Source organism: Euprymna scolopes, chromosome 36 (genome assembly GCF_053919585.1).
Source record: "Euprymna scolopes isolate OS-2025 chromosome 36, ASM5391958v1, whole genome shotgun sequence".
Lineage (NCBI taxonomy): Eukaryota > Metazoa > Mollusca > Cephalopoda > Sepiida > Sepiolidae > Euprymna > Euprymna scolopes.
Window position 1 is genome coordinate 24994843 of NC_136517.1, and position 144179 is coordinate 25139021.

Genomic DNA, 144179 nt, shown 5'->3' on the forward strand with positions numbered 1-144179 from the left:
TTCGTAAAGACGAAATACTAGTGTCTGTAGGTATTTGATAATTATTATAGTATATATATATATATATATATATATATATATATATATATATATATATATATATATACTGCTGAATAAACATTTAAGACCACTTAAAAATCTTTAAAAAGAAACCTTTTTTTTTTAAGGATAGATTTTTAACTCTTCCGACTTAAGGTTACTAATACTACAATCTAAAATGTTATGGAAACTAAAAGGTACATTCCAAAAATTTTATTGAAAAATTTGCATTTTTATTGAATCAGGATTTTACACATTATCAAAATTATAAGACCAAGGGTATAAATTATTAGATTTATGATAATTCTAATGTTTTTAGTTCAGTTAGAGATTAGCAATCACTGTGTAAAGGTGTTACCATACCTAAAGCAAGAAAACTAACCGAAGTTGAGCACTCTCGAATTCTAGGACTCGATAAACAAGGTTTGTCGCAGCGAGCGATAGCAGCTAAGATAAATCACAGTAAAACTTTTATTTGCAACCTTCTAAAGAACACTGAGTATTATGAAAATGCCAAATCCTTTAGTAGGCCCCCTCCCAAAATTCTCCTGCATTGAGTAAGAGAATCAGACGGGCTGTTATAAATGACAAAGGACTTTCTTCTAGTCAAATTTCAGTTCAATAACCAGCAGACAACACTTACAATAAAAAGGGCATGGTAAATAAAAAGCGTAAACAAATTCATTGATTGCTTCCACCTCACAAAGTGGACTGCTTAAGATTTGGGCGTGAATACCAAACCTGAGGCGTTGAGAAGTGGAAGAAAGTCCTGTTTTCTGATGAGAAAAAATTCAATTTAGATGGTCCTGATGGCTTCCAGCGATATTGACATGACAAAAACATGTCCCTTTAAAATTTTTTCCACACATCATACTGGTAAAAGGGCGTAATGGTATGGGGGTTCCTTTTCTTACAGAGGGACGATGGAGCTCTAGGTGGTGCAGGGTCGTCGGACAGCAACTGGTTATGTTAGCATGCTACAGAAAAGCATATTTGATGATGGAGAGTCATCGTTTGTGTGGGGAGGAATGGTTATTCCAACAGAATAATGCTGTAATCCACACTGCAAGGCGGACCTTGAGGTTTCTACAAGAAAATGGAGTCCATCTCTTAGGACATCCTACATGCTGACCGGACTTGAACCCAATTGAAAAATGTTTGGAGATGGGTGGGAGAGAGGTTTATCGAAATGGCAAACAATATTCAACAAAAAATGAACTTCGTGAAGCCATTTTCAGAAGCTGGAGCAGGATCCCCTGTGCCTTAATGGAAACCCTTATTTCTAGCATGCCTCAAAGAATTTTGAAGTAATCAAAAGCGGTGGACGTAGAATCATTATAAAGTTTGATTGCTGAATGTTTCCATACACTTTTCATACACTTTTTGTACAACTTAATAGATGTTTTTTTTCTCTTGTCTTATAAGTTTGATCATGTGTAAAAGCCTAATTTAATAAAAAATGTAAATTTTTAAAATAAATCTATGGAATCTGGCTTTTTGTTCCCATAACTTTTTAGATTGTAGTATTGGTAACCTCAAGTCGGAAGGTTTTTTTTAAAAAAGATTTTTAAGTGGTCTTAAATCTTTGATCAGCAGTGTATATGCAGGGTGCGTCCGGTGTTTGAGAACATTTATCACATTTTTAAGGACAATAAAATACAAATAATAATACATCTGTAATTTAAAAAAAAATGACATTGGTACATAAGCGACACTATTATTTAATGATTTAATTTAATTAATTCTTCTTCCGTTTCAATGACAGTTCCAATGGCGCTTCGAGACCCAAACCTTTGGCAAGTGCGTATGAAATGGTCCTCGTCGACATTATCTATTACTCTAATTAAGGTTGCTTTCATCGAATATTTGGTGTTGTGAAGATATCTATTTACATCTCTATCAACAACTCCCCACACGTATTAATTTAACGAATTATAGTCTGGAGATATTGGAAGCCACAATTGTTCAAAGATATTTTCCTCCGAAAAAAAAAAAAAAAAAGAAAGAACAAGTATGTCTTGTTCAGCAAGACGTTTCAGTTTGTCTCTCTTGGATCTCAATAAACGATTTTCTTTGCAAGTCTCGGTCATAAACTGGCACCTCTTCATCACATAGGACTTGTATCGAAAGGTTCTCATAAACAGCCCGTTGAATCTTGGCTTCGGAGACACCGAGATCTTTTGCAATTGAACCCATTGACTTCTGAGGGATCTCGTCAATGATATTCTGAACTTGTACGATAAAATCGTGTGTTGCTAGTGCTTTTCACGTTTAGTAACAGGAGACATTTGGCAATCCTTATCTTCTATCTATTTGCGAACTTTAAAATTAAACGATCGGGCGACTTCAAGAAATATTGGAATTTTACCATTATTGCAATTATAACAGCATGTCTTTTCATTTTTTGTGTTGGTCTATTATCTCCCATGATTGATTGTCAGTAAAAAAACAACAGTAAGCGTTAATATACAGAAATGGCTTGGAAAAAAAGTAATGTTCTCAAACAGCAGACGCATCCTGAATATATATATCTATAATATAAAGCTGAATGTGTGTGTGCGTGTCTGGTCACGAATAGTCTTCTATATAGTTGAATATTTTAAAAGAAAACTGATCACATATAATGATAGAAGATGTATCGAGACACAGGAATGGGTATGTTTGATCTGGCAGAACGGTGATTCATTAAAATTGTGGGGTCTGCGTTCGCACCTGGTCCACAAAGTATGGAAATAAAAAATTTAAAAATAAAAAAAAACGTTTACAAGTGTTTTTGATATAGATGTACATAAGAATACTTTGATAAGTATGTTTCAATTTAAATATGGATGGTATAATAAAATTGCGGGGTCTGCGTTCGCGCCTGGCCTCCATAGCATGGAAATAGGCACAGACTTTAATAAATACTTTTCATATCTATTTGCGTAAGTATACTTTGATAATTATGTTTCAGTTTGAAGAAATATGGTATAATAAAATTATGGGGTGTTCGTTCGCGCCTGACCTCCATAGAATGGAAATATGTCACAAAGTTTAACAAGTTTTTTTTTTTATATAGATCCACAGAATATTGTGATAAGTGTTTCAGTGTAAACAGGTATGGTATAATAAATTATGGGGTTTATCTATTTTATTTTTACTTTCATCATATTTTGCTTTGGTTTTGAAACCCCGAAATTCGAAGCTATCTCTTTACAACCCTTCCTTTTCATAACCTATCATATTTACTAAATCAGAGTCCATTTTCTGTAGGCTGTTTTGAACCCAGTCAACGACGTGTGCATTTGCTAATATATATATATATATATATATATATATATATATTTCAAAATGTCATCGGTTTGATTTGATGTTGTTAAGTAGGCACTTCACCATCTTTCCTGCGTTTATTTCGACCTCTTTGAAAGTACTGTCACATCGACGTCAGAGAATAACGATTAGGCAAATCTTAAGATTAAAAGACTTTGCTGACGTTCGCCGCAGAAAAATTTGCAACAAGTGCCAGAAATTCTCACACAAATCCAGGGATGGAACAAAAGCAGCGTTCTTCTACCGACATGTTATATGAATTTAACAAGGCGAGTTTAATTCCTATAATTTCTAATGTGTTTATCTATCTATCTATCTATCTATCTATCTCTTTCTCTCTCTCTCTCTGTTTGTCTCTCTCTCTCTCTCTATATATATATATATATTCTATCTATTTATCTATCTCATTCTCTCTCTATATATATATATATTCTATCTATCTATCTCTCTCTCTCTATATATATATATATTCTATCTATCTATATATCTATATCTATATATGTATAGATATATTCTATCTATCTATCTATCTTTCTCTCTGTCTTGCTCCCTCTCTCTCTCTCTCGATATATATATATATATATATATATATATATATATATATATATTAAGTAATGTGATTTATAATTTAAAAATTTAAAAAAAAATTTTAAATTTAAAAATCAAATTTTAATTAAATTAAAAATCAGTTTCATAAGAAGGAACAACAACAACGTCAATTATCTGTACGATCGTTTCGGAAATCCGTGCTTTTTTATTTGTGGTATACATGAAATTATGTAGAACAATTATATATAGTTTTTTTGGTAAGCACGGTCTCCTCATCAGCAAATTTAGGAGGAAGCTTCTGACATGTAATCATAAACGTTGGTTTAAATTTAATAAATATAAACCACCTTAAATCATTAAAAATTACTCATTAGTAAAAATAGATTACAATTTTTTTTTTTTAATAAATTAAGTTAGACCAATTACCTCCCTTAGACCCGTAAACCAAATAATAAATAAAGCCAGTAACACATGACAATTATCTCCCCTTAAAAACTTGCAAAATAAATATTCTCTCTATATATATTAACTGTAGCGTCTTTAAATCAAAATACGCTAACGGAAACAATTTACTGCACGAGCGTCGCCCTTTTAAAATTCATCATTCAATAAAATAAAAAGCTATAGCAAACATCTAAATGACTACTTTAAACACAGTTCCTGATTTCAAAAAAAGAAAAACGAAAAGGTAATTATATATCTATATATTTTTAAATCAAATTTATTATGTAAATTCAAAAAATATATATTTTTTCTACTCATTTCTATCTCTAACCTATATTAATTTTCTTATAAATTTTAAATCCAAACCTTTTATTTCAATTTTTTCAGATTCATCTGCCTTACTTTTAATGCTAGGTTTATTTATGGTGTCTTTTAAATTCAATAAAAATGCTCCTAAATTTGCTGATGAGGAGACCGTGCTTACCAAAAAAACTATATATAATTGTTCACATAACTTCATGTATACCACAAATAAAAAGCACGGATTTCCGAAACGATCGTACAGATAATTGACTTTGTTGTTGTTCCTTCTTATGAAACTGATTTTTAATTTAATTAAAATTTGATTTTTAAATTTAAAATTTTTTTTAAATTTTTAAATTATAAATCACATTACTTAATATTGAATTAGCTCTAGGACATTTAACTATCGAGCTTATTATATATCTAAATTACAACGAGCATTTCCTGTATTTTAATTAAACTAGTAATTTCACTATTACATTAAAATACACTTAGCTCTTTAGACTATTATTCTAATCTCCTTTAAATATATATATATATATATATATATATATATATATATATATATATATATATATATATATATATATACTAGCGTGGGTACCCAGCGTTGCCTGGGTTGACATGAAGTTCCGGTTGGAACATAACCTACTATACTAATACTTTCCATTATGTGTAACATCGATACCACACAACAATTTCAAAAATAAAAGTACGCATAAAAACATGTAAATGTGATCGCCAAAGAAGAAAAAAAAGGAGTACGTGGTACCCTCTCCACCAGATATTTCGACAGAAGGGATACGAAGAGAAGAAACTATTCTCCGGATATCATTACAACTTTTGTTTTAAAAAACAGCAGCGAATGCCCATACGATCAAAAAAAAAATAGCCGAGTAGGCAGGCTCGAACCTGGAACGTGAATGAAGGGGAAAATCGTACTTAGGAACTGTTTTATCCACTGTCTTAAGAAAACTAAATAAAAAAAAAAAAAAAAAAACGGTTATAACAATTAACGCGTGCGTTAGTTATATATTTTTTGTAAGGGCACCTTTTTCACTGACGTTTTTTTTGTAAATAAAGGACATTTTTTATTTGCTTCTTTTTTTTTGAGAGAGAGAGGGTGCTTTTTCAATTTGATTTTATTTTTTTAAGAGAGGAGCGTTTTTGTTTTTAAAAGTGTGTACTTCCGAAGCAGTCAAAGGTTCTGTAGTATTGTTTACGCCCTTTAACCCCTAAAAATTGAAGATCTACAAAAAAGTAAGTCCAAAAAACAATTAAATGAAATGTTCGCAATATTATGTTTCTAATGTATCCCCCCCACCACCACCACCAAAAAATGACTTTGTCAGTTTTGGGGTTTTGTTTTGTTTATAAATTGTTAGGTGAAAGTACAGAATGGTCTCATAAAATTAATTAAATTTATTGTTATTTTATGTTTCAAATGTAATTCCTGCCCCCCCACAATAAAACAAATTGCATGTGTTATGTTTTTCCCCCACCTCAATCGCCAAACTTGAGAAAATGATAGAGGTGACATGTCTCGTTAATCGATTGGTGGTCAAAAAAGTGGGTGCCATTATCAATTGTTATTTAAAATTTATTAAATAACCATTTTAAATAGAACACTTAAAAGTATTATCTCGCTAAAAACATTAACTAAGATACCACTATTTAGAAAAATCAGTTTTTCTTAATGTAATATGCAAATGAGGTGATCTCTTAATTGTGTATTTTGCAAGAATTATACTATATATATAAAGAAATACATGAAGGATTAAAGTAAGAAACGTGTTGTATATATTAATCAAATCGTGAACAAACAAACAAACAAACAAACAAACAGACAATAATACGAATTTATATATATATATATATATATATATATATATATATATATTTAATAAATAGACATTCCGACGAGTTATTTGGGTAGAGCACTGTCGTAAATAATCTCACCCGCTACTTAATTGGCTGAAAATGCGAAGCTCGTTGTTTACGAACCGGCGATTTGAGCACTACAAAAGTGGTGGCGGATGTCTATTTAAATAGACATTCCGACGAGTTATTTACAAGCGTCGATTCCATGGTCGAGTGGGAGAACTGCCGACTGTCAACACGACGGTTCTAGGTTCAATCCTCGGTTTGGGAGAGATGCTAGTCTAGCGGCACTGATGAGTTGTGATACAACGAAACAGGGCTGTATGTCGATGACTACTAATATATATATATATATATATATTACGATTTTATTTCACTTAGGAAGATCAAGAGCTTTCCAAACAAAAGATTTAATCAGACAGAATACTTATCAGTCGAAATATTAACGTGCTGAAACAATAACATTATTTTTAAAAGCCATTCTTAATATGGGGATGTGAATTTAATTTACTATACCGCACTTTCACCTAACAAATTAATAAACAAGAGATATTCTAAATTGAATAAAGCTTTAAAATTCTTTCTAAAAATGAACGGTCCGTAAACTACACAAATACCAAGATGTGTATCAATGAAAACATTAACATTGATCGATGCTAACGACTGCGTTTGATTAAATATGTGGCGATTTTATGACTAAATATGTTGGATTTGAAAACAACAAAGTTGTAGCTAGCCGAATATCAATCCTGTAGAAATATGTTTCACGGTTGCGAAGTCTCTTGCAAATAACACTGTCTGTACGAATTTCTCGTGAAACGAACCATATGAAGAGCGAAAGAAACGTTGTTTTTTCTTGTAATAATGCATGTGACTTCGGATCACGTATTCTCAAATATTACCATTGTTTTATTGCGCGTTTTTCGACATATTGCCGTCATGGACAAGGGATGTTTGCGCTTTTTTTCAGACTAATTAGAGTAGAACCAGGGTATACAACAAAACAGAGTAAAGTATGTAAGACACACACATATAATCAAATAACATTATAAATAACACAGTAATAGGGGGCAAATGCCGTAACAAGGGGCCGGAAAAACATCGTATTCCATATTGTAACCTGAAAAAGATTATGCTAAGACCACCGTAACCCGCGGCTCTACTGTAGGTGTCCATGTTTTACCTCAGATCTTTCTGCAGATCACCCAGGTTCAAAATCGAGATACTGTCCAATAAATAACAATCACCGCTTGTTATCGTGTTTCGTGTTTTCATTAATTTACTTGCCGTTTCAAAATCATTCTAACTGTCGAGTCTGCTACACACGGCTTCGTATTTCTAAAACCCAGATATCAGTGATTCAAGTTTTCGTTGTAGGACAGATTAAAACATTTCTTTGCTCACTACATATCGTCCATCGTTTTTTTTTTTTTTCATTAACATAAAATGCGTATCGTCTCTCTAAATTAATAGATGACGCATTGCTGATGCCGTAACGAGGTTCTTCTCTCTTTCCGATGATTGGAATAATAGCAGCAATTAAAAGCAATTAAAATATACCGCAAAGAACTCCCATCCTTCTCTAGCAGTATCAGAATTTTTGTAGGAATTTTTGACACCCCTAACACGAAACTGCGAATAAAATACAAAATCTCGTAATTTCTCTGTTAAAAGTGGGTTATTTATTTTCTTTATGGATTATACTTCCAAAATAAACTATTACAGTTGTTTTAAAAGTAATAGAAATATATATATTTTTTTAAAAACAGTAATGAATTTTCCGAACTCAATATTTTTCAATTTTGAAGCTTTAAAAATCTATCAAAAATTTTCTATTGATTCTATTTTTACGATATTTTCAGGGTCAATGTGAAATTTTATGTTCATTCCAATAAACCGAATTTAATATTTTAGACAAACGTTTTTTTTAAATTCACGCCCCCCCCATTTGTGGAAGTGTCACACATTTTCAAGTTTCTCTTAAAAAGTAAATAATTAATTTATGTTTAATAGTTTTATATATCACAAATTGAAGAGAAAAGGTCAATAAATAATATATTCAAATTTAAAACAAATCCCTTTTTTAGAAATTTACCTGTAAAGTCCGAAGTTTAAAACCTTTTTTTTTTAAAAAAAAACACATTGTTTTTTGTTATTTTTTTTTAATAAAAGCTTGGTACTTGCTCCTTAAATTGAAAAAAAAATTAGGGCTTGAATTACATTTTCCGAGGAGTTATAAGCTTGGAAAGATGGGGTGGAATTATTCACTATTTTCACGAAATTTCTGACACTGCTATCCTTGCTCTGATATGTAATTTACATCTTGCACTAATTTGACACAAGCACATCAACACTAACTTCCTCTTTTTAAAAAAGCCTATAGGATGAAGTCAAACTCGAAAACATATTCGATCACTTTGACGCTTAATGCCCACAGACAGGGATTCTTTTTTGTATAATGTGTTTCCTTCTATAAGATAATATACTGCCACGTACTTATTGTTCTTAATCTTAAATTCTTTAGCTTTTCTATAACGTACTTTTTTATAACGTCGTCTTCTGTAACATCTTCCTTGTTCTACATCCTAAATTTATTAGCATTTCGATAACGTACTTTTTATAACGTCGTTTTCTGTAACATCTTCCTTGTTCTACATCTTAAATTTATTAGTATTTCGATAACGTACTTTTTATAACGTCGTCTTCCGTAACATCTGGCTTGTTCTACATCTTAAATTTATTAGTATTTCGATAACGTACTTTTTTATGACGTCGTCTTCTGTAACATCTGGCTTGTTCTACATCTTAAATTTATTAGTATTTCTATAACGTAATTTTTATAACGTCGTCTTCTGTAACATTTGGCTTGTTCTACATCTTAAATTTATTAGTATTTCGATAACGTACTTTTTATAACGTCGTCTTCTGTAACATCTGGCTTGTTCTACATCTTAAATTTATTAGCATTTCGATAACGTACTTTTTATGACGTCGTCTTCTGTAACATCTGGCTTGTTCTACATCCTAAATTTATTAGCATTTCGATAACGTACTTTTTATGACGTCGTCTTCTGTAACATCTGGCTTGTTCTACATCTTAAATTTATTAGTATTTCTATAACGTAATTTTTTATAACGTCGTCTTCTGTAACATTTGGCTTGTTCTACATCTTAAATTTATTAGCATTTCGATAACGTACTTTTTATAACGTCGTCTTCTGTAACATCTGGCTTGTTCTACATCTTAAATTTATTAGCATTTCGATAACGTACTTTTTATGACGTCGTCTTCTGTAACATCTGGCTTGTTCTACATCTTAAATTTATTAGTATTTCTATAACGTAATTTTTTATAACGTCGTCTTCTGTAACATTTGGCTTGTTCTACATCTTAAATTTATTAGCATTTCGATAACGTACTTTTTATAACGTCGTCTTCTGTAACATCTGGCTTGTTCTACATCTTAAATTTATTAGTATTTCTATAACGTACTTTTTATAACGTCGTTTTCTGTATCATCTGGCTTGTTCTACATCTTAAATCTATTAGCATTTCTATAACGTATTTTTATAACGTCGTCTTCTGTGACGTATTTATTGTTTTATATGTTAAATTTATAAGATTTTCTATAACGTACTTTTTTATAACGTCGTCTTCAGTAACGTGGTCCCGTTCAACATCTTAAATTTATTAGCTTTTCTATAACAGATTTACATAAAGTCGTCTTCCTTGAAGTCTCCCTGATTTACATGCTGAATTTATTAGCTTTTTGATAACACACTTTTAATAACGTCATCTTCTGTGACGTCTATCTTGTTCTATATCTTTAATTTATTTGCTTTTCTATAACGTACTTTTTATAACGTCGTCTTCTGTTACATCTTTCTTGTTCCACATCTAAAATTTATTTGCTTTTCTGTAACGTACTTTTTATAACGCCATCATTCTGTGAGGTCTTCCTTGTTCTACATCTTAAATCTATTAGCTTTCCATGACGTAGTTTTCATAACGTCGTCTTCTTTGATGTCTTCCTTGTTTTATATGTAAAATTTATTAACTTTTCTATAACGTACTTTTTATAACGTCATGTTCTGTAACATCTTTCTTGTTCTACATCATAGATTTATTAACTTTTCTCTAACGTACTTTTTATACCGTCGTCTTCTGTGAGGTCTTCCTTGTTCGACATCTAAAACTTATTTGCTTTTCTATAACGTACTTTTTTTATAACGTTGTCTCCTGTAAGACCCCGCCTGTTCTACATCTTAAATTTAATCGCTTTTCTATAACGCATTTCACCCTATAACTTCATATTCTGTCACATCGACCTTGTTTTAAATATTAATTTTATTTCGTTATTTTTATAACCTACTTCTCATAACTTCGTCTCCTGCCACGTTTTCTTTGTTCTAAATGTTTGACTTCTTAATGGAATTTTCCACTATTTCTACTTAATCTGTTATAACATAACACACAAACCTAACATTACTTTTACACACATACATCAAATCCAATATCGCTAACGCATTGACATTCTAGTTTGAATAAATTGCTTGCTTTCCGTCTGATTACAATCTTTTGTTAGTGAACTCGTAAAGGCTGCGTTTTATGAGAAACATTCATCACGCCCTATTCTCGTAAATCCGATTACAGATGTGCATTACAGATCCTTTCCAAATTATGAATGATTCAAACGCGCAAACATAATTATGTTACGCTACCTGCATTAAATAGCTTCGATAACATTTACATAAAGGATTAGCGCATAAAGTTAATAAACATGAAGTAAAAAACAGGAAGTATATCAACAATAATAATCTCTTACTAATGCAGATTAGCTCACTCTGTCTGAAATTGAAACAATACTATTATTTTTTAATTTTTAGTTAAGTTTGCAAGGACCGTGGCGCAGCAGTCAGAGTACTTAGGAGAATCAATTGTAAAAAGTGATATTCTCCTGAAGGTTGAAGGTTCAATCCTCAGTGTGGGCGATCGAAAAATACAATTGTGAATTACTTAGGACCTCTGTCTAGTTGTGGCTGACGGAACAAGAGCACGCTACCCCCTGGAAGTAAATAAAGGATTCCGCTCGATATTCCCTCCAAATTCCGGAGTTCGGCAGAAACATTCCTGAGTTCGACAAGATACACCTTAAGAAGGTCGGAGGTTACATCTAGTGAAACGTTGTAAAAATCACACTCAAGATGAGAACAATAGTCCGATGAATTAAAATAATACGAATATTTATGATATCTAGTTTATTGGTTCGTCCGTACGTTATGCTTTGACAAAAGGCAAATAAAATATTTGGAAGCCCTAACTGCTTAAAAAAGAGACATATTCGCGAAAATTTAATTTTAAAAAGTTCAAACTGGCACCCGTGAATAAGCCTATGACTGACGTCCTTTTGATGTACCCAAGATTTTAAATATAATCTATAAAATATTCTGCTTGTTCCGTCTTTAGTAGACTGAACGCTATGCTTTAGAAAAAAAAAGTTAAGTAAAACTTTGGTAAGCTTTACTGCTTCGAAAAAGTCCAAATTCGACAGAACTGGCTTTAAAGGATCAATTTAGTAACGCTGGATAAGCATGTAAGAGTGACCCCCCTTTGATGTAGTCGCGTTTTCGAATATCATTATAATGATAATATATGATCATTGCTGTAATAATGTGATAAAGAAGATCGTGTTAATGTCCACGTTCAGCGATTCCTCAATGAAGATCGAAATCAGCAAACCATTATATAAAAAAGAATATTCAAAAGAAACAGAGCTAAAACCAGAAGACTTTATCTGTCAGGAAGTGCTGAACTAAAAGAGTAAATTAAAGATTGTCTCCGACAATATAATTTTATTATTTGTATTCAACTATGTAGCACAATATTAGTTTATGAGTATTTATTGATACTTATTAATTTATCTCATTTGTGTCAGGTCTGTATTGAAAATACAATGAACACTATTTTCATAGAAATGTTATGAAAAAAAAAACTTATTTGCTGCATTTTATTCCGTCCAGAAACTCATATTAATAATGATCCATGTTTCTATTTCTTTCTTGACAGCACCTGACTGATATAGGAATACAGAGACACATCCTTCAAGGAGACACAACATCATCACTACTGTTTATCATAATCATGATGCAATTCAACTACATACTTAAGAAATGTAATGTCGAATACAAGTTTACAGACATAGAACAAAAAAGAAAAAAAAAGGAAAAAAAAAGCACCTTATGAAGATGGATAACCTGAAGCTGTTTTTTAAATTTGTTTTAAAGAACCTGAGAAGCTGATAAATACCAGTAGAATATTAAGCCATTTACATAGGAATAGAATGTGAAAAGGAAAACTGTGCTATATTAAGAATGAAAAAGGGGAAAACTAGAGGCATTAGAGGGTATGGAATTATCCAGTTAAAAGAAGATGAAGGCGCTCAGTGAACATTGCACTTACAAATATCCAAGGGTTCTGGAGGCAGATATCATAAAATCTTCAGAAATGAAGGAGAAGATCGGAAAAGAGTACGCGAGGAGGAGAACAACAACAACAACAACAACAACAACAACAACAACAACAACGACGACGACGACGACGACGACGACAACAACAACAACAACAACAACAACAAGAAAAAAAAGAAAAAGAAACTATGAAGTAGAAATCTAATAAAAGAAATAAACACCTAGGCAGTATCGCTAATAAAGTATTCTGGGTTGTTTATACGCTGGAGTCAAAAAGAACTTGGGCACCTTGATCCAAATACAAGGAAACTTATGATAATGCCCAAAGCATTATACCCCAAAGACGATGCTGACCAACTCTATGTGACATCGAATAAACGTAGACGACTGTGTAGAAGGCAGAGAAGAGATTTTTAAGATCTTCATAAGTTTGAACACAGACGGATTGATCACCACATTTAGAGACATCTTAAATAACAATACATGAAACGATGAAACCAGAAACAAAAAGACAAAGAAAAGTGGGAGGATAAAGAACTACACAAACAAGTCATTAGAATTACGAAAGAAGAGATGCGGCTAAGAAAAAACTACACATGAACAGAATAACAGAATCTCTACTGAGAACTGCACAAAACAAAGCGATTAGAACCAACCATATTGAGGCTTTATTTTAGATACCCGCAAATAAATTTAGACTCTGTTGACAAAGAGAGGAAACAATAAAGCACATAATAAGTGAATGCGGCAAAATAGTTCAAAATTATTATAAGAACAGGCTGACTGCATAAGAAAAGCAGTGTAGGCGACTACACCTTGAACATGCAGATAAATGGTTCAAACACTATCTGGAGACAATACAGGAACCCACAATATTTTGGGGGACATAGAGATACATGCAGACAAACTCATTCAAGCAAGAGGACCACGAATTGTAGAAGCACTAGGAAAAGCCTAAAATAATGTGAAATAAAGACTATGGGAAATCGGAATCGACGGGAAGTCTGCGGCTATTTAACGGACGGTAATACTGAAAAAAGATGAAACCTTAAGGAAAAAGACCTGAAATGCAAAAACTAATACAAAAAAGCGACATTTAAAAATGTATAGCCAGCATCGACTTGCACCACAGCAAATAGCCGAAGCTCCAAAAAGGAGAAAAAGCAGTGACCTACTTCAACTGGATAAGTATGAAGAGGACTGGGATCTTGGGGAGGCTTACTGCTAGGCAAATTCTAGTGATGACGAATGGTAACTGCCAGCGATAAGTCATTGCTAGTGGACTCATATTTAATCTATTGATGCTGGCATTCTGTAGATGTTCAGTGTAAATAGAGGCGCTCTGATATTATTGCAGCTTTTTTTGTTAAAACTACAAAAGTATTTATGTAAGTTAGCACGAACGCACGGTAAAGCCCGGTCGTAAAGTACGCTTAAATATGATATTTTAATTCTTGCAGATTTCGTATATATTATTATGCTCTATCGATTTTTATATGTTATAAAGTTGCGATTTCAAAAATAAAAAAATATATATCCATATGATTTGCGTGCATTAGTTTTAATCGAAACCGAAATGAAAATTATGAATATATACATATATATATATATATATATATATATATATATATATATATAGCCCGAGGAGTCCTAGAGTGAATGAAACGCGGAATATTCAGTGTAGCTTAATCGCCATATATATTTTATAAATTACAAACTAGCTCTACTTACGTATTGAGCACTTTTGAAGTAAATACTTAAAGTTTACGCATAAATCTATACTTTCGTATATTAATTTTATGTGAGTAAATGAAGTAGTTATATATATATATATATATATATATATATATATATATATATATATATATGCATACACACACAAAATGTAAAAACATTGTTAATTCACTGCCCGCATAGCAGCCGAGTAGCGCAACGGTTAGAAGCTCCGACTGTTGTTTGACGGTCAGGTTTCGATCCTGGCAAGAGGTAATTGTTTGTCTAGCCGCGCTGATGAGCTGTGAAAGAGTACTGTATGTGGATGACTATATATATATATATATATATATATATATATATATATATATATATATATATATATAACATTAGTTCCCTCAGCCATAATTCTTAATAAAATTATTTATAAAAAAAAAATAGTTGATTTAACTGCCGTTGAAACCGAAACCAAAACTTATGAAGAATTCTTAGCAAAAGTCTTTATGACAAGAAATAGAAGATCATAACAATTAAACGACCCGGATGTAAGCGTGACACACAAAAGAGCACACCCGCTATCGTATTAATATATAGATAATGTTGACAATGATGATGATGATGATGATGATGATGATGATGATGTTTCTGATGACGATGCAAACAACCCCGATGATCACGATGGCGATGATGATGGCGATGATGACGACGATGACGATTACGACGACGACGACGACGACGACGACGACGACGACGACGATGATGATGATGATGATGATGATGATGATGATTGCATATTCTGCATTTTATCAAATAAATGTGACATTTATTGTTCAAATAAAATCACCATATTATTCGGAAACGGATTGTTAGTGTCGCAATTGAAACGGTGGTTGCGATCTTAAATGTCTCCCATTAAATTACCCGATTATGACATTTTTTTTTTCATCCCATTTGTCAGAAATATTGGAAAAATGAGTTTTGCTCTGATTGATTGGACACGAGGGATTAGACAATAGACAATATTTGAATACTGACATATAGATTGATAGATAAAGAGGGAGAAGGAAAGAGAGTCAGACAGAGAGGAAAAACTGATCGATAAATAGACAGAGAGATCGACAGGGGAATAGAACGTTAAAGAGATAAAAAGCTTGATAGAGAGGTAGGTAAGAAATAGATAGAAAACTAGATACATTTAAATATATACATATATGTATGTGTGTATATATACATATATATATCATGTATATACACACACACGCACACATATATATATACATATATATAGTAATTTATAAAATATATATGGCGATTAAGCTACACTGAATAATCTGCGTTTTATCCAACTATAGGATTCGTCAGGCTTATGCGCGAATTCTGTGGTTGCTTCTTGTTTTTATATATGTTGAGGATTTCTAGTTAGCCAATCAGCTTTCTAATATCCACCGCGCCCCTTCCTATCAGCCAATGGGCATGCATTTTATCGAACAAAGGATCTGTTTTAGAACAAGGTTAGTGGTTTAAGGTAGACGTTTTCCTTCCTTTTATATATATATATATATATATAAATATACCTATGTGTACACACACAAATGCATATATATATACATATATGTGTGATCGTTTATGTATATTCATGTTTATTTTATTTATTTATTTGTTTGTTTTCTATTGTTATTGTTAGTTTTTAAGCTATTTTGTATCGCTATCCTAGAGTAAGTTTTATTTTGTGAACACAGTTGTTTGCTATTTCACGTCTACAGTTTAATAGATTTTGAGGTTCTTTAAAGTACAGGATAGCAATTTTTTCATAGAGGCATAATTTACATGGGTCATCTAAATGTCTGCACGTGGTAGCTTGTCTCATTATTTTCCATTCGACTACCGGCGAATGTCCGCTTTCTTTGAATTCCCAGTATTTATTCGCTAGTGTTGTTTTTATACGGTGTTTTTTTTTAATTTTTGAATGTACTTTTGTGGTCAAGATAAATGCAATTGTAGGCACCGCACACTTTGCCCAGTCCAAAATAAATGCCTTATAAAAAGCGTAGTTTATCAAGCAACAATATTTGCGAAAGAAAACCCGAATAACAAGAAATATTACGTAGGCATGACTTCCTTAGATTTCAAAACCCGATGCTATGACTATGACTTGGTTGAACAATTCCAATATGGGGTTTTCATTCTTATATTTATCATCGGTATGTTCATGTGCGTTTTTGCTGCCAAATGACTTTCGTCGGCGTTCGATTCGTAGGAAAATCATGGTTAATTTTCGATTTTTTGAGCGATCATTCGGAAAAATAGGTAACTTTACACGAATAGGGAGGACGTTTTTTCATGTTTGAGTGACACTCCGTGATTTTGTATTTTAATATACTTTCATAGAAATGTTTCTGTTATGTAAAAAAAAACTATTTTCTTTACGTCACAAGTGTCACTCTCATACATGAATTCCATAGCTAATATAACATACTGACCCAACGGGTCACGGGTAGTCTAGTATATATATATATATATATATATATATATATATATATATATATATATATACATAACTACTTCATTTACCCACAGAAATTAATATACGAAAGTATAAATTTATTCGTAAACTTTAAGTATTTACTTCAACAGTGGTCAATACGTAGGTAAAGCTAGTTAGTAAGTTATAAAATATATATGGCGATTAAGCTTATATTATTATCTATATATATATAAATGTAACTCTTAGTTCGTTCGTAATTAATAGTCTAAATAACTAAATAAATGATTGCTTCGACATTTTGGTATAATATGTTTACTGTACCCATGCGTGTTTTTATATATCTCTTCTTAATTATAACATTATACTTAATTTTCCTATAAGTGGTTTCTTTGTACCGATAGGCCATTTTTTTTATTTGTGGACAATTATTTATCACCGCTTGCCGTAACGTGACCAGTGTTCCCAATTTAGCGGTTTTCCCGCTAGATCTGGAGATTTTGTTTGCAATCCAGCGGGGAATTCTAGAAAATCTGGAGATATTTCGAACCCGTACACGCGCAATTTTTGATTAAAAAATAAAGAAAAGCACTTGACAATTATTTAAAACATAAAATAAACTCATCCATGTAAGTAAAAAAGTAGCATTAATTGCCTTTGGTAACAATTATTTATTGAGTATTTGTTTTGTTTTTCACCTTTTTTTCGGTTAACCATTCTTAAATCTCGCTATAAAATCGATTTTCTAAGTACATTTTAAGGGGGGGGCATTCCACCTCCGTAGTTTAGTTTAAAATACGATCTAAGCAACCAGCCCTTAATTTAGAAGTATTTAGTCAAAAATTCTAAAAAGCAAGAAACAGCAGAAAAAAAAACTGTTACCAAACACAGTAGAATTTAATTATCTACCAACCTAAATACTTTTAACATGCTAAAACAAAGTTTTTTGTTTTTTTTTATTTTTCTAATTTCCAAATATGTTATTCAAAGTGGATTTAACACACTGGATAATAATAATAAAAAAATGTTCGTTTATCGCTTAGGGAGGAAGGAGGCTTAATTTCTCAAAAGTTGTAAACAAATGACTAGGTGTATCAGAATTTTTGTAGGAATTTTTGACACTCCTAACACGAAACTGCGAATAAAATATTAAAAAACTCGTAATTTCTCTTTTAAAAGTGGGTTGTTATTTTCTTTATGATTATACTTCCAAAATAAACTATTAAAGTTGTATAAAAAGTTATAGAAATATTATTTTTTTTATCTTTTAAAAAATAGTAATGAAATAAATTGAATTTTACGAATTCAGTATTTTCAATTTTTAAACTTAATAATCTATCAAAATTTTTCTATTGATTCTATTTTTACGATATTTTCAGGGTCAATGTTAAATTTTATTCTCTTTTCAATAAACCGAATATAATATTTTAGGCAAACGTTTTTGTTATTCAAGACCCCCCCCATTTTCAAATGTCTATTATAAAGTAAATAATTAATTTATGTGCCAAAGTTTTATATATCACAAATTGAAGATAAAAGATCAATAAATAATATATTCAAATTTAAAACAAAAAAGTAGTGTTTTTTTTAGAAATTTACCTGTAAAGTCCGAAGCTTAAAACCTTCTTTTTTTTAAACACCTTGTCTTTCTTTTTTTAATGAAACCTTGGACCTTTCTCCTTTATATGAAAAAAATAGGGTTTGAATTATATTTTTCGAGTAGTTATAAGCTTGGAAAGGCAGGGGGTCGAATTAATTTACGCCTCCTATTTTAAAATGTATATTAAAAAGTAAATAATTAATTTTCTCACCAAAGTGTTATATATCACAAATTGAAGATAAACGACCAATGAATAATATATTCAAATTTCAAACAAAGAAAGTAGTGTTTTTTTTTAAATTTACCTGTAAAGTCCGAAGTTTAAGACCTTTTTTGTAAACCACGTTGTTTTTGTTTTGTTTTTAATGAAACTTTGGTCCTTGCTCCTTTAATTGAAACAAATTAGGACGTTAATTACATTTTTCGAGGAGTTATAAGCTTGGAAAGATGGGGCGGAATTATTCAATATTTTTCACGAAACTTCTGACACACCTAACAAATCACTTATCTACCACTAACCCTAAGTTCGAGTTGCACTCCTAAATTTAGAGTTAGTGATAGTCATAGATTTTTTATACAATTTTCCAAGAGTGAAGTCCCCAATAGTTAAAACGACATGCAACCAGTTAATTGTTGGAAAGACAACTTTTAATAAATGAAATAAAAATAACTTAAACACAGTTTCAGCACGTATAAAAGATACTTGAATTTTACTGGAGGTATTTTTGTTATTGTTTACAATTTCTCGAATATTAATTATTTTACACAAATGATTGTGTTGTTCCTATTTACTTGCCCCCCCCCCAAGAGCGGTCATTCATGATTTTACTTATTTTTACTAATTTTTAGATGTTTATTTTATTTAATTGTCAGCATGAACCAACTTTTTAAGATGCAACATATGCTAACACTTCAGCGAAGTTTACTGTATTTATTTTTTTAGCAAACATTAATAACAGAAAGTTTTTTTTACTATATTTCTTTTTAATTAATGATGGAAGAATGTTTTCTATTTTTCTTAACATCTGTTGAAAAAAAATAATTTGTACAGTCTCTTGAAAAAAAATCAAACTTTACTCATCTTTCACCTAACTATTTACAATGTTCATATAAAGCATTCATCTGTTCTTTTTATAATAAAAAATCCGTTTTCAAAAAGAAACGTTTACTGCTAAATTTCTTTTAAAAAAGTGCAAGTGTTCCTGAAAAAATCACAAAAAACTTTCACCTAACAATTTATGGTAAAAAATTAATTTTTTGGCGTAAAAAAAAAACAACTTTTATTGATAAAAAATATTGCAAAAAATAATAAAAGTAAATAAACAAACAAAATGCAATTTTTCTTGAGGAATGTGTTCCATATTAACGAACTGAGCCAAAGCAACGCGTGTCCGGGTACAGCTAGTCTTATACATATATATATATATATATATATATATATATATATATATATATATATATGAGCAAACAGTTAATAAAGTATGTTAAAAAACACTTTGAATGAGTTAAAAACATATTTAGTCTGAAAAGGAAACATTAGATAAATGGATAGTCCTTAATCCGCGGAGTTTCGAAGAAATACTCTCCTTCTCGTCATTAAATAATTTTTATTTTTTATTTTTATTCTTATTTTATTTTATTTCATATTTTATTTTTTATTATATTTTATTTATTTTCTATTTATTTATTATATATTTATTTATTTATTTTTATTTTCCTTTTAGTGTCGTTTAACAACTCTTGCTGACATTTTTTAAGTGATGACCTGTACATTTCAGTTGACCTATATTATTTTGCCCTATATATTTTTCGCGCCTTTAACATATCCTGTCTGGGTCATTTTGACTTTTGTTTCCCTTTATTTTATATTTTATATTAAATTTTATCATTTTTTCTTCTCTCCTTTCTTTTCCCAGATCTTTTTTATTTATAGTTACGTCTCGGAAGTAGAGTGAAAAGCACATCTTATTTTTCTTTTATTAACATTATTGGAATCTTTTCTTTTTTCCTTGTACAAATTTTTGTGAATTATTCCATGGATTTCTGCCTTTGGATTATTATGGACCATCTTCTTCCAATTACGGGATTTCCTTGGATTTTACTTGTAAAAATGGAAATTCTTTTAACTTTCTTGAAGTTTTACATTTGGATTTTACCGTCACTGGATTTTTTATCTTCCACTAGACTATCCATTCATGTGTAATCACCTTTTTCTTTACCATATTCACTCTGCTTAACTTATTTTGTTTTCAAGTAAGATCTTTGACTTACTTGTTGTTTCATCAAATACTTCTTCATGCAAAATCTGATCCCGCATTTTGCTAATTCCTACCCTCTGATGAGATGGAGAGTATTTCTTCGAAACTCCGCGGATTAAGGACTATCCATTTATCTAGTGTTTTCATTTCAGATTAAATATGTTGTTAACTCATTTCAAAGTGTTTTTTAACATATTTTATTAACTGTTTGCTCATATTATAAGCTCTATTTCCTATTTGGTTTTATCGAGCTTTTATATCTGGCTGAGATAATTTTATAAATATTAATTCTTTAATATTTATAATATACTTTAATTTTACCAACTTGTATCATTTTGGTAAATTCAATTGTAATTTTCATTATATATATATATATATATATATATATATATATATATGTGTGTGTGTGTGTGCGCGTATGTGTGCGTATATATATATATATATATGTGTGTGTGTATATATACTGTAAATTTGTTTATTTTTGTATTGATATTCATAGTAAAAACTCTTTTCTTCTATTCCTGTAGAATGGAAAATACAACTTTTTTTTGGGGGGGGGGAGCAAAATAGACTAGACTAGAATTAACCCCCCAGGCAAAGATATTCACGCCCCATTCTTCTACGATCGACACCTGAGAAGTAAAAAAAAATACTATATAAAATAAACCATCGTCTTGGAGTGTAAATTCGTTTGTCCACAGGGTTCAGCTTCAATACAAGAACAGAAAAAAATCCAAGGTGGACCAAAACACGAACAGTTGATGAGGTACATCGAAATACATGTATGTGTTTATGTCATGTTTGACACACACACACGCACGCAATACACTTAGATTATCACAGAACATAGAGTGCAACACGATAACTTACGGTTCAGATAGTGAAGAAGCCACTATATAGATTTAAATAAATCGGCACACACTAACACGACATACTTAGGCGGCAAAAAGAAAGATTGCACTCATACTTTTTCCAAAAACTGCAAATTTGAGCTAAATCTCATGTAACTGTTTATGTATATACCTCATTTGATTGGCCTTTTATTCTTCTATAATTTTACTCGCTCATATTTGATTTTTTTAAAATAAAATCACGTCAATTTAAAAAAAATAACTTCAAATTGAGGAGGCAAATAGAAAGTCCGCACAATGGAAAAATTGTTATTTAAATGTAACTTTTGGACATTAATGCAAGACAAATACAACAGGAACACAATGAACTAATTATTATTTAGTAGCATAATCCTTCTACGATTTTACAGCCTGCAATCTTTTGGGAATTCCTTCAATTAGACTGCAACAATACTCCGGGGAATGGGCACCCAACTTTTCTTTCATTTTTGTCCAAAGTTCTCCCAATTTGAAATTTTATCATTGCGTTGCTGTTGCTTGATGTAATGCCATACGTTTTCGATAGGATTGGGATCTGGAAATTGTGCAGGCCAATCCAAACACGGAATATCATGCTCCTCCAGGAATCTCTTGACATTGCTAGCTGTGGGATAGGCGCATTATCCTGCATGAAGATCCAAACTCCGACCAAAGTAGGGTAGAAAATGCTCAGTAAACATATTAATGTACTTGGTCGAATTAATTTTTTGCAAACGAACTATAGGCCCTGGACTATTGGTATTAATAATGCCCCACACTAAAACTGAACCTCCACCACCTTGCAGCGTTGAAACTGAGCACCTAGGATTAAATTCTTCGTCTTTCCTCCGACGGACATACTGCCTTCCATCACTGCCTAGCCTATTGAATTTGCTTTCGTCGCTAAAACGCACTTTTGACCAATATGAAGAGTCATGATCTTCATTGCATCCGACGAAGTCCAGACGGCGCTTTCTGTTCTTTACAGAAATTATTGGCTTGTGTCTTACAAAATATCCTCGCAAATTAAAGTCCTTTAATCTGTTCTTGACAGTAAAAAGAGAGCACTTTTTAACAAGATTGCACTGTTGTTGGATTTGGGGAGGCGTTTCAAATCTGTTTCTTAGGCTGCGGATCTTGATAGCATTGTTTTACCTGTTAGAAGTAACTCTAGTACGAGCAGATTTAGGAGCATCACGAACACTGCCGGGGTTTTGGTGCTTTTGTAGACTTCCGTACCGTTTTCTCATCAAATTTCAATCTGTTGCCGATTTCTCGATTGGATAAATCAGAAAGGTGGAGACTAAGAGAAAGTCGTGGCATACGGACTAAATGTTAGGTTGTATAACCTGGGACAACAGCAATTACGATTAGAGATGCTTTGTAGCCCGTTGGTGGATATTTTAAGCTGATTTAGGGGCTAAAAATTTAAACTGGTCTTAAGCGAATTTGTTGCTACGGACTTTCTTTCTCAATTTGGAGTTATTTTTTTTAATTGACGTGAACACTAGAATGTTTCAATTAAAATTCAAATATGAACAGGTAAAATTCTAGAAGAATAAAAGACCAATCATATGAGGTATAGGTTGTTTAAACAGTTACATGAAATTTAGCTTAAATTTGCAGTTTTTGAAAAAATTACAACTCGTGACTTTCTTTTTTTTTTATATAGGAACTCCACCCCACAAACTAACAATAACATTCATCTGCAAAACATCTAGCTGATTTGCATATGCTTTTAAACATTTATATATTCTATATGATTTATACTTGCGTAAAATGGCTATAGTAAACACAAACCTATTTCTATACATATTTATGTATTCGTATATATATATATATATGTATATATATATATATATATATATATATGTTTTTAAAAATGGCCTACCAAACTCCTCTCTCAGATGTTGGTCTACGGATATGAAATTTAATATATAGTGTATTCAACCTATGCGGAACTTTATGTTTGGGATTTAGCTACTGAAAAACAAACTTATAGGAGTATATATATATATATATATATATATATATATATGTGTATATATATATATATATATATATGTATATATATATATATATACAGGGTGGTCGAAAAGTCCCAGGACACTATACATGTATTTTTAATAAAACACAGTATTTTTTAATGAAACACACAGAAAACATATATATTCAACAAAAAAGAGAACTTTATTAGAAACAAAGCAGAAAACAACTAGAGTAATTTAGTGGTCTAGGGGATCAGTATGTTGGCCCTCGTTGTTCTTGCACAATTCCATTCGCCTCCAGGTTCTTTGTGCCATTTTTTTTAGAGAATTCCTTGATACGCTAGCAAAAGCTGCAATAATCGCATGCTTTAGCTGATCAATGGTTTCGTATATAATACCAGAAACTTTACCTTTAATTAAACCCCATAATGAGCTGTCTGGAGTGGTCAAGTCGGGGCTTCGTGGTGTCCAAGCAAAAGAATTTGATCCGCGCCCAATCCATCGATCAGGAAACTCTGCATTTAGCAGCGCTCTCACAGGAAGTGCATAATGTGCGGGTGCACCATCTTGCTGTAGCCATACACGATCCTTAATACCAAGTTCTATTAACTTGGGAATGAACCAGTTTCTAATTCGGCCAGTGTCCTGGGACTTTTCGGCGATCCTGTATATATATATATATATATATATATATATATATATGCAAAATTTAAAAAAAAATACTATGTAAAAACCAAAGAAGCGCATAATCTCTTTCAATTAATAAACATTTTTATTTATTAAAATTAAATTCGATATTTAGATTTATAATATAATCTTTATCATTTTCTGTTTTTTACGTATTTGGTAATACTTGGCACGTTTTCGTTCAGATGTTGGTTGTAAAGTGTAATGGTTAAAATGTCCGATATAGTAGAAAACGCCGATCGGACGAATTTGCGTTAAGTAATAGAAAATCTACTGTTTAAAGCATTGTTGATATGGAATGCAAAATTAAAAAAACGTTTTAAAGACAAGACAAATGCAAAATCTCTTTCAATAAATAAGCATTTCAGTGTACCGAAAGGAAGATTCAGATCTTTCCCTGCGGTTGCTTAGTCGACGACACATATTTGTGTACATTGAACTGCGGAGAACCTGTAGTTGATTTCATAAAACTATCTTCATACAGTGGTTTGAATTCAATTTAAAATGCAAAGTTAACTATCGTGGTTCGCTGAATAGAAATCTATTTTCGAACACTGCCCTATCTTATTAAAGAACATTCTGTTGATTTTATAGGCCAGACCTTTCTGCTCGTGCAATGACAAAACTTCTAAAATTTATTTGTAATATGAAGTTGTATAAGATGGGTTGGTTGTTTTTGTTTTACGGCATATCAACCCTTTTGAGGTCATGTAATGCCGAATCCAGTGACTTTGAAGAAAAAGATTTTAATAGAATATATTTGTTTGTTTTTTTTTTCAAGTCAATTTCTATTCAAGCCATGGATGGGACCCTAACAGGTACTACCACTTTGGGTCAGAGTGGACCTGAGAGCAATGGCAATTAAGGTGTGGCTCCACACTTTCCAAATCCCATAAGCTGGGGCCTCACCATCGGATATAGTTTATGGTCATATCCAGGACCGGTTGTATAAGAGTGAAAACTATTGTCAAAATCGGTTCCTATTTTGATCAGAATTTTTCGATAATCGATAGTTATTGATATTAAAATCTTCGTAAGAACATTGCCTTACACATAAGGTATATTTGAGTAAAAGTTTTTTAAAAATCGGCGCTTCTCTTTCCGAGTCGGTAAGTACCGAACTCTTACACACATATACAGACAGTTAAAGTGCCTTTTATATATACGTAGAATATATATATATATATATATATATATATATATATATATATATATATTCGGGTGTTACATCAATCGAAACGTTGTGTCAATAAACTCAAAATGTTAATAGTTGTCTGAATAATCTCAATAATACGAAATAAAAAGCAGGAACATTATTAATCCGACATTTTTTAACTCGTCGAATAGCAAGATCATAGCTGTCTGTGTGTCGTCGACATTTGAATTTGCGAACAGAAACTATGAAATTACATATTATTAAAACCGTAAACATCAGTTTTTATGCGATCTGTCTGAAAAAAAAGAACAAATAAACAGAAACGGAAGAATAGGTTCCAATACTCCGAATAAGTCTATTCAATTGTTCCATTGATTTGTAGCGGAGGACATGCTGGGTCAAGGAGCAATATGGTTATTAAAACACATAGACCGTTGGTTATAAAATGGACACATTTCATGGAGACGTGGTTTTATGTTTTGTCTTCTGATTATGCCCCGAACACAATAGAAATTACAGTAACAGAAGAAACCAGTAGAGATACAAAAAAGATGGGGAAAATACTGTATGTATTTAAAAAAAAGATGGGGAAAATACTGTATGTATTTAAAAAAAAGATGGGGAAAATACTGTATGTATTTAAAAAAAAAGATGGGGAAAATACTGTATGTATTTAAAAAAAGATGGGGAAAATACTGTATGTATTTAAAAAAAAGATGGGGAAAATACTATATGTATTTAAAAAAAAGATGGGGAAAATACTGTATGTATTTAAAAATAGATGGGGAAAATACTGTATGTATTTAAAAAAAAGATGGGGAAAATACTGTATGTATTTAAAAAAAGATGGGGAAAATACTGTATGTATTTAAAAAAAAAAGATGGGGAAAATACTGTATGTATTTAAAAAAAGATGGGGAAAATACTGTATGTATTTAAAAAAAGATGGGGAAAATACTGTATGTATTTAAAAAAAGATGGGGAAAATACTGTATGTATTTAAAAAAAAGATTGGGAAAATACTGTATGTATTTAAAAAAAAGATGGGGAAAATACTGTATGTATTTAAAAAAAAGATGGGGAAAATACTGTATGTATTTAAAGAAAAAAGATGGGGAAAATACTGTATGCATTTAAAAAAAAGAATGGGGAAAATACTGTATGTATTTAAAAAAAAGATGGGGAAAATACTGTATGTATTTAAAAAAAGATGGGGAAAATACTGTATGTATTTAAAAAAAGATGGAGAAAATACTGTATGTATTTAAAAAAAAGATGGGGAAAATACTGTATGTATTTAAAAAAAGATGGGGAAAATACTGTATGTATTTAAAAAAAAGATGGGGAAAATACTGTATGTATTTTAAAAAAAAGATGGGGAAAATACTGTATGTATTTAAAAAAAAAGATGGGGAAAATACTGTATGTATTTAAAAAAAAGATGGGGAAAATACTGTATGTATTTAAAAAAAAGATGGGGAAAATACTGTATGTATTTAAAAAAAAGATGGGGAAAATACTGTATGTATTTAAAAAAAAAAGATGGGGAAAATACTGTATGTATTTAAAAAAAAAGATGGAGAAAATACTGTATGTATTTAAAAAAAAAGATGGGGAAAATACTGTATGTATTTAAAAAAAAGATGGGGAAAATACTGTATGTATTTAAAAAAAGATGGGGAAAATACTGTATGTATTTAAAAAAAAGATGGGGAAAATACTGTATGTATTTAAAAAAAAGATGGGGAAAATACTGTATGTATTTAAAAAAAGATGGAGAAAATACTGTATGTATTTTAAAAAAAAGATGGGGAAAATACTGTATATATTTAAAAAAAAGATGGGGAAAATACTGTATGTATTTAAAAAAGATGGGGAAAATACTGTATGTATTTAAAAAAAAGATGGGGAAAATACTGTATGTATTTAAAAAAAAGATGGGGAAAATACTGTATGTATTTAAAAAAAAGATGGGGAAAATACTGTATGTATTTTAAAAAAAGATGGGGAAAATACTGTATGTATTTAAAAAAAGATGGGGAAAATACTGTATGTATTTAAAAAAAGATGGGGAAAATACTGTATGTATTTAAAAAAAAGATGGGGAAAATACTGTATGTATTTAAAAAAAGATGGGGAAAATACTGTATGTATTTAAAAAAAAAGATGGGGAAAATACTGTATATTTAAAAAAATGCGTAATAGATATTACGATTTTCGTTCGTTTGAAATCTCTCGGCTGTTTACTGTTATGCCTACATTTGCCATTTATAGGTGTTAAATTTCTCTTAATTCTCGTAACAATTCTTAGCAAACGGAGTCAGAGGTTACTTTTTTAGCTGAGCTCGATTCTCCAGCACAATAGAAATTGTCACCATCTGCACGAATGATTGTGAAAGCATGGAACCCTATTGTCCGATGGTATAAAAATAATGGTACTTACGGATCGTGCTGAAATAATGACGTTATTTTTGAGAAACGCATTCTTAACATAGTGATGGCGTTTTGTAATTATTTATTACTTTCACTTACCAATTTCATAAAAAAAGTTTCCGTAGAAATGGAAGTAAACCTGAAAATCCGATCTAAATTATAGCACGTTGCGTATTGTGTATAAATTCTTTCCCCATATCTATATATCTATATAACTCTAATGATGAGTTTTTTTTCTCGTTCTGACATTGATTATAGAAGCTTACTTTTTCTATTTAAAAATTATTAAAACGAAAATTTTAATATACTCAATCATCGATATGTGAGCGACTACATGATGTTTCACTAATTTGCATATTCCATTAATAATACTGATTCATCCTTATATGGTTTCATTTAACTATCTTGCTGAATCTTATTCCCGCATAGTTTCAATATTCTTAATAATTGTGCAGAATTTAAGATAAAAACATTCAAGCTTACAGAAAATACTTTTATATCTATCTATTTATATATATATATATATATTTATATATATATGTGTCTGTGTATAGATACATATTTATATATACATACATATGTACACATATATATATGTGTATGTATATATATATATATATATATAAATATATATATATATATATATATATATATATATATATATATATGTATATATATTGCAATTGGGAAGGGAAGACTTTCATGATTCATGATTAAAAATAAATTTGTATATATATAGAAATATATGTATATTCCTTTAATATTCTCTCCAAAAAAGGGGGGATAAGAGAGGAATGAAAGAGAAATGGGGAGCCAACTGACCGTTTCCACCCTCGCTTCTCAAAGCTGTATCGAGTGAATTTTTCAAACAAAGAATGAAAAAGCGATTAAAATTGCGTTTTATTCAATTTACGGGGAGAAAAAAAGTGGGAAAACGATTAAAACAGCGTTATGGTCAAATACCCTAGAAATTAATCACGTTCAAACCCAGGAGGCATTCCCTTTTCTTGCAAAGGGAAGGTTTTCTAAGTTGAACGTGAATAGTCTCCAAGATCCTAAGGTGATAGAGTGAATGAGCATGACTAAGAATAGAAAAAGAGCCCGTGCTAAAGTTCGTTGCACAAGACGAGTTTTTAAGTAAATGGTCAGTAATTGAGGACCCGTATGTGTTAGTTAATTTCATTGCTGTTGGATTCTTCCATCTAATCTTAATGTCGTTCGACCCAAGTAGTTGGCACCGTAACCATATTCAAAATTGTAAATAACGTTACTATTATGGCGGGGGGTGTAGAACGTCTTTTCGAGAAGATGGCAATAAAGTTCTCGTAGAGAACACAATGCGCACATTGGCAGCAAAAGCAAAATAACATCCATGAACTGCTGAACTTATTTGTTTGGCAAATTTCTCACTTACTGTACCCAACTAAGGAAAACGGAGATAAATTGGACATTTGGCTACTAGATTTTCTTTAATTCGAGAGAATTCAGCCAATTTCTTTAAAATAACTGACCTAATCACATCTAGTGGGCACCCGTTTTTGGATAAAGTATCCGTAATTGTTTCCAATTCCTCATCTAATTTTAACTTGGAACAAATCATGAGGGCACGATGTGTTAGGGTCCAAATTAGATTTATCTTACCTTTTTTAGGGAAAAATGAATCCCAACGAGTGTACAAACCTGTAAATGTTGGTTTGCGGTATACAGATGTATGGTAACTAGATGGCGTTTTTGTTACCAATACATAAAGGAAAGCTATGGATGAACTGCACTCTCCCTCACAGGTGTACTTTAACGCGGGGTGCATTCCATTGAGTAAGGAGAAAAAGGTGTTTACTTCCGTTTGCTTATTAAATCAACAGAATGTGTCGTCAACATACCGGAAGTACACTAATGTTTTTTTGGGTCCAGATAGTAAGCGCTCTTCATAGAACCCCACAAGATGTTTAAGAGAAGTTTACTATGCAAATGCAAAAGCTTCAGTCCAATAAACTTATTAAGGTTTATATTTATCCAAAGCAAATAATAAAGGCTCGATACCCATATTTATATCATATTATTTGGACGTACAACCATCATGGACAACCTGTATTCTTCTCCTATTTAAGAATAATTTAATTATGTTAAGTATTCGTCCAGTAGTAATTTGATTTTCATGAAAAGACTATACTCTGTCAAAAGCCTTAGACATATATAGGGTCACTGCCCTCCCCTTCCCTACCTTATCCAGTGTATGGGATACACGTTCAAAGATTACATAGTTAGAATATCTGCAATAGAACGGGCTTGCCTAAATCCATATTAATAATCGGTCAGAAGTGTAGTAAATGTAGGGTGATGGACTAGGGCTTGATTAATTATGAACTCAAATATTTTTGCGAAAAGAGGAAGGGGCTAATGGGGACTTAATTTAACGGGTAAGTTCTCTTGCCAGAGTTCTTGTAAACTGGTACCAGAGTAGCGGTTTTCCAGGAGACAGGAAAGCAAGATTCGTTAATGCCCATGAGAAATATTAATAAGTAAAGACGTGTAAGAAATAAAAGTAATGGAAATAGTCAACGAAACGGAAAGTGGAATTATGTACTGAGCGCTAACCACTAAGCTAAACCCTGGAGACAAACAAACAGTCATAAAATTTCTAACTGAAATCTTCGATTTCATTAGATATTTCACGCCTGTGCGATAACATTCTGAATAGATGTCTGTCTCGCTCTGCTTGGCGTTTGGGTTGGGGACGGATTTATTAATCAGAGTTACTTTTGTTTTTCTTTTTAATAAAAAAACAACAACAGTGATTTCATACCTCGCATCCACACTTACCCTCTTCTCGCAAATGGTTTTTCATATTTGTTTTTACTGCTTATGGAGGTAAATTAGAAGAAGCATCAAATGTGTATCTGATCATTAAACGCCAAGTGATTGTCCGTGAACAAAATGGACATTTGTCTTGTCGTAATGAGATGACCATAATACTCTGACGTTATAATCGTGTTACTATACACTATCGACAGCAGCACACTCGCTTCTAAGTTCAACAAAGCTTTTACCTCGAGTGACGTTTGGGTCTTGATAAGTTTGCCACCATAATAGATAAAAATATCTCACCGTGCAACGTGGTGTTATCAAAGCTATGCCGTCTGCAAATTATGGTTTCTGTCAGCGTTACTTATGGATTAATTGGTCTTGTACCAAGCGATATAAGGGCCGCAACTCGTCTAATCAGATTCTGGTGAAAAGCGAATATAAGACGGAGTTAGGATCCGCCGTTCATTGTTCGCCTCTAACTTTGTGTATCGCAAGCAAAGATGTAACTCAATTATAAAACTCCTCACATTTTGAAGATTTCTTTGTACTCGAATAGAGACAAGTATAGCTTAACATGTGATATTAAGACTATGGCAGAGACAGCAACATGGACTGACAGATTTTTATGGGATGCCAGCCGTGTCAAATGAATCGAGGTAGATAGGTACAAAAGGTGAAACAATGACAGTATTTCAGTTTCATTGGTTTTATCTTACTCTCTTCCTCTCTATATGCCTTTCTCTCTCTCTCTCTCTCTCTCTCTCTCTCAGTGTCTTGTTTCCGTTACTATGAAGAAAGAAAAATCAATTGCGCACAGATAGTCGAGTCAAAAATGCTTCTATACCTCAAAATATATTTATATTTTTTATAAAGAACATATGTTGTTGGTTTATTTTATACAACGTTCAATTGCAGCACCAAGAGTTCCTGCTCAGATACTTAATTCTCAGGAGAGAATTAATGACTCCAATAATGACACTGTGAATATGACACAAGACTCATGAAGCAAACGTAGCTTGCGTCATATCACATTGATCTAAATGGCATGTGTCTATTAGTTTTTCTATGTTAACCACTCAGGGAGTTGGTTGCCGTGCTTAAGATATAACAGCCCTTAAAGGAACGTCCTTAAGACATAAACAATCTAAGGCATAGTAGCCTCATCTCTCCTACTGCTCCTACTCCCTTCCTTACCGCTTATTCTTCTTATGCGCCTCCTTTTTCGCTTCCTTCTATGCTATCTCCATCCTAATTCCTCTTCGTTTTTTTCTCGCCTATTCTTCTTCTGAATTTAGGAAAACTCGTCCCGGGAAAACTCGTCTCCGGAAAACTCGTCTCCGGAAAACTCGACCCCGGAAAACTCGTCCGCTTTCGCTAGGTAGGAAAACTGGTCCCTTATTGAATAAATAGCGATTGAAAACACATTCTATGATCGTTCTTGGAGGAGATATTGTTTTTTTTTTAAATAGACTATAGCCCTCCCCCCCATAATATTTAAAAAAATATTTTTACTTGTTTAATATTTCTATTTTTTTAATAAAATCGATTTTTTAAGTGTCCGTTTCCTACCTAACTGGCTAAGTTCTTAGTGGTTTCACTTATTTTAAAGCGTTTATTATGTTCATAAACGAGACCGCATATGTTTTTATATTAATATAAAAAGAATTTACTTATTTACTGTTGTTTATAAAAGGGTAAAATCGATTTTTCTACCTCGCCGACTATGTTATTTGTTGTTTAATTTATTTAAATCGTTTATTCGGTAAAGTAAAAAAACACAGAAAACAAACAAAAAACATGTCGAGTGTTACGTGAGAACGAGAAATAATGTCCGGTATATCACATCTTACGGGTCTTGATAATCGCTAAAAAATAGAAAATTAAAGAAATTACTGAGGGAGATTTGGTTTTAAAAAGAAAATAATAAATTTTAATATTTTTTAAAATATAATTTAGAGAGAGGGGTGGGGGTAAAAACTATATCTCCCTCCGAAAAACAACCAACAAAAAATGAAATTAAAAAGATTCTTGATAAACGATAGCGGAGTTTTCAATAAAATTGATTAATAAATTTATTTAGTGATTACTTTTTCTCTTAATGATTGATTTTAGAATTCTGAAGTAAAAATTTAAAAAATTAAAAATGAGTTAACGAGAGATTGTTAGCACATGGCATCTCTCGCGCCAAAAAATATTTCGCTTTTAATTTATTAGTGAATTTTTGCAAAATTTGACAGGACGACAATAAATGTTGATAATTGATAAAATTATAATTTTAAATAACGCATGAGTGCATTTGGTATGAGAGAAAACAAAAACATAACAACAAAAAACTATCATAATTAAAAAACCAAAACAAAAAAGTAACGAAGAATCGAATAGCTCCCTGTTTTTTAATTTTTTTGTTTTGTTTTTTATTATTGTTTTTATGACTCCAAAAAACATCGTTAAAATAAGAACAAAATTTTTTTAATTAACTTTGTATGAATATAATAAACGCTTTAAAATAAGTGAAACCACTAAGAACTTAGCCAATTCGGTAGAAAACGGGCACTTAGAAAATCGATTTTATTTAAAAAAAAAAACATTAAACAAGTAAAACTATTTTTAAAAAATATTATGGGGGGCTATAGTCTATTTTAAAGCAAAACAATATATCCTTCAAGAACGATCATAAAATGTGTTTTCAATCGATATTTATTAAATAAGGGGCCGGTTTTCCTACCTAGCGAAAGGGAACGAGTTTTCCGGGGTCGAGTTTTCCGGAGACGTGTTTTCCGGAGACGAGTTTTCCGGGGACGAGTTTTCCGGAGACGAGTTTTCCCGGGACGAGTTTTCCGGTCACCCTTCTTCTTCTTAGTCGCCTCCTCTGCCTCCTGATCTTCCTGCTGATTTTCTTCTTCGGTTTCGATTATAGATGATGGCACTCAAGTAATCTATTTTTTTAAAATAATTTTATAAAGAATTATTTGTAAATTTTGGTTTCGGTTTCGATTATAGCTGATGGCACTCCAATAATCTATTTTTTTTGTAAATAATCTTATAAATAATTATTTATAAGTGTGCTTTCAGTTTCAATTATAGCGAAAGGTCGCTCGGTAGAATTGCGGACAGTCAACTCGATGGTTCTAGGTTCAATCGTCGGCTTGGGAGAGGTGCTAGTCTAGCGGCACTGATGAGTCGTGATACAACGAAACAGGACTGTATGTCGATGACTACAATATATGTATCATAAGTTTTGGTTTCGGTTTTGATTCAAGCTGATGCACCCGACTCCTGTTGATATATTTTTTTTATTTTTGAAATCGCAATTTTATAATATATATATAAATAAGAAGAACATTTACTCTATAACAATATATACGAAATCTGCAAGAATTTAAATAATATATTTAAGTGTACTATGCCGGGCGTTCCTGCTAGCTTAAATAAATACTTTTGCAATTTTAACAAAAGAGCTACAATAATATCAGAGCGTCTCCATTTACGCTGAACATCTACAGAATGCCAACATATATCTATATTACATATGAATGAGTCATCTTTGAAATTTCCACAAGTCCCATTATTATTATTATTATTATTATTATTTTTTTTTTTTTTTTTTTTTTATTGACAATCACAATTATTTTTACTGAAAATTGCAATTATTTCGAATGATGTTAAAATTATTTATATTAAATTTATATTTTATTTTAACTGACACTTGCAATTATTTTTACTCATATTAAATAATTCTCACTGACAATAGCATTTTTTAAAATCTATTTTAAAGTAGTTTAACTGAAAATCTATATTACTTTTACAGAATATAAAGCATTTTCATTTGTTTTAGTTTAGTTTTTTAATTTTATTCCTCAGATTCTTCCATTTTCTGTTCTGCACACTTTGGCCATTTCTTTCCTTTCTTTCTATTTTCATCTTTCCTTCAATATATTCTCATTAAATATGGCGACATTTATGCTCCGTTGGCCCCATTTTTATTATTATTCATTTTCGTATCTGTTAAAATAATTTCATTCTGAAATCGCCGATTAATGTCCAATAAAAAAAAAAAAACTCGATTTTATCCCGACATTCCTTCCTAATTTCGAACAGGGAATAAATAAAAATTACTTTCAAAACAGAGCTACAAAAAAAAAAAAAAAAAAAAATCGTCACCCAAAATAGAATAAAATATGAAACTTCTTTTTGGGACATATTTACATAAAATCGAGAGATTTATTTTATTTAGGAGAATCCATTTTGTACTTTTGACATTTGTAGCTTAATGAAAAATTTCTTTATCGTAATAAAATTCGATTTAGTTGAGATTTTATTTGCTTAACTGCGTATGTTTTGCGAACCAATTGACAAGATAAAATGTTGGTAATGAAGCAGACGACGACGACGACGACAAGTATTTGCGACCTGAATATACTAAGTTCGGTAACATAGCACGAATTATATATGTTGCCAAACTTTTTATAACTAGTAGGGCTACCCAGCGTTGCCCGGGTGTGTAGTAACTAATGTATTAGGTTGGTGCAAAAAATAATGTCGTTTTTTTACGTATATATTAGTGATGGGACGATTCCAATGTTTTCCCCGATTCCGATACAATTACCGATTCCGTGCTAAATTCCTGATTCCGATACAATTACCGATTTCGATTCCGATTCTTTATAGATCTCTAATTAGTTAACTATAAGATTGTTATTTCACTCGATTTTTGTAAGAACACATGTTACATATGCAGATATTTTCCTGAACCCGAAAATACACTTGTGGAGGATGATCTATCGATTTTAGTTTTACTGGTAATTTAAAATCAATAAATATTTATTATTTTATCATTATTATCAGCAATGGAAGATTTTAATTTAAACAAAATCAAAAAAAAAAGACAATAAAAAGAATCGCCTTGCCATCGAAAAACAGGCATAAAATTTTTCGATTTCGATACCGATTCCGATACCAACAAATCTTCCGATATTTCCGGCTTCCGATATATATATATATATATATATATATATATATATATATATATATATATATATATATATATATATATATATATATACTAGTATTGGGACGATTAATCGCAATCGGTAGCCGGAAATATCGAAAGATTTGTGGGTATCGGAATCGGTATATATATATATATATATATATATATATATATATATATATATATATATATATATATATATATATATATATATATTGTTTTAACAAAAACCAAGCTATCAACGAATTGATTGATTGCAACAAATAGTGTATTTCATCGTTAGTTACAATTGTTTCAAGCCTATTCGGACAAATTTAAACATTATGTCGTTTAAAATTTTTCACAAAGACAGCCTTTCGTCAGAGTTATTAAATAAAAACACTTTAACAATAAAACATTAGGGAAACCATTTCTCTTATGAGGAAAAAAAACAAGTGAAAATATTTTACCTATATCTCATCCTTGCAAACTTTGCAAGGATGAGATATAGGTAAAATATTTTCGCTTGTTTATATATATATATATATATATATATATATATATATATATATATACATATGTATGTATATATATATATTGTGTAAAAAAAGTTTTTAGATGAGACAAATCATTGGTACCGTCGGTTTCAAGCCCGATAATAAGGACCGTTTAAGGTATCCTTATCAAACTCTCTTCAGCCAATATTCGTCACTTTTCATAGAGAAGAGAGCTTGATAAGGATACCTTAAACGGTTCTTATTATTGGGCTTGAAACCGACGGTACCAATGATCTGTCTCAACTAACAACTTTCTGTACACAAAATATAAATACGCTCTTACATTTTGGATTTTGCTTTTAATTGAGCACTCTGCTGGAATTCTTTTTTCCAAAAAAAACTAATCATATATATATATATATATATATATATATATATATATATATATATATATATATATATATATATATATATATATATATATATATATTAAATTGTGATTCAATAAATTTCAAAAAACCCTTATATAAATGAAGTGGTTGAGTTTTATATCAAAGATTTTTAATTATTCTAAGCAAGACAAAGAATACTTTAGTATATTATTCTTCTTAACCTATAGGGTTTCGATGCCTAGCATCTCATCAGAGGAGAGAAAATATTGACAAATATTTATAAAGGTATGTACCCAATTTGCTAAAGTCACTGAGACAGGGACAGTCAACGTCAACATAATTAAATTGCCTTTAAATTATCAGAAGTCCTGTAGCAAGAGGATTTGCAGAAAAGTATATGAAAATTGTAGATCCAGATTGCTTGGTAAAATCCATGTTAGGCGTTCTTTACAGTAGTTGGGTAATAAGGTCCAAGTTATATATTGGGTAATCATCATAGCTGTGTAGATGTCCGAATCGGGCAAGTGCTTGTATAAATTTGTTTGTGGGTCCAGCGAAAATAATCCAAAGTCTGGTGGAATCCTTATCATTACAAGTCTATATTTTTATTAGTGGGGCGAGGTGTTAATTGTAGGGAGAGTAGGTACTGGTGAATGGTAGTGAATGGAGGTTTCCATACCAACTGATTTTTATATTATATATATTATAGTCTCCCCATATTTTTGCGACATATTATTTGTAATTAACTTATTTTTTAAGTATTTATTTAACTACTTTCTACGTGCATAAAATTAAGTGATATATATATATATATATATATATATATATATATATATATATATATATATACAATAATTTTTAAAATACACTTTTTATTATACCAAAAACGTGATTTCATAATAGCTCAATGGAACTAGAACTCCAATGAAAATGTTTAATAATATCTTATCCTAACACTAAACTCATATTTAATGCGTTGAAAATAACAACTGTTTTTAATGATTTTAGAAAATTTGCCTCCTCACACTTTCTGGAGTTTTCGTAGAGTACACATTCATACATACATACATACATACATACATACATACATACATACATACATATATATATATATATATATATATATATATATATATATATATATAGAGAGAGAGAGAGAGAGAGAGAGAGAGCAGAAAACAGAATTTGCTAGACATTGTGTGCGGATGTATATAGTAATCGATTTTGTTTAATGCATTCTATTTTAAAGTACAAGTTTTGAATATGCTTGCAAAACTGAAAGTTCGAAGTTTAATGTTTTTACGGTGTTAGTTACATTATAATATATATATATATATATATATATATATATATATATATATATATTTCTAAAACTTTTTTTCAGAAAATATTTTAAACTACTTTTCGAAAATACCTCTTCTTATTTTGTCTTAAAACATATTTAAACATAACTGAAAATTTTGGGCCGAAAAAAAAATCGCCGTTGGCACTTTATTGAAAAGTTTCGTAAAAGCATTAACCTGTTTTAAAATGGAGAGAGTTACACATTAACCCACTTCGGAGAAGGAAATATAGCATATATTCCTTCAAAATCGGCATTGCAAACCGTTCCCTAGGGGTGTTGGTACGAGAGTAAGAGAGAGAGAGTGAGAGAGAGAGAGAGAGAGAGAGAGAGAGAAGGGAGATTGCCAAAATCAGTTGAAACCTTTAAACAATTTAAGCTGTTAACCGATTTTTACTTTTAGGATTTGATTTGCTTCGTTATTTTTCCTCAAGAAAATGAAAAAGAAAAATGGGAATGAATATGGAAAAACAAAACGAAAAACGAAAAACAAAACGAAAAAATGAAAAACAAAACGAAAAACGAAAAACAAAACGAAAAAACGAAAAACAAAACGAAGAACCAAAAAAAAAAAAAAACCTAAAAAATAGACGAAATCATCAGGACTTACAATGTACGGCAAAAATATTGACAACGATTTTAATCTACTTTATCCCAAATTTCTCCTAAAAGATTGTTATTTAAAAAAAAAAAAGAAAAACCTGCTTCAATGGACATACATGAGCCACCCATATACTCACACATATGACCGAATAACATAGCGTGAAGATAAAATGCCTGAACACAGTATAAAGTGATCTGACGACAGTGTTTCGAATCGCAGTGTTAAAATCTCACGACGTTGAAATACACTAACAGACTTTAATAAGGTTGAACAGTCTTTTGATGATTATCTGTAATATTCGCATTTGACCTTCAGGTGTATCTTGTCGAACTCGCAAACCTTTCTGTCCAACTCAGAAAACATTTCTGTCCAACTCGGAAATCTTTTTGTCGGACTTTGGAAGCTTTCTGTCGCTCTCACAATTTTTTCTCTCGAACTTGGGAACCTTTTCTCTTGAATTCGGAATCTCTCTGTCGAACTTGGGAACTTTTTCTGTCAAATTCGGAATCTTTTTGTTAAACTCGGGAACCTTTCTGTTGATCTCGCAAATTTTCCTGACGATCTCGCAAATTTTTCTGACGATCTCGAAAATTTTCTTGACGATCTCGCAAATCTTTCTGTCGATCTCGAAAATATTTTTTCGATCTCGAAAATATTTTTGTCGATTTCGAAAATCTTTCTGTCGAACTCGTAAATTATGGCCGTGTTTTTTGTCTTCATGTCATCAGTAGGGATGTGACAACAGCATATTCTTTTCATTGTTTTGACTCTCGAGTATATATTGGACACAGTTAGACACAGTTAATCTACCGAGCACCACAAAACTCTATATAAGAAGAATTACTACTACTACTACTACTACTACTACTACTACTACTACTAATACTACTACTACTACTAATAATAAGAAGAAGAAGAAGAAGAAGAAGAAGAATGCGTTGGCTCTTCTTGTCCTCCATCGTCAGGGTTTTGCTGTGCTCCTCCTCCCGTTCTTAAAATTTCTTCTAATTTGGTTTCATTTATTTTTGTTTTCGTTTAAATAAATTAGCAAAAAATAATAATAAATAGTAATAATTAGAACTATGACAACAGCATATTCTTTTCATTGTTTTGACTCTCGAGTATATAGCCGACACAGTTAATCAACCGAGCACCAATTCACTCTGTATAAAAGCATATAAGATATCATCGGATACACACTCGAGCATAAAAACAATGAAAAGAATATGATGTTGTCCTAGCCCTAGTCATCAGAAATTATAATAATTTATATATAAACAATGAAATCGTAATAATTCTACGATTTTGTACATTTTATTCATGCAACTAGAGAAAAATAGATAAGTACGAAAAAAAAAAACACTGGCGAAGCATTATTTTTATCAGTCAATTTTTTAAAAAGGTATCGACTAATATATATATATATGTGTGGGGGGGGGTGTATGTGGGTGTGTATACATATACGAAGGACATTCAAACAGTAAAGCTTTTTAATGTTTTACTCAAAACCTAAAAGGTTGAAGAACTACAAAAACGGAAGTGGAACAATTACTACGAGCGACCTTTTGGTCTCAAGATTTTTTTTTTTTTTTTACATCTACTCAATGCACTTTTGCCAGCATGTTTCGAAGCCTGGATCATAAAAGTTCTGAGCGCACCTTGTGACTCTGTCACCACTCTGAATCCGGCGAAATCATTTCTTAACTATGCTGACATAAACTGCATCCGCTCGTTCAAAATGTTGATAAGGTCAATTCTTCCCTGCCGGCTCATTCCAGGGTTGCCCTCAATATCTGAAACAGAGATATGACATTTTCGGATAGTGAATACATATGTTCACAGTGCGATTCGCAATACCCTCTGATCCATTTCGAGGGAATAAAAACAAGGGCCATTCTTTAAAAACGTTAATCGTATATATATATTATATATAAATATATATATATATATATATATATATATATATATATATATATATATATATAATTTCCCTTCCATAATAAAAAAACTCTTTGAACTGACCATCTGTGGAATACAATACCACAAGGTTGCTTCCCCATTGACTATAACATTGTCGTTTTCAAGTCCAATGTTAACTAATTCTGGACGCTGTCATCTTAAATAATTAATTTCTAACCAGTTAAAACCATTGTTACAAATTATCAATATTTCACCGTCCACCTGACAACCCCCAACAATTAATTTCCTCTAGTAGCTTTTGGGCCGTGATAAGGATTTAGGAAAACAAAAATATTGTGATCTCTTAAATGATAGTCTAATCCCAACAGAAACAATATTACACTAACGCATCAAATCATTAAAACATAATTTAACTAATATTCATTAATAATAACCATAGTAAATTTAATAGAATTAACAGTAGTGTTGGGAGGATTAATCGGAATCAGTATCAGAATCGGTATCAGAATCGGTATCAGAATCAGTATCAGAATCGGTATCAGAATCGGGAAAATTTGAGTCTTTTTTCCGATACCAAAATCGATTCCTTTAATTAACTATTTTATTTGATTTTGTTTTTATAAAACATCTTCCACTGCTTGTAGTAATAATTAAATGATAATCATTTATTGATTTAAACTTCCAGCAAGACTAAAATCTCTAGATCACCCCGTGTTTTTTTTTCTTTTTCTTTTTTTTACGTTTGAGAAAATGCATGCACATTTAAGATGTGTTTTTCCAGTAATCGGGAAAAAAATAACAATTTTATAGTAAAATACGTAGAGTTTACTAAAGAATCGGTAATTGTATCAGAATTGAGAATTTAGTACAGAATCGGTAAGTGTATCGGAATCGGGTAAAATATTGGAATCATCCCATAACTAATCAATAATATAGTTTCCATTTCAGACAGAAAGATACCAAATATTTATTTTATATAAAACATGCAATTAATAATAGTATACCTGCTCTTCGGACGAAGAGGTACCAAATCACGATTAGCATTAGAAAGTCAAATATAAAAACTAATGGTATAATTAAGACTTAAGACAGACACATACCAAATCGTCATTAGTAACTCGATCCACATTATAATTAAAAGATGCTAGAAAGTGAATCTGGGTGTATTTTTGGCAGCTGCGTAACTCCCGCTTGCCATAATTTTTACTTTAGTCCTCACATTCCATGAGCAAGGTTTGTGACAAAAAGGGAAGAATTGCTGTTTTCTGGATCATAATTTGACTCTTTTCGATGGCAAGTTTTTTACCTTGATCTACTATTTTTAGCTCCTTATATCAAGTGGTGACATACGTTGTCTGGAGTGATTTCCACAAAAATAGAAATACTATAGTGCAATGTAAAAGCGTTAATAGTATATTTAAGCTTCGGGCATATGCTTACGAAATTTTAGTAATATAACCTACGATCATACAATTTAAAAGAAGTATTATTATAAGTTCGTGTTCAGACGCATACCAAATCTTCACTGTTAATAGAACTGCCGTAGTACAATTTTTTAAAAAAGTTATATAGTTTACGTTTCAGGCAGACGGATATCAAATCTCAATTAATTATAGATACACTCATAAGTTATTATATTAAATGATAAGCAAAATCAACTATCCCTCTTTCCCCCATATTTCACACAGCACACACATTACTATTACTTTTTAACACATCTTATACAATAAAATTTGACTTAAGCTAATACCCCATGTATAGCATTAGAATTGTAGTTACTGTGAGGAGAAATGGACAACTGTTCAAACAGACATTTACTTTATACTTTGGCTACCAAGAAAGTATATTAACGGGGCATTCTTCTTAGAATGTCGTTCAGATTAAATATTGTGTTATGCTAACTTCAATGATTCTATTTAAGCCAAGTACGTCCAAGGATGGAGTACTGCTGCCACATCTGGGCAGGAGCTGCTAAAATAGCCTATCCTGCCTTGACAGATTACAAAATAGACTTAGTAGCTTAGTGGGGGGCCCTTTTCTCTTCCCTGCAACCTCTCTCCTACAGAAGGGACGTTACCAGTCTGTCGTTGTTTTATCGTTATTTCCATGGGAAGTGCTCGTTTGAGCTCTAATCTCTGGTCCCCCCTCGCCAATCTTTTACGAAAAACACTCGTCTAGCTAAAACCACTGTCAGTAATTTTCTCCACTCTTTATCCGTGCCTAAATCAAAACGCAGATTCCATGAACAAAGTTTCCTTCTCAGAAGTGCACGCCTGTGGAACTCTCTTCCGTTTGCCTGTTTCCCACCTGACAACAACTTGGATGTCTTCAAGTCCAACATAAACAAATTTCTGATGAACCGCCCCCTTAAGTAAGACACTTTATCAGATCTCCATTACTAATGATTACTACAATAGTGCCCAACTTATTACTGTACAAGCAATAACCCGTATCCTCGAGTTGTCTCCAGGCCTTGATAAGTGGTGACTTCCATGTAAAAAAAACAAACAAACAAAAAAAAACTAGGAAGGACAAAAAGTGATCACCGATCCATTTGCCCATGATTTATTAAACTGTAATTTTAATTTATACCGAATAAATATATCAAAATGTAGTATCTGTTCGGTACTAGATTTTTTTCTATCCTCGATTAGTTGACAAAAATTGTTTAAGACTGAGACAAAGATTTCATCTTTTGTCCTAACCAAGCAATGTCCCTGTTTGGGAAAGGCGGATTTTTCTACATTATGAACCGATCGTGTACTTGCCTGCCTTCGTGGAGAGTCAAGTAAATAGCAAAATAATTTCTTCTTATTGTCTGCCTTTTAACAGATCAAAACTTCGTCGAACATTATTTTTCCTCTGTACTTATGAAATAGATAATTTATGTTCGTTTGTTCACTTTACGGGAGTTTGTTCGAAGACGAGTCAAGATAAATCGACCAAAAATATATAAGCGATTTGATTGGCTGGAAATCCGTCGAACAATGAGTCATTGCTCGCTTGCTGTTGGCCAGTTAAAAAAAGCGAATAACTATGGCGGGAACGACTGACTGAAGGCGGAGATAAGCATGATTCGATTACTGTTGCTATTGGTACGAGTTTTAGCCATTAACTATGATTTCACTAAAAGCGACGCGCATGACCTTACGTAACATCGCACCATGCCGCAATTTCTGCTTTAAATAAAACCAGTATGCATTTTACATTTTTTTTACTAGGGGGATTACGGCTTATCAAAGCCCAAAGTCCACTCGAGGATAAGAGTTTCTATTTACAATGCCTCCTCAAGGGAGTCAAAAAAATGAAAAGAATATGCTGTTGGCATGGTCACAGCAATAATAAACATAATTTATACGTAAATAGTACTGGCGTAATTCTACGAGTCTATGTGAATATTTTATTTATATAGCAGAAACATATGTGCATGAAAAGTAACATGGTTAAGATTAAACATGGAAAAGTAAAAGGGACAGTTTTTAAAACTGGAAAAGAAAAGGACAAAATATTCTAGTAAAAATATAATAAAATTATAACTTAAAATATTTCAGTATTAAGAATTTAAAAAAAAATCAATTTAATATTATATAATCAATTCTTAATTAATGCTGCAAGATGTTCAGTTCATAATCAATTAATTCTTAATTAATACTACAATATTTTAAGTTTATAATCGATTTTTAATTAATACCGCAATATCTTAAGTTTATTATCGATTTTAATTAATATTACGATATTTTTAGTTTATAATTAATTCTTAATTAATACTGCAATATTTTAAGTTTATAATTAATTCTTAATTAATACTACAATATTTTAAGTTTATAATCGATTCTTAATTAATACTGCAATATTATAAGTTTATAATTAATTCTTAATTAATACTACAATATTTTAAGTTTATAGTCGATTTTAATTAATATTTTAAGCTTATAGTCGATTCTTAATTAATACTACAATATTTTAAGTTTATAATTAACTATTAATTAATACTGCAATATTTTAAGTTTATAATTAATTCTTAATTGATATTACAATATTTAAAGTTTATAATCGATTCTCAATTAATATTACAAGATTTTAAGTTTATAATCGATTCTTAATTAATAATACAATAATTTAAGTTTATAATCGATTCTTAATTAATAATACAATATTTTAAGTTTATAATCGATTCTCAATTAATAATACAATAATTTAAGTTTATAATCGATTCTTAATTAATATTACAATAATTTAAGTTTATAATCGATTCTTAATTAATAATACAATATTTTAAGTTTATAATCGATTCTTAATTAATACTACAATATTTTTAGTTTATAATCGATTCTTATTTAATACTACAATATTTTAAGTTTATAATTAATTCTTATTTAATACTACAATATTTTAAGTTTATAATCAATTCTTAATTAGTATTACACTATTTTAAGTTTATAATCGACGTTTAATACAAACTGCAATATTTTAAGTTGAGAATATCTTGTCCTTTTCTTTTCCAGTTTTAACAATTTATCATTTTCCATGTTTAATCTTAACCATACTACTTTTCATACTCGTATTTTTCTATGTAATCCATAATTTTTCCAGGCTTTGCTTTGAAATAATATTTTCTTTTTGTGAATCACTTGTTTAGACTGCATTATTAGCAACAGTTCAACTCAGCGACAGATTGGACAGCGGTGAATTATTATTAGTAGTTTATTTTGTATCTTATTACGTCATCACTTCCGCCGTTCCCAGCTGATTTAAGGTAGCGTAACAGATTTAGTTGCTTTGGTAATCAACAGCTAATCGAAACAAACAAACAAAAAAACCGTTATTACGTTCCTTACAAATTCTGAGAATGTTTTAGCACAGTAATTTTATTATCACTTTTGTTTTACTGAACGAAAATTTATTTATTTTTTCAAAATATAGCTTAGAAGGTGACCCATGAACTGTAAAAATTGTTTGAAATTTTGTCGCAATATAAGTGAGCTGTAAAGCTTTACAGCAGTTCAGAATGAGTAAAACTTACACTTAACCATACATTCTTACTGTTGATTTAATATGCCGGGCCTTTAGGCTTGTGTGGTAGTAACGCTTCTAAAACTCACCCGAGGTGTTACGCTCTATAAGGTGGTAACTATGGTGAAAATCGTCAGTTTCTTTTATCGGATTAATTCAATTATCGATCATCGATTCTTTTCAAATATAGTCCGATAAAAAAACCTATCCAAGAACAATGCCAGGCACATCGTGTGAAAATTTAAAAAATCAACCCACCCGTTGTCAGGTCAATAAGGAACTCACTAACAGACAGAGACACACATACACACATAGATATTGTCAATATTTAACAGGTGTTAAATTTCTCTCAATTTTCGTGACGATTAGCGTTGGACTAGATATAACGTCCTAGCAAAAAGAATCAAAGTTTCCTTTGTGGCTGAGCTTTAATCTCTCGACTGGAAGCAATCGTCATTTCCTGTACTAATGATTGAAGAAGCATTAAGCATTAGGGTATTTAGTTATAAAAACATATATATATATATCTATATTTTTATAAAGTAATAGGGTTCGTGTGTTTCTGTCTGTGTGTACAGCTCTCCATCATCAACGAAATATAAAGGAGGTAAGAGGGTAGATCTCTCCTGGTAGAGAAACATTAGAACCCATTTTAGGATGTTTCTGTTATAGGAGACATAAGAATCTATGCCTACTTTCTTTTTATACTAGTCTACAAACCACCGCCATATCGAATGACTTATGCTCATTTGCATATCACATTATATTAAATCTCTTTAACTAATTACCTCGACCTTATTACATATTGGAAATATTCTAATCATTTCAACTGTACTATTTACAAAATCTATATTAACATTTAATTATTTAATATATTTTCATTTAATTTTATATTCGATTTATTTCACTTCACGTATTGGCGAGGAAAGCTTTATGTTTTGGGATTGTATTGAAAATGTAATGGAAATTTCAATTTCGTTCCGTTTTAATCTTTTATATTTTACTTGCCAATATAATTGAAAGAATACAATTCAACTATCGTAATTTTATATAAATAAACAAAACCAAATATTTTAAAATAAAACTTTATTAAAAAAGAAATAATTTTATTTTTAAATGAAAAAAATCAATTTAGTAAAATAATTGTATTAAACACCCCCAGCCTTGTCAGCAAACCTGTAAACCTATAAAAGTTAACATTTCGAATGTAAACAGTGATTTTTCGATTTTGTTAGCGCTTGCCGCAATTAAAGACAATTAAAACGGAACTAACTTTATTTCCATTCTATTTTTTAAACAACCCCCAAAACATAACGCTCTCTTCCAGTTATAGCCAATTTTTTTTTAATTAAATAAAACAGGTCAAAATAAACAGATAAGCGCATTTTGTTTTACATTTTTCTTACAACCATTGTCATTTAACCAACTGCAGGATACCGTTACTTTTGTGGGGTTGTTTTGAAAATGGCACGGAGATTATAATTTCGTTCCAATTTAATCTTTCTGGTCGAGCCTATTTCGAAAGCCTGTCTTATCATAGATTTGAACTACAAATAATTTATTACATTTTGATTATTACTATCTTAAGACTTAAAGCTTATATTTATTTCATTTTTCTATTTATATATTGAATTAGTTATTTCCAGTCTTATTTAAACTTAGTGCTTTCTTTAAACCGGATGAACCTTTTATAAAAATATGAGTTTAACGTAAAGAACACGAACAAGGTTTTATTCAACTGAATTTCTTCCAGTTTACTAACAAAATATATAAATTTAAAAGAGATATAAATAATAAAATAAAAAGGTTATGTAATTTAAAAGAAATACACGTACTCACAAAAGCAGAACTTTTTTTACACATTTTTTTCTTTAAAACCATAACAATGAGACTAACAATTACCTAGATCTTAGTAATTATTTGTTTTAATAGAACTGTTTTAATTGTACTGTTTACTTAGTTAACCTAAGTTGGTATTACATTTATTTTACATTTACTTTTTTTTTTAATTATTACTTTTAGACTGTGACGTTTACACCCGGAAGTAATGAGTCACACGTAGGTCGCTTTTATTCATTCCTTTTGGTCAAGATCAAAGTGTAGTATCTGTTCTTCAGATGCTGCATTTCATTTTCTTGTTCTCTTTCGGTGGAGGAGAAATCCTTCACGACTGAGACAATTTTTATTTTTGTACCTTTTCTCCACGTTAAAAAACGACCCTGGTGTCTAACTCTGTCCCGTGGGGAGGCATAGTAAATAGGTACAATATAATTGTTTATAATTGTACTATTCAGAAATATTATTTATAGTTCGTCCATTTCAGTTAGTATACATTACCTTTACGCTTAATTAATTTACAATCATTAATATCGTTAAACAATGCCGTTTAAAACCGAAGTTATGCCACCCAAACGAAGTAGAAACGAAAGTGAGGAAGAAAGAATGGAAAGATTGGAAGCTAATAGACTAAGAGTTGCTGCAATTCGCTCCAATGAAAACAATTCAGATAGAGAAAGACGTCTAGAACTTAACAGGATACGTCAAAGAGAAAGGAGAGCAAGACTGTCAGATTTGGAAAGAGAAACCCAACGTGAAGCTGACAGAACTAGACATGCTGTAAGGCGGTTAAATTCATCACAAGATGAAATTCAAGAAAGGCAAAGATATGCACTGGAAAGAGAAGCAATATTACGATCGAATGAATTATATGAGGTAAGTAGACGTACACAAGGTCAGTTGAGAGTGGCTCAACGACATCAGAATGAATCGGAAACCCAACGAAGCTTTCGCCTATACCAAGGGCAACAACGAGAGGCTGCATGGAGAGAGAGTATGACTTTGCCCCAGCAATTGACAGAAAACGAGGCAGCTAGACAACGAATGACTGCTTTGAGACACCATGAAATAGAACACTGCAATAGAAAAGGATTGCTCTACAACAAAAATGACTCTCTCACTACAGCTGATATAGGAAAAATGGACAAAGTATGTCAACATTGCTCAGCTGTAAAATTTAAAGGAGAAACCCCTGGTTGTTGTTGTTCTTCTGGCAAAGTTGTGCTTGATAGCTTTCCACCACTGCCTCAGTTGCTTCAAGATTTGCTCTCCGGCAATGGTCCCATCTCTAAAGATTTTCTGCAAAATCTACGCAGTTATAACAATTGTTTTGCAATGACATCATTTGGTCACAAAATTGCGGCAGTACATGGGTGGAATCCTTCTTTTAGAATTCGAGGCCAGGTTTGCCACCAGATTGGGAGTCTTTTACCACCTGAAGATGAAACAGCAAAGTTTATTCAAGTCTACTTCTTGGATAGTCTGGAAGAGGAACTACATAATTGGGGACGTGACAGTAGACTCAATAGAGACATTCTCCAAAGTCTGACTGATTTTTTACATGAGAACAACAGCTTCATTTGTCAGCTGAAAACAACAAAGGAGAGGATTGAAGAAGAACACTTGATAAAGTTGTCATAAGGGAAGACCGAAGGCCGCAAGAAGAGCATCCACGGCGATTCAATGCTCCAACAACAATGTATGAGATTGGAATATTAATGGAGAATGAACCAACAGCTAACCGGGATATTGTCTTGCATTTTAGAAATGATACATTAAAACGGATCTCCGAACTACATCCCCTCTACGATACTTTAATGTACCCGTTAATGTACCCCTATGGTTCTCCATCTTACAACATCTACATGAAGGCATCCAATGGGCGAAAAGTTACCCAACAGCAATTTTATTCGTACCATTTAATGACTCGGCCTGGAAACTATTTTCTCTGGTACCGAAGGCTATTTCAACAATGGCTGGTGGATGTGTACTGCAAGATTGAAACAGAACGTTTACAGTTCCTAAGGCGTGAGCAACAGACCCTGAGAGCTGACAATTATAGCAACTTGAGAGATTCAATTCTTAGGGAGGATGGGAATCCAGAACAGTTTGGTCAACGAGTTGTACTTCCGGCAACTTATACAGGAGGCCCTCGATACATGTTTGAGCGTCAAAGTGATGCCATGGCATATGTTCGGCGAATGGGCCGAGCCGACCTCTTCATCACGTTCACAACAAATCCAAAGTGGACAGAAATTACAGAAAATTGTCTTCAAGGGCAAGACCCTCAGGATCGTCCAGATATTGTTGCCAGGGTTTTCAGGCAGAAGCTAAAAAAGTTACTTGAATTTATTAAAAAGGGAGGATTTGGCAGGTTGAGGGCTTTCCTGTACAGTATTGAATATCAAAAAAAGAGGACTGCCGCATGCACACATCCTCACCTGGCAGGCCCCAGAGGACAAACTTCTACCAGAAAAAATGGATCTCTGCAGATATGCAGAGATCCCTGACAAAGAGGAAGATCCTGATCTTCATGCTAAAGTGATGGCACATATGGTACATGGACCTTGTGGACCATTTAATCCAAATTGTCCATGTATGATTGACAACAAATGTTCCAAAAAATACCCAAAAGAATTTCTTCAGTGTACCGAGCAAGGCCAAGACTCTTACCCCAAGTACAGGCGAAGAAAACCAGAAGATGGAGGCCAGACTGGTACAATAAGGATGAAGAGAAATGGTCGGTATGTTAATCAAGAAATAACAAACCAGTGGATTGTTCCGTACAACAAGGTCCTCCTTCAGCAGTTCAACGCTCACATTAACGTAGAAATTTGCAGCTCGATCCAAAGCATCAAATATGTCCTCAAATACGTGAATAAAGGATGTGATCAAGCAGTGTTTGAACTACAAAGAACTGATGGAGCAGCTAACCAACAAGGCCAAGTACAAAGTCACATTGTGGATGAGATCCAGCAGTTCCAGAATGCAAGGTATGTCGGCAGTTCAGAGGCGGCCTGGAGGATATTGGAACATCCCATCCATGAACATTTCCCCCCAATTGTACAACTTTCTGTTCATCTTGAAAATGGGCAGCATGTCATGTTCTCAGCTGATACTGCTCTGGAACGAGCCCAAGGTCCACCGCCTGCCACAACTTTGACAGCATTTTTTCAACTCTGCCATGAGGATGACTTTGCAAGGGGTCTCAAATACGTAGAAGTCCCTGAGTTTTACACTTGGAACAAATCGACAAAGAAATGGATGAGAAGAATGCGTGGGGTACAAGTTGAAGGTACTGAAAATGATGATGTATGGAAGGCACCATGCATTGGGAGAATCTACACGATTAGTCCAAAAGCAGGGGAGTGTTATTTCTTACGCCTGTTGCTCAATGAGGTTGCTGGTCCAACTTCATTTCAAAATTTGCGAGCATACAATGGTCAGGTGTTTGAAACATACAGAGCAGCGTGCCTTGCTCAAGGCCTTCTAGAAAATGACCATCACTTGCATCAAGCAGTAGGAGAGGCAAGTGCCACTCAATCACCTTCAAATTTGCGAAGCCTATTTGTGATAATTTTAACAGCCTGTGAGCCAAGAAATCCTCTTGAGATCTGGATGGCTTTTCGTGATGTAATATCTGAAGACATTCTTCACAGATACAGGCAAGAAGTTAACAATCCAGAAGCAGATTTTAATGAGGATATCTACAATAAAACTCTTTGTCTAATTGAAGAAAAACTTCTCCTTATGTGCGGTCAACCATTGGCAAGCTATGGATTACCTGCACCAACGCAAGGGAGAAATGAAAGACTCGCGAGAGAGTATCAACGTGAAGTTACTTATAATCTTGAAGAACTTTCCCTACAAGCAGAAAATATGCAAGAAAAACTGACCGATTCTCAAAGAGAAGTTTACAATTCATTCATGGCAATGTTGGAAGCACAAGGTGAAATGAACAAAAACATGATGTTTCTTGATGCTCCAGGTGGTACGGGCAAGACTTTTGTAATCAATTTGATCCTTGCAAAGATTAGATCCATGAGAAAGATTGTGCTTGCAACAGCATCCAGTGGCATTGCTGCTACTCTACTACAAGGTGGCCGCACTCTTCACAGCACTTTTAAAGTACCTTTGGATACTCATCGAATGGATCAGCCAGTTTACAAAATTACTGGTAAGTCAGCCTTGGCAAATGTAATTAGAGACACCTCTGCAATCATTGTAGACGAAGCCCCAATGACGCACAAGAGTGATTATGAAGCAATTGACCGAACACTGCAAGACATCACAGGAAACAAGAATCCCATGGGTGGCATTCCAACCTTATTTTGCGGTGATTTCCGTCAAATCCTCCCAGTGGTTAAAAATGGCACAAGGGCTAACATTGTCAATGCAAGTTTGAAACAATCCTATCTCTGGAGGCACGTTATAGTGAAGAGACTGACTACTAATATGAGAGCCTATATCTCTGATAACACAGCTGCAACAGACTTCTCAAAATTGCTTCTCCAAATCGGTAATGGTCAGTTTCCTATCACTTCTTCACCTGACACAATTAAGATTCCAACTGCGCTTGGTAAATGTGTCGGTAATCAGAAGCAACTGAAAGACAAAGTGTACCCAGACCTGCAAAACAATTGAAAATCACCGGATTGGCTTGCTGAGAGGGCTATTATTTCGCCATTAAACAGCAATGTGAATCATTTGAACAATTCAATAATGGATGAATTTCCAGGAGACACAAAGCAATACAAGTCAGTTGATTCGGCTACTAATGAATATGAAGCTGTTCACTACCCTGTGGAGTTTTTAAACTCTTTGGAGATATCTGGAATGCCTCCACACATTTTAAATCTCAAAATTGGATCGCCAATCATGATTCTTCGATCCTTGGAACCGCCAAAAACAACAAACGGAACCAGATGTGTTATCACCAGATTGCACACCAATGTACTTGAGGCCACCATTTCCTGTGGTCCCTACAAAGGCGAAACCGTTCTACTGCCAAGGATCCCCTTAGTTCCATCGGACTCAGAACTTCCATTTAAATTCCGGAGACTCCAATTTCCTGTGAAGGTGTGTTTTGCAATGAGCATAAACAAAAGTCAAGGTCAGACATTTAACACCATTGGCGTAGACTTGACATCAGACTGCTTCAGTCACGGTATGTTCTACGTCTCCATCAGCCGGACAGGAAGTTCAGAAAAACTCTACATTCTGGCTCCAAATCAAAGCAGCAGAAATGTAGTTTACCCTGAGGCTCTTCAGTGAAAAGTTCGAGAAATGGATATGAGGAAAAACTGACATGATCTGATTGTGGTAAGTTTTTAGTATTGAATGTGCAAGATAAAATTTAAGCAAGAGTTGAAAATTACTTCAATGAAAAATTTACTATGTAACATCAAGTAACCTTCCTTTTTGATGAAAATGTTTTGTGAAGTTCCTGATTGAATTTTAGTCACTACAAGAGGTAGTTAAAATGTTAATCACCTTATGCAATCGTTGCTCTTACAACATCAACTTACTGGAAAGGTGCCCACAGATTTTGGTACCCGAGTGCGCAACAAAGCTCCGTGCGAAGCACGGGTATCTTTGCTAGTATATATATATATATGTGTGTGTGTGTGTGTGTTTGTGTGTGTGTGTGTGTGTAATGTTATGACACTTTAGGCGGTGATTATAGCGTAGTATCTGTTAACTGTGGCAAGCCGGGTCAAAGGTAAAAACATTACTATTATTGTTATTGTATTCTTGTTAATTGATTTGAGCGACGGATTGTCACTGGATCAGTTATTATGATTAGAAGAATAAACAATTAAATTGCGAAAGAAATGATTACGTGATAATCGCAAAAAGAATGTGAAAATAGAAAATATATGTAAACATTATTTCGGGGTTTTGAATAAATAAATAACTAGGTGGATTAGATTGGTATGAGACACGTAATTAGGTGACGTAAGAGAACACGTGATGTAGTTAGTTTTGGAGAGATTCAGAGAGTTGAGCATTGACCACCAGAGCAGACAGATGTCTACACAATGGTGGACAGACAGCTAGGAGCGGGCTGTATGAACAGAAAATGTAGACTAACTACAGATCCTGTGAAAACCAATTGAGACAACTGTAATAAATTTATATTACAAAAATATAAAGAGTTGTTTTAATGGTTTCACAAATAAGAACAGTTGTCTCAATTATATGGTGCTGATCGCTTCATGGTTCGTCACGGAGCAGCAGGAAGATACATAAGAACTTTTCCAGAAAAATGTATGAAGCATATAATATTCTTCCTATATATGAACTGTAAAAATACCCCGTGTGATAAGCCTGATACAACATGACTCCGTTTACACGCCAATATCATGTCCTCCTGGGTAGACAACATACATACGATACGTTTATTATCTTTCTGTTAAAAGAACAAAATCTTACATCCACTAGATAACACATGACACGTTTTAATATATCATCTCTTCCAATATAAAAATATACAACATATATATATATATATATATATATATATATATATATATATATATGTGTGTGTGTGTGTGTGTGTGTGTGTGTGTATGTGTAGAATAAATGACAAAAATGTTATATTCCAATGTTGACCATCTTATAATTTATTCCTTTAATTCAATATGGCGTAATGGCAAAATAAAAATTTATTTGCAGCTTCCCTTATAATTTTCGGATTTTCACCATGTCAAATCACATTTCATTTCCTTTTGACGGATTGATTGTTGCTATTTCTCCTGATGAGTTAAGGGCATACTAGATTCACTAATTGATATAATAATTAAGTGATTGATTCTGCGCTACGAAACAGATACTGTCAAGAATTGTATATGTCAACTGAATTAAAGGAATACATTATGAGATGGTCAACATCATGAATTTTGGAAAATAATTTTTTGTCATCATTTCTGTATATTGCTCTGTAATTACATTGAGCCATATATATATATATATATATATATATATATATATATATATATATATATATATATATATATACTAGCAGGGAGACCTGATGTGTCCCGGGATTGAATGCTGATCAACGAATGTTTCACACACATATATTATAATTGTCATCAAAATCCGTGAAATCGCCCATTTTCAGGCAAATTGCTTGCTGTAGCTGAGGACCGATCGTGGTGCACCAGGAGGAAGCTTAATATTCCTCCACGCACTGGTTTAGTCTACAATACATTGTAGTCTACATTGCATTGTTCTTGATTTTATGAAATTAATTTTTTTATATGACTCGATTTCAAGTTTAAAATATAAAAACTAAGTATCATGATTCAAAGTTGCTCTGATCAGAAACATTTATTTCGTACATGACCCTGTCATATCAAAGAACATTCTGGTGAATTTGTATGTTGGGCCTTTCGAGTTGTATTGTAATAAAACTTCTAAGATGCACTTGTCATGTTAGATTGCGTAAGGTGTTAATTTTTAGACAAAATCTTCTGTTCCTTCTTTCATCGGATTATTTTTATTAACGAGTATCAAAAGTTATCGAAGCCATTCCGCTCCAAAACTTATGCAGGGAAACTAGCAGGCACATAATGTGGCATCCTGTGAAATTTCATAAAAATCGGCCCAGCCGTTATCGAGTCTATAGGAAACGAACTCACACACAGAAACACACAAAGGTCATTTTATATAATGGTACAGATTAGTAACGAACTAACTAACTTAATAGATAAGAAATAAACACACTTAAAAAGATTTAGATATAATGATGAAAATAATGGAAATAGTATTCCGACGAAATAGAGATAAAAAGGAACAAACCAAGTTATGTGTTCATCAACGTTTCATCTTTATTTAAAGACTTCCTTCCAGAGGAAGTCTCGGAATAAATACGAAACATTGATAGAACACATAACTTAGTTTGTTCCTTTTTATAATACAAGCGGCTGCGCCGCGTCAGCATACACAACACCGAGTCAAACACAAAATCGAGTACACTAAACATCAAGTTTTTTTTGTTTGTTCTTTTTTACACAGTGATAAGCACTTATCAAGGCCCGGAAGCCACTCAGGGATAAAGGTTATTGCAAGTACATTACGTTAGTGTGGATATTTGATGAAGTGTTTACTTAAGGGGGCGGTTCATTAGGAATTTGTTAACGTTGGACTTGAAGATATCCAAGTTGTAGACAGGTGGGAAGCAGGCAGACGGAACAGAGTTCCACAGGCGTGCAGTTCTAAGAAAGAAGCTTTGTTCATGGAATCCACGTTTTGATTTAGGCACAGATAAAGAGTGGGGGAAATTTTTCACAGTGGATTCAGCTAGACGGGTGTTTCTCGTGAAAGATTGGCGAGGGGGGACCAGAGATTGGAGTTCAGACGAGCACCTGCCATGGAAATAACGATAAAACAAGGATAGGCTCGCAACGTCTCTTCTGTGGGAGAGAGGTTGCAGGGTAGAGAAAAGGGGACCCCCCACTAAGCCACGAAGTCTATTTTGTACTCTGTCAAGGCAGGATAGGCTGTTTTTAGCAGCTCCTGCCCAGATATGGCAGCAGTATTCCATCCTTGGACGTACTTGGCTTTTATACAGATAGAGAATTGCATCAGTAGTGAGATATCTTCTGGAGCGGTAGAAGGATCCCACCATCTTTCCAGGACCTTGGCAACAGACTTGATGTACGTGTTCCATTTCAGATCAGGGAACAGTACACTCAACATCGTCTTACCATTAATGTTTACCTTGTGAACTCGAAGTATGGGAATTTCCACGCACAAATTAAAATCACGGAAAAAAACAAAAAAATACCCTAAGGGTAAGGATAATGAGTAAACATTGGATAAAATGATGGTTAAAATTAATACGAACTTGCCAGGATTCGAACCTGGAATCTTCTGATCCGTAGTCAGACGCGTTATCCATTGCGCCACAAGCCCTTATACTGAAAGATGTTATCGCGACTCTATACAGACAGTGTTAAATTCTGTTGACATGGGCAGGTAACTTTTTCGACAAAGTCACAAAACGGTCCAAACCCTCTTATTTCGGGCTTTTTTTTTTTGTGACTCGGTGTTGTTCGTTACGAACCATATATAGATAAGGGCAATCTAGGGACTCACACCTTTCAGGGAAAAAAATAATTTTTCAATTCGGTGCATTCGTTCGAAATTTGTATTGGTATATATGCACACACACATAAATAAATGCATAAACATTTACAAGTTTATAAATTGTATAGCTATAGATAACTGCCTCCATTTTATTATAAGTTACCTGGTTGTAAAATAGTTTATAATATATATATATTTAATCAATTAAAATCATTTTCTTTTATTCACAACTGTTTGAAGATGTGTATGTGTGTGTGGGAAGGTAAATAAAAACAACACGGAAAATAAAGGATAAGCGAACGTAATAAACCTGTTTAAATGTTATAAAAAAACAGCGAACGTGATGCAAAATAAAGAATAAGCGAACGATCTTAAAACTTCTTAAAAAGATCGGAAAAACAAAAAAAAAATACGCGAACGTGATGGAAAAATAAAAACAAACACGAAGGATAAAATGACATTAATAACCCTATTTAAATATTAAAAAAAAATATATGTGATATCTAGGATTGAACCTGCGATCTTAAGAACGACGCTGCTACTATATCGACTCGTCTATGACCACATGAGAGAAATGAGGTCGTTATTTTTTATATTCAAACTAATTCGAGAAAGAACTTTTTGCGCATGCGTATACGACTATCTTGTCATGAAATAATGATTTCTTGCTACCCCCCCTGTAGGAAAGTGCCCAGTTGAGGGTGAGGGGATTAATGTATTTGGCCAATTTTCCGAAATTTTCGCCCGAAGGGTCGAGCTTCAAAATAATACCTATCTCATGGAAATCCCTCGCCTCTGTCGAAAGATCTTGGGCTACACGTTTAATTTTAATAATGCCTTATGAAAGCTTATGTTTTTAGTTGCAATGGAAAAAAAATATCAATTTTGAAATAGATTATATCCATTTGATCAAATGATCAAATGATTAAATATGAATTTAATATGCAATTAACAACTTATTCAACGACCTTCAATTTGTACCACTAACGAATGATAGACGATTAACTGCCATTTGAATATATTCAATTTTTAAATACATAGATTTTGAATAATAATAATAAAAAAAGATTTGAATTAAAAAAAATGAAAACACCTAACAATTGAAGTTTATATGATAAATTTATTAAAAAAAAAAACAAGCAAAATAGTCATTTCAAAAAAGGAAATTTATTTAGCATAAAAAACATTTTAGTTTTGTACCTACATCTCAATATACATTTAATTTGGACTTCATCAATGTTTTTTTTAGTCTAATTGCTCTCTATAGTATATTAAGCTTTATCATTATAACAAGTTTTAATTTTAAGGTAATGTTTACTTTACCTGGTAATTTATATACTCATATATGTATATATACATAAATACATATACACATATATATGTGTGTATGTGTGTACGAATACGATTAATGTTACATTATGGCCCAAGAGAGCAACGTCGTATATTTATGTCAGTCATTTCCCACTTCTCTTTTGTGACTTTGATAAAAAATGAACAAATTTTAAGACATAATTTGGTTTTCAATTTCTCTTGAACGGAAATATATATAATTCGATTTCTTTATTAGAAACTATTTTTAAAAGGAACTTCGTTCAGCTGGTGAATTCGCTTAATTTGCATATTTATGAAGAAATGCCGCGAGGTTCGTGCGGAGATGAATCGACTAATTTGCATATTAAATCGTGAGCCTCCAAAGAAAGCCAATAATGTCATCCGCTAATTCACAGGTGTCCTCTTACGCAGCTGATTTTAGATCTTTGCTTTAGGGAATGACTAACTAAAACACTCAACTAGACCTACATATACGCATACGTATATATATATATATATATATATATATATATATATATATATATATATATATATATATATATATGTTAGTGTGTGTGTGTGTGTGTGTGTGTGTGTGTGCGCGTGTGTATGCAGAGAGAGATAAATATATAGATATATTAATACACACACACATATATATATAGATATATACATATATGTACATATGTATATACAGACAGAAAGACAGACAGACAGACACACACACACACACACATATATATATATATATATATATATATATATATTAATTGTAGTGATTCAATGAATTTCAAAAAACCTTCTTTAAAGTGAAACGTTTGAGTTTCATATCAAAGATTTTTATTATTCTAAGCAAGACAAAGAATAATTTAGAAATTTTATCTCCTAAACCTATAGAGTTTCGATGTCTACCATCTCAGAGGAGAAAATATTAGCAAATATTTATAAAGATATGCACCCTATTTGCTAAAGCCAGTGAGACATTGAAATTTATTGAATCACTACAATCAATTTATTTGCTCTATCCTGTATATCGAACAATTCTTATTTAGATGGAATAATTCTTATAGAATATTACTGCCAGTAATAGTTTGTAAATCTTATAATCACAGGATTACATACCAGTTGATTGTTAAATAACTTTATTTTGAAGTATATATATATATATATATATATATATATATATGAATCATTCACATACAGTACTGTTACGCTGTTTCACAGCTCATTAGTGCGGCTATGCATACAATACTTATACATACAGAACTAAACTGCGTCAATCGCTTAATTGCAGATTAGTAAAATATCAATATTTCACTAAATATACGTCACAAAAAATGAAACTTGCATTATAAATGACTGTTTCAAAATTAGTTATTTCCCAAATTTTTATTCAAATCCACGCGATATTCACGAAGTTATGACATTTTACTTATTATCAAGTAACTTATACTGTTCATCGCTTTAATGTAGGTCTCTTAAAATGCCAAAAAGAAATTGGTCGATTAACAGTTATCGAAAAGGAAAAGACTGTTGCTGGACTCGCAGAAGGATTGTTCATCAAAGATTTAGCTATGATGAGGCTGGAAAGGGATCCAAGAACTTTGTCTTCATTCGTGACTAACCCCAACACCTAATCCAGAAAGATAAAGGCGCCAGGAGAAACCTTTCACATCCCGATATTCGGAAAATTCGTGGAGAATTAACCCGAAACCCAAACAGCACCAGTGCTTCCATTTTTGCAGGTACTGGAATTGCTCCAACATACAGACAGACACGATGTCATGTGCTGAATGAGATGGCAAGGAAATCAAAACTATTCCAAGGTCTCTATTGAGCAAACATCAAAGGGAAAAAAGAATAGCTTCGGCACAAAATTACTTGAAAATGAATTTCCAAAGTGTCCTATTTACAATGAAACCCGTGTTATTCTTGACTGCCCTGATGGATAGGCCAAAGGTTGGAACTCGAACGGAACTCCAAGCCCTTTTAGAGTTTATCGCCAAGAAGGAGGTAGAGGCATCATGTTTTGGGTGGGAATCATTGAGGATGAGTTAGTTGGACCATTCCAAGTTCCAGAGAGTGTAAAACCTATTACCAGCAATGCGTACACGGCATTTTTTAATAAACATTTATCACTATGGCTACATAACCTACCATTGTCACGTCACTTTGGGATAATTTTTATGCATGACAATGCACCATCCCATTCTGCTATGGGCAACTGCATCCTTCCTGTAAGCTATGGACTTTAACCCCATTGAACATCTCTGGTCAATATTGAAAAGGGTGATTATGAAGGAGGAAAGCAATTTACTTCAAAGGATGCCCTTTGGAGGAAAGTAGTTGATGTCACCAGAACCATAACTCCTTTTTAGATCAAACATTTTTTTTTGGTGGAGAAAAGGCTGTTTAAAGTTATTGTAAAAATAGTGGATTGGCGATAAATAATTAATTTATTTGAGGCTTAGCACATAGGATGTGCTTTTATTTATTATTTTTAACAGAAAAATATAATAAAAAAAAATTATGATTAGACATTGTATTTTTGCCCTAATACAACATTTAAAGAGACCTGCAATAAAGCGATGAACAGTGGAAATTCCTTAATAAAGACTAAAATGTCATGACTTTGTGAATATCGCATGAATTTGAATAAAATTCTGGGAAAAAAACTAAGCTTAAAGCAGTCATTTGATTATACAATTGTTCTTTTTTTCATGACGTATATTTAGTGAGATATTGATATTTTACTAATCTGCATTAAAGCGATTGACGTTATTTATACTTTCACGCACACAGAAACTCTACTGTGAATATCCATAGTCGGACAAGGCTGAACAGAACCCTGTACACACACACACACACACACACACACACACACACACACACACACACACACACTAATAATAATAATAATAATAATAATAATAATAATAATAATATATATATATATATATATATATACTCTCAGAGGGTAAACTAATATTAATTAAGGATGTATGTATAGTTGGATGTGTGTTCGTGCGTATGTGATGAATCTATGTGTATGTATGAATGCGTATACTCACCCGGACACATGGATCAAAACAGAAGCGATAAAGCACTCACAAACACGCATGCGATTTTACACGCACACAAACACACACACTTCTTGATGCCTACTAGACACTATCCTCGAGTGTCTGTACATGGGCTTGTCACAATTACCTAGCATAATGGTACTTTTCCCTAGAAGTAAACCTTGATCAAATATTCAAAATCACATAGTATTTGCGACTAGAATAAGACCTTCTTTTAATGGCTAATACACATTAGCTTTTACGAGGAATGGTACAATTTTTCCAAGTGATGTAACCTCAAATAATAGCACAAACATGGATACTCCATCAGACTAGACGAATTCTGGTCCTGGAAGCCAGCAGAACAAAGAGATCAAAAACTATATAGATATATTTTAACATATGAAAATGGTTTATAGGCGAGACGAATGTTATATTCGTCCAAATTTCCGAATCTGAGAGAAACATTCCCGAGTTCAACAAGATACACCCGAAGAAAGTCAGAGGTTACATAGACTAAAACGTTGTGAAATGTTGCTCAAGATGATAACAGTAGTTCGATGAATCCAAATAATACGAATAACCAATCCTCATCTTTTGATCGTATTCCGCTCTTATAAAAAGACCCATTGTTCCTATTCACAATGTCTCCCCACGGGGCAGAATTAGGCACCAGGGTCGTTTTTTAATGTGGTGAAAAGGAACAAAGAAAATAAAAATTGTCTCCTCCACTAACAGAGAACAAAAAACTGAAGTGTAGAATCTGAAGAACAGATACTACACTTTGAGGTATTTATTTGCTCCCCCCACCGATCAAATTAGGCACAAGGCCGATTTTTTAATGTGAGGAGTGAAGGGGAAATGGGGACCAACTCCCTGGGGAGTAGGGGAGCTGGATAGTGACAATTGGTATGAAGGGTTGCCCCTACATTGACCAAGGTCTTATCTGTTGGGTCGCCCCCACATAGGGTCTTTTCTTGCAGTATCTGCCGGAACAGATACTACACTTTGATCCTGACCCTAAAACCCACTGTTAGTATTTATTTGCTCTCCCACCGAGCAAATTAGGCACAAGGCCGATTTTTAAAGTGAGGAGTGAAGGGGAAATGGGGACCAACTCCCCGGGGAGTAGGGGAGCTGGATAGTGACAATTGGTATGAAGGGTTGCCCCTACATTGACCAAGGTCTTATATGTGGGGTCGCCCCTACATATGGTATTTGCTTGCAGTATCTGCCGGAACAGATGGTATTTATTTGCTCCCCCACCGAGCAAATTAGGCACAAGGCCGATTTTTAATGTGAGGAGTGAAGGGGAAATGGGGACCAACTCCCCGGGGAGTAGGGGAGCTGGATAGTGACAATTGGTATGAAGGGTTGCCCCTACATTGACCAAGGTCTTATATGTGAGGTTGCCCCCACATATGGTCTTTGCTTGCAGTATCTGCCGGAACAGATGGTATTTATTTGCTCCCCCACCGAGCAAATAAGGCACAAGGCCGATTTTTAATGTGAGGAGTGAAGGGAGGGGGAAGGGAAAAAGGGGACCAGCTCCCGAGAGGTGGGAAATGGGAGCTGGTTAATGGTCAGGCATGTGGGGTTGCCCCCACATCTGGTCTTTGCTAGTCATAGCTAGTCATAGCTTGCAGTATCTGCCGGAACAGATGGTGTTTATTTGCTCCCCCACTGAGCAAATTAGGCACAAGGCCGTTTTTAATGTGAGGTAAAAACCAGCTCCCCTAAAAGTAGGCAAAAAGGGGGCACTCTGGTTACCAAAAATAATAATTGTCCCAGTATAGAGGGTTTCCCCTCCATTGACTGGTACAAATTATCTTAAGTGCAGCATCTGCCGGAACAGATGGTGTTTATTTGCTCCCCCACTGAGCAAATTAGGCACAAGGCCGTTTTTAATGTGAGGTAAAAACCAGCTCCCCTAAAAGGGGTCACTCTGGTTACCAAAAATAATAATTGTTCCAGTATAGAGGGTTTCCCCTCCATTGACTGGTACAAATTATCTTAAGTGCAGTATCTGCCGGAACAGATGGTATTTATTTGCTCCCCCACCGAGCAAATTAGGCACAAGGCCAATTTTTAATGTGAGGAGTTAGGGAGGGGGAAGGGAAAAAGGGGACCAGTTCCCGAGAGGTGGGAAATGGGAGCTGGTTAAAGGTCAGGCATGTGGGGTTGCCCCCACATCTGGTCTTTGCTAGTCATAGCTAGTCATAGCTTGCAGTATCTGCCGGAACAGATACTACACTTTGATCCTGATCCACTATTGATCATATACGGACTGTTCCTTATTTAATTGGATTGTTTCGTTTATCAATGTTCACATTTTGACACGGGTGTTCCGATAAGAGTGTCAGACTCATCAAACATAAGAATCGGCTCAATTCAAACACATACACAAAGTACCTTTTATACATAGGTGGAGATTATAGAAGAGCAGTGCAACATTGGTGTAAACAGAGGGCCCTCCTATGTAGGACCTACAGTTTTTTTTTTTTTTTTTTTTTTTGTTGCTATGCTGGACTTTCATCAGTCTCTGATACAAACTGGTAAAAGTCTATACACCCATTTGTTTGGATGTGAAATCTGCAGTACCAATGCTGTCCTGTGTTTCTGTAACCAGTTACATCTTAAACAAAAATAGGTTTTAGGCTCTAAAATTCATACTACGTACGATTGTCCACAGAAAACAGCAGCGCGCCGAAGAAAATGCCAAGTAATGCTTAGTTCAACGTGACAATCCTTTAGAAATATAAACTTCAATCCTAAGTAATGACGATGCTCAGAATGTAATCGAGAATTATTCCAAACTTATAGACTAAAGACTGTAAGACTTAGGGAACAGAGCCGCTGACGCTGGGAGCAGCTACAGCAGAGCATATTATATGCAAATGACCAAACCTGCTGCGCTATATAACGTCACAGGAAAGATAATAAAAAGAACACGTCGCAAGAACTGAGAAGGAAGAGCATTGGGGATTCGGAGAAGTGATGTTCGTTACGTGACGAGAGAAACACGTGTTCGAGACATGACCGGTATTCCGAATAGCACGTGTTCGAGATGGGTGACATCACAGCCGAGATGAAAGAGAAATGAACTGTTTAAATATTTAGAAAAAATACTTTGTTGGAAATACCGGATATAAAGGCTTTTTGTTTTAAAAAGAAAAAATGTGAGTCGAGTTTCTTTCATCTACTAACTACGTTACACTTAATGGCTGATAGAACGATAATAATCAACCTCCGTGATTCGAATAAAAAGTTTACATCTCAAATTTTATTAGAGATACCTGAGTTCGACATGAACATTTCTTAATTCAACAGAACTAACCTGAAGAACGCCGAAATTCACATCAACCAAAATATTGATGCGAAAATAATCTGAACAATTCAACTAATAGATTGAAAATAAAAAAAATGATGAAAAAAATTGCTTTTAACGTTCAGGTTTTTATACATTATTCCCGAACAACATCTGAATTTTACCTCGACCTTCCTATTTATATCGATATGTCGCTCCATCTTTGAATTTAACTGTGAGTCATTTCTTTATGAAACGTCGGACTGTTCGCGAAATTCGAAGAATGACACGCCGTCATGGATGGAGGGTCGGATGTTGACCTCCTCTGTTGCCGAGTAATTATTGCCGCAGTTTGGATATCCATTTGTGAGGAATTGATGAGCGGCCAAGAGGCAAGAATTGTTGCAGACTCGTTGGTTCAACGATGCGGCAAAACGATTAGCTAAAAACAAATTGTTGAATGGCACCAGAAAATGACGTCAGATTGACCTAATCAGCGTCAAAAATGGCAGAACATTGCACAACGCAGAACAGGTCAGAAACAAAATGCATACAATAATTAGATCGATCAAACGTTTTACATAAACACTATGTTCTGTTTTCACTAGTAGTTCCTAGAATCTGTGCATATATATATATATATATATATATATATATATATATATATATATATATATATATTGTATTTGTGTACAGAAGTTGTTAGATGAGACAAGTCATTGGTACCGTCGGTTTCAAGCCCGATAATTAGAACCGTTTATCAATCTCTCTTCAGCTAGTACTCATCTCTGTATTGGCTGAAGAGAGTTTGATATGGATATCTTAAACGGTTCTAACTATCGGGTTTGAAACCGACGGTACCAATGATTTGTCTCATCTAACAACTTTCTGTACATAAAATACAAAATATAAATACGCTCTTATTTTTCGGATTTTCCTTTTAATTGAGTACTCTGATAGATTTTTATTTTAAAAAAAACAACTAATCATATATATATGTGTGTGTGTGTGTGTGTGTGTGTGTGTGTGTGTGTGTGTGTGTGTGTGCGCGCGCGTCTGTCGATATATGGGTGCGGATCACAAATAAATACAAATATATATACATGTTTATATCTTTTCTGTATTTATTTCCTAATTGTTGACGTGTAAGATACAAAAGTCTTTAAAAAGAAAACGAAAACATTTCTTTCAAAAGCACATATTTTCGACCGATCCTTCAGTCTTCTTCAGTGTGTATATATATATATATATATATATATATATATATATATATATATATATATATATATATATATATATATTATAGTTTAGACGATTAATCGGGATCGGAATCGGAAATCGGAAAACAAATCTTAACTATTGGGGTATTGGAATTGGTATCGGAATCGGAAAAAATATTCCTATTTTTTGATGTCAAATATGATTCCCTTAATTAACTTAATAAATTGATATTTTAAACAAACTTTTTCATTGTTGGTAGTAATAATGACATTATAAATATTTATTAGTTTTGAATGACCAGTAAGGCTAAAGTCATCCCTCCCACATTTTTTTTACAGCTGAGAAAATACATGCAATTATGATAATCTGGAAAAATAGCAATTTTAGATGTAAATATTTACATATTTATAAAGAATTTGAACCGGAATCGGTAATTGTATCAGGATCGGTAATTTAGTACGGAATCGGTTAAAATATTGGAATCGTCCCATCACTAATATATATAGAAGTAGCAAACGAAAGAATATATTAAGTAAATGAAGAGTAAATTTACATAGAAACTTTAACTCTAAATTTCAAAAGTTTCAATTTTAATAAAGGTTTTCTTTTATTCAGAAATTAATCATTTTTTCAACTTTACCCGATTTTATTAACTCATACTGTGACTTCATTAATAACCTTAAATAATAAGCATTCTTATTTTTCATTATCGAAAGTATTTTACTTGTTTGTTTTTTTTTTTCGTTCCTCTTTATTGAACATGATACCATACTATCTGTATTGTGAATGAATCTTTTTTTTTTTACTAATACTGAGCTGCTTTGAAATATGTATGGATACACCTTTCATGTACAAGGAGAGCTGACACACTATTCGTCCGTGGGGATTCCTTATTCAAGGAACCAGATTCAGATTACTTCTTCGGCACCTATTAAGACTTACTACAAGCATTGAAATCTTTCTTCTATATTATTCTATAGAGGATTGCATTGAATATGAACTTTCGTTACATTTTATTCTGAAGTTCTGATACTCACATAATAGGAGTTGATTTACATTTTAAATGTTATATTTTTTCGTTTTCCTGTTCTTACTAATCTTTTACTTCATCCGTATTTAAGTTGCCCTGCTTTATTTATATTTTATAATTTAAATTTTTCTATCAGAAATTTATTTTAATTAAAAGATTTTTTAAAAATATTTTCATAAATTTCAAAACATTTTCTCATTATTCCAGATTCTTATATATATTTTATATATATTTTAGCCTTTATTAATTTCTCTGCCTCTTCCCTCCTTTGCGCCTATCATATTACCCTTTTATACCATTTGTTCCATTTCTAATCTGAATGTTCGATGAATCGATCAGTTTAGGCGGAAGGCTATATTGGGATGTTATGCTCTAAGGTGTGTGCCTATGCACATGAGCCATCGGTTGGTTGTACATTTCCGTGTGGACTCACCTGTGCACGTGTAAATCCACATAGTTATATGTAAACAATTTCCGTGTTAAGTCGTGGAGGTTACATGTAGGGTGTGTTGGGGTTGAGCAGGGGGGTTGGCTAGGGGGAGGGAAATTGATGCTGATTATTGGGTGGTTATGTGGGATAAGGTTATGTGATGTTTAGAGTTTGTGGTGATTGGGGGTATGTGTTATTTGTTGGATTTAGTCGAATTCTTAGGGGGGGGGTAAGGTGGTGTGGGGTGTGGGGGAAGTTGGTAGAGGGGGTTTGGTTGAGTGTACGTTATGGTAGTTGAGGTGGGTGGTTGTATGTGATATATAATTAGGGGAATTTAAAGTTGTGTTGTCTAAGGGATGTTTTAGAGAGGTGTATAGTTGCTAAGGAGGTGAGATTTGTAATGCCTACAGTTTATGGTGGTTTCCTGTTTTTTGTTTAGTAATTTGTCTCTGTCTTTAAAATTGGAGATAAGGAGTTTCTCGTTTAGGCAGAGGAGTCATGGAGAGTTTAGGGATTTACATGTGCTAGATTTTCTAAGGATTTCCAATTTAATGGTTGGTGTAAGGTTATTTTGGGTTAGATGTAGATAGTGGGTAGTTAGTGAGGTTTTGTTAGGGTGGTTAGGGTTTCTGAAGGAGCATTTATGTACTCTGAATCTATTCTTAAATGAGGTGCTGGCCAGGCCAATATAATATTTTTGGTAATTGTAGATACGGTAATAAAAAATAAAACGCATATCTGCTCTACAACAGTATTGAGCACTTTCTTCGGTTTTTATTAATTACCATTTCCACTAAATATATATATATATATATATATATATATATATATATATATATATATATATATATATATATAGGGTGGCCTATAAGTCACTTTACAGTTTAAAAATCAAATATCTTATTCTTAAATGACTGTATTTAATTAATTCTTTTTTATAAAAAAGTTCATAGTGTGGAAATTTGTTCTGACTTAATTACGAAAGATAATGTCTCTTAAGTAGCCTCCATTCTCGGCTTTGCAAAGTCGAGCTCTTTCTAAGCTATTCTTTATGACAGTTCTTAACATCAGAAGTTGTAGGGAAAGAATTTCCCGCGTATGTTTGCCTTAAGTTCTCTGATGCTACGAGGCTTATTTGCATACCTTTTGTCTTCAATACATCCCCAAAGCCGAAAGTCTAGATCTGTCAAAGTAGATGAACGTGGCGCCCATTCAAATTCGAAATTTCAAGAGATTTTTCGATCCTGAAACATCACAGTAAACAACTGCATTGTTGTTCTACCTGTATGTGCAGTTGCTCTATTTTGTTTGCTACAAATACCCTGACATGTTTACTAATTGAGGTTGAACAAATTCAATAGCATATCTTTAAAGATGATATTGAATATTGAAATGGCGCATATAAAATCTTTGCATTGCACATTTGACCGTCCATTTTTAAAGTGAAATTCAATTATCCTCACTCGTTGTTCTGATATAACCTTATCTATACCAAAAATTGTCAAAGATTCTATTTCATAATTCTGAAAAGAGAAATTAAAATATATTAATAGAAAAAAAGTTATTGAATTTTTAAAATGTGAAGTTACTTATGGGCCACCCCGTATATATATATATATATATATATATATATATATATATATATATATATATATATATATATATATATTCTATCTGTTTTCACATAAGTATTAATATCTCGATACACATTTATGAGCATGTTTCGGTCAGCTAGTTACTAGTAGCTAGAAACGTCATCAGGCGATATAGCTCATACGAAAGCTAAGTCAGTAATACTCTTGTATTAAATTCGTTAAAACTTCATTGGTTACTTTACCTCTGGAACACATTTACCTTGAAATATATATATATATATATATATATATATATATATATATATATATGTGTGTGTGTGTGTGTGTGTGTTGTGTGTGCGTGTGTGTGTGCGTGCGTGTGTATGTCTGCATCTGTCTGCGTCTGTCTGTGTGTGTTTGTGTATATATGTGTGTTAAATGTAGAAGACTCTGTTTAGTTTGCCATATATTTTCATAACTAACTACTTAACTCTACTCAAGTATCGAGCACTATTGAAGAAAATACTCAAAATTTATGCTTAATTTATATATATATATATATATCTTTCTAACATTTTAGATAGATATGTGAACTGATGACCTATCTATCTATATACATACAAACATATATAAAATTATTAAAACACAAATATATTTTAATCGTTATCGCACAGAGTAAAAATTCAGTGTAAAGCCCGTGTTTCGATAACACAAAGGTTGTTGAAAGAGATGAAGGGTACTGGAAATCTGAGATGACTTGTCACTCAGACTCTAGAGAACATGAGGGAATCTCGTATCCCGACCTGTGCGAGATCTTTTAATATTACTATTACTTTGCTAAGACTACTACTACTACTACTACTACTACTACTACTAATAATAATAATAATAATAATAATAATAATAATAATAATAATAATAAGCCTGATTTTTTAGAATGTGATATTTTTTCATTTGGACGTCAGAAGTAGCAAGTGTTGTTAGCAGTGTGTCGTGTTCTAGAGTTGAGTTTTTGATAGCAGACCGCAAAGATTTAGAGTTGAGTTTGACAACAGAATTGGAGTTGAGCTCTGACAATATGTATATGGCTACGAAAAAGAGACATAAATAGAAACTAAGTTCCTAATATAATAATAGATAACGCGATTAGAATCAATTATATTAATTCAAAGGTTAACAAGACACAAGAAAATAGCAAATGCAGACACTGACGACAAAGAGCCGAAACGGTAGAACACATATAATGAGTGCAGCTCACTAGCTCCAAAAGAATATAAAAATAGACACGGTCAAGTGAGAAAACAACTGAACCGTGTACTCTAAGACACACGGTATAACCACAAACCAGCCTAACAGTACTTGAAAACGGAAATCACAAAATCCCACGAGACATAAACGTATCAACATATAAATCCAGTCAAGCAAGAAGACCAGAGATGCACATTTACCCTCTTCTCTCACACTCTGTCTCTCACCCTCTTTCTCTCTCTCTCTCACCCTCTTTCTCTTCTCTTTTTCTCTCGCCCTCTTTCTCTTCTCTCTCACCCTCTTTCTCTTCTCTCTCTCACCCTCTTTCTCTTGTCTCTCTCTCACACCCTCTTTCTCTTCTCTCTCTCTCTATCACCCTCTTCTCTTCTCTCTCACCCTCTTTCTCTTCTCTCTCTCACCCTCTTTCTCTTTCTCTCACCCTCTTTCCCTTCTCTCTCTCACCCTCTTTCTCTTCCCTCTCTCATCCTCTCTCTCTTCTCTCTCTCACCCTCTTTCTTTTCTCTCTCTCACCTTCTTTCTCTTCTCTCTCTCACCCTCTTTCTCTTCTCTCTCTCACCCTCTTTCTCTTCTCTCTCTCTCAAAGAAAAATCTTGCCAGATCATAGACTTAGCTGTTCCAACAAAGTACGGTGTGAATATATAGAAGACGAATAAGAGAAAAATACAAGGAATAAGCCAGAGCCGAAAATAATATGAAAGATAAATAAAGTGCAGAATATGCCAATGATAGCAGAAGCACTAGGACGAATCCCATAGAACTTCGAAAAAAGAAGTGCAGCGATTGGATTCAGAGGGAGTACTGAGAAAATACAACAGATTACAATAATGAAAAAAACTGAAATATTAAAGAAAAATCTTTGAATTCTTATACTAATACTTATGAGCTACAAACGGTAACCGAACATATTTAAATTACAACAGGAGAAAACACAAAGATAGAAAATCACAAGTAATAAAATAAAATTGAAACCGTAAAATTCTAACTTAACTCCCCTCACCAGAAAAAAATTGTACTGTCGGCATCAAGTGACACCACAACAAATAGTCGTTAAATGTAAAGGACACTAAAAGACATGGAGGGAAAACACTACTCAGACCTCCAGTGGATAAGTGCGAAGAGGGATGTCAGAGACCAATGGTAAACGGCTGTTGCAATAGCCTAAATTCATTTGTAAAGGATGTCAGAAGAGATGGTGAAGGTACTGGAAATTTGGGGAGATTTCAAGAGAATATTACAGGTTGTTATCATAGATAATTTTTTTTTTTTGATAATCTGTGTGAAAACTCCTAGTGAGTACACTAATAATATAAATACCAGCAGCAACACCGATTTAACCTATGTTTTAAACGACGATATATTTTCCAATCGTAAATTGTCATATTCCAATGGATCACGAGATCCATCCTCTTTAAATACGGATGCAATTGCGGTAAAACAAGAAGGCCGATCCATGCGTAACGTGGTTTTATGATCCTAAGTATATAATCCACATGAGATACCACTAACAGAAAAAAAACAACAACAAAAAAAAACAGCAGCAACAACAAAAACAACAACAACAAAAAAACAAAAAAAAACAGAAAAAAGAGCAAAATAAAATATATGAACACAAAAAGTTATGAGCGAACTGTTTAATTACTGGCGTGCGTTTCTGCTCGCCTCCTTTTCGTTCCCGCCAAAAGTGCATTATTTCCCGCGGTTTTTGATTAATAATTCACGACGGCCATAATGAAGCGACGGATCGGATTTCGGCGTTTCCGATCCCATGTTTTTAGTTTAGAGGGACATCAGGCAATCAGAGATTGATTTCTATCGCGACGGAATCGACACCAAATACCATCCATTTTATTATGAAGAGAAAGAGAGAGAGAAAGAGAAGGAGAGAAAAAGAGAGGGAGAGAATGAGAGAGAGAGTGTGTGTCTGTGTGTATATATATATATATAATTAATTATATATATATACATATATACATATATATATACATATACAAACACACACACACACACACACACACACATATATATATATATATATATATATATATATATATATATATATATATATATATATATACATACATATACATACCGAGAGAGAGAGAGAGAGAGAGAAAGAGAGAGAGAGAGAGAGAGGGGGGGAGAGAGAGTAAGGTAGTACAATTCTTCCTCTTTTTTGTCGACTTTTTCTTTTGTTATGTATAATTTTTTTTGTTTTTTAATACCTTTTTTGATTCTTCATTTTTCCTCTTTTTCTTTTTCTTATTTTTCTATCTTTAATTACTTTGTAATATTTTCAGTATTTATTTGCTTCCCCACCAAAGCAAATTAGGCACAAGGCCGTTTTTAATGTGGGGTAAAAAACAGCTCCCCTAAAAGTAGCCAAAAAGGAGGCACTCTAAAATAATAATTGTCCCAGTATCGAGGGTTTCTCCTCCATTGACTGGTACAAATTATCTTAAGTGCAGCATCTGTAGAACAGATACTACACTTTGATCCCGGCTCGAAGGCCAAGAAAACCAGAAAAAAGGCAAGGCTGTCTTTTCATTTTTTGTGCTTTCTCATTTATTTTTCTTTCTTATGTTCTTTTTTGTCCTATTCTATATTCTGTATATTTTCTCTTCTAATATATATTTATATAAACTTTTACTTTCCTGATTCATATTTTTCTCTGTTTTTCTTCTTTTTCCTTATTTTTTTACTCTTATTGGCTTATCCTTTACTTCTTTTTTTTCTTCCTGGTTTTCTCCTATTTTATCTCTTTTTTTTCTCTCTTATTGTTTTCTATCCGTTTGTCTGTCTTTTTTCTTTTCTTTCTTTTCTTTCTTTTCTATTTTCTATTTAAACACGTTTTTTTTTCTTATTTATATTCTTATTTTACTTTTCTTTACTGTTTCCTTTGTTTTTCTTTACTATTTAACAGATTGATTTTATTTCTTCTGATCTTTACATTTTTCTTTCTTGTATTTTATTTCATTTTGCTTTATTTCTTTATTATGTTTAAATTAATTTTTTTATTGCTTTTATATTTAGCGCTTTGTTAGATTATACACAAATAGCTTGTCGAATAGCGAAGAGTATTCAACTTCCGGTTTCACATATTTTACACTCTCCCGCTCTAACTCTCTTCTTTATCATAGCTTTCCTTTCCATATCTACATGTCCAAATCTGCTCTCCCTGGTGGTCCTTACATTCCATCACTTCATCCTTTTCCCCTACAAATTCTTTTAAATCTTCTATATCGAATTATCACTTGATATTTAGTATTACATTACCTTATTTTGGGGAGCTTTAATGTCACACAAGTCGGAATCAATTAAACTACGTTAATGTTCATAGCATACGACGTTGTTTATTTATTCTGACATGCGTCCATCATTGTAATCTTACCCGACAATGAAATGCCGTGTGCATTTATCTTGTCATTACCCTTATTTTCGTTATTGTCTTCAACCGAAATGGTTTATGTGCTTTGTTGTTGTTCTACAGCATCGGATGGGCGAGAGGTAGGCATGTATAGGTCGATAATAACTGCTTAGCCATATCCCATCTAGACATCTCTCTAAACTTAAAATTTCACATGTGTACACTGGAAGTCACCTTCTGTTGCATGCTGAGCTGGGTAGCTTCAGAATTATTGCTTGTTGGGAACACACGTAGTGGATGCTTAAGAGACATTCCAAGTGGAGTTTAAATGCGGGAAAAATGTGCAAACATTGAAAAATAAACATTCTTGACACTGTGTGATATTCGCCACAATCAACAATCATAATGTTGTGGTCTCGGTTGGGAAGATCGAACGAATTTCTGGCTAGAAATTGTCAATATAGACAAATGCAAACCAGAGAAAGAAGATTAGAACGAAGACGAATGAGAGAGAGAGGGGGGGATAGAGAGAGAGTGGGAGAGGGAGGGAGAGAGAGAGAGCTGACCGGGTTGTAATTTGTCGTCACCAAACCACTTAGACACCACCTTCTCGCCCTCTCTCTCTCTCTCTCTCTCTCTCTCTCTCAGCAGAGCCGTGTCGTGAAATAAACAAAGTTTTGTATAAACAACTTGTCAACTTTGTAAAGGGGTGATAGTCGATATATATATATATATATATATATATATATATATATATATATATATATATATATATATATATCGGCACGCACTTTGCACTGGAAGGAAAGACATATATAAATTAGACGCTCATCATTTAAAAGTTCAGCAATAACGCAACACTTTCCCTTGTAGCACACGTGAAGTAAAGCTGGCATCCGAGTACAGTAAGCGGAATCCTCTTTCTTGTTATTCTCAACTAGCAAACGTATAATCTTACAAACTCTCCGAACTAAGATAAAGTAGTATTGCCACATCAGGGGAGGACTTGCTGAAAGTATCAGTTAATACCTTGAGAGGGTACAAAACCGGCTTCACAATCTAGTGAGCAATTCCTCTTTCTTAATGACAATACTGTTTTGATTATTTTATCGCAAGTGCTCGGCTGAGCTTCAATTTTGATATCTGTAAATCATTCGCAACAAGTACTCGTCTAGTTAGAACAGCCTTCAACGAGTGCTTTACTCTCTGTCCGTGTCCAATAGCAATGGGCAATTTAATTAGCAAAGTTTATTCCTTAATATTAGCTATCTGTGGGGCACAATATCTTTTGGCTGCTTTCCAGCTGACTATAACATGGTCATTTTCAATTTTAACTGTAAATAAGATTTTGTTGAAACGTCGTCTTAAATAATAAAATGATACCCAAAATTTACAATTACAGATCATTTCCTAAATTTTACGTTTACATGACTAACGTGATTTTTAACAAGTTGCGATCTATTTGCAAATAAAACACAGATCGCCCTCTTCCCCAATGACTCATAAAAAGATGTTCTCTTTCTTTTTTATTTACGTGCATTTATACATAATAAATTGCATCGACGTTGTCAAAATGACGACTTTTATTTATCTAATATCCAGGGGTTCTCAACCGGGTCCACATGGGCCCTAGGGGTCCATGGAATATTCCTGGGGGTCCACAGGCAAAATATAATAATGAGATCCGCAACTATATTTTGTGACCCATGAATAAAACCAACTCAGAATAGTTTTTATTATTAAAAATTTAATTTCTACTGTAATTGTGTATAGTGTTTATTTTCAATCATTCAAGTTATTTTAACTATAATATTTCTATTTTCCAGGTTTACTATATTAAATTAGTTTTCATTCAAAAATAAAGCTTAATTATATATATTTCTTTGATTATTAAAACCTAAAAATTTATATTAGTGAAAAATAGAAGATTGTCTTATGACCAATGGTTATGAAGGGGTCTACTAAGATTAAAAGAAGGGAAGAAGGGTCCATGAGTATATAAAAAAAAGGTTGAGAACCACTGATGCACATAAACAAATACGGTTCTTTTTATTCCGTGATTACAACCAACGGACAAATTGAATTAATATATATATATATATATATATATATATATATATATAATATTATTGGTAGTATTATTTAAACAAAACCAAAATGTGTCAACCAAAGAGTGCTCAATGTTAAGACAGAGAAATACATATACTTGGCCTGATGAGGTGATTTTCTCTGGCAGGGTGGTCACTGAAACATGTTTGCATATTTGTAGCCATTAGTTATCACATCCAACATATTTATATATATATATATATATATATATATATATATATATATATATATATATATATATATATATATATAGTAATTTATAAAATATATATGGCGATTAAGCTACACTGAATATTCGGCGTTTCATCCACTATAGGATTCGTCAGGCTTATGCGCGAATTCTGTGGTTGTTTCTCGTTTTTATATATGTTGAGGATTTTTGTTAGCCAATCTACGTATTGAGCACTTTTGAAGTAAATACTTAAAGTTTACGCATAAATCTATACTTTCGTATATTAATTTTTTGTGAGTAAATGAAGTAGTTATATATATATATATATATATATATATATATATATATATATATATATATATATAATCTTGTCTATCTACCTATCCACTGAACATTTTCTCGGAAACTACCGAGTCCGTCTAGCTGAAAATTTTTATAGATCTTTTTATGATAAGGTGCAGCGGGTTAAGTTGTATAGCATCCGATCGATGCACAGTTTAAGATGACTAGGGTGTAACAACAAGAAACTACCAGAATACCATATTTACTCTTTTTTTATCGGGAACTACAGCTTATATCTCGCTCAATTTTTCATACACCTTTATTATGATAGAATATGACTGCTTTAGTATTATGCTATCTATTTGATGCAAAGTAAGGGGATTGCATTAAATAAAAAAAATGAACGCAAAAGTTATACTAATCAACCATCAGTTTCAAGTAAACATACCATTATTTCCCCATTTTAACGATTTAAGTTACAATTATTGGTTGTTAATTTTGTATTTAAACTACTATATATTGAATATTATTATTTCTTACATGTTTTTATTGTGTTTGAATCCGTGTAACTGTATAATCTGACACTACGTCATAATAGCTCTATTTGATCTACGTATACAACCATTGAGCTGATATTTATAACTGTCGTATTTGAAGCACGCTAATGCAATTATTTTATGTTTTTGTGAGTGTTTTTTGAATACGGCATAATCAGTTGACATACGGTTTCACGTCATATCACCGAAGTTAAGCAACAATGAGCCTAACGAATACCAGATGGGTGACCATTTGGGACTTCCAGGTGCTGTAGATGCTCTCCGCTTATCTCAGCATTGTTTCCAGTCGTCTACGACTTCCCTTTGCCACTGGACTCAAACAGTGCCGATTCAGAAGTGTGGTTGGAGATTGCGAAACCCTTGATACAATTAAATGTGCTGCTGTCCCTACAGGAGGTATCATTTGTCTTTCGAGACTGAACGGAGGCATCGAGCCAATGCCATTTTTATTTTACGTATACTTGTCTTATTCTATTGTACATTTAGTCGCTTAAGTGAAAGTAAAGGCAATTATATATACATATATATATATATATATATATATATATATATATATATATATATATATATATATATATATATACTAGCAAAAGTACCCGTCGTTGACTGGGTTCAAAAACAGCCTCCAGAAAATGGACTTTGATTTATGAAAGTATGATAGGTTATGAAAAGAAAGGGTTGTAAAGAGATAGCTTCGAATTCAGGGGTACCAAAATATATAATAGATAATCCCCATAATTTATTATACCATACCTGTTCACACTGAAACACTTATCACAATATTCTGTGGATCTATATTAAAAAACCTTGTTAAACTTTATGACATATTTCCATTCTATGGAGGTCAGGCGCGAACGAACACCTCATAATTTTATTGTACCATATTTCTTCAAACTGAAATATAATTATCAAAGTATACTTACGCAGATAGATATGAAAAGTCTTTATTAAAGTGTGTGCCTATTTCCATTCTATGGAGGCCAGGCGCGAACGCAGACACCACAAATTATTATACCATCCCTATTTAAGTTAAAACATACTTATCAAAGTATTCTTATGTACATCTATATCAAAGGCACTTGTAAACGTTTATTTTTTAATTTTTTTATTTCCATACTTTGTTGACCAGGCGCGTACGCAGACCCCACAATTTTAATGAATCATCATTCTGCCAGATAAAACGTACCCATTCCTGTGTCTTGATACATCTTCTATCGTTATATGTGATCAGTTTTCTATAATAGTCAACCATATAGGAGCCTATTCGTGACCAGACACACACATACATGTTCAGCTTTATATTATATATATATATATATATAACTATTTCATTTATTCACATAAATTTTCTATACGAAAGTATAGATTTATGCGTACACTTTAAGTATTTACTTCAAAAGTGCTCAATACGTAGGTAGAGCTAGTTAGTAATTTATAAAATATATGTGGCGATTAAGCTACACTGAAAGGTAGTAAATTGTAGACACCGCACACTTTGCCCAGTCCAAAACAAATGTCTAACAAAAAGCGTAGTCTATCAAGCAACAATATTTGCAAAAGAAAACCCGAATCACAAGAAATATTACATAGGCATGACTTCCTTAGATTTCAAAACCCGATACTATGACCACAAAAGCACATTCAAAAATAAAAAACACCGTATAAAAACAACACTAGCGAATAAATACTGGGAACTCAAAGAAAGCGGACATTCGCCGGTAGTCGAATGGAAAATAATAAGACAAGCTACCACATGCAGACATTTAGACGACCCATGTAAATTATGCCTCCATGAAAAATTTTCTATCCTGTACTTTAAAGAACCTCAAAATCTATTAAACTGTAGGCGGGAAATAGCAAACAACTGTGTTCACAAAATAAAACTTACTCTAGGATAGCGATACAAAATAGCTTTAAAACTAACAATAACAATAGAAAACAAACAAATAAATAAATTAAATAAACATGAATATACATAAACGATCACACGCATATGTGTGTATATATATATGTATATATATATATGTATATATGTGTGCATTATTGTGTACACATAGGTATATTTACATGTGTATATAAAAAAAAAAACAGAAGGAGAACGGCCACCTAAAACCACTAACCTAGCTCTAAAACAGATCCTTTGTTTGATAAAATGCATGCCCATTGGCTGGTAGGAAGGGGCGCGGTGGATACTAGAAAGCTGATTGGCCAACTAGTAATCCTCAACATGTATAAAAACAAGAAGCAACGACAGAATTCGCGCATAAGCCAGACGAATCCTATAGTCGGATAAAACGCAGAATATTCAGTGTAGCTTAATCGCCATATATATTTTATAAATTACTATATATATATATATATATATATATATATATATATATATATGCGTGTGTGTGTGTGTATATATATAAAATGGTTGTATCGACTTGTGTGTGTGTGTGTGCGTGTGTGTGTGTGTGTAAATAATGAACGGATGATACTCTGATGATATGATTTAGAAGTAGCGAAGAGAATCCTAGATACGCAGGCTTTTTCACTCATACATGTTATTTCCTCGTTTACAAAAATTTAGATATGTTGCTCTTTTCTTTAACATATATAACCCTAAAATAATTTAACTTTCCGTAATGAACTATGTTTGCATGCTTCAATCTTGAAAAAAGCTCGCATAAGACGGGCAAAAGGTCGAGCACCCCTCCCCCCACACACATGAATATACAATTATTTACTATAATAATTAAGTACCTACAGACACTAGAGTTTCATCCTTTCGGGAATCAGCAGTGCATGGTGTCACGATTCACGCCAGTCGAGAGATTCGAAAGTCGCTGTTCAGCATATCACTCTATCTTCCCCGCAAATAATCACGAAGAATGTTTAAAGGTGAAATTTTGACCCGTGAGTTGGATCAAGAGAATATTTCTGTAACCATTAATATAGTGTATAGAAATCCGATGCTATTGGTCAACCGGATCTTCTGAGTCTTTTCTTGGTGCGGATCATCAGGCTGAAGAACCAGTTGATGGCTAAGTATCCAATTCCTTGTACTACTTGGGGATATTTTCACCAAACAAAGACGCTGACATGTTTGGCATTCTCGGTGTTCAACATCCGTGTATACCCCCAGCTTTCATGTCGTCTTACCCGGGGCGTTTCGTTTTAGCCCTTGGGTCAGTGTGTAATGGCTGGGATTGTAGTAACCGTGATTTTGCCGGCGGACATAAAAACTAAAGCTTTCAACTTTCTGGTGACATTTGAGAGATAAATAAAGCACCCAGGCGCGCACACACATGACGTGTACGTGAGTTGACAATTGAGGAAAACCATGTAGAACACGATACACATTATAGGATGTTAGCTGATGAACAAAGTGCACGTGATAATATTTGCTTGAAGATTTTGTTATCGCTTATTTGGAGGCAAACGCGTCCATTTTTATTGACGAATGCACAAACAAGTATTCTCAAAATATGGGGTTAAGAGAAATCAATCATTATGTCATAACCAAATATCGTAACACTCACACACAATATATATATATATATACATACATATATATATATATATATATATATGTGTGTGTGTGTGTGTGTGTGTGTATAAGTATTTACTTCAACAGTGCTCAATACGTAGGTAGAGCTAGGTAGTAAGTTATAAAATATATATATGGCAATTAAGCTATATAGAATATTCCTCGTTTCGTCCACGCTAGGATGTATCAGGCTTATGATGAATTCTAGCGTAGATGAAACGCGGAACATTCTGTGTAGCTTAATTGTCATATATATTTTATAACTTACTATATATATATATATATATATATATATATATATATATATATATATACTATAATGATTAAATACCTATATACACTAGTGTTTCATCCTTTCGGGAATCTTCAGTACAGGGTGTCACGAGTAACGCCAGTCGATAGATTCGAACCCGGCAACACGAGGCATCTCTGGCTCGATTAGCAAAGACCGTATAAAATCGGCTACCATAAACCGCGAGAAATAACATTGAATTCAAACATTTTATTTTTAAATGGTTTTAACGTCAGTCACAGTGATCTAATCGTTATACGATGATCTATGCATAAAAACTACATTGACCGACTAAATTCAACTGAAAGTGCTCAACATTTCTTAAAGGGGCTGACATAATTATTATTCTACTATAATAATTAAATACCTACAGACACTAGCGTTTCGTCCTATTTGGAATTTTCAGTGCAGGGTGTCACGATTAACACAAGTTGATAGATTCGAACCCGGCAACACGAGCCATCTCTGGCTCGATTAACAGATGCTTAAATGTACTGTGTATATATATATATATATATATATATATATATATATATATATATGTAACCCGGATATAAGAGATCCATATATAAGAAAAACGGATATGAGAAAGATTCGAGCATCAAGATGTCTGTTTACAGTACATTTAAGCAGGTTAGTACAGTCACGGTAGAAGAAAGAAAGGAGAGAATTTCAAAGTCTAGTAGGTCCAGGTACGAAACTATTAGACTTTAAAGCGTTAATCGGAATTATGTTCATCAAGGGAGGCATAAGTGCTATGCGTTTATCAGGTCACATTTTATTTAAGCAAATTTAGTACTGAGTTTGCGCGACTGAACGCGTATGGCGACTATATGCAAATACAGAGCCGTCTGCGAAATGATGTCTCAGTAAGGAAAATAAAAAAGACTATTAAATTGGAGAGATATCGCCTTAGAGAAGATAATCAAGTTAGAGACGTGGGTGATGTCACAGCCATAACGAGAAGTCACGCGTGGGAGAAGAATAAGGAAATAAAGTTTGTTGTTCCAAAAAAAAAAAAGGAGTTGAGTTATTACTTGTGCTATGTTCCTTGCGATGTAGGATGTTACAACGTGCTGGGTCTACGTGTGTTAATGTGTGTACTCTGTTAAAATAATACTTGACAATTTACAAAGGACCCATATTCAACTAAATCTGGTCGTGGATATGACCTTAAAATATATTCGACGGTGAAGCCCCAGCTTGTGGGCTTTGGGGAGTGTGGAGCCACCTCTTAATTGGCATTGCTCCCAAGTCCACTCTGACCTGGAGTGGTAGTATCTGCTAGGGTCCCAACTATGGGTTAAATAGAAACTGATTTGAAAAAAAAGGAAACAAATATATTCTATTAAAAACAATTCTTAAAAATTACTGGATTCGGCATTAAATAACCTGAAAAGGGTTGATATGCCGTAAAACAAAAACAACCAACCAATTAACTCTCGGCTCTAATGCACTTGCACCGATCCAAGAACTTCTGGAAGGCCCATGGACGTCCCCTTGTCGGAGCGCGTCATTGACTCTCGTCACCTTCTCTTTAATCCCCCTCAATTATCTCATAACGACAGCCTCTCGGGGTTCCTTGAGCGCAGGGAATAACCAAAAGACGCGGGGAACAAGGTCTGGACTAATGGGAGGATGAGGAACTGTTTTAATACCCATATTCTAATTCCTGCTCTAGCTGTTTATTTGAACTTGAAATCATAAAACTTGATCAGTCATCTTATAAGACGTATAGCAGGAACATTCTGAATTTTCAAGAGTCTACGACAATTTAAAATGCCTGTTCCCAAAAGTCTGGAAACTTACGTATGTTTCTAAATTTATGAGTTTATGATTTGCATTATTTTTTAAACCGTGGCGCAATGGATAAAGTGCCAGGTTTAAATTACGTTCTGAATATATATATATATATATATATATATATATATATATATATATATATATATATATATATATATATATATATATTCTATTAAAAAATTCTTCAAAATAACTGGATTCGACATTAAATGACCCGAAAAGAGTTGATATAACGTAAAACAAAATCAAACTAAATCGTTTTTCACCCCTTATATCATCTCCATCCGTGCTTATCCCTGACCCCCATCAATATGCTTATCATTTTTCTTGGACTCTTATCCGAATAATTAATAACTGAAATAAACTATCCTGTATAGACCACCTTACGCTTTTCGATCTTTTATTTTTTTCATATTGCTGAAACGTAATCGAAAACTGTCACCAGTTAAAAAAAAACAAATAAATAAATAAATGGAGGCGACTATCTGTCATCCCTAAACATTTTAATATCGTTTTCTTGTATTCATTCGTATGTCATCAGAAAAAAAAACAAAAAACGAACAAGATCTGATCGATCGCATCTTATTGAATCACATTCTGCAGCCGAAGGTTGAACTCGACGGTGGTTGTCGAAAAACATACGCGCTTGATGAAACGACTTCTCGCGTGTTGCGTATTAATTTTTTTACTTTGTGTCGATTTTTTTTTAATAAATCTTTTCCAGCTCTCACAGTTTGTACAATATGTCTAATAGCAAAACGCGAAGAGATGGCGAACCATTCTTTGACCCCTTTTTGGAAGAGCCACTTTCGTTTTCTTTTCTTTATTTATTTATTTCATAGAAAGAGAGTAGTACGGTGTTTCTGATGTTTTTTTTTTTTGGGGGGGGGTTCTCTGGTCTTTTGTGTCAAATCTCGCGCATGCATCTAGCGAACGTGAACAGCTGCGAGATCACGGAAGCGTTAAGCAATTGGACACCCATTGTTGTCTGAAATACGAAATCTTCTGATTCCACTTCCGATGAGATCCCCGATTGGTTGAGCGAGTATCGGCGTGGCTGGGGGAATGTTAGACTTGTTTATTTATTTGTTTTTCCTCATGTTCATCGATTTATTGTATTTTCTTTTTCCTTTTGTTATGTGAGAAAAAAAAACAATTGAAGCATTCTTTAAGCAAATAATCAAAACAAAAGTTAGAAACTGAAATTGCTAAACATAATTAATAAACTGCAAACGTGGATAAAATATTTCTGACAGGCATGCGTACATACTACACAAAATGAGTGAATATCTTTCTTTTTATGCCAGTCTTTAACTATACATCTTTGCCCATCTCTCTCACCCCCACACCCACTCTCTCTCTCCCTCTCTCTCTCTTTCTCTCTCTCTCTATATCTATCTATCTATCTATCTATCTATATATATATATATATATATATATATATATATATGTACTTATATATATATTGCGTATTATTATTAATAATAAAAACGCAAGTATAAATTATGTAGAATATCTGCATGAATATAATTACACGTAATAGTTAACTAAAGATGTTCATCCCATAAGTAAACCGACAAGTAACTAATAGGGAATTAATTAAAATGAATGTTTAAAAGAATATGCAAATTAACTAGATCTTTTGCAGATTAATGCAATTCCAAAACCGATACATAACAACGTTATATTTTCTTTTTAAATAAATAGAAACAAGAGGTTTTCGATATGGATATCAACACTCAAACAAAGAAAAAATATAGGAGTATATGTATATATATATATATATATATATATATATATGTATGTATGCGCACATATATTTGTTTAAAAAAATGTTGCCTACCAAACACTATTGTCAGATTTTAGTCTACACGCATGAAACTTAATAGATAGGGTATACGAACCAATGCGAAACTTTATATTTGAGTTTTAGCAGGAGAAATCGATCTAAAAGTGTGAAAAAAAGGAATTTAGCATGTGAAGGTCGAACAACTTCATTATAAGTAAGCATGCGTAACGTAATAGCTAATTGTTCATCCTTTTTTAAAAACTTTTTAAATAATTACTAAGTATTAAGTTCAATATAATATCATATTTAAGCGTATTTTTTCGACCGAACAATGACAGATGGCCTACTAATATATATATATATATATATATATATATATAATTAGTCCATCATCCCTGTATAATCCCACTAAATTAGGCTCTATAATTCTGCTAATTGTGTACATTATAAATATGCCCAGTAGATCGGCAATCTGGGCTGAGTCAAAATTCGTTGTTGCTCGATTTGATCCATGTTTCGTGATTGTTTAAAAGGATGGATCTGCGACAAGCCATAATTAATTTTACCTGATCTTCGGATACATCCACGAAATTCCTAGCATAATTAATGCTGTTCATGAGTAATTCCTTGGAAATTGAGGGATAGAAATCCATGATATCGAATTGGATGAAACAGGCATTCCTCTTATTTTCAATCGATTTAAACCATTCGATAGTATCCGAACTTTAAAATAATAACTATTTTATTTATTTCTTTATGCGTGCATGAAAGTACTTTTGTGTACGGAATGAATAAAAGTACATATTAACCGAAACTATATAAGTCCTATGGAATTGGGGGCGACTAATAATGCAATTTTCTGCATCTTAATCAATTAGGAAGTGAAATATTAGTGAGCAAAATTACAACGATTGCTATAATCACCAATAAAATTAATTACATAAAAATATATAAAATATTAACTACATAAGACTCAATTTTTTGAATTCATAGTAATATATTACAAATACAATATTTAAATGTATTATAAGATAATATTTATTTCTAACTAATTTTAACATGATAACATACAGATAGTTTTAAAACTTTGTATATAAACTTTTTTTTATTTTTTTATTTATCTTTTAATAGACTTACTTTCCATGGCTCAACTAACTCTATGACGTGCGTTTAATCTCCATTTTCTTTCCCTTCCTTTTCTCAGAGATTCTAGACCAATGAAAACATATGACAGGCAGCGGATGGTCACTCTCTTCTTTTTTCTTTCTTCTTCTCTTTCCCTTACGCGCAGTTTATTTTATTTATTTCCTTCTCTCTATATCCGTATATTTCTCCCTCTTCTTCCTAGGTTAGTAAACGCGTGTCAAGGCATTTACGTGTAAGAACGTGCATATTTAGGGGCGTGTGTGTGTATGTGTGTGTGTGTTGCGTGTGTGTGTGTGTGTCTGTTGTTACGTCGAGCTACCGGACAGCCGTTATAAGTATCATAATGTTCTTGTTGTTTTTTTTTAAATCCCTCCCACCCTCTCTATAAAATGTATTAAGTGGATTGCTTCTACCACCCCCTCTGGTTTTTTGACGGTCGAGGCCCGATTCTTTTTTTTCTTTATTTCAGTATCAAAAATGTAATTGTCTAGTTTAGATGCTTGAAAATACCATAAGGTTGAAATAAATTATTACATCGACAATTATATAATTTCCGTGTTATATTTTTATGTTATTGCTCTGTTTACCACATTTCCTCCTGGAATTATTCCATTATAACACTATATATATATATATATATATATATATATATATATATATATATATATATATATATATATATATATATGGGGGGTTGTGTGTGTACGTGTGTGTGTGTGTGTATTTTTCTGTAGAAGTATATTTCCTTATATTATTTAAGAAGCTCAATGTAATTATATATTCTCTCTTACTCTCTCTCGCTCTCTCTCTCTCTCTCTCTCTCTCTATATATATATATATATATATATATATATATATAAATTGATAAAACATTAAATAAATTACCCATTAACATTTTATACTTACAGAAATTGGTGCTTCATGTGTATGCAATTATCGGTGTAGGAAATGATAATTATTGCTGCTCAGGAGATTCGATCCCGACTACAAAACCACACTTGATTCCGCATGTAAGCGTCTTTCCTCCAGGCCACCAGCAATTAACACAGTGATGGAAGGAAATTAAGTACCTACGAATGTCACGCCGACGAATGTTCAAAGTTATCAGTTATGAGATTAACAGAGGAAAATAAATATGCGAACTATACTATGCACTAAATATACTAAACTAGATATTTTTGTCCGTGAAAAACTCGCAAACGTTATAGCTCGTTGAAAAAGATTAAATGCTTTATGACAAATTTGTGGTTAAATCTGGTAAATTTTGAGTTAACTTTTTTATTTAATTCTAATCTTATTTATTCATAACGGTGCATCGAACGAATACTATAACGCTTAGTTCGCTGCCTTTATCACAACAAACGCCGATGAATAAAGCATTTATATATGTTTCCACATCTTGTGCCTTTCAAAAATCATAGATGGAAAAAACTGCTTTCAAATACTTAGTGATTGAATGACTTTTCTTCATTTTGGATGGCCATTTACTTCTTGATGTAATTTTGTCACACATGCACATTAACTGTTATACAGACCTTAATACTTAGAAGAATTTTGACACACACACACAAACAAACGCAAACACACACACACACACACATATATATATATATATATATATATATATATATATACTAGCTGTACCCGGCCACGCGTTGCTGTGGCTCAGTTTGTTAAAATAGAACACATGTGAAAGTAGAGAAAAGTTTGATTCTTTTTTCAAGAGAATGTACAAATTATTTTTTAACAGATGTTAAGAAAATAAACAGAAAAATACTTCCATCATTTATTATGCAAAAAAATAAATAAAATGTTTATTTAGTGTTTCAATATGCTTATAAATTACGATAAAACTTGCTGAATATGCACTGTTTTACGGTTGTTATAAAAATGGAACGGAAACTTAAATTTCGCTTCATTTTAATATTTCTTAATTTTTTAATTGTGCCCCCCCCCAACGAATATAATCAAAACAGTAACATTCAACAATTGTACTTTATGTATATAAAACACAAAATATTTATTAAAAAAAAAATTAAAAAAAAGAAAAGTTAATAAATAATTCCATTTTTGAACGAAAAAGTCAGTTTACCTAACTTACTGTATTAATGCTATTTTTTTAAGCAAGAAAAAAAAAGGTAAATATCCAGATACGCTACTACAGAACACCGACCACTCTAATTTGTTTTTTATAGGTAATTGAGGTCGCTGACAACGAATCTGATAGTCAAACTTGGGGCAAATTTACCGTTTGCATGGTATTTACCCCTGAACCCACGAACTTCTTTCCACCATTTTGCAGCTTCCGTTTATGCTACGCGTATGCACGCTGTAGCATAAACGACGGCTTCACCAAGCAAACTACGTTGGGGGGAGGGGATTTTTTTTCCAGGACATAGAATTTTCTAATTTTCAAAAATACATTATAGCGCCTTTTGAGCGGAAAATTTAAAATTAGCTGAAAAAGAAATAAAATAAGAAAAGGAAAGCACACCCAGTTGGAGTAGGGGGGGTAATTTATCTGTTTTTTTGTTTTGTTTTTTTACCTGGAACATCGAATTTTCAAATTTTCCGTAAGTAACGCACCGACATTTACCAATTAGAACACCATTTAACATTTTCCGAAGATTTTACTTTGTACATTGGGGGCGCGAGCGGGGGGGGGGGGCGGATGTGATGTTGGGGCGCGCAAACAAATTAGAGTGGTCGGTGTTCTGTAGTAGCGTATCTGGATATTTACCAAAAAAAAATATTTATGTTTGGCTATAAATTCCTAAACTCATTTCACCCTAAATACTTTAGGTGACTGAAATAGGAATCTAATTGAATCTTTAATTTCCTGAATATTATGCTAGAATTCATTTTTCTTCGAGTTATATCGAATACATTAATACGGATTTTAGGGGCTTTTTTCGTAATGTTATTGTAAAAATTATTTTTTATTGTTACAAATTACGATGCTTTAAAAAAAGCAAAAATAAATTCTTGCGTTTTTTATTTACTACTGAAAACCATAACTTTAGTAAAGGCATTTTTTATGTAAAGAAAATAAAACATTTTCACTAAGAGTTAAGTAAAATTAATTAGTTCATTATATTCTGTGACCATTATTTGAAAAATACTGCAATTTTCATTAAAATTCGTTAATTTCCTGATTTTTGGTGAATTTTTAAGTAAAGGGAGGAGTCAAAATGTGTATACACTTTGAGCGTCGGCACACGTGTGGTTAATTTAAATTAAAGTTCAATCACATGGTTACATTATCAATAATCATGTAATTTAAACCCATTGAAAATTTACCGATATTGTAAACACATTCTGCTTACATTAAGCCTGTGGTGTTTTTTTAGTGATGCAATGTTGGGCTTTTATTACTGTACACATAGATTCGAAAAAAGTTGTCAAAAAACAAATATATAACAAATAAATGTTATCAAAGGCAAGATAATTACTTTTCTACCTAACTGGATATATTTTTCGTTTTTTTATTCAATGTAACATGTTTATTCAGCTCGAAAACCATACAGTGTTTACCGATGTATTGGAACATTCGAGATGGAGTCTGATTCTCTCTTTAACACGGTAAGTTTGGGAAAAGGTGTTATAAATAAAAAACCGGATAAAATACTGTTAAAAACTCGCTCAATACATGTTACTGTGACATAGGTTAATATATATTCGGCGGGTTTTTAATAGTATTTTGTCTAGTTTTTTATTTATAACACCTTTTTCCAAACTTACGGTGTTAAAGAGAGTGTGAGACGCCATCTTGAATTTTCAAATACATCGGTAAACACTGTATGTTTTTCGAGCTGAATAAATATGTTACACTAAATAAAAACACGAAAAATATATCCAGTTCGGCAGAGAAGTAATTTACCTTGCCTTTGATAACATTTATTTGTTATATATTTGTTTTTTGACAACTTTTTCGAATCTATGTGTACAGTAATACAAACCCCTTCGGAGGTTGGAATGCCCCCCCACCTTAAATGTACTTGGAAAAATCGATTTTATAGTGAGATTTAAGAATGGTTAGTCGAAAAAAAGGTGAAAAACAAAACAAATAATCAATAAATAATTGTTACCAAAGGCAATAAATGCTACTTTTTTTACTTACATGAATGAGTTTATTGTATGTTTTAAAGTATTTTCAATCGCTTTTCGGGTTTTCTTTATTTTTTAATACTCTAATGCGGGTGTGTGGGTGCCAAATATTTCCAGATTTTCTAGAATTCCCCGCTAGATTGCAAACGAAATCTCCAGATCTAGCAGGAAAACCGCTAAATTGTAACACTGGTCACGTGATAGGAAGCGGTAATAAATAATTGTCCCTAAATAAAAAAATGGCCTCTTGGTACAAAGAAAAACACCTACTTATCATAGAAAAATTACGTGTAATGTTATAATTAAAAAGAAATATATAAAAACACACATGGATATAGTAAACATATTATACCAAAACGTGGAAGCCATCCGTCCAGTGGTTTTTTAGACAATTAATTCCGAACGAACCAGCATTTACATATATATATATATATATATATATATATATATATATATATATATATATATATATATATATATATATATATATAATTTTTCAAAAGCCAAAAACAATGCGGAGAAAGACCAGAATCATGAAAGTAAAGAATTGAAAAACAAACGGTCTTTCTCCGCATTGTTTTTGGCTTTTAAAAATATTCTATATATTTCTTTTCCAACAATTCTTCAAGCAAACTACTACCTACTCTTATATATATATATATATATATATATATATATATATATATATATATATAAAAGAGTTTTCTAGTTATTTTGAAATATTTTAAGTATAATTTATTTCTACCTGCAATTATTTTAAAACAAATGCAAAACCCATGGCCATGAGATTTTATTCAAAAACTTGTATTAATTATGCTTAATTAATAAAAGAATTTTAAAAAAAATGTACGAACACACATGCATATTGTATCTTTATTCAAAATTAAATTTATTGACACAACACACGATTTGCTGAATTTTAAAACTAAGGGAGGTAACTATTGACCGAAAAGACATATTCACTAAACAATTACCTCCCTTACATGATTTTTTACGTTCAACTTTTGCAAAACAGTAATCAAATTAAATTGCAAAATATAAAAAAAATGCGCATCGTTCACCTGGATATTTTTTTTAGATTTAGACTCTACGACATCGAATCTCTCCGAATCAAGTGAATTTTTTCATATAGTTTGTGCGTCGACGGAATGACACGAAAATTGGGGCTTGCCCATCGTCTAAAAGTGTTGACAATTAAGAACAGATAATGCTTTTTATTTAATTTTAAATTAAAGTAATTTTTTTTTAATGAAAAACAAATCATTTTCACCTTCATCAAACGTCCTTACTTTAGCTGATGCCATATTTGCTTGGTGAGATGGCCGCCTTATTTAAGTATCTCTCTATTACGCCAGTAAAACGCAACGCTAGATTCGTGCCTCTAAAGGAATTCGATTATCATGTTCTGCGTCTTACGCAATAACTAACTTCACTTAGAGTCGTCGACATGAGCAGAGCGCACAAATCGGCGGGTGATAATTTCCTTCTGAACCGGTCTATCACATCTCGTTTACAAAATCCACCTTCCCTTTCAAATTCTGACTTTTCTTACAAAGCACCGTCAGAAAGATGCGTGAATTATCCATTTCGAAGGGAATGAGTCGGGCGGTCGTTCTGTTAATCGCTGCGCCCAGGCGTGAAATCTGCAACCGGAAATCACCTCTTACGCCACCAATGTTACGTCGTTTAAATCTCGTGAGGCTTTAAAAGGGCCATTTTTGTACGCGGGGTAGACGTCTGTGAACTCGAGGAATGCAGGTTGTCTTAATTTACGCGTGGCTCCGGCCATTGCATTATTTATTGTGTAAATCTGGCCGAAAATTTCGGCCGTTAAATGACAGTAAGTTTGGACTAAACGGATCTCAGTCAGTAATGACAAAGTTGATTTTAAACAGCCACTCAAATGTTTCGTAACAACGCACGCTGCATGATATTGCCGGCGACGTAAGATTAGAGCTACATTTCCCCAAAGAACGAATTGCATAATTTGAATGGAATGAATGGATAGAGAGATAAATAAGCAAAGAGACAGATATATATATACTAGCAGTTCCGCCCGGCGTTGCTCGGGTCCAATGTACTTTCATAACTTTATATGCATATGTATATATTAAAAAGTGTGAATATGTACGGTAATACCTTTCTATATAATAGGATTCCTTAAATACCATAGACAGACCGCAGACTTCAATTTTTTTTTAACTTTGTCCCCAATTTTGACCCCTTAACATTTATTGTTTTGGGTTACAAATTCAATTAAAATGTTTGACCTACGTCCAAGTAATCGACATCTAAATTTTCAAGTTTTTAGACCTAAAATTGGCGGATTATTTGTGTTGAGTCTGTAATGGCCAACTCTGTAAGCTTTAATCTCTTGACAGCCAAATTTTTGCCCCAAATCTGATTAAACATCTTGCTGTATGTTCGAATAGCCTTTATGCAAAATTTCAAATGTCTAGACCCAAAATTAGCTGATTAGTTTGCTAGAAACAGAAAATGTTAAAATCTTTTGAACTTTGAACTCTTGTAAGTGAAATTGTCAGCAAAAAAAAAAAACGATTAAAAGCTTGCCCTTTGTCTGAATAAATTTTATGTAAAATTTCAAATGTTTAGACTAAAAATTGGCTGCGTAATTTGGTAGAGACCGCAGAGGTCAATTTTTTAAAACTTTGACCCCAATTAACACTTATTGTTTTGCGCTACAACCAAATTATAAAGTTAGATCCATGTCCAAGTAACCTATATCTAAAATTTCAAGTGTTTAGACCCAAAATTGGCAGAGAAGTTTAGTAGAGTTCTCAAAGGTCAAATCGTTGAACCTTTACCCCTTAACAGCCAAATTTCTAGCCGAAAATCGATTAAAAACATTTTCCCAAATCTCAATACTTCTTATGTCAAATCTCGAGTCTCTAGACAGAGTTATTTGGTAGGGAAGTCTACACAGACATTTTCACTTTTATATATATACTAGCGGGGTTTCCCGAGTGTTTGTTTCCGGGACGGGGGGGGGTTTAAAAAATGTTATGGTAGATAAGTAGGAAGGATCAAACCCGGAGTCATGAGTAAAAGTAGGAAAATAAAGTGTGAAAAAACAAAAAAAACATCTGCAACGTTAACAGTTCGGCCACCAAGAAAAGTCCATTCCAGTTGTTTAGAAAAAAAAAAAAAAAACGACTACAGTAGGTCGGCGCGAACGTGAAAATATAATGTGAATTGTCCAGCACGCTAACAACTACGCCACAGAGCACTGCAGCTTAGTTTAGTGATTTTAAATAACTTCACATGAAATAACTACGAAGCCAAACCGGTGTTCTCTTCTCAACTGTTCCTTGTGAACGATCCCCAAACGGTGTTAAGTGGTGGCAGAGGGAGGAGGAATTTATTAGCGAGAAAATATTTTATCACTTCCATTGATCTTAACCGATTTTGGCCGTGACTTCTCAGCAGAAAAAGTATAGAAATCTAATATTATCGAGGAATTTGAGAAATAACACACCTCAGATATTGTTCTGCCGTTTGTGCATATTATATTTGCATGAAATATCTTGATTTTTAATCCTATTAAGGTCAAAATCAGACGGGAAAAATGAGTTCATTTTATTTATATAGAGATATGAGACGTGTACACACACACACACACACACACACACACACACACACATATATATATATATATATATATATATATATATATATATATATATATATATACAGTAATCCACATACAGTACTGTTTCGGTGTATCACAGCTCATCAGTACGGCTTGAGCAGCACCTTTCCCTAGCCAGGGATTGAACCTACAGCTATCGCATGGAGAGTCGGCATTCCTAACCCACAAACAAATCCAATGATGAGGTGAGGTTCTATCATGATTTCTCCATTGCTTATGACCTCACTCAGATTGTTCACGAACTCACCTGTGTGCCCGATACTGACGGCTGTTTGCAAGTCTCCCAGACCTTTTTCTCACAACTTGCTCTGAACTGTGTTCCACTTCCGTTCTGTCTCCACTTCGATCTTCCGACCATTCAGTTATATCAGTTAAGATAAAAAATGAAATGTAATACATCCTCAGATGTATCTCGCCATCGTACAGTCTGCTTCCCATGTTTAAAAAGTATGTGTCCTCTATAGTATCATACCTGACGGATTGGTTAATTGTATGCATAGACCGTTTCATACCCTCGAAAAAATTCCAGCAAAACCCTAACAGCCAGCAGTGGTTTTCTCCAGAATGTGCTGCTGCAATCGCGCAGAGAAATCACTTTTTCCATTGCTTCCAACGTAATAGATGTACTGAGACTAAAGTCGTTTTCAGGACTGCCAGCAACCACTGTAAAAATGTACTAAAGAACGCAAGAGAGTTGTATGCTCAGTTCGTCAAGTCCAAAGTAGCTGAGCAGCGGCTTGGTACCCACCAGTTTTGACAAATAGTAAATAGAATCCTGAACAGAAACGTGTGTTCTATCCCAACTACAATAAATGAACCTGAGTTAATCTCGTCAGCATAAGACAAAGCCAAACTCTTAGTCAAGAACTTTGCAGTTAATTCTATCCTTTGCGACCAGGGCCGCCAACCTCCAATATTTCCTCCTGTATTAGAAAAATCTATGAGATATACAAATATCTGTACGTGATGTTGCCCAACTAATCAAAAACCTTGATTGCAGTAAAGCAACCGGCCCTGACGGTATTCCAATTATAGTACTCAAAAGACTTCAACCAGAACTAACGCCCATCCTTACAAAACTGTTTAAACGTTGTCTTAAGGAGAATTGCTTCCCATCACCCTGTAAAATCTCATCAGTATGCCCTGCATTTAAGAATTCCGGTGATCGCTCATCTCCCTCTCAGTACAGACAAATAAGTCTCCTGTACGTCATGAGTAAGTTGCTGAAATCTGTGTTAAATAGAGAAGTATTCTACCATCTTAGCAAAAAACACATTCTTAGTGACACGCAATATGGTTTCCGTTCTGCTAGATCTACAGCAGATGTGCTTACAGTTATATCTCATAGGATTAGCGAATCTCTCGACGGAGGCTACGTTTCTAGGATAATTGCCCTTGACATATCAAAGGCCTTTGATAGAGTATGGCATAAAGGTTTACTTCACAAGATCTCCAACTCCCGTATAGCTGGAAATGTCTTTTCAATTATTACATCATTTTTCTCTGATAGGTTCATAAGAGTAGTAGTTGATGGGTAGAAATCAGAAGCTCACAGTATTAATGATGGACTCCCTCAGGGGTCCATCATGTGCCCAACTCTCTTCCTGATCTACATTAATGATCTTCCAAATCACATCCTTACATCATTCGTAGAGATTTATGCTGATGACACTACTATCTATGATGGCACATCTAAGACCGTAAACGACCAAGTTCTCTCTGATTCTCTCTCCTCTGATCTTGACCAAGTGGTACAATGGGGAAAGAGGTGGCTTGTTACTTTTAATGCATCTAAAACCAAGCTTTTATCTTTACATCATCAACGCTCTGATCCCCATCTGGCATCAATTGAAATGAATGGCTCTCGTCTTGGGGAGTCCTCATGTTTTGACAAGCTTCTGGGCTTGACCTTTACTCCTGATCTTAAATGCAACACATATATTAAATCTGTTGCTAAAGCCGCTGGAAAAATGATGAGATCCTTCTATCGATACAGTAGATATCTCACTGCTGCTGCAAGTCTCTATCTATATAAGAGCCAAGTACGTTTAAGGATGGAGTACTGTCGCCACATCTGGGCAGGAGCTGCTAGAAAGAACTTATTCTGCCTTGATAGAGCTCAAAATAGACTTCGTAGCTTCGTAGGGGATGTCCTTTTCTCTTGCCTGAAACCTCTTTCTGACAGAATAGATGTTGTGAGTTTTCTCTGTTTTGTCGTTATTTTCACGGTAAGTGCTCGACTGAGCTCTAATCTATATCAGCCTCTCCAAACTTTCACAAGAAACACTCGTCTAGCAGAAAACACTATCAATAATTTCCCCCACTCTTTATCTGTGCCTAAACCTAAACGTAGATTCCATGAACAAAGCTTCTTTCTTAGAACTGCACGCCTGTGGAATTGTTTTCTATTTGCCAACTTTCCAGCTGATTACAATATGGTTGTCTTCCAGTCTAACGTAAACAAGTTTTTGATGAGCGGTTCCATATAAGTTTTAAAAATTTTACCGAATTTCCATTTCTAACGATTACTATATTGTCCAATTTCTGCTGTACACTCTTTAACTCTTATCCTCGAGTGGCTTATTGACCTTGATAAGCGGTGATCCATATGTAAAAAAAAACAAAAAACAACCATGGGATTAGTGCTCGCAAGTGAACTCATCAAATGTTTATTTAAATAGACACTCATCCACCGCTTTTTACAGTAATTCAGCTGCTGGTTTAATTACAAACAAATAAACAGCGAGCTACGCATTCATGCCAATTAAAGCAGCGGGTGAGATAATTTACCACAGTACTCTAACCAAGCTGGCGGGAATATATATATATATATATACATATATATATATATATATATATGTAAAATTTTGTTTAAAATTCAAAGACACACGTTTTCTTTTTATAATCTTCGTTTATTTCCTGGATTTTTCCATTACAGCTGGTAAATTAATGGGAAGCAATTTTACGATTTATGTGTGCATAAAAACATCCTCTCCCCACCAACTTCCTCGGATATTTATCCATTAGATTTTTACAACAAAAGGTATATTTTTAACATGCTGAACATCGTATTCGGGTAAAAAGATTTCCAAAGTCATGCCTCTTCACTTCCGCCATCTTTTGGTGTCATGTGAAGATAGTTTTCCGTTTTAACTCGTAGTTTCGTATTTTTATTTATTTATTTTTTATTGTAACTATTTATTTTTGTTTTAATTCCCCCGTTTGTTCTATTTTTTCCAATTACCATATAATTTTCTCATAATTTTATTTTTACATCTATGCGTGCTTATTTTAATATTCCTGTTTTGCTTGGTTTTTGAATTCGTATCCTTCTGTTTAAAAGGGGGTCACTCTCATGGAATATAATTTTATATCCAGGATTACTTCCCTCGCATGTTTTTTCTTTCTTTGTATTATACGTTTCGTTTTTCCCCTAATCTGCTCTAGTGCGTGAAATTGAATATCTGTTTCTGTGCAACCAACCGTGGATTACATCTAGTCGTTTGTTTATAATTGTTCTTTTGATATTAGTATATGGTATGATTCTAATATACATAGGTTGCATCTTTTCGATTTGCTCGGTTTATATTTTCCCTCTTATCAATTATTGATCATCTTAATTTATATTCAGCTTTATTTTTCTTTAATTCCTTAATCCATACTGCTAAAGTGGAATAGATTTTCTTTGTTTTTTTCCGGTTGTTTTCGTTATTACTATTGGTTCTGTTTCGATTTATGTTATAGTAGTTGTGGTTGTCACTATTGTTATGATCCTTTCTATTGTTGCTTTCATTTTTTCCACATTGTTGTATATATATATATATATATATATATATATATATATATATATATATATATATATATATATATATATATATATATATATATATATATATATATATATATATATATATATATATATATATATATATATATATATATATATAAACTCACTACTCGTTCAAGCAGCCGCCAATAGCGTAATGGTTAGAAGCCTTGACTGCCGTGTAAACGGTCGGGTTTCAATCCTGGCTTGAGGTAGTTGCCTGTCTAGCCGCACTGATGAGCTGTGAAACAGCGAAACAGTACTGTATGTGGATGACTATATATATATATATATATATATATATATACCCCGTAGCTTATATATGTATATATATATATATATATATATATATATATATTCCACATTGTTGTATATATATATATATATATATATCCCGTAGCTTATATGTGTATATATATATTCCACATTATTGTATATATATATATATATATATATATATATATATATATATATCCCGTAGCTTATATATATATATATATATATATATATATATATATATATATATATATATATATATATATATATATAAGCTACGGGGGAGACAACTAAAGCAGCAAAACTGAAGCTGGTCTGCCGAGACTGTATATATACAAATGTTGGCAAGTTAGGGCCTATTTTATTGGTCGAGTAATATATGTTTTTTTTAACTCATTGTAATAAAATTTCACCATAGAATAATATTATAATCTTCAAAAAGCCTGTAAATTTTCATGTAGCTTCTGTCCCATAGAAACAAAGATATGAGCATTTCAATATTTCAATACCAGTATATATATATATATATATATATATATATATATATATATATAGAGAGAGAGAGAGAGAGAGATAGATAGATACATCGATAGATACATAGATAGATAGATGTTGCTATACCAACTGTTCTGACAATTTTAAAAGTTCAAGATGCCAGCAACTATTTAATCAGAATTTTACAAATTAAGGTTCGTTAGAAAGTACTGACTTGAAATGTGTAGTGGACCATGTGACATTTGCCGCGAAGGTCGCGCATTAAAGGGATTATATATATCATCTAGAGCCTTTTTGGCGCATTTTCCAGCCATAAAATGTTTCAATTATAGTTATTTGTTTTCTAGTTTTGCATATGAATTACAAATATCTGATATTTACTCCAAACCTCTGGACTTGATGTAGGGAAGACTAAAACATGCTGATAAATGATCAGGGAGACTTGATTCCAAATATTTCTCATATGTTATATCTACCCTCTTTGATTTTCATACATAAAGTAAATTTCACAGTATATAAGGATTATTTGATAGTCAAGATATTCATAATGGTACCCTATTTCCAAAAGAGAGGAGATATAACATATGAGAAATATTTGGAATCAAGTCTCCCGTTTCTGTTTTTTCAGATGATATGAAACCATAGCAGTAAGTTTATTGTCCCCTCCATCAAGGCCAGAGATTTCGGGGATATATATATATATATATATACCCCTATAAATTCGGTTTCGTTTTGTTTGTATCGATATTCATATTAAAACACCTTTTTTCTATTTATTTAAAAAGAAAATACAATTTTATTATATGTTGGGTGTGGAATTGCATTCACTAGCAAACGATCTAGCTAATTTGCATATATTTTTAAACATGCATTTTAATTAATTCCCTATTAGTTGCTTCGGTTTTTTAATGGAGTAATCATCTTTAGTTAACTATTACGTGTAATTATATTCATGCAGATATTCTACATGATTTATACTTGCATAATATTTGCGAAAAAAGTTTATAGTAAACACAAAATTGTTTCCATATATGTATACGTATATATTTTTGTTAAACAAATCTATCTATCTATTATATCTATAAAAGTGAACGTGTCTGTGTATCTGTATGTGTGTCTGTCTGTGTACATTTCTCTACACAATAACTCTGCCAATTTTTAGTCTACTGACTCGAAATTTGGTATACAGAAAATAGAAAGTTATGTAAGTATATTTTCATTTCCCATCAGCGAGTTGGCAGGGTCACAAAAGGTTAGGTTTGACAGGTATCAACGTAAAGAGAATGTACCGGAAATTAGGAGTGACATGCACTGAAAATTAGGGGTGACACGGGAATTATGGTCGTAGGCTTCCGGTTGACGACCACATGGGCTGAGAGTTGGTTTTGGGGAGCAGAGAATGCAGATCGGAGTTTGAGCTCTCCGACAACCAGGGTCCGAGATGATAGGCTTGCCTTGAAATAAAAGATTGAAGCTTCAAATGCATGTTGTTGTTTATCGATGCATCTGTCGGCAGTGGCCACTTCCCAACGAGATGGCAGACCAGCGTCCAAGAAGATATCATCCGTTGACCAAGACAAGCAGGTATGTACGCATTATGTTATTTGCACATACATGTCTCGCGACCTTCCAAGGCAAGAAACGGTGTAAGGATAGAATACACAGACCCGTAAAAGTAAAAGCGATCGCAAAAAGAATAATAAACAAGATACGTAAAAGAGAACGATCAGAAACAGAAACGTTTAATAATAATAGTAATAAATAAATAATAAACAGGACAGAAAACATTTACGGTAACATGTGTGCGCGTGTGTGTGTGAGTGTGTCTTTGTGTGTGTCTGTGTGTGTGTCTGTGTGTGTGCCTGTGTGTGTCTGTGTGAGAGAATGCTATAATGGTTTTGAAATTCCAACTACTATTTTCGTTCTGAAATTGAACAAAGCTATCACAACAAAAAAGACAAAACTTTGATAAACATATAACTTAGTTTGTTCCCTTTTCATCACACACACACACACACACACACACATACACACACACATATATATATACATATATATGTATATACATGCATATGCATATAGTCAAAAAGAGGGGGAGAGAGATACCGAGAGAGAGAGAGAGAGAAAGAGAGAGAGAGAGGGAGAGAGGGGGAGGTTATACCTCGCGAGACGTGAAAAGTGTCAGTTTGTTTACAAGACGAATGTCTGTGAAAGCGATAAACCCAGGCATAATTTACACATAGTACCGTCCATTGCCGTATTTATTGTGCAATTCCGGTCGAAAATTATGTCGGTTAACTGTCCGCCATGACGTACCTTACCAATCTCAGACTTAAATGACAAACGTGATTTTAAACCGTCACTCAAATGTTGCGTAATAACACATTCATCCCGATATGTTTCGCCACAAAATCGAAACATAACTGCTATCACATATGACGAGTAACGAGATGTACAAACAGCAATACCTTTCTATCTATATATGGAAGCCACCTTGTTTATTTTTCTGTCTGTTTGTATGAGAGACGGTATCTATCAAATTACGCTTTCAATTCTTGGTCTACGGACTTCAAAAATTAATATATAAGTAACCGGACCTGTGAAACAAATTTAATTTAGTTTTTAGCCGGTAAAAATAGCTGTTAAGGCATGAAAAATGAAATAATCATTGGAATTGGCAGGCATAAGTTGACTAAACATGATAATTTTACATATGCTTAAATATAAAAATATATGCTTGACAACATTATTTTTAAAGTTTTTATATGGAGTTGGCTGAGATGGTATATAAATAAATGTTTTGGTTTCAATTAAAACTGATGGCACCAAGATATATTTTTAAATATATAAATATAAAAAAATATATTTATATAAATTATATATATTTATTAAATACTAGCTGTACCCTGCCACGCGTTGCTGTGGCTCAAATTGCGCAATGGAAAAAGATCCAACATGAGAAAAAGCATGTTTCTTATAGGTTTAATTTTCCATTTTGCATGGGTACACCGTTTTTTGTTGTTACATTTTCTTAGTTTATATAGAGATTTTCCGGTGTGGTGACTCTTGAATACGTAATATATATTGTCCATGTGAAAAACAGTCAGTGTGTAACTGTAAGGCCCACAATTGTAAAGATTGTTCCCTGTGCTTTGTTGATGGTTATTGCAAATGACAATAAAATTGGAAAGTTCAATTTCCTAAAGTGTAATGATGTATCCGGTGGAATCATAGGAATGCATGGAATGAAGATATATTCATCTGTGAAAGGTCCTGTTAAGATTGTTGTTTCTATGATATTGTTTGTTAATTTTTTTTTACTGCAAGCTATGTGCCATTGCAAAGCTTCGATTGGTTTATATTTCACAACATGATAATTAGTACACCAAATTTCAGTTGCAATACATGCGGTGGCATCCCTGGCAAATATAGGTGTTTGATAATTAACCACTTTATCTGCTTTCACAACAGTGTCGATGGATTTGTATTTGACTACTTCACTTGGAATTTTACATTGAATAATAGCGTTAAGTTCATGGGCATCTTTGTATTGACCTGCAAGAATAGCTCATTCACTCAGTCAAATATAATTCTTATAATTTGAATATCTGCAAAAACCTTTTAAACTAACTATTCTTTTGATGAAATAAAATTACAGAAATTACAGAAGTTAAAAGTCAAAGAATTTTGCCCTTAACTCTGATCAGCTGGCATTTTTTCGTACCCAATTTTCCACAAGTGATGCAAAAGTTTTTGTGCGGATCGAACAGTCGGCAACTGGACATGCATATTTTGAGTTAAGTTTAATAGCTTCACATGGAACAAAAAAGTAGAGTATTTGAGGCAAGCATTTATTTCATCTGCTGGTGTTGATTGAAGAATAAAAGGTAACATTTGTCTGAAATCTCCTGCAAGCAATATTACTGCATTCCCAAATGGTCTGACATTGCCACGCAAATCTTGCAAGGATCGACCAAGAGCCTCAAGTGATTTTTTGCGTACTATTGTGCATTCATCCTAAACAATAAGTTTGCATTTCTGCAATATTTTCCCCCATATTGGATGTTTTGGAGATGTCGAAGATGAGATTTTTGAAAAATTGAATGTTTTAAAGTAGAATAAATAATTCTTCTACTTGGCAGCAAGGTCGCAGGTATTCCTCATGCAGCAAGGGCTAACGCTATGTCATTTTGTTACCAAATGGCTGCCAAAATCAATTTAATTAGAAAGGTTTTACCAGTTACTTCTGGTGCTGTTCAAGGTAGCAGTAATTTCTAAATAACTTCTATTCTCACAGTCAGTAAATTAGGTGACTAAAATAGGATTTATCCATGTTTTGACAATGCCTTATTCACTTTAATTAATTTAGGAGACTAAAATAGGATGAGAGATTAGAGATGGACAGATAGAGAGGAAGATATATAGATAGAAAAGAGAAAGTGAGAGGAAAATAGAGAAAGAGTAGAAGATAGAGAGATAAAGGGATTGATAGATAAACAGAGAGAGGGGGAGAGTTAGAAACAGAGAGGGATGAGACAGAGGAAAGGAGAGAGATAGAGGGAGTTAGAGAAAGGGGCTCAAAGAGAGATGGAGAGGGTGATATAGAGAGAAAGATAGATTGAGAGAAGGAAAGGGAGAGATGGATAGAGAGATATATTAAGAGAGGGAGAGAAACAGAAGGTGAACTACACTTCACCGTTTGTTTCCTCGTTCAGTAGAGAAGAAATCTTTCGAGATTGAGGCAATTTTAATGTTTTGTTATTATCCAGAGTACCCCTTTTTTTGGGGGGGGCTAGATTTTCATCACATTAGAAACCGACCGGGTTATCTGTACTTTCATTTAACAAATTAATAAAAGAAAAACGGGTTTGTATTCCTGTACACATAGATTCGAAAAAGTGTCAAAAAACAAATATTCAAAGGCAAGATAAATTACTTTTCTGCCAAACTGGATATATGTTTTGTGTTTTTATTCAATGTAACATATTTATTCAGCTCGAAAAACATACAGTGTTTACCGATGTATTCGAAAATTCAAGATGGCGCCTTATTCTCTCTTTAACACGGTAAGTGTGGGAAAAGATGTTATAAATAAAAAAACGGATAAAATACTGTTAAAAACTCGCTCAATATATGTTACCGTGACATAGGTTGACATATATTCGGCGGGTTTTTAATAGTATTTGGTATAGTTTTTTATTTATAACACCTTTTTCCATACTTACGGTGTTAAAGAGGGTGTGAGACGCCATCTTGAATTTTCGAATACATCGGTAAACACTGTATGTTTTTCGAGCTGAATAAATATGTTACATTGAATAAAACACAAAAAATATATCCAGTTTGGCAGAAAAGTAACTTATCTTGCCTTTGATAACATTTATTTGTTATATATTTGTTTTTGACAACTTTTTTGAATCTATGTGTACAGTAATACAAACCCAGAAAAACATATTGTAAAATTTGAATTTAACATGAAAATACTATTTTAAAAAATAGCACGATAACATAAGTGCATAAGTGCCACTTTAGGTACTCCTCGTTGAGTTCCATGGCGACCAGCATAATTATTTAATGGTTGCTCCCTTAGCCCCCCCCTAGTCAAGGCTAATGCATGCGCACGTAACATTTTTTTATTTACTGACGTTGGCTTAGTAACTAAACGATTTATTGATAATTTCGTAACCCTTAAACGCATGCCGGAAGATTTAAATTGGTTCATTATTGTTGTAATGAAAAAAAAAAGTTTCATTCAACACAAAACCAAAAACACATATTAATGATAAATGATTTATTATTGTATTCATTGTGAAGCGAGGGGTTTGTATTACTGTACACATAGATTCGAAAAGTTGTCAAAAAACGAATATATAACAAATAAATGTTATCAAAGGCAAGATAAATTACTTTTCTACCTAACTGGATATATTTTTTGTGTTTTCATTCAATGTAACATGTTTATTCAGCTCGAAAAACATACAGTGTTTACCGATGTATTCGAAAATTACAGATGCCGCCTTATTCTCTCTTTAACACTGTAAGTGTGGGAAAAGATGTTATAAATAAAAAACCGGATAAAACACTGTTAAAAACTCGCTCAATATAGGTTACCGTGACATAGGTTGACATATATTCGGCGGGTTTTTAATAGTATTTTGTATAGTTTTTTATTTATAACACCTTTTTCCATACTTACGGTGTTAAAGAGGGTGTGAGACGCCATCTTGAATTTTCGAATACATCGGTAAACACTGTATGTTTTTCGAGCTGAATAAATATGTTACATTGAATAAAAACACAGAAAATATATCCAGTTAGGTAGAAAAGTAACTTATCTTGCCTTTGATAACATTTATTTGTTATATATTTGTTTTTGACAACTTTTCGAATCTATGTGTACAGTAATACAAACCCGAAAATTTAATTAAAAACAAATATTCAGACTTAGCTTGTTATAATAGGTGTGAATTTATTTGCCCTGGTGTATCAGACTCGTGTTATTTTTAGTCCGAAAATAAAGAAGAAATCCTTCCCGACTGGTCAAATGTTTTTGGCGATAAGTTGGGATGAAACGATAAATTCATTTTCTTTAGAAAATTCGTTCGGGTAAGGAGCGGCGTGAATAGACTCCTCGAATTTTTTTTTGTCTTTTTCTTGGAGCTCTCTGGAAACGGTTAATGTTCAATGTCACTGTCAAAATTAGTTCCGGGGTAGACGCTACAATTAAAATTTACTAATTTTTAAATAAAAAAGTAAAAAAAAAAGTTAATAAAAAAAATTGTTGCTAATGTGCGCATAAAAAACTTTTTTTTTTTTTTTTAGCTTAGGTCCACCTTGGAATCACCCACCCCCAACCTCCAAATCTTAAGAACAGCTTCCGGAATAAACATCACTTTTGGAGGTGGGGGCTAATAAACACCATTTGGGGGGGATATTTAAAAAAAAGTCGATAAAAGTCATTTAAAAAGAAATTTAAAATCAAATGTTTGTAAAAGTGAGAAATTATTAATAAATGTTTAGTAACATTTTTCGGTTCTAATGCAGAGAGTGATCCGCGCTATTTTTTTAAATCGTGTTTTTTTTTATTCCAAAAAACTCAAAAAGCAAAAATGGCCTCATATAATAAAGAAAAAATGTGTAAATTAAAAAATATGGAAGATAAACAAATGAATTATGTTTTTTTTTGTTTTTTTTATTTACTAAACAGAAAATGAAATCTTTCGTCAATTCGTGGCTGTGAAATTAATCGAACCGGAAGTTCAGTTTTATCAACAGAACAGATTCGCAGTAACGGTTAAAAAAAATATATTTATTTTATTTAATATTTTAATTTTAATAATTCGCGAGGTAAATTTAATTTAAGAACATAAAAACACACCTCGACTCTAAAAATGGGTTGTCTGTAAATTTCAAATGAATTGGTAACGTAGAAATATGGTTTTATTCGTTTAGAACAAACCAACATTTACATTTATATATATATATAGATGTATATTTAAACATATTTGTATTTGCAAATATATGGATAGTTATAAGAAATACATTTAAATGAATAAATGTTTGTTCATAAATATTTCTTTGAGGAAGTGCAAAACTATTTTAAAACACACGAACACACACATACATAGTGAAATTGCCTCTGTGTGAGTGTGTCTGTGTTTTGGGTTTTAAAATTGAAATTTCCTTACCAAACTGGTCTGTCAATTTTCAGTATACAGACTCGAAATTTGAAATAAGTGGTATTAAGATTGTGAAAAAAATCTTTGTAATCGGTTTTCTGCCAGAAATTTGGCTGTCAAGGGGTCAAAGTTCAACGATTTGACCGGTGGAAACTCTATCAAACTCTTCCGCCAATTTTGGGTTTTAAAATTGAAATTTTAGATGTAGGTTACTTAGAGATGGATCAAACTTTTTAATTTGATTTTAGTCCAAAAAAACAAATATTAATGGAGTCAAAATTGGGATTTATTTCCAAAAAATATTACCTCTGCGGTTTCTACGAATTTACTCAGCCACTTTTTGGTCACAATATTTGAAAATTTTCACAAAAGGTATTCAGACATGCAGCAAGCTTGATAATCAGGTCTGGGGCGAAAATTTGGCTGTCAAGAGGTCAAAGTTGAAACAGTTAACCTTTGCAGACTCTACCAAACTCCTCCGCCGGTTTTGTGGGCTAAACACTTAAAATTTTAGATATATTGCGTTAAACCTTTATATATATAAATCAATTAATTATTATATCAATCAGAGAATCAGTGTCATCTTAATTAAGTGAATAAATTGAATGATGGTCAACATAATAAAATTTGGAATATAGACATTTGTCATTCATTCGTATTATGCTCTGTAATTACATTGAGCTCCTTAAATAAGGATTATAAAAAAAGGAAATATAAGAGAATAAACATTAAGAAATATATATATATGTGTGTGTGTGTGTGTGTGTGTGTGTGTGTGTGTGTGTGTGTGTGTGCGTGTGTGTGTGTCTGTGTGTGTATTATTGGTTAATATGTAATTTAACAACATTGAAATGTAATGATATGCATAAATAACATAACGTTCTCTTTTAGATAGATCAATAGTGCGATACGAGAGCTATAAATATAATCAAAGATACCACGTTTAAAGGAATAAAATTACAAGTATTTACTCATATTCAAAATGTTAGTCTTTTATTGGTAACACCTTGCGTACGATTGTTTCAGCGTCCGTTGTTGGCATTATGCACAAGTAGGCTTCATTAACTCGCAGAAAAAAGTTTATATATATATAGAACCTTTCTTAACAACTAGAGCTGTGACAACAGCATATTCTTTACATTCATTTGACTCTCGAGTATATATCCAACACATTTAGGCTCAGCTAATCAACCGAGAACCACATCCGTCTATGTAAAAACATATAAGATATTTCCGGATATATACTCAAGAGTAAAAACAATAAAAAACAATATGCTGTTGTCACAGCCCTATTTATCAGCCAGTAGGCAGGGGTTTTCAAATTTTTCAAATCAACAGTAAACAATGGGCTTTGCTGCTTGTCGGGGTTATCGCGAATATGTTAGTCAACTGACTATCAGTGCTATACGTTTATGCGCACAACTAATTCAAATATTAAAGAAAAAGAAAAATAGATTTAATCTAGTCTCGAACCCTGACCTACAAATATTTGTATAAAACTATGCAGTGGAAGTTCCAGCGAACAGCCTAGGGTGTCATCTTGACCCTATCCTCGAAGGAGATTGATCGCAGCCTCCCTAAAGTTTGCCTTCGCTAGAGGTGAGCATATAAATCTGAACCTGACCTTTGAAGGTGTTAAACTACCACTCGAGCCAAAACGGCTGAACATAGTTCGGGAAAGGGCGAAGAGGTGTGACAAAAACTGACTTGTCAGACGACATGGCTAAAGTAAGATAAAGAGCACCAGATGAAATTGACCCACGGAAGCTATGTAAAAGGTGTGGTAGCTTCAGGCCCTTGGGGATCGTTCATTGTCAGATGGTCAGTCTTATAACTTAACAGTCGCGTGATATTGATGGACAACGATACGTTTTGGCACGTAAAAGTTGGCAAAATTGTCACCTTTTTAGATGAAAATAGTGACTATTTTCCCAAAAGGAAAATGAACTGCGCTAATCACTGATTCAAAGATGATAGAGAACACCTCGTTGTTATACGCACAATTATATATATATATATATATATATATATATATATATATATATATATATATATATATATATACTAGCTGTTCCGCCCAGCTTTGCTCGGGCTCCATGTACTGTTCATAAGTTTATGTGTATATATATATATATATATATATATATATATATATATATATATATGTATATATGTATATATATATATGTATATATATATGTATATATATATATATGTATATATATATGTATATATATATATATGTATATATATATATATATATATATATATATATATATATATATAAATGTGTCAATATCTATTGTAAGGAGGTGTACACAGACAGACAGACAGACAGAAAGACAGACATTTTGACTGTTATAGATATATAGATATTGGACGCAATATATAATAATGATTAAAAAAGTTAAAAAAAAAAAAGTACTCGTGCAATATCCCCGAGAATCGAAATCAACACGTTCAACTCACGATTTATTTTTGCCGTCAATGACTGAGCTATGAAGACATGTTTACTGCAAGGCTAAAAATTAAAACATTAACCAATGGCCATTATGTTATGCGTTCGTAATGCCGGCGATCGACCTTCACCTGGCAAATTTCATTTTTTTTTTTAATTTTTACACATTTGAACCAATTTTCCGAGCTAAAAACAAACTATAAAGTTGATTCAAATACCTTATATATGAAGTTTCATGTCTGTACACGAAAAAACTTCCGGAGGAGTTTGGTAGGCAAAATTTGTTAAACAAAAATATGTACGTATACATGAATATATATAGAACGAGTTTTGTGTTTACTACAAGCTTTTTACCAAATGTTACGCAAGTATAAATCATATAGAATATCTGCATAAATATATTTACACGTAATAGTTAACTAAAGATGATTATCCCATCAGAAAACAGAAGCAACTAATAGGGAATTAATTAAAATGAATGTTTAAAAGAATATGCAAATCAGCTAGATCTTTTGCTAGTGAATGCAATTCCACAACCCATATATAAGAAAATTGTATCTTCATTTTAAATAAATAGATAAAGGGTTTTTAATATGAATATCGATGAACAAAAAAACGAATTTATAGGAGTATATATATACATATATATATATATATATATATATATATATATATAGTAATTTCTAAAATATATATGGCGATTAAGCTACACTGAATATTCCGAGTTTCATCCACTCGATTTATCCTTGGTTTATCATTATTTCCATGGCAGGTGCTCGTCTGAACTCCAATCTCTGGTCCCCCCTCGCCAATCTTTCACGAAAAACACCCGTCTAGCTGAATCCACTGTGAAAAATTCCCCCACTCTATATCTGTGCCTAAATCAAAACGCGGATTCCATGAACAAAGCTTCTTTCTTAGAACTGCACGCCTGTGGAACTCTGTTCCGTCTGCCTGCTTCCCACCGGACTACAACTTGGATGTGTTCAAGTCCAATGTTAACAAATTCCTAATGAACCGCCCCCTTAAGTAAACACTTAATAAAATCTCCACACTAACGTAATGTACTTGCAATAACCCTTATCCCTGAGTGGCTTCCGGGCCTTGATAAGTGGTGATCACTGTGTAAAAAAAAAACACTCTAGGACTCTTCAGGCTTATGCGCCTTATGAGTTCTAGAGTGGATGAAACGCGGAATACTCAGTGTAGCTTAATCGTCATATACATTTTATAAATTACTAACTAGCTCTACCTACGTATTGAACACTATTGAAGTAAATACTTAAAGTTTACGCATAAATCTATATTTTCGTATATTAATTTTATGTGAGTAAATTAAATAGTTATATATATATATATATATATATATATATATATATATATATATATATATATATATTACAGGGGTAATGGTCATTTATCTAGGCGAGAAAACCACGGGAGATTAAGGATTAATGCGTGTACGTCGATGAAATCTGGGTAGAATTGACTACTGTACGCTCTGTAACCCTTATCCTTGAGTGGCCTCTTGGCCTTGATGAGTGGTTATGCTTTTCTAAAAAAAAAAACTAAAGGGAAATCTCAAGAAAAATTTGTTTTCATTTGACGAAGACAACATTATATATATATATATATATATATATATATATATATATATATATATATATATATATATATATATATGGCGGTCGCTAGAAAAGCGGGAAATTTGTCAAACAACGATTTTCATAAAATAAAATACGCATCACGTGCGCTTGAAAGCCAAATCACAACGTAATATTAGGAAAATAAATAAATATTTTACTTGTTTGAAATTTATCACAAATATATTTCAGAGGTATACTCCATTTTCAGTGTGTTATTTTGTTTCTTTTCTTATTCCTTGTCATATTGTAAAGTTTGAGAAAGAAGTATGTTTATAAATAGCCGCGCCTTGTATCTAGCGGTTGTATCTTGAAATGTTTGAAAACAACTTTTCTATATGAACTTTCATTCTTGATATTATTCTCGCGTTGCCTAGTCACAGTTCAAACATTTCAAAATACAACCGCTAGATACAAGGCGCGATAATCTGTAACCATTACTTGCCACTAATACGAAACTAAAATTAACTGTAACGTTATTGCAAGGTTGTTACAGCCACACTATAAATATAGAAATAAAAATTAGAAAACTCTTTTTATAAAAAAATTAAATATTGGGAAATATAGAAACAGCGAAATCTAATTTAGGAACTCAACGAATGGGATATATAAAAATTTTTTTTTACATGTCTTAGGGTTTTCTGTGAAAACTTCTCATGACTCTGTTCTTACATAAAGATACGAAAATTAGGCGATATATTAATATTTAAATGGGCTCTTCCGTAACTACAGCAAAGGTAAATGTTTCTCACATGCTTTTCTCGTTAAGGGAATTTTATTGTCTTTCTCTTAAAAAATGCTCTATTGTAAAAAAGTTTGTTTATTCATAAAGTCTGAAGAAATGCTGGTTTTGGAAAATTTTCAAATGATATAATGTTTGAAATTGTTTAACTGGACATGGAAACAATTGTAACGTAAAATGAAATACACTTTTGTTGCCATCAACAACCTTTTTTGAAGTCTTGATTTTGCTTCCACAGTATATAAATGCTCAATTATGAAATGTGTAATCATCTTTCTCTTCACCATGTGTAATCATCTTCTTCATCATGTGTAATCATCTTTCTCTTCACCATATTCCCTTTGCTTCACTTTTTTTTTATCAAGTAAAATCTTTGACTTACTTGTTGTTTCATCAAATACTTTTGCATGCAAAATCCGATCCCGGATTTTGCTAATTCCTACCCTCTGATGAGAAGGAAAGTATTTCTTCGAAACTCCGCGGATAAAGGACTATCCACTTATCTAGTATTTCCTTTACAGATTAAATATGTTTTTAACTAATTTCAAAGTGATTTTTAACATGTTTTATTAAGTGTTTGCTCGTATTATAAGCTCTATCTCCTATTTGGTTTTATCGAGCTTTTACATCTGGCTGAGATAACTTTATAAATATTAATACTTTAATATTTATAATATACTTTAGTTTTACCATCTTGGATCATTTTGGTAAATTTAATTGTAATTTTTATCTAATATATATATATATATATATATATATATATATATATATATATATATATATATAAGACGAATTGAATGCTATTAGTTCTCATTGATTAACTCATTGCGTAGAAATGTTCGCTGCTTTATTGTTACTGAATAATTATGAGATTCGTTCCTGAAGTCAGCACAACTCAGAGACCCACTATTGGGGGTCACAAATGTGCCGATTATTGTCACGCAAACCCGTCGAAATGAGAAACTATGAAATGTTATAAGAACAAACCCAACCATCAGCTTTGAGCAAACAGGATGAAAAAAAGAAAAAGAACGTACCAGCTAGCTGTCATTCCAATTAAGTCCCAAACAATTACAACACAAAGCAAACATCTTATAAATATACGTTTGCACTGAATAACCTCCGTTGCTAGCGAATAATAGAAATGTGCGTGCATGTTGGCGAAAATAAGCGACGCATAACGGTTACAACATCCACACCGAACCTCACGCGGACACTGGTCAATCGAGTACACTTTGCTACTTGATGACCAGCCAGCATCCAGATGGGATTTCATCAACATTTTTTTTCTTTCTACATCCTTGCATTTTTTAAATAGGCTTGGTGCGTCGGTTAGTATTTTCTTTTATTAAATAGTGTCTACTTATCAAAGCCCAAAAGGCACTCGAGGATAAAACTTATTGAGGCTGATGGTGATATATATATATATATATATATATATATATATATACCTGTTTATATATATATATATATATATATATATAAACAGGTATATATATATATATATATATAATTATTCATTAATTATTTATTTATCCTTAAAGTGTTTCATTCTTACACATATATCAGTGTAGAGTAACAATTCGTGTCGGTCATGATATCTGAACCAAACCATGTAGCAACTTTTTGTTCCATCTGCAGAACCTCTTCCCCAGGACCATCAAACAATTGTTACGGGAATGAAGGGAATTACAAACCATTAAACGCCGAATTCGGACGAATACAATGGCATTTTACAGTATTCGCCCGATATATATATATATATATATATATATATATATATATATATATATATATATATATATATATATATATATATATATATATACAGTGATGATCATATTTATTGGCACGGTAAAATAAAAGTTAAATTTTGTCTAATAAATTCTTAAAAAGGGATTAAATTAAAGAAAATAACAAAGTATATTATGTATTTTTAACTGGCCTTTCCGATGCAGCAATCGGATTTTAGAAAAAATAAATAACAAAGGAACAACAAACATAATTGCAAAAAACCCTTGTTCAAAATTATTGGCACGGCTTTGTTTTTCTTTTAGTATCAGTATAATATCAATCAATTTCCGGTTTACGTGCTTTCTGAACTTTTTTATAGCCATATTATGCTTGTTTAACGCTAATTCAGTGAATAATTTTTTTCAGATAATTTTTAGATAGCGATTTATTTAAACTATTATAAGTGACTAAATTATAATTTTCAATCGCCATGGTTAAAACTAAGGAACACAGCGAAGACGTCAGGAAGCTTGTTGTAGCATGCCATACCAATGGGGAGGGCTATGATAAGATTTCAAAGAAGCTAAACCTTCCCAAATCCAATGTTAGAGCCATAATAAACAAGTTCAAATCGCAAGGCCACGTTATGAGTTTAGAGGGTAGAGGGAGAAAAAGGATTCTTTCCCCAAGAGATGAACGGAAAATTGTTCGACAAGTAAAACAAAACCCAAGGATCTCTGTTGGGGAGATTGTTGATGAACAGAGCACCTCTGGAGTGAATGTATCTCGACATACAGTTGGTAGAGTTTTGAAGAGAGCTGGTTTAAAAGCATGTCGTCCGAGAAAGACTCCCTTATTGAAGCCTATGCACCTGAATATTGATAAAGATGTTGCATTCTGGAAACGTGTTCTATGGACTGACGAAACGAAAATAGAGTTATTTGGCCATAATAAAGTGTCTTATATTTACAGAAAATCTGGCGAAGCTTTCCTGCCTAAGAACACCATACCCACAGTGAAGCACGGTGGAGGCAGTTTGATGTTTTGGGGATCCTTTGCTGCCTCTGGACCAGGACGACTTGTTAAAGTCACAGGTAGCATAAAAAAGGAAGATTATGTTAAAATATTGGATGAAAACCTGAAAGACTCTGCTAAAGAGCTCTCACTTGGTCGTCGTTGGTGGTTCATGCAAGATAATGACCCAAAGCATTCGGCTAAACTGACTAAGAAATGGCTTGAGGACAATCATATTAATGTTTTGGAGTGGCCATCACAAAGCCCAGACCTTAATCCAATTGAAAATTTATGGAAAACATTAAAATTGAGGGTAATGCAAAGGAAGCCTAAGAATCTTATTCAATTGGAGGATTATTGTCAGGAAGAGTGGGCTAAAATTACTACTGAAGAGTGCAACAACTTGGTTGTAAACTATGAAAAGCGACTGAGGAAGGTAATCAAGGCCAAAGGCTATACAATTGATTATTAAATAAATCGTGCCAATAATTTTGAACAAGGGTTTTTTGCAATTATGTTTGTTGTTCCTTTGTTATTTATTTTTTCTAAAATCCGATTGCTGCATCGGAAAGGCCAGTTAAAAATACATAATATACTTTGTTATTTTCTTTAATTTAATCCCTTTTTTAGAATTTATTAGACAAAATTTAACTTTTATTTTACCGTGCCAATAAATATGATCATCACTGTATATATATATATATATATATATATATATATATATATATATATATATATATATATATATGATTAGTTGCAGAAAAGACTCTCTGGACCAAAATATACTAAGTTTGCTCCAACTGAGGCCACTTACAAATATATTATGTCTAGACTATTAAGAAATATGTTATGAACGCCATCTTATGCATATTTATCCTCTATATTAAAAGCTTACATTTAAAACTAGGAGAAGCATCATCACTACCGCAAAGATCTACAATGGAATTAGCTGTTATTTTTCCCTCTAAATAAAAAGTACTACGCCCGCTCCCAGTGTTGTTTAGCGCGTTGAGGGTTCATATTTGAGACACATTAATGGGGCATGTATGACGGATGATAACAGAGATAACAACGATGGTGACAATACTTATGGGAGTTTTATATATAACAGTTCTTATAAGACAGAATGATAATGGTATATATATTACATCGTGACGACGACTGTGATGACAATTCTTGAGCACTTCCTATTATTAATAAACACTGGGAGATATGATGCCACAACTCATAACACATATATACATTCTTAACACAGAGGAGGGGGAGATACATTATTAATGATGGTGGGGAGGGCACATACTACTTGGAAGGGGGTTATACAAAAGTTTGTTCATAGATAAATATACAAAACACATGTACCTTTTCGGTTGTAAAGACGACACGAAGATAACACTTACAAAATATCGATGATTTCTTTATTCCCCAACCGGCCGATTGATAATGTAAGAAATTCAAACCTGTACAACTACATGGTCTACCCTTCTACCCTCCGTCTCTAAGGGGCTTCTAGTCTCCAACTGACTCTATCTCTGTGTATGATCTTCTCTGATTATCTGATCCTCTTTAACTTCGAACGCTCGATTCATATATTGAGAAAACTCCTTTGATTATGACGTGAGAAGTGTGGTTCCCAACGTGACTAACTTTCACGTGGATTTACATATGTGTTGTGGGGTACAAATCACCCCTATTTCAGAACTAAGTGGAATCAACCAGTCCTATGTATACCAAGGGTTTCAGAGACTAAATGGAAACATTCATAACATGTTTAATCGCATGCTATGAACACGTTCCTCTCATCACACTTTAGTGGCTCCTGTATTCTTTATGATAAATAGATATTATATTTTATACACTTTACACTACTTGTGGTTTATTTCAATTGCAACCCCTAGCACGGGTCTACAACAATATATCTGTCCAAATACACTTCTGGCAAACAAAGAATTCTCAATTCTAATTGTTTAATATCTAACCTATTTTTAAAGAATATGTTTTAACTCGTATTGTCCATCTTTTAACTGACATGTTTAATATCCAATTAGTCTAAAAGAATGGGCAATGCGTTTTTTCTCGACATAAATAATATTTAGTTATTTCTAAAAGAATTAACAATGGACTGCATTCGTAGGATGTCAATGATCCACTTGCCTACAGGGGTCGATTCTAGCCTTTTCCTAATATCATTTTCACTTATCTAGTCTGTCTTCTTACTTACATGAGAAGGGGATAGTCCTTCTTTTCTAACACCAGCAAAGACCAGGTACAAATATACACAATATATATAGTGTCCTGGCAGCCTTATAAACTGCATCATGCACTGATAGACATGCAACTAACTTTACACTTCGAAAATAATGATTTATCCCCACTTTATTTACCCGGATTACATACATTGATACTAAAAATGAACACTTCAAATAAGCGAATGAATATTTTTTCGGAATATTAAACCATTTGAATATTTGAGTGGCGTTGAAAATTCAATTATTCTGATCAACCAATCTAACCCCAGTCCAGTGGCTGACCTAACGGGTAGCATTTGTTTTTTGACTTTACTATTTGAATAGCATAATTCATAGATCAATCTGATTTTAAGTGCGTCCACAAAAGCATACTAATAAGATTTTCTGTCTTTCTTTCCGTCACATGTAAACTTTAAATGTGCATCGGCAAACTCGTGCAGATTGAATGGACGCAACTTACGAAGATGTGTGTGTTTTTTTATGATCATTGCTCTGGCCGGAGATGGAGCTGTTTATAATTCCAGACTGCTATAATCGTATCCGGGTGAGTTAATAACGGGGAGAGGTGCATCAATCGGCGTCATTGGATGTAGCAGATGGATGAAAAACGGACTGGTAATTATTAACAAACCAGAGCACAAGACCCGCGGGTGGCCAGCTATATTGGCTGCTGACGGCAGGGATGATTGCATTTCGGTAAACGGTGCGTTTTATTGTGGTCATTTTTGCTGAGCGAGACGCGGGTCTCATGTCTAGAAGCCATAAAGAAAACGGGTTCTTGTTCGGCTGTTAATTTGTCAATGGTGAGGCGGACGGAGGGTCTTCTGAAAATCGATGAACGATTGCAAATAACTTTATGAGCGAATTACCTTGTGAATTCGGATCAAATAAATTGTTATTATTAATGTGAAGTAGAAACAATAATGTATAGTTAGTATTATGGTCAGCAACAATCGTGCATATTATATTTCTAGTCTGTCATAATTTTCTATCGTTTATTCATGTAACATTTCATAAAAGAAAACCATTAAACGAAGGCAAGCACATAGTCTTTTCTACACAAACGCATATTCCCTGCACGTGTAATATTTTGCCAGTGAGAGATCAAAAACAACCAATTACTAAAGTATTTCTATACATACGTGCGCGGTCTGGTTTTCATTCTTTGTATCGTCGCTTTTTCATATGTGCCGTTCCCTGTATGGTTGCACCGTGAAGTGACTGCGAATCAGTATGCTTAACTGAGACAAATAAAACTCATGCATGGAACCATGGAAACTCATTGCGGTTTCAAAGATTTTATTAGGGAGAGAAGTTCGTTCACGTGGGAGAGACTAAAAAGATAGTAAATTAATTCTTTCTTAATTTTCTCATATAGCCTTAAAAATGGTCGCAGAACGAACATAGTCTCGAGGTATTCATTTAAATCTCTACATTGTTGGGCACGTCTCCCTTCAAAATTTGTCCCGATCTGCGACCATGTCATCATAATTACTTGCTGGCGTGGGTTTCCTAATATAATACAGTTACTGGTAGCATACATAATGCGATTAATTGTAGGTGTAATCTACAAATTTAGAGCACAATCGACACCTTTGGATGCGTGCATAAATATTTCTATTTACACTGTGCTGGAGAAAACTTTCGAAGATTCAATTCTCTAACTAGAGATAAAGTCGCAATCGTTATAGTCAAACATCAGTTACAATTTAGAGATATTGCTCTTTATGGTGACATTAACAAAAGTCGCAGAAACTTAACGATGCTCCGATGCTCTGAAATATCCAATGGTTTCAGGATGGTTCTGATGGATCTCACTTCAATGTTAACATAATAAATCCAGTTAACAGTAAAGAAACAACTGTGAAATGCAGCGCAATGAAATATTATTTATACTGATTAATGATTCAAGAGAACGTGAACATTCTCATTCTGAAATACCGCCAATTGTTTCGGAAATACAATACGAGGGGCGTGCAATAAGTAATTCCCTGACCGACTTTCAGTTGTCTGATCAAGCTGGAATTTTGCATATGCAATGATTTATATCTGTACAGGTTATGTGGCAAATTTCAGCTCTGAACTTATTGTGATTTCTGTTTTACAGGTGGTGTTTGAACTGAGTAAGTGTGAAATGGAGCCTGTTGAATGTCGAGCAGTGATCCGGTTTTTGTATTTGAAAGGACGCACACTACAGGAGACTTTTAATGAAATGAAAGAAACTTATCGTGATAATGCCCCACTATATGACCTTGTAAAACACTGGCATCGTGAATTCAAACATGGTCGGAAGTCTGTGGAAACAGATCCCTTCTGCCATTGATGAAGCATCTTTCCGTCAAGTTGAGGCTGCCATTTTGGAAGATCGGCGCATTACTATTCGCCAAATAGTCCCAGATGTCCAGATTAGTACAGGGTCTGTGGAAACTATCATTCACGACCATTTGCATATGCATAAGGTGTCTGCTAGATAGATTCCCAGGTTTCTCACACCATTCTAGAAGTGAAAACGTGTCGAGTGCTCGAGGATGAATTTGGCGATTTGCCAAGAAAATGAGTCAAAGTTTTTCAAAAGACTGATTACACAGGATGAAACCTGGTTCCATCACTATGATCCAGACATCAAAGCCCAGTCAATGCAGTGGAAGCACTTGGACTCACCACCTCTAAAGAAGGCAAGGGTGCTGCCCTCCGCTGGCAAGGTCATGCTCACAGTCTTCTGGAACCAGGATGGAGTAGTGATGACAGATTTCCTGGCAAAGGGTACCACAATTACAGGAGCCTATTATGCTTCACTTTTGAGGAAATTAAGGGAAGCTATCAAAATCAAGAGGCGGGGCAAGACATGCAAAAGTGCCCTCCTCCTGCAGGACAACGCTCAAGTCGATAACTCGTATGTCGCCAGATCAGAAGCACGGGTGTGTGGTTATGAAATCCTTCCCCATCCTCCCTACTCTCCTGACCTTGCACCCTCTGACTTTCACTTCTTCCCTGACATGAAGTTGTTTTTGAAAGGAAAGCGTTTCCCAGATGATGCAGCCTTGATTTCTGAAGTCACGTCGTGGTCGGACGACCAACCTGGGGTGTTCTACAAAAACGGTCTCTAGAGCTGCATCAAACGATGGGAGAAATGCATAACTCTGGGTGGTTCTTATGTAGAGAAAGACTAATAACTGTACCAAGTTTCGTTGCTCTACTGCTATGGGAAGTGGGTCAGGGGCATTACTTATTGCACGCCCCTCATATGTATGTAGTGTTAACCCGATATACGCAATGGTAAAGGTTAATCTAATATAAATAGCAGTATTTATATATAGATAATTTAATCCAAATCAAATAAAAAAGATCAATACGCAATAGAGAGTAGAGCTTATTATAATTAATTAATTAATTATAATTTCTAATAAAGCCAGCGATGAAAGATTACATGCTGTTTTTCCGCCCCTTTTTTTCAATCCCACTTGACTGGAGATCAACTTTTCTTTGTCCAAAAAACAATTTCCATTGTTTCAGCTGCTGTGAAAAGTTTCCAACCGGACTTTGACTATTAACATCACACCGGATTTAATTTTGGACTTCATTCTCTCTAAAAATTATTTTCGCTTTTCGGATTATCTTGAGAGGATCTAAATGCAAGCTGAAATATTATGCGCGGTTGGTTTTTATATATTTTTTACATATCCAACGTATTTTCACTTGTTTTCTTGGCAATTTACTACTATAATAAATTGCAGTTTCACTTAATGCCAAATTCTAGCATTGCTACAAACACAATTTGCTGAGTTCTTCTTGTCCATCAGCGAGAAGAATAGCATTCTTTTGGAGTCCGCAGAATAAGGACTTTGTATATTGTCTTTTGAATTATTCAGTTGAACAATAAATTTTGATTGTAAAGTTCAACTTAGATTTAATTTTCTTCTCTCTCTCTCTCTCTCTCTCTCTCTCTCTATATATATATATATATATATATATATACATATATATATACATATATATATATATATATATATATATATATATATATATATATATATATGCAAGAATTGAAGCAGAACGTTTGATAATCATTCGTTTGAACTTTGCGCTGAAATATATGTTCATTTGTAAGATGCGGTTGTAAATGATGGCAATACACCCAATGTTGTGAGAGAAGAATAACAATTTTGCTATCTTCATATTAAGGCAGTCCACATCATTTGCATTAGTACGCTCAAGATTCACCCTTACTAATTCATCATATTCCCATGCAACCCGGCTCGGGATGATAGACAAGAACTCTTACTTCCTGGGCAATCATCGGTGTATAATCACGATATCACAACTTGATAGCTGAAATAATTTCAATAATAATTCTATGGTAACACACAAAGCGTTTGCGCCTGTCTGCTGCTGGATGTATTCAGTGGAATTGCAAAATTTATATACATAAAAATCTGGCTCTATAATAAAAATATTTTCAAACGAAATCGACTATAACAAAATCAGTTCAAACAAAATCATTCCAAACAAAATCGATTTTTCCACTTCCGTTTTTATAAATAGGACTGTGACTACAGAATATTATTTTAATTTTTTTACTCTCAAGTATATATCCAACAGAGTAAGATAACGTCAACCAACAGAGAACCACATCAGTCTATATAAACACATATAAGATATTAACAGATATATACTCGAGAGTCAAAACAATGATAACAATATACTGTTGTCACAGCTCTATTTATAAGCCACTATAATGAACCGCCCCGTTAAGTAAACACTTCATCAAATCTCCACACTAACGTACTGTACTTGCAATAACCCTTATCCCTGAGTGGCTTCCGGGCCTTGATGAGTGGTGACCACCGTGTAAAAAAAAAGGAGGCGTTTTCAAACAAGAATTGCGCTGAAAGACCTTGTGATACATTGAATCTAAATTCTCTAAGTTCTAGGTTCTCTAAGCGATATTATATAGCATTAATATCCAACACAGTTACATAAACTGATGAATACCCTTTATACAGAAGCCGGTCAATAGAATATGCCGATAAATTAGTAGCTATTCAAATGAAAAATGGTGGCATCGAAGGCGATAACCAGTAGGTCGTTTCCTATTCGCCTTTGCTATTAAAAGCCCACAAACTGCACATTAACTTGAAATATTGTAACTCAGTTAAGTCGATCAAACACATTTTTATGTACGTGAATAAGCCAACGCTTTGGCAGATTTTGGCTTGTAAGCAAAAAGTAATTATAGGAATGTTTCTTTTTATATCACTGAAACCTCACAGCACCAAGCAGGAAGATGCATAAACAGCAATGAAGCTGCATGGCGAATTCTTTCAATTCTCATACAAACGAAGTCTAGCTATTGTTCACTTAGCAATATATCGAGAAAATGGACATTACGGTTACTTTACAATGAAAAATATGCAACAAATAGATTTGAATCTACCGGCTATCACAGTAACGACTTTTTTTTTCACGTTATGTTAAATTGGCGCATTTGCGAAATACACTGCTCTATTTGAAACTACCTATGTATTACACATGGAATGCGAGTAGAAATTATTTAAATGACGCACATAAATAGAGCAAGTGGAAGGACAACATTTTATTTAAAAAAAAAACGACAATTGGCATACTATACACTATTTATCCCAATCAAATATTGTGTGAAATTGTCCGTTGTCCAACGTGGTGTTGGTAAATAGGCCTGGTCAAAAGTCTTTCCAACAACTGAAAATTGCCGACCACTTGGATGTATACATTAATAATGCGTGTGACACATAACATCCTATTCAAATTCATGCATTGTGTACAATCAGATTGACCACTTGCTCTTACTATGTAGAAATATAAATCACACATACGTGAAAATATTTTCTGTCAAAGACGCACAGGCTCCTTCAGTCTTTGACAGACTAGGAATACCCGCGTGCCTGCACATGAAATTTTTGTTTCAGGGGTTGCGCAATCACCAACCATACCTCTTCCGAGTCGAAATTCTTAAATATCAGTGGACAGTGAAGTGTATGTATAGGACGACTGGAAACAAATGGCAGGATAAGCGGAGAGCACATAAGCGCCTAGAATTCCCAAATGGTCACCCATCTGGTACTAACCAGGCTCAACGTTGCTTAAATTCGGTGATCTGAGCACAACCGGTGTGTAAACGCAGTTATGCCGTATATGAAAACGTATCCAAGACGCAATGAATGCGCAAATACCTACCTTGATTTCACTGCAAAAACCTTAAATAAAATATTGGTAATCATAGGAAATTTGTGCTTAGAAATGGCGAAGTTCTCAAACAATTAAAAATGACAAAATTAAATAGATCTGCTGTTATTTGTTTACGTGTTAAGCAAAATTAAAACATGTGTTTTTGTTGTTGTTGTTGTTGTTGTTGTTGTTGTTGTTGTTGTTGTACGTGCATCCAAATATTATCAAGCTAGCACTTGAGCAGAAAGACATTTACAGCCAAGAAAATACAGACTTTCAATAACGGAGCTGAATAAATCTTTTTTCTTAAAGGCGCCAGGAAACACTTTCAAATTTGATTGATTTTGGTGATCATTCGATCACAACATAACACACTTTGTATCAACTATAAAAGCTGTGTCATTGCTATCAGGTGGAAAAACTTCATGTTGCTTTTAAAGTACCATTATACGTGAAATTTATTTAAACTACAATGTACAGCATTTCTATAACATTCAGCATTGGAAAACTATTGGAGAAATGCAAAATTATTGTTTGGGATCACTACACAATGCCGTAATAAATAACTGGAGGCTCTTGGTCGATCATTTTAAGATGTGCCTGGAAATGTCAATAAGTTTGAGGATGCAGTAATTTTGCTTGCAAGAGATTTCAGGCAAACTATCAGATGAAAAAAAAATGGTTGCGTCAAATACTCTACTTTTTGATGACATGTGAAGACACTGAATTAAACTAAAAACATGCGTGTTCAGCTGCGAAATGACCGATCAACAAATTCATTTATTTTCATATCATTGTTAGCAATTTAGAACGGAAAAGTGACAGCTGATATTATTTCAGAACGAATTTTATTGTATCATATTTTCTATAATGTAGTTAAATTAAAAGCAGAATTTGTAAAAGAATTTAGAGATATTCAAATAAATTATAAGTATCACATTTGGCGGAATAAACGAGCTATTCTTATAGCCAAGAAAACAAAAATGTCTACGATCTTAACAATATTATTCATTCCAGAATAAGTTAGTCACTTACAAGTTTCTCGAGACTGTGGCAGAAGATGACGCGGTTAATTATCCAACAGAACTTTGACTAGAATTACCAGGGATACCACTACATTAGTGCAACTTAAAATTGACATACTAATTATAATATTCTTTCCAGAAAGAATATTAACTGCGTTCATATGTTTTGCACCATATTTACAGCTATATGATGTTATAATAAAGCTCCTTCTCTTTAACAACGCAGGCTCCCCATCTTTTTTTAATTTTCAACGTCTTCTCCTTTTTTGAAACATAAGATCGTCACACTTTACACATGAAAAATTTTCAAATATTTGTACTGTTTTATTTTTTTTGTTTTCTTAATCTCTGTCATTTGAACGAAGTCTCAAAAAAAAGACGAAACGTTGATGAACACATGACTGGGTTTATTCCTTGTAATTTATATATATATATATATATATATATATATATATATATATATATATATATATATATATATATGCGTAGCTAAATTGAATATTGAAATGATCATAACTCTGATTCTTTGGAATAAAAGTATATAAAAATTTGCAGGCATTTTGGAGAATATAATGTGGCTATGGTTTAAATGTTATGAAAATTGGAAAAAAAAAGAGCCTATATTTTCAGACCAATAAAATATGCCCAAACATTCTTACATTTGTGTATATATATATATATATATATATATATATATATATATATATATATATATACATATATATATATAGTATCCTATATATATATATATGTATATATATATATATACATATATATATATATACATATATATATATATATATATATATATATATATATATATATATATATATATATATATATATAGTATCCTGACAGGGTATGTTCAGTTTTAGTTTAAGTTTCAGTTTTAGGATGGATTTTTGTTTATGTTTTTTCTTTGCTTGGTTGTCTCCCTTGTTGTCTTGCCAGGCCACTAATATTTAGATGTTAGAATTTTTTCCTTTCTGAGGAGTACATATTTGAAGAATTCCGGTTTCGAGATACTAATATTAGATGTGATTCATCGGACGAAAATATATTCCGACGTTTTTGTTTTGAAAAGAAAACGAGTAAAATGCATAAAATATTTGCCACTTGAATGAAACGTAATGCTGTTTATTTAAACATGTTCTGTTGTTATATGTTATCTATGATCGATTGAGAGTTTGCATTAAAAATATTGGTATAATAAAAAGTAGAAAGGACATGCAATATATATATATATGATTTTAAGAATGTGAGAGATTGTATATAATAGATTCCACAGCCAAACAACGTCGCAGCCCACAAGAGCCATGACAGTCAAAGAACCGGAAGTCCAAGACTCGAGTTTCGCCCTCATTTGTGCTCATCAGTTAGACACATCCGAACTCAGGATTCGAAACCCGAGCCTCTTGCATGCAAGGCAAGCACTCTACCAACTGAGCAAACGCCCTGCACACAAGAATTTATATTAACCAACACAGATCAAGAAAACCGCGCCGAAATCCGACTGTGAAATGAATCTACTTCGTCTCAACAAGGGATGCGGTCATCCAACCAGCTAATAACCCCAAGTCAATGTCTCACAAGTAGGAGTTTTAACTCGAAAGGACGATGCCATCCAGCAATGCTAACCAAGCGAGCAACTTATGATAGGATTTTCAGCATGTGAGAGATTGTATATAATAAATTCGGTTTGCTTGATCTGTGTTGGTTAATAGAAAGTCTTGTGTGCAGGGCGTTTGCTCAGTTGTTATATATATATATATATATATATATATATATATATATATATATATATATATATAGTCATCCACATACAATACTGTTTCGCTGTATCACAGGTCACCAGTACGGCTAGCTCAAGCTAGGTCGAAGCTCGACCGCCAAAACGATAGTCGGAGCTTCTAACCGTTGCACTATTCGGTTGTTGTTAGGTGGGTAGTGAATTAACAATGATTTTTTACATATGCTCGCAGCCGAGCATCTTAAAGCAATGGGCAAATGCTTATTAATTAAAGGTTTGGTGAATCAATTACGAGCACCAATCCATAGTCCTGTGGTTACAGCTTCCGACTGTCAACGCGCTGGTTGTAGATTCGACTCACGCATTGTCTAGTCGCACTGATAAGTTATGACACAGCGAAACTGTACTATATGTGGCTGACTTTATAAATACTATGACTATTTATCCGTACACATATATATTCTCACATATATATATATATATATATATATATATATATATATATATATATATATATATATATATATATATATATATATATAAAGCTGAACGTCTGTGTGTGTGTCTGGTCACGAATAGGCTCCTATATGGTTGACTATTTTTAAAAATTGATTACATACATTGAAAGAAGATGTATCGAGGATCATGAATGAGTATGTTTGATCTGGCAGAACAGTGGTTCATTAAAATTGTGGGGTCTGCGTTCGCGCCTGGTCAACAAAGTATGGAAATAAAAAAATGAAAAAAAAACAAACGTTTACAAGTGTTTTTGATATAGATGTACATACCCATACTTTGATAAGTATGTTTTAACTTAAATAGGGATGGTATAATAAAATTGTGGGGTCTGCGTTCGCGCCTGACCTCCATAGAATGGAAATAGGCACAAACTTTAATAAAGACTTTTCATATCTATCTGTGTAAGTATACTTTGATAATTATGTTTCAATTTGAAGAAATATTGTATAATTAAATTATGGGGTGTTCGTTCGCGCCTGACCGCATAGGATGGAAATATGTCACAAAGTTTAACAAGGTTTTTTTAATATAGATCCACAGAATATCGTGATAAGTGTTTCAGTGTGAACAGGTATGGCGCAATAAATTATGGGGTTTATTTATTTTATTTTTATTTTCATCATATTTTGCTTTGGTTTTGATACCCCCAAATGCGAAGCTATCTGTTTACAACACTTCCTTTTAATACCCTATCATGCTTTCATAAATCAGAGTCCATTTTCTGTAGGCTGTTTTTGGATCCAGTCAACGACGGGTACTTTTGCTAGTATATATAAATAATTACATCTCTCTTACTCTCGAATATATATATATATAACACATATATACATATACCCCCATATATATATATATATATATATATATATATATATATATATATATATATATATATATATATATCGGTATGTTGAAAGCAAGATAAACGTATCTGTAGTACACGTGTATTTTAAACAAGAGATCAAAAATACTACCTGAGGCGAATGAAAGAACTGCAGTTGGATTCCATTCTCTGCCGGACTTCATTCATCAGTTAATGTTAACTAGCGTCTTTCTTGGGTTTCAGTCTCTTTTTTTTTCTTTCAAAAGAATGCTAATCAGTGATGTTGTGTCCGTTTGAAGAGGGGGTCCAACTTAGGACTGAAAGCTTAAAGGAATCGCATAATTGAATATGCTCGTTCCATTATTAAGGCATACGAAGATAACGCTAAATATCGACAAAAGAGGTTTTTGTGAAAATATGGTCCATTTAATGAAAACGCTTGCAAACTAAGAATATCCGCACCAGAAATATTTACCAATGACTAACAGGAGTTGTCCCTGATTAAACGTCTGAATTAATAAAGGCAAAGGTTGTGCTGATTTATTGTGTGAAATTATGGACCCCCTTCCAAGTGTAAGGAATTAAAAACATAGTAAAAAATATATATAACAAGAGGAAATAAGTTTATCAGCAAAACAGTGGAGAGGAAGTTTTTCACCAAGGTATATAATGGAATCTTAATAGGATTGCTAATCAAGGTTTGCCGGACAAAAGACCGGACATATTTAGAATAAGTTTACGACTAATTACTTTTGCGATAGGTTTGCGACAGTTTTGCAACGGTTAGGGATAATTTGTGGATAGTCTTAGTTTTACGATGGTTGATGATAGTTTGAGAGTTGGATAGAGTGAAAGCATAACGTGGCTCGGAGTAGATCGACAAGGAAGTCGCGACTTATTATGCAGCTGGAAATTTTAGCGTTCAATTGTTCGATGGTGTCACACACGCATACACACAAAACTGAAATAAAAAATTTAGGACTTCACTAAATGTTTGCTTATATTTTTTAAAATCTACATTGTATTAGCTTTTAAAACCAAGAATATATTTTATGATTTAAAACATTTACATCAAGCAGTAAAACACATAATTAAATCATTTCACACACATGCCACGCGCTCCTCCTGATTTAAAACATTTGAAAGTTTCATTGTTTGAGAAGATCACAAGAACTTTACTTTTCTAGTAAAATCATGCCACAAGGACATAAAAAAGAAACAGAAAAAACGCAAACTGATTCAAGCCCTAATAATAACGTTATATCGTCGCAACTGAATATTTACTCAAAAATAATTGTGTTGCACTAGCTTTCTAAACTTAAGAACTGAAATATAAATAATTAATTTTTCTATCGACAATTCGGAAAGCTAAGGGCTTATTGAGTGATAGAAAATAATGATTCGTTTTTTAAACTTTGCCGTTCGAACACTGTTGCATCATTAAATCGGATTCGAACATAATAATCTTAAAGAAAACTTTTAGAAAATTTTTACGAAATTCGACGCCTAATAATTGCCATATTTTTACAGAGAGAAGACAAATTACGGACATTTAGTTGGACGAATAATGGCTACCATGAAGCGAAGCTCGAGTTGACTAAATGACATCATTAGCAACACTTAGTTTTCACCGTTTGTTTATTATATTTTATTTATTTATTTGTTTAATTATAAAAATTTATAACAATTTGTAAGAGTTTTACTAAATTGAAAACATATTTTTATAAAAAAAAGACAAGAAATTATTGAAAACATTTCATGATAAATCCTTTCTAAAGAGAATGAAGTAAAGGTCCAAATTGAATCAATGATAACAATACTACTACTGCTAATACAACTAGTACTACTGCTACTACTACTACTACTACTACTAGTTACTCTTTTCTTTCCACCTCTACTCCTCTCATCCATCTCAGACTACTCCTACTGCCACTTATCTGTCTTATACTTCTCCTTCTCCTCATACTGATACTAATATTATTGCGTATTATATTACTTTAAGACGGTTCAACAAATCAAGTTTCATATTTTAACCATTTCTGTCAGGCTTGAACAAATACAACCTTTTCTCTTTGTGTGCTAAACGGTCTCCACTAAACTACTCTGTGATTTTTAGTCTACAGATTTGAAACTTGACTTTGGAATAAATTTGACTTTTGTGTAGTTGCAAAGGGGTTAAAGATTAAAAAAAAAATTGGCATCTTCTACCCATGCGCAAGTATACTGTTATATGTTTAACTACGTTACTTTTTAAAGTACTGATATGCATTTAAATTTAGCTGAGATGTTAACGAATAACGTTGGAAGCTATATGTTTTCGTTTCTTTTCTAGCTGATGGCACTCAACTCATATATATATATTTTTTACTTTTGAAATCATTACTTACGTGTTGCCTGCTAATTATTATTTGTACTCACTAGAAATTCTCGCATAGTATATCAACAGCACTTACTTGGATAGCGGGGTATCAAATTAGTGATGAATACATGGACTGTGTATATAAACAGAAAGGGTGTATATAACTTTTCAGGTGAAAGACGTTTAGCTTGAGCTGGTTTGAACGATGACGTGGACATATTGCTATGTTATTTTGAGGGGATAGTAAATACTTATACATGATGGGGCTTTAAACGACGGTATGAGACGATGTTCCATTGATGAAGAGTTAGACAAGTGTTCTTTGGCAAAGAAGAAGATGGGCGTATATAATAATAACAATCGTGACTATAACAGTAGGAATAAAAATGAAGCCCTACCAGACCCAAAATAAACACTCCCCCAGGGTTCAAACCTTGGTAGAAAACACTGGGTGACTCTAAATAGAGCCAGAGCCAAAGAAGGCAAAACAAAAGACAATCTCCACAAGTGGGGCCTAGACACCTCACCTTTATGTCCATGTGGAGAGGTACAAACGATGCACCACCTTAGGGAAAACTGCCGATTGGGTCCTCATTGCTCAAACCAAGACCTTAAGGAGGCAAACAGCACCGCCATGCGATGGGTTAATTTCTATTGCGATAAGATATGATGATGATGACCGTCTATATATTACACAGAATCTCTAAATATGACTTCACAATTTGGATCTTCACTTCACCGGCTTCCACTGTTTCTTTTCTCCGGCTTCTGGTCTGACTTCTTCGATTGCCTTCTTTGATTACCTTCTTCGATTGTCTTCTTCGACTGACTTCAAAATCTTGACTAACTGATAATTGTCTTTTCAAATATATCCACATCATCTTAAGTGACCTTTACTTCAGACTACGCCAAACTCTAGATATCAGATCTATTTTTACATTATTGGCTGTGTTAGTTATAAAAACTAACACTCCCTTTTTCTAAAAACATGTTTGTTTTTATTTATCTAAAATTCTTTCTTGTTATTGTTTATAGAATATATAGTCAAGTTAAATTCCTAAAACGTCATTTAACCATATTTGTCCTTTTTCTCTTTAAAACAAATCTAATTCAACTACACGATAATAATCTATAGCAATGGCCAACGACTCTTTATCTGAGAGTACATTTTTCAAACTCCTTGGCCTAACGTTCACAGGAAACATGAGTTGGAACAATTACATCGAAAGCATTGCCAGAAAATTAATATTAATGTTGATGATACCACTCTCTCTTGTTTCTTAGCCTTCTCCCTCGGAGCAATTGAAATATCGAACTCTCTAGAAGTTGAAAAGTTTAGTTGTGGATTGGTATAAGAAAATGGCGCGTTTCGTATAATCCTATGAAGACACGGATTGTGTCTTTCAATCGTACACGTGTCCCTTTTTATTTCTGAGATTTTTGGTGATGGCTCTGCTCATAAGGAAAAATCGACTCTGAAACCTCCTGAGCTTTCTTTCTCCTCAAATGTGTCTTGGAGTACATTTATTAGATACATTGCTATTTCCGATTCTTGTAAAATAGGTTTTATATATCGTTCTAAAACGATCTGACAGCCGAGGTTATTCTCTATCGCTAGAAATCTGATTTCAGACTAGGTTTGCAGTATTTTAGTTATATTTGGGATGGAGAATATTTTTCCCATTGGAGAGTTTTAGATAAACTACTGAAACGTATATGCAACTGAATTAGCCCTCGATATCTTCTTCTCTGCAGCCTTTCTCTTACAGGCGTCATATTGCTAGTCTCAGTCTTTTCCATAAGTACTATTATGGTATGTGTTCGTCCTAATAGTCTGATTTATTCCTCTGCTTCTTTTTTGGGGGGCGCGTTAAACACGTTGATTTCCATCAATTCGCTTTTATACTTAATTGTAATACATCTTCTTATTCTAGTAGGGTCTTCCAATAAATACAGGCCTTTACTTTTAACCTTAGTTTTTTCAAGACTAAGGTAAATAGGCATCACCTGTCTTTGCTATAATCATCTTTTGTCCTTTTTGGCCCATTACATTTAAGTGGTTTCACGCTTTGTCTGGAGCAATTCCTATAAGAAAATCTATTCTTATACTACACTTTATCGTTGCTGTTCTTACCCAGTGAAGGGCATACCTAAAAGTGAGTAAATTTTCATTTGTTTTTATAATGTAGAATGACCATTTTGGGGGACCTGGATATCTCCGTATATTAATAAAACGACATTGTGTTTAATCTACCCATGTGTGGAGGCAAATAAACAGAAACAACGTGTGGATACACTCGAATACATACTGCGTATTATCATAGTCAGTATATCAATACATGAAAATACAGTCTGATACATTAATCAAATACACTGTTCTCTCCTTTGATGCAAGTAATCTTTTCAATCAAGACAAATTCGAAACGGAACTTCGTTGTGATAAATCAAGGCATGCGTTTATAATCACACAAACACAGACGGACGAGGGTATGATTGCGATTTGGGAGTGATGGGCCAAGGACAGCAGGGGTAGGGGTTTTCTTATCATTATGAACGCGTGCTCAACTTGCTGTTCGTACAGGTCGTTCGGTACAAACGACTCCAATGGCCAGACATTGGTAAACAAGATGGACAACCTTTTGGTTGATTACGATTTTATTGTGATTGCAGTGAGCGAAAGATTATGATAGATTATTGGGCAGGAGGTCTTGAAATGAGAAGCACATTTACGTTTCATACTTTATAAAAAGTAATCTATCTTTAAAACGGGCTCATTCGAGATATGATGAGGGGGAAAAGGCTAATTACTTTTAATATATCCCAAACCAAACCTATATGTATTTAACACAAACGCTCGAATCTCCACTTGGCCCCAATTGAAATGAACGGCTCTCGTCTTGAGGAAGCACCCTGCGTTGACAAACTTTTATGACTGACCTTCACTTCTGGCATGATATGGAAGACCTGTATCAGATCTGTTGCCAAAATCGCTGGGGAAATTGTTGGATCACTCTATCGCTCTAGAAAGTATCTCACTCGCGACACTACTCACTCTAAATATAAGAGGCAAATGCATCCTACGGTAGAGTACTCTTGCCACATCTGCTAAAAGTACTCCTTCTTTGCATTGGCAAGGTGCAAAACAATCTTTGAAATCTAATGCATGAGGATCATTTCGTTTTCGTAGTTCTCCTCTATCACAACGAAGAGGCTGCGAGTCTATCATCACTTTTATGGTAGATGCTCGGTTGAGCTCCAATCTATGCCCCCCATAAAACATTCGCTACAAATACATGTCAAGCTACAACCACTATCAACAATTTCCCTTACTCTCTTTCTGTGCCTAAAAATAAACGAAAATTACATGAGCAAAGTTTCTTTCCTAAGACTATTCCTCTGTGGAACACAATGCCGTGGCTATAATATGGCCGTTTTCAAGTCTTACTGAGTCGTCCTTTTATACAATTAAGTTTTACACGATTGCTGTGTTGTCTCATTCTCTCCCTGACAATCATTACACCTTATCCTAGAGTTTACCCGGGTCTTAATAAGTGATGTCCCTCAGTAAAAAAGGACTGCGCACTTAACAATGAATATACTATTTCAAATTTCAACTTTACAAACGAACAAACACGCTATTATTATATAGTAAGACTAGCATTTCAGCCCGGCGTTGCCCGGGTGTTTGGATGTGTATGCTGAGCAAAAAAAAAAAAAGTGGTAGTAGGAAGGCAGGCTCGAACCCGTACCGCAAAGGAGGAAAAAAACGGGGTAAAAACCTAACGTTTATGCTGTTAGGACCACCGCCAAACAGGAAGTGACATCTTTTAAATTAAGCCTAGACAATCTAAAGGAGATGATAACTTTAAAAGATATCGGCGAAAAAAGTGACCCCCCCCTGTAGAAAAGTGCCTAGTTGAAGGGAAGATATTAATGTTTTTCGCCAATTTTACGATATTTTTCGTATGAAAGGTCGAAATTTAAAACGATACTGATCTTGATAAAATCCGTCGCCTCTATTGAAAGTTTCATGCAGACATGCAAACAGACATACATACATACGTACATTTATATATTGGTAACTAAAAATTTTCGACCCAAACTGATGAAAAAGCTTGCACTATATTTGAATACCCTTTATGTAAAATTTCAAATATTTAGACCAGAAAGTGTCTGAGTAATTTGGAAGAGACCGCAGAGGTAATTTTTTTTAAACTTGGACCCCTACTATGACCCTTAAAATTTATTGTTTTGGGCTCAAATCAAGATATGAAGTTAGATCCATGTACAAGGAACCTATATCTAAAATTTCAAGTGCGTAGACCCAAAATTGTCGGAGGAGTTTGATAGAGTTCTCAAAGGTCAAATCGTTGAACTTTGACCCCTTAATCGACAAATTTCTGGCCCAAAACCGATCACATCGATTTTCCCAAATCTCAGTACCCTGTATATCAAATTTCGAGTCTTTAGACTAAAAATTGACAGAGTTATTGCGTAGGGAAATGTATACAGACACACGGATACACAGACACGTTCACTTTTATAGATAGATAGATTTGCGTGAAAAACAGTCTTAAAACAGCATCTTCTATATAATGTTAAAGTGAAGGCATAGAAATGCCATAAAATATTTAAATTGAAGTTAAAAGTGTATTATTTACGTTATTCTGAATACTGTCCTTATTTTAGATGGTGTTCTCCTAATGTTCCGGTCGATGTAACCTCAAAACTTCTTCGAGTGTATCTTGCTCAACTCGGAATTTTGTCTCTCATGCTTGGCATCTCTACGGAATTTTTAAAGGGACCATTTACTTTATCAACAGAAGCTGTTTCTATGTTCCATGAGAAGTCTTAAGTAATTTAGTTTTAAAGTCCATTTTTACCTCAAGCAAGGCACAGTGCCAATTTGATATAGGGTTCTACTATTGGTACATAAGTTGCGGGGATACTATGTAGGGAGTTGAGCAGCAGATCTCTGTTCACATTACACTTGAACTGTCTTTTGGAATATTCAGACTATTGTTCCCATCTTAAGTGTTATTCAACCGATGTAACCTTCGACCTTTTCAAAGAGTATCCTGTCTATCACTATCTGTCTATTTATATATATGTATATATATATATATGTGTATATATTTATATATACAGCGAGAGAGAGAGAAAGAGAGAAAGAAAGAGAGAGATAGATATGCAAATTATTTATAGATAAAAATATTATATGTTAAATATTTCAGATACGTACCATGGGTTCAATGCAATGTATCTGCTTATTCAAAAGCCTTTTCAAAATCCAGACAAATTATCACTGACTCACGAAAACGAGTTGTTTCTCATTTAGTGAGTCACTGATCGTTTACTTGTCTGTTTAAAAGTATTTTTAAAACAGTTCTATTGCAATGAAACCAGAGTCCATCGTTGAAATATTTGATATATAGTTTTAAATAAATAATTTGTATTTTAGATCTAATATTTGCGATTAAGCACTTTATTGATTTTTTTCAACACAGTCTGACGTCTTTATAGAAATAGACACACACACACACACACACACGCACACACACATATATATATATATATATAAATATATATATATATAGATAGATAGATAGACTTATATATATATATAGAGAGAGATAATAGATAGACTTATATATATATATATATATATATATATAGAGAGAGAGAGAGAGATAAATAGAGATAGATAGATATATATATATATACATACATAGATAGGTAGATAGAGATAGACATATATATATAGAGAGATAGATAGACTTATATATGTATATCTTTAGAGAGAGATAAATATAGACATATATATATATGTCTTATATATATATATATATACATACATAAAGAGATAGGCAGATAGAGATAGACATATATATATACATATATAGATAGATAGATAGACTTATATATGCATATATATAGAGAGATAAATAGAGATAGACATATATGTATATATATACATATATATATATATATATATATATATATATATATATATATATATATATATATATATATATATAATGGGTTAAGAAATTCCAACGAAAGTATGTTTCAATAAGGGAGTAATCACCAACAATGTGTATTTTTTAACATTATTTTATTATTCCGTGTCTTGGTTTTTCATTGAGAATTATGTTTGGATCATTGTAATAATGTTTTTAAGTCATTTAAATCGTTTTTACATGCGTTTCAGACGTTCTGTGATGCGTCGTCGTCAGAAATTATATTCAAATGTGTTGGAGATGTACAAATGGCGATTTTCGTACTTAATTTGAAGTTTTTCCAAGGGGTGGAGGCTTGTAAGTGTTTATTATTCATTGGCATGCTCAATTTTTATTACTCTTTTATTGGGCTTGTTGAGAGAGACAGCTGACCTGGCTGTAGTCGCTATCTCTTTCTGCTAATGTTTTTTTCTTTTCCATTAGGGTGGGGTAGGGTGCGTGTGTGTGTGTGTGTGTGTGTGTGCATGTGTGTGTGTATTTGTGTGTGTGTGTTTGTGTGTGTGCGCACGCGCGTGTGTGCGCGTGTGTGTTTGCTTTTATTGGTTTGGGAATGTGTATATTGTTTTATAGTATTTGGGGGTTATTTACTTTCTTAGGAAGGCGACTGTGATCCGAGGTCGTTACTACTGAACAGAGCCTAATATCATCACACAAAAACATGAAATGCAAGGTGCACTCGCCTGCACATCCATACACATACACATATATACACACACATAAATCAGAACCGACACATTAAAACACACACGTGCAGGCATACAGCCACACACAGACATAACACCCCTATCTCTAATACAACACACTGAACAATACCAACCCTACTTAACCTCGAAACCAACAACACTAGGAAACACCTAGAACCATAGTATAAATTCTGTTCCAACACCTCGCTCCCTCCTCAGTCAGTGGAGGAGAACCCCCTCATGACTGAAACAACTATCATCCCTTCTACATCCCCCCATACATATACCCCCTCCAATGCCTTCCCCCTCTGGGGAACAGAATCTTCCCCACACTAGGAACCGATCCTGGGTCTGGTCATACCCACATGGGGAGACAAATAAATAGAAACATTAAAAAATCCCCTATACATATTTTAAATACACCCCTCTTTCTAAACAAACATAATATAAGGAATAACCGAAAAGACTAAAACGAAAAATCACAATACTAAAATCCAAGAATCCAAGAAATAAATATCAAAATAGAATGAAAGCACCCCTACCCTTATTTCAGAAGAGCTAGTCCCCCTCCCCACACCTACACATTAGTAACGACCTCGGATCACAGTCGCCTTCCTAAGGAAGTAAATAACCCCAAAATACTATAAAACAATATACACATTCCCAAACCAATAAATGCAAACACACACACGCACACACACGCGCACACACACACACAAACACACTCACACACACACACACAAACACACACTACCCCACCCTAAAGGAAAAGAAAAAACATTAGCAGAAAGAGATAGCGACTACAGCCAGAGGTCAGCTGTCTCTCTGGGCAAGCCCAATAAAAGATTAATAAAAATTGAGCATGCTAATGAATAATAAACACTTACAAGCCTCCACCCCTTGGAAAAACTTCAAATTATTCTACGAAAATCACCATATTTACATCTCCAACTGTTATGTAATGGATGGCTGGAACCATCCGATACATAAATGAAAAGAAAAAACTTCTTTAAAAAAAAAAGATAATAAAAGATTTAAAAGGTGGGCATCGAATAATCGATTGTCCACCAGTCGAAACGAAAAAGTGATTACGTCGTAAACAGAGAAATCGGGCGACGATTTTTTTTGTTTACAAAACAAGGGAACGTGACATACCTTGTAAGATTGGAATGCATATGAAGAGCATGAGAAATGGATTCACGTGTATAAATAAAGTCAATAGTCGGTCAGCTGAAGAGAAATCGGTCACGATGTCTCTAGATCAAGATGCGGCGAAAGATTGTCAAAACGTGACCAGCAGACGCGTGCACCATTATCGAGCAGAGTGATCGACAGGTAGCGTGGAGTGGAAAAAAAAACAAGCAAAAAACACATCCTAATATAAGAGGTGATTTTTTGGAGTCCAACTAGAAGAAGAGAAGAAGAGAAGAAGAGAGAGCAGAAGAGAAGGAGAAGATAAGGGAGGTAGAGGAGAGAGAGACGCCAATAGGAGACGTGCGTTGTCGAGAGCATAACGTTTCACCCCCCTCTCCATCACTGAAACGACAGTAAGCCCCACTGTTAAATTTTGAACTATCAAAAATCTCTATGTAAAACGAGAAAATAATTTCAAAACAAAATATATTTTTATATAAAAAGCCAGCGTGTCTTACGTCTTGATTTGGTATGCTGAGCTACGTCTGACGTTTGTGTGCATGTTAATTCTCTTTCAGTCGGAATCGTTATTTTGACAAGCGGGTGACAGCTGAATAGAGAACAGAGAGAAAATGCAGTCAAGGGGGAAATAACTATGCCGTCTTAACCGTTACCGTAACAACCAGAAAACTAAACAACATAGACGATCAATAAAAGACGGCTACTTAGTTTTGTTGCAGCGGGGAACTTACTAACAACGACCGTTCCCAACCTAGGGGTCCTGGCGCTATATAACACAACACATTTGAAAATAATTTCTGACGACGACGCATCACAGAACGTCTGAAACGCGCGTAAAAACGATTTCACTGATTAAAAACATTATTACAATGATCCAAACATAATTCTCAATGAAATACCAAGACACGGAATAATAAAAAAATGTTAAAAATACACATTGTTGGTGACTACTCCCTTATTCATATATATATATATATATATATATATATATAGATAGATAGACAGATATATATATATATATTATATATATATGTATATATATATATATATATATATATAACATGACAGCCCCTTTAAGAAATTCGTTTCTTATCGTTGAGCACTCTCAGTTAAATTAAAGTCGGTCAATTTAGCTTTTATGCATAGATCATCGTACACTTTTAATTTTTATTCTACAGACGTGGAACTTTTTATCTAGGGGGATTTTATACCCTGGAATAAATTTAGTTTAGGTAAAAATTGCTGTAGAGGAGTCACAATTAAAAAAAATTGTACTTGTCAGGCGTAAGTCGACAAAACGTCTTCATTCGACGCATGCGCAAATAAACATTTCTAAATTTTTATATTTTTTAATTATGTGCAATTAGCTCAAACGCTAACGAATGCAGCTAGAGTTCTAAATGTGTTGATTTCAGTACTATTAAAAAAAACCCTTTGACGTCACTACTGCATATTATGTACAATAAAAGCAATATAGAATTTGCTATATAATAGTAAATGCATCTTAAAATATCCCATTAAAGTGTATGCTGCGGTCGGACAACGCCGGGCAACTTATTTAGTGCATATATAGATGCAAAACATACTCAGTCTTAGGATAAGTACTATGAAAATAGAATATAAGCAACATTTTTTTTTAAATGAAATCATGTGCTTTTAATCTTTTCATTGCTAACATACGGTTAAGAAAGATTTTCAAAAAAGACGTCTAACCCAGATAAACTCGTAATCCAAAGATAAATATTATAGAATCTTATTTTCTAGATGTTCATATTTACTTGACTCCCCACGAAAGCAGGGTTGAACAGAAGGTCGGTTAATAAGTAGGGAACATCCAGTTCCCCAAAATGGGCAAAATATAATTTAGTAAAATAACTTCAATTTACAAATATATAGATGAATTTTCAAAAATGCAAGAAATATACCCTCTATATATTTCATAATTGTATTATATTCGATTGATAACTTTTACCCCACATCTTAGAAAATAAAATTTAATTATTTCTTTTGACTTGTGCATGCAAATAACAATAAATATTTAGGGCATTACAGAGGAGGAAAAATTAGAGAAGTAAATCCTATTAGAAAAGTTTGAATAATTGCTTATTTACAAAAAAATACATGTCTTAATAAAAATGAATTTGCCTTGTATATCTGTTTAGTTTCTTAAAATGACAGTTATTCATAATCATAATTAAATCTTAGGTTTTCCCCCTTTTTTGATTATTAATATTTTAAAATTAATAACTCATTGGTTTTCTTTGACATCATAATTTTAATTTGGACCTAAATACGAAATTTGTTAGATATAGCTATATAATTTATAAAAAATGACGTAGGTTGAATTTAATAGTATTTTGGTGAGTAGATGCCTATAAGCACTGCAATAATTAAGTATTATTAGTGGTTATGTTTCTGCGAATTAAAAATATCTCCTTTTTTCTTACTAAACCCTTTCTAAGAAAAAAAACTTTCTAACTATTTTTTTGAAAAATAAATTTTTGTTTGTGATAAGTTGCTTAATAGTTGACCGCTATTACACGAAACGTGTGTAAGACGTACTTCATAAAAAATATAAATAAACTATTATGTGTAATAATTATATGTATTTTCTGGTTTTGGAAAGTTGAATGACGATAAACAGACACACACACACACACACACACACACACATATATATATATATATATATATATATATATATATATAAGTAAATGATAGTTTGCTTGAATCATAGCTGGTAAAGGAGTATAGTGAAGTTTTAAAACGAAAGCAATGCGGAAAGGACCGGAATCACAAAAGTAATGAAAAGAAAAACAAACAAACAAATAGACGGGTATGTTCCAGTATAGAAATGTCTAACAGTTTCTTCATCTATCATTCTTCACTTCGTTACATAATTGGTATGTCCAGTGTGTAAAAAGTCCGTTGTTGGTATGGAACTTTGATTAATTTCGGGGGAAAATCCCTCCCCTTTTCAAAAAAAGTATATTCAAGAATATACTTATATATATATATATATATATATATATGTATATATATATATAAATATATATATATACATATATATATATTTAAAAGAAACGTTTAGTTTAAGAAATATAAGTGTTCCTATGTCAGAGAGATTACATAAATATTATATAATATATTTTACGAATGCCGATGATATATGCTTAATATCGAACGTATTAAGAATTGAAACTTCAGCCGCTAGAAACTCTCTTTTAAAAGTTATTATACCATAGCACCTATATCCGTAACGCCACAAGTTCTTGTGGGTAATATTAGGTTTACAATACCAAATCTTTTTAAATCAACTGCAGCTGACGAAACGAGTGCAAGTTACCCTCACAGGTTTAAGAAAGATTCTGTTTTAATTTTTTTCCGGATTCTCGAGTTCGATAACACGCATCTGAAGGAGAACGGTGGTTACATCGGCCGAGATGTTGTGAGAATAACATCGAAGATGAGAATAGTAGTCCGAATATTTCAAATTGTGTAAATTGAATTGTTAACTAGAATAATATTAAACATTAAGTTAATTTTCTATTTATTATTACATTTGGATTGATATGCTGTTTCAGTTTTGACCCCACCCCTATTTCTAGCCGTTGGTCATTTCTTTATATAATTAGTAACATTGAGAACACATTCAAGTTTTACCCTACACCTCTTTTTCCCCTTATACGCTTGGACATTACCAATTTGCGCCGCTTATTCCCAATAACTCATCCCAGATATTGGAGAAAACTGCCCTTTGTAGATGTCTGAGTTTTTCCGAAATAGATCCATTATATCGTCTCTTGGTCAACGGCGACTCCGGACCGGTCATAAACCCAACGTAAGCGTCTAAATTAGCCAAAGTTGATATGAAGCAAAAGCCTACCAAATAATAGAGTAGACCTTTTTGAACCGGAAGGGGGGAAAGTTTGTGTTCCGGCCTCTCCATAAAGATCTGCCTAGGATCGGGGTCTGGTCAGTTTTGACGGGTTTATAAAGCCGCGTCTTAAGCCTGACCCCTAACCTCATCCTGTTTTAATGGGAAAACATCGCGAAGAATGTTATTGAGCAGAGGCCGTAATTTGGTCACCTTTTGACCAGCGGAATTCTAATGATTGAGTTTCGACTCGGAAACATTTCCAACGAGATTTCGATTGACAAGGAAAAGCTTTGCGATTTAGATTATTTAAATGAAGACATATTTTAAGAAACGCGAATCCTTTTTGCTGTTTTATTCATTTAATTCCAGTTAATTTCATAAGGTTTCATGTATGATATATATATATATATATATATATATATATATATATATATATATATATATATATACAAGGTGTCCGTAAAGTTACTATACAGTCTTACAAGTTACTATACAGACACCCTGTAATATATTGTGCGTTTTCTGTTTTCCAATATCGCTTCAAAATAAATTTGCGCTCTTCCAAAGTTAGCTTGCGTGGCATGCTTGATTAAATAAACCTATAAAAAAATATTAACTATTAAACAAATATATTACAATAAAACAATAAGACTGTATAGTAACTTTACGGACACCCTGTATATATATATGGTATGCTGTTGCGCCCCTCGTCAAAGCAGAAGTTACGTAGGTTTTTATTAAGGCTAGTCGATCGAAAAGAGGCGATGACTTTCGAAAATATCAGCGAAAAATGTGCCCACTTGAGGGTGAGGAAATTAATGATTTTAGCTATATTTTAAATATTTGTTGTGCGAAGAGTCGAGCCTCAAAAGGATACCGATCTCGTGGAAATTCGTCGCCTGTGTCAAAAGTTTTAAGCAGTAATACATACATACATACATACATACATTTAAACAGACAGGTGAGATTACTATTATAGCAGATGGCATGAAAATCCACCTTTTGTCGATTTAGACATAGTTGTTTCTGTTTTTAAATTGTAACTTTCAGGCATTGCTAATAGGTTAATTAGTATAGACTCGATTACTAACACTGCAACACTCAAAAATATACGGGACATATGTGAACACTTTTATATGCAAAGTGGCATGGAAAATCCAATTTTGGCATTCTTTTTGTCGAATTAGACCCAGTTTTTTTTTATTGTTACTGTCGAAAATTTTTTGGAGCATCTTCGTGATTTGAGTGCTGAACATAGCCAGTGATCCCCTCCTGATATTTAAGTGGGAAAACGTTTTAAAGAAAAAATGGAGTCCTTAAACTTTGTCAGATTACTGTTGATATACAAAAAGGGGGGATGGCACTGAACACGAGGGAATTAACAGGGCGAATAGTGTTTAAACTAACAATTATGTGTTTTTAAGTCAAAACGAATAAATGAAATATGATTTAGAGCAAAAGAAAACGGTGACTCATCTAGAGAAACACAGGTCAGATTTAGTATGAAGACACTTTTTGTTAACCCGAAACAGGGTGGCATGTATTTTTTTTAACTTTAAACTTGTTGAACAATGCTATCTTTCAGAATAGTTGGTAAATTCATAAATAGTTTCTAATACGTGTTTAACATAAAATTTCTACTTCTTAATAAGGAAATCGAAATTTATCTATTTATTTACCTAAAATCATTTACGTTACGAAACCTGAAATTTACCTCAAAACGCAAACATAAAAAAAAAATGAATTATTTCGTTTCTTCATTATCGTTTAATTTTGCGACAATATTATTAGTTTAAAAAAGAAAGTAAATGGGCAAGTTTAATTTTCATTAATCTACTTTAAATAATTGAAATTATTTCTACTTTTATATAAAAATAACTTTGGTTGTGTGCCTGTGATTTTGTTCCCTATGAACTCGAAAACGGCTTGGTCAATTTTTATGAAATTTCACACGAAGGTATTTTATGTGCCTGGCAATGTTCGTAGATAGTTTTTGTGCCGGAATGTTATCCATCAGTATCGATAATCGATTATCGAACTAATTTGTTGAAAGAAGGAACAGGCGATTTAAATCAAGGTTAACATCTTAACCAGCCTAAAATCACAAGTGCATTTGAGAAGTTTTATTATCACATTAACTGAAAACCCCAATATATAAAATAAGCAGTAGGTTTTTCGTCGCGTGCAAGCGACTCTATAAGTCACTCCGTCGGTCGGTCGGTCGGTCGGTCCGTAATACTTTTGTGTTTGGCCTTTTTGGTTAAGATCAAAGGTATGTTGTTAATAGATGCTGTTTTAGCTTTTAAAGCTTTTCTTGGCCGAGATCAAAGTGTAGTATCTGCTCTTACGACATGCTGTACTTATGTTTGTAACTTTGTGATATAAAGTGGGGGGTCACTTTTCTGTATTAATTTAATGTAAAATGATCACCCACTTTACAACCAGTCCGTCTCAATGCCATTCAAGTCATTCTCCAGATCATTCAAGTTGCTTTTGAAGGATTCCAGTTATTTTTAAGCATTCAAGTCATTTTTAAGGTCATTCAATTCATCCTTAAGTTCATTAAAATCATTCTAAGTCATTTACTTTTAATTTATTTAAGTAATTTCAGCCCATTTTTCGGTCATTTTATTTTATCTTTAAGAATTTCATGTCAACCCTACATTCACGCATTTATTCATTACACGAGGGCACGCAACTAATGGCTATCGGCCTTGTTTGATATGACAGCGGCGTGTTCGAAATGAATGTTTTTATTTAAAGCACAATTTGAAAATGATAATTTACTTTTTCATTTAAACTAAAATCCAAGCCATTATCACCCACAACAAGTAAGGATAGGCGTATAAAATCAACAGTAGGTTCTTGGATATAAAAGGGGCGCGTTCAAAATGAATGTTTCTGTTTAGAGCACAATTGAAGCATGAAAGTTGACTTTTGCATTTTAAACTTTAATGCAAACCGTTATATAAAATAATTTTATAAAATCAAAATATAGATGGGTGCAAAAATAATGTCGTTTATGACGTTCAACTTCAAAAGACCATAACTACTTTTATAATAATCTTTATTAATCGAAATAAGAACCATTAGAATCGACATATTTTTTTGCCAACGTAAAACAAGTTTAATTATCCCATTAGCATAGAAATCCGGAGTTCTGGAAGCGATAGAGTCATTGGAGGCTAATTCTGCATCATTTCGGTTTTTTAAGCATTTTTGCGCAGGAAGTTGTCGGGATGCTTGAAAAAATGATAATCGGTAGGCGAGAGGTCAGGTGAATATGGCGGATGAGGAAGACTCTCGTAGCCTAATTCGTTCAGCTTGTGCAGGGTCAGTTGAGCAACATGCGGGCGAGCGTTGTCATTGAGGAGAATTGGTCCCTTCATATTGACCAATCTCGATGGAAATTCTGGTGCATTTCGACAATTTGTTGGCAGTACTTCTCCGCCGTAATCGTTTCGCCCGGACTAAAGAAGCTCTGGCAGATGATAATCTGCATTATTTGGATTATTTGAACAATTTGCATAGGATTCCTTCTTTATTTCTATTTCACTATGAAAAGGTTCATGGCAATAAAAGAAACGAATTATTTCACCGTTCTATTGTCAGCGTATTTTCTACTTTACTACGACGGAATGCGGGTGTTATCAGAAGTCAGTGGCTTATGCTACGGTTAGGATTACCAGGAGTCAGTGGTTAGGGTTAGGATTACCAGCAATCAGTGGCGCTTGTTTCCTTTAATGGACACAACTAGTAATCCTAACCTGTGATGCATGCTGCGAAAAAGATAACGAATGAACGTTTAGATGATGCGAAACAGAAATGCCGTTTTTCTGAAAAAAACAACCCAGATCTATCATTTTTCTGCGTCGTTAAAGGATTATAAAACTTGATGAAACATTGTGTGATGAATTGATCATCAAATGTTGGGAAAATAAGAAAACGTATAAAATAACGCAATAATAACAACAGAAAAAATAAGGTACAGCAGAATAAAAAAACAAACGAAATGAAGAAAACAGACAAAATTAACATGCGTAATAACAAAGGATATAACGGAAAAACGGACAAATAGAATAACCGAATATCAGAAGAAGGGAATAACAAAATAGAATAATAAGAGTATAAATGAATAAGATGCAAAAGGGGGAAACAGAGCATACTAAGGCAATTACGAAATACAAGACTAAGAAAATAAATGAAGTAAGATATTCATAAGACAACGAAGTGCTAGATCAAAAAAAAAAAAAACGCCAGACTAAGTGAATAACGGAATATCAAAGCGAATAATGAAGTCGCAAAATAAGGAATAACGGACTATCAGAGAAAGAGTAGCGAATAACACTAAAAGAAATAAAAGGATAATAGACAATAGAGATTACAGAATAGAAGTTGAAAGGAATAACAGTATACTAGATTGGGAGAATAATGGAATACCAGAAAAAGAAATAATGAAATCGCTGAATATCTGAATAACGGAATAGCGAAATAAATGAATATGGATAACACTGAACACTAACAAAACACAAAAAATACAATTGGGAAAACGATACAGAAGACTAAAGGAATAACAGAATTACAGAATAACAGATAAAGAGAATAAAGGAATCGCAAAAGTTCATTTTCATTTTTTCCTCCCTGTCTCAGGTGCAATTTCCACGAACAGATTTCCATTCTAAGAAATTTACATTTATCGAACACATCATCATGGAACTGTCTTCCTGCCGACTACATACATACTACAAATCAAATGTAAAAATAAATTCATGTTATAAAACGTTTTCATGTAAAAGAATATCTTGTTCATTTCAATCGTTGTTTTAAATCTTTTCATAATATTATAAATAAAACATTTTTCAAATCTACCCATATCAGAAAACTTTATCCTCTAATTGATTTTGTCCTGGACAAGTGATGCTTTATTCGTTAAAAAACAACAGAATAAGGAATAAAAAAAAAACTAGCGGA

At 33.0% G+C, this 144179-nt stretch overlaps 1 non-coding gene across 1 annotated transcript; it reads right to left on the reverse strand.

Moving 5' to 3' along the window:
* Positions 1–56406: 56406 nt before the first annotated feature.
* Positions 56407–56479, reverse strand: Trnar-acg (transfer RNA arginine (anticodon ACG)). Its single transcript has one exon. It is a non-coding gene; the product is annotated as a tRNA-Arg (tRNA).
* Between the last annotated feature and the right edge of the window lie 87700 nt (positions 56480–144179).